The 121,896-nt window shown below is 42.5% G+C and overlaps 9 protein-coding genes across 15 annotated transcripts in view; 2 read left to right on the forward strand and 7 right to left on the reverse strand.

Annotated features, from left to right (window-relative positions):
* sox10 (SRY-box transcription factor 10) overlaps positions 1–1,153 on the forward strand; it is an 8,758-nt gene extending 7,605 nt beyond the window's left edge. Inside the window, exon 4 of the mRNA XM_030058703.1 lies at positions 250–1,153. Within this exon, the coding sequence (XP_029914563.1) occupies positions 250–1,034 (785 nt within the window). The 3' untranslated portion in view covers positions 1,035–1,153. The remainder of the gene's footprint in view (positions 1–249) is intronic.
* A 5,256-nt stretch (positions 1,154–6,409) lies between these two features.
* Positions 6,410–9,222, reverse strand: polr2f (RNA polymerase II, I and III subunit F). The gene is made up of 5 exons (XM_030059018.1): positions 9,062–9,222; positions 8,805–8,874; positions 8,461–8,591; positions 7,438–7,509; positions 6,410–6,931 (listed from the first exon to the last, which is right to left on the reverse strand). The coding sequence occupies exons 1-5, from the start codon at positions 9,079–9,081 to the stop codon at positions 6,841–6,843; spliced, it is 384 nt and encodes a 127-aa protein (XP_029914878.1). The 5' UTR covers positions 9,082–9,222; the 3' UTR covers positions 6,410–6,840.
* Positions 9,223–10,568: 1,346 nt separating this feature from the next.
* Positions 10,569–20,869, reverse strand: micall1b.2 (MICAL like 1b, duplicate 2). 2 transcript variants are annotated; one of them, XM_030057522.1, is made up of 15 exons: positions 20,215–20,869; positions 19,247–19,295; positions 18,941–19,082; positions 17,860–17,951; positions 17,622–17,764; positions 16,801–17,414; positions 16,634–16,679; positions 15,059–16,097; positions 14,642–14,761; positions 14,060–14,186; positions 12,794–12,884; positions 12,471–12,544; positions 11,469–11,583; positions 11,327–11,373; positions 10,569–11,149 (listed from the first exon to the last, which is right to left on the reverse strand). In XM_030057522.1, exons 1-15 carry the CDS (start codon positions 20,355–20,357, stop codon positions 11,025–11,027), a joined length of 2,967 nt encoding a protein of 988 aa, XP_029913382.1. In that variant the 5' UTR covers positions 20,358–20,869; the 3' UTR covers positions 10,569–11,024. The 2 variants fall into 2 exon arrangements, with proteins under 2 accessions (XP_029913382.1, XP_029913383.1); XM_030057523.1 differs by lacking the exon at positions 19,247–19,295 and having other exon boundaries at positions 20,215–20,335.
* Positions 20,870–21,558: 689 nt separating this feature from the next.
* On the forward strand, positions 21,559–34,480 carry LOC115363356 (ADP-ribosylation factor-binding protein GGA1-like). Its single transcript, XM_030057524.1, has 17 exons — positions 21,559–21,692; positions 22,979–23,063; positions 23,474–23,549; positions 25,171–25,269; positions 25,408–25,531; positions 25,882–25,982; positions 26,149–26,229; positions 27,179–27,316; positions 27,443–27,524; positions 28,250–28,363; positions 28,622–28,774; positions 28,999–29,072; positions 29,300–29,487; positions 31,108–31,337; positions 31,462–31,631; positions 32,116–32,226; positions 33,030–34,480. The coding sequence occupies exons 1-17, from the start codon at positions 21,626–21,628 to the stop codon at positions 33,138–33,140; spliced, it is 2,004 nt and encodes a 667-aa protein (XP_029913384.1). The 5' UTR covers positions 21,559–21,625; the 3' UTR covers positions 33,141–34,480.
* A 112-nt stretch (positions 34,481–34,592) lies between these two features.
* On the reverse strand, positions 34,593–45,339 carry LOC115363357 (probable ATP-dependent RNA helicase DDX17). The gene is made up of 13 exons (XM_030057525.1): positions 44,887–45,339; positions 44,536–44,695; positions 43,787–43,883; positions 43,559–43,692; positions 43,395–43,460; positions 43,125–43,266; positions 42,840–43,000; positions 42,446–42,618; positions 41,956–42,066; positions 41,357–41,418; positions 40,668–40,727; positions 37,266–37,502; positions 34,593–36,061 (listed from the first exon to the last, which is right to left on the reverse strand). Exons 1-13 carry the CDS (start codon positions 44,937–44,939, stop codon positions 35,577–35,579), a joined length of 1,941 nt encoding a protein of 646 aa, XP_029913385.1. The 5' UTR covers positions 44,940–45,339; the 3' UTR covers positions 34,593–35,576.
* On the reverse strand, positions 38,085–64,798 carry LOC115363358 (transmembrane protein 184B-like). 3 transcript variants are annotated; one of them, XM_030057528.1, is made up of 10 exons: positions 64,221–64,797; positions 61,274–61,507; positions 57,333–57,498; positions 54,216–54,306; positions 53,934–54,009; positions 53,555–53,646; positions 52,455–52,624; positions 49,748–49,942; positions 47,998–48,268; positions 38,085–38,960 (listed from the first exon to the last, which is right to left on the reverse strand). In XM_030057528.1, the coding sequence occupies exons 2-9, from the start codon at positions 61,505–61,507 to the stop codon at positions 48,039–48,041; spliced, it is 1,254 nt and encodes a 417-aa protein (XP_029913388.1). In that variant the 5' UTR covers positions 64,221–64,797; the 3' UTR covers positions 38,085–38,960; positions 47,998–48,038. The 3 variants fall into 3 exon arrangements, with proteins under 3 accessions (XP_029913388.1, XP_029913387.1, XP_029913389.1); XM_030057527.1 differs by lacking the exon at positions 38,085–38,960 and having other exon boundaries at positions 45,689–48,268; XM_030057529.1 differs by lacking the exons at positions 38,085–38,960; positions 47,998–48,268 and adding an exon at positions 49,248–49,315 and having other exon boundaries at positions 64,221–64,798.
* A 2,395-nt stretch (positions 64,799–67,193) lies between these two features.
* Positions 67,194–78,926, reverse strand: LOC115363359 (casein kinase I). The gene is made up of 11 exons (XM_030057530.1): positions 78,704–78,926; positions 74,324–74,414; positions 73,977–74,087; positions 73,413–73,561; positions 72,377–72,605; positions 69,333–69,503; positions 68,931–69,079; positions 68,581–68,776; positions 68,236–68,375; positions 67,381–67,448; positions 67,194–67,262 (listed from the first exon to the last, which is right to left on the reverse strand). The coding sequence occupies exons 2-10, from the start codon at positions 74,397–74,399 to the stop codon at positions 67,416–67,418; spliced, it is 1,254 nt and encodes a 417-aa protein (XP_029913390.1). The 5' UTR covers positions 74,400–74,414; positions 78,704–78,926; the 3' UTR covers positions 67,194–67,262; positions 67,381–67,415.
* Positions 78,927–80,590: 1,664 nt separating this feature from the next.
* Positions 80,591–101,102, reverse strand: LOC115363275 (trinucleotide repeat-containing gene 6B protein-like). Of its 2 annotated transcripts, XM_030057385.1 has the most exons (22): positions 101,040–101,102; positions 100,798–100,914; positions 99,310–99,397; positions 98,691–98,712; positions 97,820–98,251; positions 94,803–97,622; positions 94,254–94,406; positions 93,833–94,023; positions 93,558–93,620; positions 91,782–91,940; positions 90,723–90,860; positions 89,644–89,835; positions 89,308–89,421; positions 87,638–87,848; positions 86,902–87,063; positions 86,531–86,698; positions 84,873–85,019; positions 84,701–84,793; positions 84,214–84,429; positions 83,881–83,951; positions 82,842–82,981; positions 82,049–82,649 (listed from the first exon to the last, which is right to left on the reverse strand). In XM_030057385.1, the coding sequence occupies exons 3-22, from the start codon at positions 99,364–99,366 to the stop codon at positions 82,049–82,051; spliced, it is 6,150 nt and encodes a 2,049-aa protein (XP_029913245.1). In that variant the 5' UTR covers positions 99,367–99,397; positions 100,798–100,914; positions 101,040–101,102. The 2 variants fall into 2 exon arrangements, with proteins under 2 accessions (XP_029913246.1, XP_029913245.1); XM_030057386.1 differs by having other exon boundaries at positions 80,591–82,649; positions 100,798–101,096.
* A 5,724-nt stretch (positions 101,103–106,826) lies between these two features.
* LOC115364186 (cdc42 effector protein 1-like) lies at positions 106,827–121,193 on the reverse strand. 3 transcript variants are annotated; one of them, XM_030058645.1, is made up of 4 exons: positions 121,034–121,193; positions 115,824–116,414; positions 113,100–113,664; positions 106,827–108,701 (listed from the first exon to the last, which is right to left on the reverse strand). In XM_030058645.1, the coding sequence occupies exons 3-4, from the start codon at positions 113,551–113,553 to the stop codon at positions 108,070–108,072; spliced, it is 1,086 nt and encodes a 361-aa protein (XP_029914505.1). In that variant the 5' UTR covers positions 113,554–113,664; positions 115,824–116,414; positions 121,034–121,193; the 3' UTR covers positions 106,827–108,069. The 3 variants fall into 3 exon arrangements, with proteins under 3 accessions (XP_029914505.1, XP_029914502.1, XP_029914503.1); XM_030058642.1 differs by having other exon boundaries at positions 115,759–116,414; XM_030058643.1 differs by having other exon boundaries at positions 115,682–116,414.
* Between the last annotated feature and the right edge of the window lie 703 nt (positions 121,194–121,896).

Genomic DNA, 121,896 nt, shown 5'->3' on the forward strand with positions numbered 1-121,896 from the left:
CTACAGTGTAAGTAAGCTGCAAAACTGGTATAGTAACTGAACTATCCCTAACTAATTAATTAATCCCTAACTCAATATGGAATGGTATGGAATCGCAATTGCTGTCAAATTAAATCAGGACCTCGTGAACAGGAATCAAATTGGGAAATCAGTACCATACCAGTACACGGCTCGAGTAATAGGTACACTCCTGTGCGAGTCCCTGCATGAAGAAATGTAACTGTAATGTTCTCTTTTGTGTCTCCACAGGCCAGAGCCACAGTCCCCCCACACCACCCACCACCCCCAAGACTGAGCTCCAGTCTGGGAAGGCTGGGGAGGGAAAGAGGGACGGAGCAGGGAACGGGGGTTCCCGTGGCACGATGGGAGTGGAGGGAAGCTCTGGCGCTCCGGGTTCTGGGAAACCTCACATTGACTTTGGCAACGTGGACATCGGTGAGATGAGCCACGAGGTGATGGCCAACATGGAGCCTTTCGACGTCAATGAGTTCGACCAGTACCTTCCTCCCAATGGGCACCCGGGCGTCGGGCAGAGCGGTGGGGCAGTGGCAGCCGGCTCCTCGGCTTCCCCGTACACCTACGGCATCTCCTCAGCTCTGGCAGCAGCTAGCGGACACTCGGCAGCCTGGCTCTCCAAGCAGCAGCAGCAGCAGCAGCAGCAACAGCATCACAGCTCCAGTCTGAGCTCTGACCCATCCAAGGCCCAGATAAAGAGTGAGACTGGAGCGCATTTCGCGGAGGCAGCTTCGGCTGGGTCCCACGTCACCTACACCCCTCTCAGCCTCCCTCACTATAGCTCTGCCTTCCCCTCACTGGCATCTCGGGCTCAGTTCGCAGAATACGCTGACCACCAGGCATCGGGGTCATACTATGCCCACTCCAGCCAGGCCTCGGGGTTGTACTCAGCCTTCTCTTACATGGGACCCTCCCAAAGGCCCCTGTACACTGCCATTACTGACCCAGGCAGCGTGCCCCAGTCGCACAGCCCCACACACTGGGAACAGCCCGTCTACACCACACTGTCACGGCCATGACAGACACTGGGACCAGAGGACACTGGTGCAGGTTCAGACCCCACGTTGGACCTACAGAGGAGCAGCAGCTACAGCAGCAGTGCTGGTGTAGCTGGTCCGGACTGAGGGGAGTGAGGAGGCTCTGGGGGAGTCAGATGGGCAACAGCCTCTTCTGGTCTCCCCCACATCCAGACAGGCCATCACAGCCCAAAGATGTACTTGGAGCTTGGAGTTTTTGAGGCATGATTGATTTCCTGGGGTAACACAGTGTAGTAGTAAGAGAATGTATTACTTCAAGATCAAACCTTGAACGAAACCTTTGAACAAAATCCTCACAAAAGGTGAGTGTGACTGAGGGTGAGCCAAACTCATTCTACATAAAAATGACTTTATGGTATGGAGTGCCAAACTAGTTGGCTATAGCCCATTCACTTCTCAGGCAGGTGTAACCTGGTATCAAACAGGTGGTAGTTTTGTATTGTTTGGTAATCAATATAACAACATTTGATAGCTTTCTGTTGTGGTTTCAGAGGCACATTTGTTCCTTTTTCAACACAGAATATTCTGCTGCGTTCACTTAAATTACACTTTATACACACAGTGAGGGCTTTAGGAACAAAAACGCCATCAAACCTTGATGAGGTGAACAAGTATTCATGTTGCCAGAAAAAAGAAACAGTTTTCATGATAAAATGATCATTGACTAATATCAGGATTGCCTATTGAATGTGCTTGAAATTCAAAATGTGTATTGATGCATGCAGATGAGGTACAATGTATGACTCTAGACATGTTTTATGTGTAAAATGACCAAAGTTTTGAGACCAAAACTTACTTAAGAATAAGAAACTGATTTTATAGACGTTTCTCCCAACATGACACTCTACACTACCTTAGATTATGTAGCAAATTAGTTTTCTCTTAGCTGACAACATTTTTTCCCCCAATGTGACATGTTGTACCTTACTTACAACTGTATTGTACTGGAGTCAACCTCAAGTTACTATGTTGGATTTTTCACAATATGGCACTGATGACTGGTGATTATCAGAAGTATTTGATGTATTCATGAAGGACATTCATGATTATGGACAATTCTATTTATACTGTGTAGATAATCCATTCTCATTGACCAAACCTATGGTCTCTGTGTACCTTAGAATACATAATACAAACATATTGTCATCTTTTTAACAAGTTACTGTATTAATAATACTGTCAAATGCTTCTTGCCATTATTATCTCCACTGAAAGTCTGCACCACTGCCTTTCCATTTCCTTCATGTGACATTCAAACTTTGTATATAGTACAGTATTATATGTAAAATGTCATGTTTGTTGACTGTAGATATGTAATGTTTGTTACCATGTTAGGACATTTTCTCTGTATGAGATGCCAATACTGAAACGGTTGCCAGAGACTGAATGAGTAACATGTAGTAGCCTGATGAGTTTAAAAGAGCCTGGCATGAAAATCTACATTTTCTTAGTCCTTCCTGAAATTCCTGCAACTCACTCACAAAACAGAGAGTCAGCAAGTTTTTTTTTTTTTTTTTTTTTTTTTAAGGTTCAGAATTTTATTTTGTTACCTTGTCTATTACTCAATTTGGGAAATTCATTTGGTGTCTAATTTTTCATCTCTGTTTTATCTGTATGGGCTACTGTGTTTTAGTAGGAACATAATCTCTCTCCCTCTTGTCCCTCACAGCATGCCAGTAATTCAGGTCACATATCCTTCATCCTTCATGCATTTTGCGCTGCTTGTTACACTTTTCCGGTCCAGCGAAACTGACACTTAACATTCTTATTTGACCATTTTACCTCCAGCACAAGAGGCAGAGTGGAGTTCATTTTACATCCTAATTCCTATGTGTGAAATACTCATTGTTGCTATGAATATTACACTTATTATTTATATTTGCTGGTATTATGTTTGTGTGCGCTGTTGACTGTTTTTTTCTCCATCTCAAAGAAAACATTTTTACTGTTATTGCCATTTTACTGTTTTGTATTTTCCACTCCTCTGTAACTGTTGCCAGCACAGCAGAGCAAAACACCTTGTAAATAATAGCAGGGGTGAAAGCTTAAACATGTGATGATGACTAATGATCTTTTTTTTCTCACACTAAATAAAGCTGTTTTCTTTCTGCTTTTATATAAGTGTGTCTCCTGAGGCATTCTGCAGTGGGGCGGGACCTTACAGAGATGAAAATAATAACAACTGTCACTGAAGATCAGTTTCTGAACTCCTTAATTTCTCAGACAACACACACAGTCTGCCAGATTGTAGAAATAGGTTTATTCTTTGCAACGACAAGTCATTATTTTATGTCCAAGGCTTCCAGTGACTTAGTCACTGCTTCACATTCTCAACATAATCTGTTCAGCTAATGGATAATTCAGTTTGGCTGGCTTGGACTTGACTCAAAGCTACAGCGATCCATAGCGGACCATGACCAACAGAAGTGATGATGTCTTGTAAGTGCAGGTATTGAATGATACAGTGGGGGTGACACATTATATTTCAACAGCAATAGCAGCATCACCACATCCCCATTCAGCTCCACTCATACATACTGCAGTGTGTCTGCAGGAGCTGGAAGCTTATATCACACCACAGAGACCATCGCTCTTTTGCTGTTTTCTGGTCCTGTTGCACTCAAACTAATCCAGTCCTGAATAAGAGTGTGATTCATTATGCGTGCCTGTATGCATATTTCAAGTTTGTGTGTGTATGTATATATGGGCATGCGTGTGTGCACTCCTATGTGTGTGTTACGGGTTAAGCCTGACTCCTAATTCCCTCTATTTAATCGGCTGTGTGATACTTTGGAAAGACAAAGAGGGCCATTGAAAGGGAGCCGAGGGAGGAGGGAAACAGGGCAATGAGGGAGCCATACCCATAACTGCCTGGCCTGTAGCTTCGCTGGGATACAAAGGGACTCTCATACTCTCGGCACATAGACCCCCACAACCCCCACTGCCCACCATACTCCTCTCACCTCCTCTCTCCTCCTCCCTCCACTGAAAAAAACACCCTTCCCCTCTCAGGTTGGAAATGTAATGGGATTAAAACATTCCAAAAGTTAAAAAAAAAAAGAGAGAAATGAGAGAGAGTTAACTGGAGGGAAGACTTGTAGGCACAGTTACTTATTTCTAATAATTCAGAGTACCAGATTGTCCTTTTAAACACAGTGTGCATCACTTAGAGCACCGCACATCACCAGAGCTGTCAGCGAGGAGCGGTAGAGCCAGAAACAGGCTGGAGTGCAGTTTCCTGCTCCATGCCACAGGAAACTGGCAGCAGCAGAGGACAAACCTGTGACCTTCCAGGACAGTCACTGCGGCCATGAAGCCATCCTGCCAGTGTACAAGCCAGGAGAATAAAGGTTTGAATGTGGAAGGTATTGTAAGCCTCACAGGTACTCTGACCCATTGGAGTCTGGTTTACTTTGAAAGATTTATTGCAAACCTGCTCCTATAATCTCATTCTGTTCATTTGCTCAGTTTATGATTTTAGTGACTCAAGAAGCCCCTGTGCAAAATGACATCCATGATATGAAGAATAAACATTAAATTGCTAGCCAAATTGTTCTGGTGTGGTCAGACACACGGGGAGATGAAGATGGACACATCAGATGAGACAGAGACAAAGAGGCAGATGAAGAGAAAAAAGCAGGGATTAAGTCAGGAACTCGATAAAGTGTTGGTCCTGGTTACGCTGGGTGCTGCTGGTGGTGACGGTCACATGCATTAGCCTGTCTGTCCCGTCAAAAAAACACAGGAGGCGCTGTCCCCTCTTGTCAAAAGATTCACCGATGAAACAAAATTTCTTACTGCACCACCAACAACACACACAATCCATGGATGGCAAACATAAGATGAGTTTTCCCCCAGAGACTTTTTAGTATTTGTAAGACAGATTGGAATGAATGACTCTAGGTTTTAGCAACATTTAATCTGCTATTACACTGTATTCATCCAGTGTTAACAGACACCACAGTTAAATTTAATGCGTGAGACATTTTTAAGACAATTTTAAGAATGATTTTTTGGAAAAAAACAACCTTGTTCTTATTTAAATAGGCATCTCAGGTAAGCATAAAGCTCAGTGCTACATGTTTGGTCCTGTGCTGCAGCCAGTTTTAGGGAGGAACAGGCAGGTTACTATTAACAAAATTATTCTATGAACTATTATAACCGTTTCTTTTAGGCAAAATAGCCAGGTGGTATTGTAAAATCCATCCACGCCTTACTTTTTCCCACAGAAGCTGGAGGACAAGGATTTTCTAGACTCTCTCTCTCTCTCTATAGGCAGGTATAAGGTGTGCTGGGTTAATCTACACTGGGCATTTTCCCAACAGGTAAGTACAGCAGGTAAATATAAAGGCAGTATCAGGTTCAGCAACAGGCTTAGAGTTTTATGACATCAGAAATGTTGATGCTGATTCAGGAGAACTTGACTCACACTGACCAGATTAAATAGCCGGGTTAATGAAATTACATAAAATGATGAAAATTAATTTAAATTATCGTAGATTAAAATTCAAGACCAGTATTCAATGACTTTTAAGGCACAGTAAAAATTAAGACATTTAGGACCTCTAGATGCCCTGTTGTCAGTGTTAACTTCATAAGTTTCCATCTTGACCGTCTCACTCTCCTACTATACTTCTGTCAAGCAAGACGGCCACAGTGTTTTGCTCCCTGCCCTGAACTAGAGAGCTAAGAGAATTACATTGTCTGTGAATGGAGGGATCATGCACATTTGTATACTTTCACCACACAATAAAATAAACTACATGGTAAACATCTATCTATCCATTAGAAGTGTGCATATGGTACAGTTTCCCTCACAAAAAAGCTGTTAATCACCTCTTACAATCTTCGCCCCCCTCTATCTTCTGCCATACGTTGGGCTCCTGGCTGCCTGGGTGACAACCCATTTCCCCTAAACAATAAAGTGACTGTTTCCCTGTTTTGTGTGTGTGTGTGTGTATACATGTCTGTGTGTGTGCGTGGGCAAAGAGAAGGCTGAGATGTTTAACATGATGACAGTTACAACCTTCATCAATCAATTGCAGTTGGTAAACCTTCATCATTTATTTATAGATGTGTAATACAGGACACACTGCAGGACTCTAACCTTCTGCCTCTCAGCCTGAAATACACAAGCCTTTTTTTTTTTTTTTGAAAATTACATTTTAGTTGTTATTCCTTCAGAATTAGTTCCTTCACACAAATGCCATTTTAACTGGACTTCCCTCTTCTCAGCTGTAACTGTGTACGTTAAACGCCTACAACACATACATTGTCCAGAAGGTAGCCTGCAATTACAAACTCATTACAAACCTCTGTGTCAATATTTAGTTAAAGAGACATGCATAAGACGCGGACATTTATACAAAAGGTTTTATTCACAACAGAAAAACAGTTCTTTCACACTAATCACCTTTCCTCCTTCAAAAAATAAACATCATAATAATTACAACAGGTTATATTGTAAAGCAAACTGAATCTGACTTACGTTACATTTCCCCCTGGTGGAAACTAGCTGTAGTACAACTGTAACAGCACACTCAGTCTAGGAGTTGAATAAAGTAGAGCAGAGTAGTAGCTGACGAGTGATATGCTGCGTGGATTTGATTAAATATCCTGCAGTGAGTTTTATGGGACTTCCAGTGTCAGTTCCTGCAGGGTATGGATCAAATGCAGACATTAACAGATGGGTGATGGTTACACCAGTCTTGTTCTGGATTTGTGGGGCTGACAGGCCTGGTTTATTGAACCAGGAGCTGTTTTTGTCCATGGAGATCACACAGTTTGTTTAATCAGTGATGATGAGCTCGTCGCAGCCCCAGTCCTCATAACTTCCATCAGGAAGGTACCTCCGGATGATGATGGGGATCTTTCTGCTCCTGAGCAGAGCGGTACACAAAAGTCATAGTGAGACACTGGGAAAACATTCACCTGAAAAACAGTATGCCTGAATATGCTCTTTTAGCAACTGCAGAAATAAAACTAGAAGAGATGAACTCAATAGAGTGCACATCTCCACCAGGTGTACCTCCCCTTCTCCAGTGCTTGGACTTAGGTGACAAATCCCCTTTTTTTCACCTACTGGGAGATATATGAAGGAATTGCCTGTGCATCTCCCCTTCTCCAGTGCTCAGAGGAGTTTGCAGGAGTTGTGGTATAAAACCAGTTTTAAAAAGGCTCTGAATCTCAGAAACCATGAAAGATGCTTGATCATACAATCATAACTGTGCACAAAAAATATGAGACTGATAGGGCCAGCAGCATGTGAGATTAGCTGCAAACACAGACACACACAATCAAACACCTGATCCCTGATATATAGTCATCATACAGTGTCTCCTCTACGACTCTGTAGTTTAAACTAGGCTATACAATGTTCACTTACTTGAGTTCTTTCATCGCAATTTGCAGGGGGTCTGTCTCTCCCTCTAGCTCCACCATGACCGGAGCACACATCCTGTAGGAAACAAGTCACTCAGTAGGATGACATGGCTTAATAACAGTCACTCTGTAAATGGTTAAGTCTAAGCTGGGACCACACAAGCAACCAAGTAACCTATAACACACAAAAACTACTCAAGTCATAATGATGCTGCAGTGTACAGTTCTTTTCTTTCCCCATGACATTTGTACAGAATGAAGCAGAGACAGAAAAAACAAGCAAACTAGGGCTGTGCCATATCATAACATACATGATAATACTGGTATATATTTGTACACAAAAAAATTTCATATTGTGATATCAACGATATAGTGGTGAGGTGTTATTACAACGACACACAGAGCAGGGGTCTTAAATACCTCATTACATCATCATTATTGGACAAAAGAAGCGTCATTCAGTACCACGTTACTTTCCACTGTTTTGGTCTGTCATTAACGACAAATGCAGCTCACCTGGCTGAAAAATTCAAAACACGAGTGGTGTTTTTTGGGGTTGGGCGGGGGCAAGCGAGGTAAAACAGTAAAAACACTACATTAAGGCAGCAGATGAACTAGAATTAAGATGGTGAAAGAAGAAACAGGCTACTGTATTTTATAAACGATTAGTTGCCAAGCTGCAGTGTCATATTGTGGGAAACACTGTAGTTACTGTCATATTTTTCATATAGCTTCAAATATTGTTACCACAAATGACTGCAAAATATTGTGTTATTTTAACACTAAATCACCAACCCCTAAAACAAACAAGCAAATAAACAAATAATGAATAAATAAAGACAAGCGAGAGACACAGGAAAACATGTGATAAAGGTCCAAGATCAGATTCCAACTCAGAGTTAAGGACCATACCCAATGGGCGCAAAGATGCCATAGGTATGATAATAAAAACAACAACAACCACAATAACAATAATAAAAGTAATACTGATTCTACTACTGATAATAATAAGAGGAAGATGCCTTACGCTATCTGGAGGGCTCGTGTCCCCAGCACCCTGGCCCTCTCATACTTGGTCATGTAGGGTGTTGTGATCCTCTTCTGGTTGGCCTGCTGGCCCTCTCCTGCCGGCAGGATCTGCACGTTCTCCTGGTCGTCCTGAACACAAGAGGGACACATTTAGACCCGATCACCGGATCATCTGTCTGATCAGATCATCAAACATGGACTGAATCACAGAGTGTGGTGAGGAACAATCATAAGACCAAGAGGACCGGGTCGATAAGCTCATCCCTGGCTGGACGTCTGGTTCATATCTTTAAAATGACATCGTCTGCGCCAACTTGGGAGAAAATTAAGAGGCTAACTCACATCTTCTACGTTTTCCAGGTCGTCCAGCCCCTCGTCCTCCTCGGCGTCGTCAAAATCCCCATCATCGAAGCTACAAAATAGAAATAAAGCAGTTATTACAAGATATAAGGCAGTGAATAGAGTATTTACAGGACAGTCCTGTTGGCTAACTAGCTAACAGCACCACCGGGATGCCCACGTTGTGCTGGTCGTGACAGTGACGTTTAACATCGTCACACAAATCTCTGCTTTAAACCCTTCAAACCCTCCATACTCACTTATCTTCGTTGTCTGACATGTTGTCTGTTTAAGACGCTTAAATGTCCTTTATGAATATTTCCTGATGAAAATGTTTACAGCCACTTTGTTGTCGTCCGCCGCTCGACCTGCTGGTCTTATTTCCGGTAAGGAAGTGGTGCGTTCAAAAATATTCCGGATGCTCACGGAGAGACACTCATGTTTTGTTCCTCCTCTTCTGCAGGTTAAATCCTCTGGATGGAAGCATTTTGATTGTCGCTATTTAAATGGATTGGTCATTGTTTTCCCCCCATTACATTTAATAGATAATTTTCTTGTCCTCATTTAGGGTCATGGACGATACAAAATACGGGCATACTGCTCTCTTGTGCCATGCAGATTTTGTTTATTGGTTTAATACATGTCTGAATTACTAGATAAAACCCACATTAACATTATTACATTATTTATGTATTATTTGCATTATTGCAACATTAATGCATTTTATGGTCATTCAATATAATCTGTAATATTAGGACGTTTTTTGTTGTAAAAAATCAGCTTCCCCTCACATCCACGTCCACAAAATCAGAGTGAATATGGTAAGTATGGTGGATATCACTAAGTAAAGTTATGCATGGACAAAGCAAATTTATGCTGTAGCTATCAAAGCCTGTGCATGCCTCACATTTTGCCGCTCTGTAATGCAATAATATTACTGCAGAAAATAGTTCCACCGTTTTAGAAGCCAGGGGGCAGAAATGAGTGTTGATAGTGAAACCAAAAAACGATCATGCGTTGCTGTGCATCCTTCAAAACAATTTTGGAGCTTTGTGTTGCTGCTCAACATCATGTTGTTCTCTGATCTCTATCTGCTTCATTCATTTTGGAGCAGTGCACTCCCGGAGAAGCTTGAGCTTGAGGGAGTTAATGGACCAAACTTGGTGGATGTATTACAGCAGCTACCACGATAATAATCCAAACAATCACGTGAACATTCAGCGGGCTTGCTCCAAAATATTCAGCTTTTGCCCTCCTGTCCCACATCCAGTCGGCCTGCACTGGATGGAGGTCCTGACAAAAAACATTGAAGATGCCAGGTCTTTGCGTTGCTCTTTAGAGGACAATACAACCAGAAATACAAGTGAAAAGCAGGGAATTCATCTGCAGGACGCACATATTCTCACTTAACTGATCACAATAGTAATAGATGGGAGAACTACCAAAAGAGTTAAACTATGTGTGTGAAAATGGCATAACCTTTTTCTTTTAATTTTTAATTTTATTTTTTCAAATATACACATAAATACACAGGAAACTGAAAATACACAAAACAAATTGATATCTGTTTGTTGTAAAGAAAATATGCTCACCACACTGTTTTTAAATATATTAGGTGAAGTAAAAATGCTCTGTTAATTATTGGTGAATGGTCAATCAGCTGTATTTTTTCCCCAACATGACAGGAGGGTCGGCCAGTATCTGTTTGCATTTGAAGCTCTTTCACCATAAAATATGTCATGAGGAAACATAAACATACACAAAGTGGTTTTCTAGATAAATACTGTATTTATTTCATCCTCTCTCAAGTAATACAAGTTATCCCTTGCATTAGAGCATAATAATAATAATAATAATAATAAAAAGAACAAGAGTATTGGCCACATTAAACACATTATCTTTCCATCAAAAATGCACTTTGAATGAGGTGCATGTTCAAATAAAACTGGAATCCAGCTCAAGTGTGCAAGAAAAACATATAAAATTAATTAACTGAAAAGTTCTACCTCAAAAATGCATGAAGAAAAAAATTTTTCATCCTTTCCCCACCGCTCAGCTGCTGTTCAACATCAGATGAGCGCACGCAGTTTGATTAATTATGATCATCCACCATGTCCACACAGTGCAAGCGCTTGTGTCTGCTCCACAGTTAAGCGAGGTTGTTGTTTCAGTCTTTGTGTCGGTGTGGCTCGGCTTTAAGACTCCATCGGACAAAAAAGACGTTCAGCTCTTTTTGTCCTTGGACTCTCTGGTGCTCTCTGGTTTGTGGCTGAGCATCTTAAACACTTTCAGGGGCTTGAATTTTCCTTTGGACTTTTTTAGCTCCTTGAGCCCCTCTTTCTGGAAGTCTGTGAAGAGGAAAATACAGGGGAACAAGGTTTTGCGGGCATGAGGATTAATGCATTGGTCAGATATATTTTGTCAGCCTGTAAAATCTAAAAGCAAAGAGTAAAGAAAGTTATGAATGAAAAAAGGAAACAAGTTGAACAGAGACCATTTCTCAAAGGTGAATATTCTGTTCTCACCTTTCCTCTTCATCATGGTCTCCAACAACAAATCTTCCTCCTTTTCCCTAACGAGAAAAACAAAATTGAACATGACCACGTTTCATGTCCACAGTGAAGTCCATCAGTGTGAAAGCACAGAGTTTTGTTCCCTGCTGTGTACCTCTGCCTGTCCTGGTCCAAGCTGCTGATGATCTGGTTCCTCTGCTCGATGATGGTGACCAGCTCGTCCATCAGCTGCTGCTCCCGGCCTCGATCCTCCTGACTCCACTCAGCCTCTGAAATCAAAGTAAATATGCTGCTGATCACAAAACCAAGAACATGCACTTGTTAAGCCATCTGGTTTGTTGACAGCATATATTGCTTACATTTTGGAGCTGTTATCTCATTATATGCATGTGTTGTTGATGACTATGTGCTTATCTCACAGTATGATTTGATACAACCACAATACACTATAATGGGTGCAAGTTGGATGACTGCAGAATTATGTTTATTTCTGAGTCACACGTTTTAAATGGGATTGCCTTTCCAGAATGTCAGCTATTTTAATACATTGTCAGTCATTATAAAATGCAAATAATATGGACTCAATGGAGTAAATGTGGAATTTGTGATTTCCACAACAGTTTTTTTTCATCCCACGATATGTATTGCCACATTTCTAGCTTGCAATATTGTGAAATGTTGCTGCTTTCATTGTTTTGTTTTTTTTTAGTATTGTGATGTGACTATCTTTTATCTGCAGAACAGGAAGTTTTGAACTGAGTCAGGACAGTTTGAAGTTGTAACACCTGTAATGTGATTTTTATTGATTTTCCTTTATAATAAAATGTAATGAAATGAAATTTGCTAATCCCATCCTTATTTAGCGTAGTGTTAGATAAGCAGACATCCTTTTAAGAATCATTTTAAGAGCCATCTGAAAACTCACTTTTATCCACTTGCAATCAAGAAATATTCATGTCTTTATTTTGCTGCACCGGAATGTGTCATTTACTGTGTTTTTTTTTTTTTTTTTTTTTTTTTGTAATCCATTACGTGTCAAGTGCTTTGTACCTGCGTAAGAAAAGTGCTATGGAGAAACAGGATATCACTATAATTATTGTCAGCCATGTTAAGTGAAAACAGAGGGAGAAAGCAGTGCACTCTCCGCCGTGCTGACCTGGTTTATTGAGAAGACATCTGAGCTGGTACTCCACGTCTGCCTGTCTCTCCTCTAAGCTCTGCTGCTTTTTCCTGGACACGAGCACAACACAAAATGTCTGTAAGCTTCAAGGTAATTCCTGATGTATCACTTTCATCATAACATCTGTGGCAGGCAGGATGACCAGAAGAGCGTGAATGCACAATAAATATTTTACTGGCACAAAGAAGATTACCAGCACAAAAAACAAATCCTCGTTCACCATATATTTAAAAGGATTTCCTACAATACAACATTTTTTTTTTCAATTATATCTAACAAAATCAACTCAGCACACTTACAGATAAACCAGCTCTACGTCTCTGCGCACCAGCACATGTTTCTCATGGATGAGAGAGAACCAGTCCATGAGCATCACTTCCTCTTCCTTCTCTGAAATAAACAGGAGGAGCCACAACAATAGAGCGACATGTCAACTCTCTCATGGAGGAAAATCCTTAGTAAACTGTTTTCTACATATCTGTGCCTATAGTGTAGACCAGTGGTTCTCGATCCAGCCTGGATCAAGTCTGGATCAAGTCTGACAGTTCCTGAATCCCAGTACCGGGCGTCAGGTTCTGCCACTTGGTCTCATGGGTTCACACTAACACTGAACCTCCGGCGGAGTGTGTTGTCCCCCAGGTTTTAGGTTATTTTCTTCTATTGTTTAAATTGTTCATATAGTATTTTTCTACATTCCTTGTTTATAATGTTTATACTGCTCTTTGGTACTTATAATCTGTATATACTGTTTATAGTGTAAATTATGCTTCATATCTTGCTATCCACTTTGCTGCTGTAATATGTGAAATTTCCCCACCGTGGGACTAATAAAGGAATATCTTATCTTATCTTATCTTATCTTATCTTATCTTATCTTATCTTATCTTATCTTATCTTATCTTATCTTATCTTATCAACCTAGGGTCCTGGGACCCACAGTGGTCTTTGAGGAGGCTCCCTGGGGTCCCCAGAAAAATGGAGAATATTTTAATTTCACTATTACTTAACTGACTAGAAGTTAACCCAATGAGAGAATGTATAGCAATAACTATTCTATCTACTGTATAACGAGTTGCGGAATAACCAAATCCTATCAGGATTCAAGGATTCAAGAAACTTTACTGTCATACCAGCTCACATTTTCATGTTAGTGGTACGAAATTAGGACTCACATGGGACTCAGATGGGAACCCTGAGACTACAACTTATCAAATACAGGTCTGCAGGTTGATGTGAGTCAATTTGGGGGTCCTTGACACCAAAACGTTTGAGAACCACTGGTAATGACAAAAACAATGGTCTTATACATTAGATAAATGTGTGGGAGTGCATGTGATTTTGCATTGACTACACAATCAAATTTATTTAATGCAGACTATAACAACTTCAGTAGTTTAGTTCATCAAAATCAATGGACAAATTCTTCAAATGTTTTTTCATTTGTTTGTTTTGCTTTACAGTTCATGAAACACATCTTACAGAGTGAATAGATTCGATAATTTTACGCCACAGCCAGTGCCTGTTATTATTTTTGCCCTGAACCAATATGAACAATTAATACTAACCGTTTTTGCACTGTCTCAGATTTCTCTCGAGCTCCACCCCTCTTAGCTCGAGTGTCTCCAGATGTTTGTCCAGTTTGCCCATTTCTGCCTGCAGGTCGTCTACAGAAAGACACCGGTCTGTCTGCACCTGACAACAAACAGGTGAAATGAGCAGCATCTCTTTCCAAAAATGTGATGCATCATTCCTGGGAAACAATACAACATCACCTAAAGTATGGAAGTGATTAGAACTTCTAAAATATAGTTTCCTGCTTTAGGACAACAATCATCTTAACTCCTTATATGCCAAAAGATGTGATCACAACCTGGCACTAACACAAACTAATATCCAAAGCTTTCAACCCTTTCAATCTGGGAATAAATCATCAATCAACGTCAGTATCATTAGTGCTAATCAGTTCAATAATACTGTAGATCCCACTGACAAACCTTCTAAAAATGTTGAAAAATCAACAGGCAAACGTAAAAACTGGTTGAATGTATATTTTTTTGAGCAGTGGTGTGTTGATACAAATTTGAAATGTTATGATGAACTAATCTTCACATATTTAACATTTTAAGACCGAATTCCACCCATCCTACCTTCCTCTTGACGAGAGGGAAGCCATATCCGGGGGCAGGGGCCCGTCTGGACGAGAGGGCTTGAAAGGTCTTGGATTTGGGCATGACAGGTTTTTTATCGAAAGGGTTCTGTCTGCAGGCCTGTTAAAAATATAAATCAAGACAACCTATGATGGGAAATTGAAAGCAACTTAATATAATAATAGGTTTGCGGACTTAAACCATGAAACACACTGACATTAAATAAACAATAACCAGTGTAGCACTTGGAACCTGCTTAACCTGCTTTGCAGCTTTGCATAACATCAGTATTCAGTCACATCAGCCCACAAGTTAATTATTATGAGTGGACAACACCCACAGTGAAGTGACTTTATTACACAAAGAAGACGTTCATTACAGACATCACTAACACTTCGCTCCAATCTCTCGTCTTACCTTAGCTTGAGATGGTGAGACCTGTACAGATTCATTTCCTTCTGTCAGATCAGTGAGCATGGAGGAATGCTGAGGGGAGGGAGAGGTAAGGACTGGCACAGAAACACTTGTGGGGAGAGGATGACTTTGGGCTGCATCAAACGTGGTGGGTCCCCCTGCTGCCATTGCTAAACCACCCACAGCACCAGCTTTAGTCATGTCCGCTAAACAAAGTCCAGCAGCAGCATCCTCTTCTGTTAAATAAGCAGCACCAAACTCAAAGTCTGCACCTCTAGCTTCAGTACGGGAAGCCTCTGCCAGATCAGGTGCCTCATGTTCAGGGGCGGCCTCTGCTCTGTGTGGGGCCCCAAGTCCACTAGCCTGACCTGCCTTGCCAGGGACCCCAGGCTCATTTGGTACACTAGTTGCCCCTGCTAAATCAGACACAACAAGAATACTTCCAGCACCAGATAAATTGTCTTTAGCCACACTAGGCGCACCAGATACACCTGGTTCTTCAAGTTTATTAGCACCTCCATCACTGCTTTCACGTCCACTGCAAGTCCTAGAGGAAGCAGCTGATCTGTCTCTCTGATCTGAGTCCACTGTGGGAGGTGAAGGATCTTTAACAGCTGGTTTCTTTGATAGATCCGGTTTGTCCGGTGGCTTTGCTTTGTCCTCGGGTTTAGATTTGGCTGCAGCATTTCCACTGTCACTTGAGGTCACTGGAGCACGTGTGGCACCTGAATCATTTGGCAGATTACCCTCATTCTCTGATCGGCTTGTTGCCTTTGAGGGTTTCATTTGATTTGCAGCTTCAATCTTGGTAACCTTTTCACTTGCACTGGCCTCAGTTTCATCATCCATCTCGTCTCCAAATGGATTTGGAGGAGGCACCCTGCGTCTGAGCCAGCGCCCTTGCATGGCAGGGACAGAGCTGGATCGAGGAGGGGTTGTTGGGGCCGGAGCAGGAGGCAGCTGTGTCCAGGGTCCGGGATGGACGATGCCCATCCATGGATGATTAGTTTTGACTTTATGGCCACCACTGGTAGGGCTAGTGCTAAAAGATGTAAAAGAGTTTGTTGACAGTGACTTGATTGCGAACAGCAAGTAAAGAAGAAATTCCTCATTTCCTTTAAACTCTGTATTCCTGCCTTTGTCAAAAGTCACTCTAATGCCTCCAGCTTGTTCTAAGTGCAGCAGCTAACATTTTATCTAGAGTCAAATGAAGCAGCCTTTGAAACTGTTTGCTGCCCCTTGACTGTGAAATCTAATTTTGCACCGTCTTGGAAAATCACACTTCTTTTCATGTAATGTTTGTGATTTTGCTCACATTCAGATCTGTTAATGTTCCTACTGTCATCACTTTTTCTTTCAACGTGTTAACCAAATTTAATCTCCTGCTTATAAACATTGCTATTCTTTTTAAAACTTTTTATAAGGCACTTTGTAAATCCTGAAATTAAAAAATTGTGCAAAAGTATTATTGTTGCTATTGTTGTAGATAATAAGTATCTTAGGTGCTGTATATGAAAAAGAATAGAGATAACAATTTAATGTATTGAAGGTGATACATAATACTCGCATGATACTTACACGCGAGGAGAGCTGGCTGAAGGTTTTCTTTGGTTGGGTGAAGTCCCTGTACAGAGGAAGAGGGAGAGAAGAGGACACAGCTGTCGTGCCACCATCACCATACAGACACAATGTAACTAAGCCAGAAACTCAGCAGCTGTTTTATAAATAATTCACTGAGTATTTACCTGTTGCAGAGGAGCTGTTCATTCTCTGAAGTTTTTTGGTCCTCGGTGCAGGAACGGGGGCTGCAGGGGAGTCTAACGTGCGTCTGGGTGCTGGAACCGGTCCTTTACTTCCTCCTGAAACTGCTACACATGGCGATGCAGGAGGGAGTCCAGAGGGCCCTTGGGTTTTTGTTTCATCTTCCTGTAACTTGGTGGCTGCTTGAGCGGGCGAGGGTGCAGGTTTTCCAGCTCCTTCAGTCGCCCCTTCTTTAAACCTGGGTGGGGGAGGATGAGGTAGAACCAGCCTCTTTACTTTGCCCTTCGATCCAAGAGTTGAGTCTGTATCTCTGCCTTTTACCTCCTGCCTTGTGTTTCTGTCCCTTCCCTCTGTTTCCACTCGTTTGTCTTGTGACTCTGTTTTCTCAGTGTAATAGGGGGGATGGGTGAATCCACCAAAAGATAAGGCTGTCTGCCGACACTTAAATTTGGGCAGATGCTCAGTAGATTCAATTTGCTGGCTGAGGTCAACCCGGGTGTCTTTACTGTCTGTTGTGTGGTGTGTGCAGATCAAGGAGCCGGCATCACTTCCCTGTTTGTAAGACCCTGGTAAGAGCGTGCTCCTGCACACTTTGCACCTGAAAATCAAGAACAGAGAATGTCGCTGTGATGGCATCTAAATTAAGACATGTTACATGGATGAACAAAGAAGACCCAGGTTTTCCTGCTAATGTAGTAAACGTTCAAATAGTTATAGCTGAAATGTACTAATGGGAAAAAAAACACGGTGAGAGAAAATTCCTTTCCTCTTTTGAAATTTAACTATAATAATAATAAACTGTTACCTGAAGCAGCTGCGATGGTATATTTGACCATCTATCAGATGTCTCTGTACCAGATGGACCGGTTCCCTGCACAAAGCACAGATACTGTGTGTCTTGCTGCTGGATAAATGATCTTCCCTCCTGGACCGCTCATCAGATGAGATCTTAAAACAAGAGAGAAAGCAGCAACCAAGGTGACTGGTGCCATGGATGAAAGAGGCAGGCTCCAAACTGCCTTCAAATAACTATAAACTGTTACCTTGGGGCGATTCAGATCATCAAGAGAAGTTTTGCTCTTTGTGAGACTGGTTGGGCTTGTCACATGTGATGACCTCAAACTGGCAGGACTCGCTGCAAAGTCAAGAGAAAGCATGCAAATGACGCAGGCTGTTTGACAAACAATAAGTTTGGCGTTGAAATGAAACAATGAAACGATTAAAACAACACAAAATGCTTCCAATGTTTTACTGTGCTTTTATGCAAAGTGTTTTGGTATTCTGCGTCATCTGCTGGTTTGGAAATGCAACTGAGACACAAAAAACGTCTGGTAGAAAAATGGTTACAGCGGCCAGTAAGAGAGATAGATTGATGAATAAGGCAAACAATACTGCAGCCGAAAACAGACCCCCTCTTGCCTTGAACTGTTGTCATCTGGACAATGATATTAGACTCCACTAGTAAAAAAAAAACAGATCAAAATTTTCATTTGTCCCACAAGCCATTGCATTTTTAAACAGGCAATGTGCATAATAAATTAAGCAGGATGGCCAGCTGGTCTGGGTAGGAGTTTGCCCCCCATCCTAAATATGGTTCTCTTTTTCTTCTCTGTTTTGCACCTAACCTGTGTGAGGCATTATATGGATGTGTGTATGAGTATTGATTGTCTATTGATGACTCAGTGATGTTGTCATGAAATGCCTTGTGATGATGCTGCAAACCAATTTCCCCACAAGGAACAAATAAAGTATCTATCCATCTGAAATGTGCTCGTGTTAGAGGAGGGCCGTGGACTATCTGACGGTTTTATTCACATAAGAGGATTAGACGGTGGACAGAGGATGTCTGCAGTAAAGAGGTGGGATGAGAGGCAGCAGTTGAAGCTAATTCCTCAAGGGGAATAAGCTTGTCAATCCTCTAAAGAGCCACTGAAATCACAGGTTCGATCCTAGCAAGGGCCATTTTGTCCCCTTCAGTAGCCATGCATCCTGATAAAGCAGTTTTGAGCAAAACACTCAACCCCTGCTTTCTCGCCCATCGTGTGTCACTCTGGATAAATGCGGCAGCTACAGGCCTAAAAGAGCATTTTTACAGTCCCTTCTACCTGTAAATTTGCCACATACCATGAGGCTCCTTGTTGAAGAAGTAGTAGTACTGTGAAACGTAAGTGATGACAGTCAGACGATCAGGCACCCGGCTGGAGACCATGTCCTTTGGGTCCAGCAAGGCAGGAATCCCCAGCTTTGTCTCTGCAACCTCAAATGCCTGGAAGGAGATGTGGGAACATTAAGAGAGAGTGAAGCTGCCCCTGCTGGAGGGAAGTTACAGAGGTACACAGCACACACAAGGTGTTTGCAGGTTAGTGTGTTAGTGATGGAGGGGTGCCTGTGTTGCAGCTTGAGCTCAAACACGGCCGGACAGTAACTCACCAGGCTGTTATTGTGATAAACATTATCTTTGGAGAGGGAGCTGAAATCTCTGGAGCAAAGTGAGGAAAAGGAACGCGTTGATTAGTTGAGGATGAAACGCATGAAATCACATCAGTTTACATGTTAATTGCAATTGCACTGTTAGCTTCATGCAGAATAATATCAAAGAGTATCAGAGAGAGGAGGAGAGTTGATTGGTGAACATTGGTCATGCAGACATCACAGACATGAAACAAACCAGATAAAAGATTGAAAATATTCAATATTACTAAGGCATGCACTGACACTTTTTGAAGCAATTACCAATATCTAATGTCTTCCTACCCATAATTGCCAATACTAATACTGATGAATATATGTTGTTGTTGTTGTTGTTGTTGTTGTTGTTTTTATAGGAATAGCATTGCAAATGCAGGTGTAAAACAGTTTAGGCTTTTCATGCAAGCCTGTAGTAAATGACAGGCTCCAGGAAAAAAATGCCACAACAATGTAAATGCCACAATCAGCCAAATACTGGCAGTAAAAATGTGGCACCAATACCTGTATTTCCTTTTTAAAGCTGATGCCAGCCAACACCAATAATTTGCTGATATATACCGTAGGTGCACCTCTGATATTAGTATATAAAAGGCAAATCCCAAAACCACCTGTAGGCTACCATTTCATGAGACAAAAAGGGAAGGAGAGACAGAGAGAGATTAAGAGCAGATTATGACTAGGCAGAATGTGCAGGACCTCCACTGAGTCTAATCTGAAGCAGCATGAGGACAAATCTCAGGACAGGATAAGGGACTCAGTAGACTTTGTAGAAATGTCCTAGACCATGTCTGTTGATAAAGTGATGTACTTGCACAGTCCCTGCCTGTGTGCCCTGGTCCAGCAGAGGATCTGGCTGGCTCTGGGTTTGCTTGACACAGACAGAGCCATGCCACCACCTCCTCTGGGCAGGAAACCGCTGCTCTACTTACATCAAGTCAGGTCGGTGCTTGTGAATGATGGCACAAAAGGCAAGTCCGTCTCTGAATGAGCTTGACATGTCCTCTATTTCCACATCGGGGTAATCTGCGCACTTTACGCGGCACCACTCCAGTAAAGCCTCCGGTGATCCCATGTCTTGCGGGGGTTTTGACTTGAAGGCCGGGTAAACATGTTACACAAGTCCGAGGAGATCAAAGAAAACTGATCTAGTGCAACTTAATGGAAGAAACAGGAAATCTTTCGTCTGTCACTGGTACCTTACAGCTACTGTGCAGACAGTCCAAACTGCACTGCAGCGTCGCCTCCACGCAGGAGAGCGGTTTCCTGTGGGTTTAACTCATGTAAACAAACTGATGGCATCCGCACATGAAAACGACTCAAAAAACTGTTTCAGTGTTGCCAACCACAACAAAATCTGAAATGTGGCTCCCTGGCTGCAGCACAGTTTGACAACACGCAGCAGCCAAAATCGACGATGGGTTACTCTCCTCCCGGCCAAAACATTTTGTCGAGTCCTGCTTGGATGGCTCTTGGATAACTTGTTTGCAGAAAGCACAGAGAATAAAGTCTAAGTTTAAATCGGACCCGTTACTTGGTGTACTTGCCGTGCTATAAATGCCCTGGTGTGCACAATACCTGCCGCTAGAGGGAGACAGCGGGCCTCATCTCTAAAATTACCTCGGCTTGAGGTTTCAAGTTTATTTCTCGCATGAAGACAGTCGGCGCCAGGGCAGATACATACACCTTATTGTTAAGCGATATTTTGAAGCAGGTAGTAAATGAAATATACAAGCATACTCTCTAGTTATTCAACTGAAGTATTGCAACAATCACTTTACAAATTGCTTATTTTTTTTTAAAGTAATTTTTGCCAACATTAAGTGACACACCTCCTGACAGCACACGGATATGTCCAGCCTGACTCGTCAGTTTTTTTAATCTTTATTTTAACCAACAAACAAGACAACAACACTGATTATAAATATATGAAGCATTAAGAAAATAAAACATAAAGGAGTGCAAAAGACAGACATATAGCAAAACCTAACCAAAAAAGAGATAAGCCTGACTCATCAGATGACCTGTCCAGAATAAAAAATGAAAACTTCCGGTGAATATTTTCAAAATAAACCACTGATTGGCAGGGTGTCGTTGCTGTTGCAACACTTATGAGTCATACCAAGAGAAAGAAGAGGAGAGAGGACACATTTAAAGACATGAGACAGGTGAAATAACCACCCATCCTCACCTCCAATATTTTTACAGCCATACGGGCCAAATAAAGAGCGATGCTTTTATTTTGAATTACAAAACCGACACACATCCGGTGTTGCGTGCTCTGTGTTTTGACTCACCTCCAGCTCCCTGGCTCTACGTGGTCGTGCGCACCTCGCGAGACCGATGCACAACATAAATCTCGTAGTGATGGCTGCGCCGCCCGATGCGGAGAGTTTGGAGTCTCGTATCAGTGAGTATCTCAAAGTTATTTACCGCGGCGCTGTTCGCCAGAGGAGGCGGCACACCAAACATTTCCCCCGACAGGCCGTGACGGCGGTGACAGCTGGCCGCAGTGGCGCCTGCTGAAGCCGAGGGGGGCTCCGAGGCTGCGGGCAGCTCCGGGATGCTAACACGGCAGTTGACGCTAGCTCCGCGGCTGTTGTGCTGCCCAGCTGTCAACACAGCCTGACGTAGCGTTAGCATGGGCTCGCTAGCTCACACAAGGTGCACTTTGTTATGAGCAGCGAGCCAGGTAACGAGCCTTCCTCGTAGGTGTATGGGGTTAGATAACAACATGGCACTTGGCCCGGTGTGAGAAACTTCTAGATGAGAGAGTGGTAGAGTCGGTCTGTCGAGAGCAAGCTAGCTGGACTCCATTAGCGCCTACCGTGTATTTCTCTCTGCACGGTGACATGACTGCCAGGGCAGTGTGGCACAGTCCCACTAAATTTTCAATCATGCACGTATAGGAAGTCTGCCTTGCTTTGTTTTTTTTTTAAACCCACACTCGCTTTGTTATCAGTGTCTAAAACTTTAATTCAGTGTTTAAGGCGTTATAATATAGATAGGTATCTATATTCTAGTCTCATATCTAGTCCCAAGCAGGAAATTTGAACATACAGATGACCATACCGCAACATTTACATATAAATGACCGTCAACCCTCCCAGTGTCCCAACACACACATACATATGTCACACACACATGTGCCTGGGTCTCTACTGGGTCAGCGAGGTACTGTTTAATTTTGCTACGGCAGAAGGGACAAAACTTCTACCAAAGCGAGCTCATTTCCGTTTTATAGACCTGTATCTATGGCCAGAGGGCAGGAGTGCAAAATGTGGGTTGAGGGGGGCGACTGGAGTCATTCGCTGTTGTGAGTGCAAGGCGTATGATGGCTCTGTCCTTCATGTCTGAGATACTGGGGTTGAGGGATTGGATGATTTGGGAGGCAGCGTGTGTGATCCTGCTGAGTTTGTTCTTGTTTGAGATGGTCAGCGCGGTGTAGAAACATTGGGAACGGTGCTGCAGGATGAGTGGGATGATGCTTTTGTAAAGTAACAACAGGAGGTGGGGGGCAACAGAAGGTGCTCAGAGCTTGCAGATGACATGAAGTCTCTGTTGTCATCGTTTATGGGTATCAGTGATGTGCCGATCAAAGCTGAGTTTGTCATCTAAAGTGAGTCCAATGTATTTAAAACTGTTTGCCTTGTCTTTGTCTTCTTCTGTCTGACAAATCATTTCCTGACATTTCAGACAGAGCCACTAATCCACTGAACAGAGACACAGACTGGGGCAGCATCCATGCCTTCTGTGACCAGCTCAACAATGATTTGGAGGGGTAAGAGGACATCCTGGACATCTTGTGTGTTTTACCCATTGATTTTTAGCTTATTATTCTGTCCTTGGGATTTTTTTTTTTTACACACATGAGGTCAAGTAAATGAGGGTGTTGAATTAAGAAGTTAAGAAAACACTTCTCCCTTTGTTAACTTGTTAAGTTGGGTCAAATGTGAGGAGAATGCACCATCTTTATCCTGTCCACCAGTTGCTTGTTAGTATTGACGTCACTTGTAGTGTTTTTCAAGAATTGTAGTCATTTGTTTGTGAGGATAAGGCCTGTGTGAGTCACAGCTTACAGTATCTTATTGCAGCTGGAATCACTCGCTTACCATCTGACTGCTGAATGTAGTGCAGGAGCTGGAAGCTCAGTTTTTTTTTTTTTTTTTTTTTTCATGTTTTGCATTACAGACCCCAACTGGCCACCAGGCTCCTGGCCCATAAGATCCAGTCTCCGCAGGAGTGGGAGGCCATGCAGGCCCTTCTGGTGAGTTCATGACAGAGGAGTTTAACTAGTGTTAGATGATAGCTCATATTTTGGGCTGATTTGGACTCTTTTTTTTTTTTTTTTTTTGGTCAGAACTCAGATGTCAATTAGGCTCCTTGGGATGAATATAATGCAGGTTATTTGAAAACAGTATTGTACAACTGATCAGTGCTACACTGGTTGTCTCTGGGAAGCCTTTACTCTGAATTAATTTTAATGCAACAGTGGTTGGATTACACTCAAATGGTATAAAATAGTGCAGTAGTGGTGGGCAGTATAGCCAAAATTTAACTCAGTGTTTTTTTATATATTTAGACAGCAACTTTACATATCACAGTAATGTCATTCTTCTAGTAATTCAATTTGAAAAATGGTTGAAAATGGTGAAAAAGGGATCCGCTGAAAATATGAACAGCAAGTGAATTGAGCATTTGGCAAATGAAAGGTATTTCATCATGCTTGAAAGTTAATGGTAAAATGGAAACAAATGGTAAGATTATTAAATAGTTGCAACATAAATAAATACCACTAGTAAAAAGGCCGATAGCGTTCTGCACCAAATTTCAGTCTCCAGGTGTCTACAGATCCTCCTGGCCTCAGTTACATGTTGCTCCACCACTCCTTCTTTCTTAGCAAGATCTTTGTCGTTGTTATTACATTGGGTTTATTCTGTCGTGGGTTTACAGGATGCTTCACTTTCCCTTGTTTTCCTCTCAGAGAAGTCAATAGTCACTTGTGATGCGTGTAAAGCAAATTGTGTTTGCAAATTGTAACTGTTTGCTGGCATGTTTGCTGAAGTGGCCCAGTGCCATTATGTTTTAATGTTCAGTTGGTGTACCAACAGTATCACTAAATATCTACTGGCATACAGATGTGTTCACGTTGACAGAATATACTGCTATGCTGCCCACCACTAGTGTGTATGGATGGATAAATGATGATTGGTTTCGAGGCAGAGTTTAGTCTACCAAGGTTTAAATGCTGTGTCAAGCCTTGGGAAACACTGAATACCTGGGCTTCCTTTTTCTTTTCTTTCTTTCTTTCTTTCTTTCTTTCTTTCTTTCTTTCTTTCTTTCTTGTATGAGAATTGTCTATTATAAAGATAATCTCTATAAGCAGATTACAATTTTAAAAAATCAATTGTGTAGAACCTGAGGGCATGGGACAATGTTTTGGTATTGGAAGTGTTCTGGTTTCTGTTTCCGTTGTAGTCCAAGCAGTGACCTCCTGTAGTTGGAGTGGTTTCATGCAGGTAAACAGTCTGTGCGAAAAGGGCTAAAAGAGAAAATGCATTGGCAGAAGTGTTGTCTGGACCTCAAACGTGTACAAAAATGTTGATTTTTGTGAACTGTGGGGTGATATGTTCAACTTCTGTAATAAAAGAAAAAGGAACACAGATGCACAATGGAAACAGAAGCAAGCACCTCGCAGCTACACCGATTTATGTGTATACTTTTTTTTTTGATAAACTATAGCTGCTTATTCAAGTGCTTAATGAAATGGAGTAGTCCTGAAAAAAATAATTCTGTTGAGAGTATTTTCTAAACTTCAGTTGTTTCAGATAGCATACCTAGTAGACTAAAGCATTGTAAAGTCATGTGGCATTGTGTTGTTTAACCAGGTGCTGGAGACATGTATGAAAAACTGCGGGAAAAGGTTTCACAGTGAAGTGGGCAAGTTCCGCTTTCTCAACGAGCTCATTAAAGTAGTTTCTCCCAAGGTAAGACCTCTGATTTGTGTCTCTGCATACATGTATGAATTTAAATGGACCTGTAATTCATACACATGTAGTATCGTGTCTGTCAGTTTGTCTGTTAATGGTTCTGTCTGTCTCCCACCACCTGGACATCCCACTCAGTACCTGGGTTCGCGGTCACCAGAACCTGTTAAAAAGAAAGTTTTGGAGTTGATCTATAGCTGGACGTTGGGCTTGCCTGATGAGGCAAAGATCTCAGACGCCTATCAGATGCTGAAGAAACAAGGTGAGGTGCTTTCTGCATGTAGGTGAACCCACATTACAAGATTTTTAAACTGCAATTAAGTTTGCAAACTAATAAAACAACGCATTTTTTGGTCTAACTAATTTAGACTGACTATGAAGAAAACTAATACTCGACTCAGATGAGAAACTGATGTGGAGCCAGGTTGCTTTTGTTTGATCTAGTTCAACAATCTTAGATGAATCCACCCTTGATCACAAGGACGTTTGCGTAGCAACAAGGGAAAAGCTACAGATAAATATAGAGATAGAAAAAATACTTTGAGAATGATGGATGTTCTAATGTATGCACTGAGTAGATCATTCTTTTCATATTCTGGGTTTGTAAACCAGGTATTGTCAAACAGGACCCAGAATTGCCACCTGACAAACTACTCAACCCGCCTCCACCCAGACCCAAGAATGCTATTTTTGAGGATGAGGAGAAGTCAAAGGTAACAATTCGTCTTTAAAAAAAAAAAAAAAAAAGGAAAACTTCACATTATTTGAAAATCTGTTATCTCTTGCTTTTCGCCTTCTGTTCCCACTGGGATTAATAAAGAATCTGTTCATCCACTGTCTGATTCGTCACTGTCTGACCTGTGGCTGTTGCCTCTCTAGATGCTCTCTCGTCTGTTGAACAGCACTCACCCCGAGGACCTAAAAGCAGCTAACAAACTCATCAAGGAAATGGTTCAAGAGGTAAGACCCTTTCCATTTTCCTTTCTGTGTCTTTTAAAAATTACATTTTTGGATCTCTGCACCACCTCGTCACAGTGCTGCTGAGAAAAATATAGCTTTGTGTGTGTGTGTCTGTGTGTGTTTGTAAGAGAAGGATTATGAATACCAGCATGCTGCGTTGAAGGAAATGGCAGGAGCATTAACTGAATGAGGAAGTGGGTTGCTTGCCCTGGGGGGTTTGTGTGTCGCTGGCACAGTGATTCAGCAAGAGCTCTGAGAATAAATTTGTCCTGATTTTGGGGGTAATAGGAGCTGCTCTTTTGCTCTTATTCTGCACGTCACTAATGGCCTCCCACTGACCTTTTTGGACTGCTGCAGCTTCCCTCTGTAGGACTGCAACTGATGCTTATTTTCATCGACAACTAGTCTGTCAGTTATTTTTTGATCAGGTGTTTAGGCTGTAAAGGTTCAAAAAATAATGACAAACGCTCATGGGAAGTTAGCAGAGCCAAAGTGATGTGATACAAACCATGAAAAGTAAGCAAATCTCAGGCAGCAAATGTTTGAGAAACTTTTTAAATAAAGATAAATTTTCTTTTAATGAACTAATCAGTTGGGTAATTGTTTCAGGTCTAGTTTGTTGTCTGTCAGTGTACATGTTCATGTTCACATCCTCGCACATGTTTCTTTATTAGTAATTTTATTCAACTTTGGTGCTTCGGTGATAATTTTACTTTCATTCCATATCTGTCTCTGTTTAAGTCCAAGATATGTTTCACTTTGGGTTTTTTTTGCTCAATATGCTTTGTCATTTGGACAACACTTATCCATGTTTTAGATATCAGTAAGACTAAATTACATTGTTAATTTTATTTTCACATTCTCTGTTGTAGTGATGGTCTGGAGCACCACTACTAAATGAACACAGAGGAAACACTGGTCTTGATAAATTTGTCTCTGTCTGTCTCAGGACCAGCGGCGAGCCGAGCGAGTGTCAAAGCGGGTGAATGCCATCCAGGAGGTGAAGGAGAGCGTCAGTCTGCTGACTCAGCTGCTGGAAGACTACGACAGGACGGCCAGCGAGCAGACCAACGCTGAACTCATACAGGTCTTGGTCGATAGAGACGCCCATGCAGTGCTAAATTCTCTCAGTCAGACAGAAAAAACTAAAAATAGATTGTTGTCAGAAACATAACCTCAGATGTGTAATGTTGTGTGTGTTTTGTCTTCTTAGGACTTGTACCAGCGCTGCGAGAAGATGAGACCTACGTTGTTCAGGCTAGCAAGTGACACAGAGGACAATGACGAGGCTCTGGGTCAGAGTTACTTTATTCACTTTAACATTACCTATAATAGAAATGTGATTAAAGGGAATGGAAATGGAACAGGTCTCAAATGACCACAGAAATAAGGTATTACTGTATCATCGCAGCAGGGTGACCTAAAGGTTAGTGTTGCCGACCTGTAAAAAACGTTTTATCCCCATGGCATCTGTACGTCCTGACAGAGACCTCACGCAAGTCACTGAAACCCTACTGGCTCGTTCTTTTTCAAGACATTCACAATAAGAGTGTCAGCAAAATGCCACACAGCTCTGATGTTTGAAAGCTCACAGCCTGTCAGGGCACAAACAATATTTACTCCTCACTCAAAGCTTTGTAATCTTTATATTTAAATAGATTTAATATCGTTCAGATGTCTTTTATTTCCAATTTTATCATTCTCTTCTGTCATTGCCAGTTGATTTGTGGACTAATCCATTTATAACACACTGTAAATCATCCAAAAACATGTGAAAAGTAATGCTTATAATCAACGAGTCTTAGTTACTGAAAAGCTAAATTGGCTAACTGCAGACAACATGATGTAATTTGCTTTTTTTTTTTTTCACCACCTGGGTAACTCTGTTTTTGCTCCCCCTCTCCCGGGAGGCCCAAGTGCAGGGTTATCTCTAGACCACCCTGCCCCTCCCCACATAGAAGATATAACAATATCAACAAACTGAAAGCAGTAAGGATTATGTCCTCATGTCTTTCCACAGCGGAGATCCTGCAGGCCAACGACAGCCTGACCCAGGTCATAAACCTGTACAAGCAGCAGGTGAAGGGGGAGGAAGTGAACGGCAACAACACAGTAAACACTCAGAGACACACAGGTGGGTGAAGCATAGAGCACCAAAATCTACAGGCAGAACATAAATGGGCAGCTTTTGAAATCAGTCTAGTGGATGAGAAGCACAGCACACATAGGAATAATCGTTCCAGAATCACCTCACATTTAATTTAATATTAACAGTCACATATTGGGAGTAAAAAAATCTCATGTTCAGAAATATGTCATCATATCATTTGTTGTGCTGTTAGTTTTTATTTTTAGTATTTCAGTTTTAAATTGGTGTGATTGCTGCTCACAGGAGGAAGGACTGCGCTACTAGACCTGTCAGGACTGGACACGTCCCCCCAGTCCCCTCCCTCCTTCCCAGAGTTCCCCACTCCGACAGACAGCCTCAACGCCCCCTCCCAGGAGATGGGAATCAGTCTCCTTGACGATGAGCTCATGTCACTAGGTGACAGCATGACAAACAACACACACCACCACCACTTTTTTTTTTTTTTTGTTTATATTTGTGGTGCACTTAACAACAGTACAGATTGAGGGTGTGAACTGCACAGGGCAGCTTCAAGGAGTGGTTTAAACAAACATGGTGGGAGCATCAACACAGGTTTTACACACACTTTATACCCAAATAAATTGCCAGTCTTTATGACTCTGTGTCTTTGTCTCACCCAGGTTTGAGTGAAGGGACCCACACCTCAAACCCTGCCTCCCAGCCCGAGGACTCCACAGCATGGGACTCCTTCCAGGTGGGAACAGGGAGTGGTCTTGCATCATCATTATTATTATTTTCCATATTATTATTAGTATGGATATTTGCTATGAATCAGATTATTTGTCAAGCACACTAGATCTCATTTGCAGCTTGCGTTAATGACTGCTGTTGCTCTTTCTCTTACACATTTAAACAGTCACTTCAATCTGATGAATGTGGCTCTGTTTTTTACACTTTTGGTCTGTTTCCCTCCGCCACCAGTCCTCTGACAGCATAGACACAGACCTCCCAGCAGCACCCAGTCTTCTTCTGAGCCCAGACCCACCCTCCCACTCTCAGCCCCTCTCCTCTGGCTCCACCCCAGGGAGCTCAGCCCTGGATGAGCTGGATCTGCTGGGGAAGACGCTGCTGCAGCAATCCCTGCCTCCAGAGAGCCTGCAGGTCAAATGGTAACACACGAGTATTGCTAAAACTACTGTCATATTCCTTAAACTGCACCGCTTCAGTGGAACGTAACAGTGCCATGCGTTACAAGATAAGCGTGAATTTAGTATTTAGTACAGAGAGAAACTGCAATTCCCAGACCTGGTTAAAAAATCTGAGCACAAAAAATGAATGAACTACTATTTACTCACAGCATCACACTTTCTTTCATGGGGAAAGTGTTGCCCGCACCTACATTATATGCTGCTAAGTTGAAAAAAAAAAAGTGTCACACAGCATCCTGTTTGTTTCCGTAACAACCAGGTGTAGTAGCTGCCATTGTCCCCATATAGAGCTTCCTGTAAAATTCTGACATTGTTCTTTCTTAGAAATAACACAGCCAGTGTGCTCCATACTGATCAGAGTAACAACTACTACCAGCTTTCCCACTGATATTTTCTCACTTTCCATTGTGGCTGTTGTTATGTGTGAATGTGTGAATGAATGCAGGCAAGAGCCAAGAGCAGGGGTGGGCAATCATGTGCCACGGAGGGCCGAGAGGCTGCAGGTTTTCTTTCCAACCAAAAACTCCACCAGGTGATTTCACTGATTACCTCACCTTCAAGCAGAGAGCAGGAACTAATCAGTGAAATCAGCTGGTGTAGTTTTTGGTTGGAAAGAAAACCTGCACCCTCTCGGCCCTCCATGGCACATGATTGCCCACCCCTGGCCAAGAGCATTGTTAAACAGCAACATGGGTTGTCAGCAGGTCAGTGGATGAATGAAGGTTGAAATCTGTGTCATTATTTGCAGTTCAAGCTGATACGAGAGCAGTTTCGCTGAAATGTCATATTATTTCATATGCAATATATATTTGGATACTAAAAATATCCTTCCAGATGTTATGCAGACATGAAATTCAGTAAAAAAGTGTTCTTTTGGAATGAATTTGAAGACTGAAGTCCTCACAGGGAGATCAGTGACAACACTGGACCCTGACTGGCTGACAACACCACTTCCTCTAATGACAAGTTGAGACTCTGCTGTCGAAATGCTGTACACTTGCCTGATTGGTGGGTTTTTAGCACCTGTTAAGTGAAGGAAGACAGTCAGGACACAAGTTCAATCATAATGTTTTGACTGGACTTCATCCAAAAGCCTTGTTTGAAACAAAGAAGCATGGATTTGTGAAAATGAAATATCTCTTAAAATGGATTATTCAAACAAAATAAAAAATTGACATCTTTATTAAACATATTTGGTCTTGATGTACATACAACACGAGCATCTGGATTCCTGTAATAGGGTCTGTTTAAATTTGTTGCATGATGATGTTATCATCAAGCGTTATGTTAAAAGCACAGCTACAGATACTAGAGTTACTCTATCTCCAAAGCGACAGTGTCAGGGAGATTACGGATTAGTCTTGCCTGCCGCCACAAATCCTGGCTGTGAACGCAGTAACTTTATTTGAATACTGTTTATTTGAACATTTTCACATTAGCTATGCACATTCATGGTGACTCCATGACCTTTCCTTGAGCGCCACCATCAAACCATATCAGGTCTTTAAGGGGATATGCCCTGCTGTTGTTCACCGATGGCAGTTTACTTATTTACTGAGGGTTTTACTATTCTGCTCTCAGGGACAAGCAGCAGTCCAAACCAACTCTGCGAGATCTCCAGAGCAAGTCTGGATCGAGTATTGTCCCAAACCCCATCCCAGCCTTCACCTCTGAACCTCCCGGGGCCCTCCTGAACTCTCAGCCCAGCCTCGGAGCTACACTACTGGATATGTCCCCAACTCACACAGAGGCTCCTCCAGCAGAAGTCAGCCTGGCTGATGTTTTTGTACCACTAGAATCCATTAAGCCCAGTGAGTCAACTCGGACAGCCTGATGGTTTTCTTCATACAATCTATCCAAAGCCCTATTTTGTCATCGCTGCTGTTGTTTCTGTCTTCATCTCTCCTTGTTTCCTCCTGTCCTCTCTGCCTTCAGGTAGTCTGTTACCGGTCACCGTTTTTGATGGACACAGTTTGCGAGTTCTGTTCCACTTTGCTCGTGACTCGCCTCCGTCTCGCCCTGATGTGCTGGTGGTCATCATCTCCATGCTGTCCTCCGCCCCCGTCCCTGTGACCAATATAAACTTCCAGACCTCTGCTCCAAAGGTCAGCGCTCAGAAAGTCAAACACCCTCGTTCCCAGTCAGTTTGATAGAAACTGTTTGATAGTGACAGATATAAAACTGTAGCTGAAAGGGCTGTGAAAAATAGCTCTTTATTCCCTGCATCTATGGCTTAATTTAGACCACACGTCTAAAAACAGGGTTTACAAGTTATAAAGATGCAAAACAAAGGTAAAAATTGGGAAAATAAAAAACAATTATAATAGAATTTCTATAAAGGTGAGAAATTGAAAGGTGTTAGTCCTCTCTCCAGTCCATGCTTGTGGTGACATGAGCAGAGCTGAAGCAGAGGGAGCCAGGCTGTGCGCCAGGTGACACACTGAGGCACACAGAGTAGAAAGGTCACTCTTCAACCAGAGGACTCAGCTTTGGACAGAAAGCCTCCACCGTTACTTATGATACCGTCGAGGGAGGATGATGGTTCTTTTTTGAAATTAGGCTGTAATTTCTTTTCTTTATTGGTTACAGTCCATGGCAGTGAAGCTGCAGCCTCCATCAGAAACAGAGCTTCCAGCCTTCAACCCCATCCTGCCTCCTGCTGCTGTCACACAGATCCTGCTGCTGGCCAACCCAAACAAGGTAGGCCAGCGTCGACAACTGTCCTGTCACATCAGACCTGCAGTTCAAAGTTTGTGCCAGCCGTTGTGGTTGCCCCCTTAACTTCACATTATACTTGCTTCTTTGTCTTGAGACTTGAGAATCACTGGAACTGCAATATATCATGTCTCATAGTAAACATGAAGCATTGGTTTTAGTCAAATATCTGTTTATTTTTGTCAGGAAATAATTCCTCAGTGTTGGCTGAGTGGTGGCTCAGTTGTCTAACAGGTGCATATCATGTTACTGCCATGGCCTGGTTTCAGTCTGGTTCTGTCAACTGTATTGTTCAGTAAAGCTGAAATGAAAATCTGTCTCCTTGCAAACTTTACTGCCACATTCATGGCCTCTCATGTAACCGTGTAACCTGTAACCCTAAATAATATTACCATCCTTTTAATTCTTCTGCTCCAGCCAGTTGTAAAAATCAAGAGACTGTAATGGTTGTGATCGTAGCGCCTTTTCCTTGCAGCCCTAATTTAAGTACCTTTCACCTATCTGTGGCATCTTTCTTAGAAGCAGTGGCACCGGCACATTGTAAACAATTAAAAAATGTTGTCATTACAAAAGATAAATAATGCCATTTCCGTAGAAGTCATATGCTGCTGTGCTTGCTTTTGAAATTACCATGTGTGAGCTATTGTAGTTTGCTACAATTGTCACACTTTAGCATTTTGATATATTGTGCTGTCCCTACTGCCTGTTGTTTGGAAGACAAACCTGAGTGTTCTTGGGCCTCGATGGCACACTGTTGAGCAACTTTTAAATTGATGCTTCTTTTGCAGGAGAAAGTGCAGCTGCAGTACAGACTAACCTTCACCATGGGCGAGGAGCAGCACGACGAGAGCGGCAGTCTAGAACAGTTCCCTCCTCCCGAGACGTGGGGGAGTCTATAGCAGTCCCACAGCATCACAAGCTGACAGACTCTCTGCTTTCAGACTCAGCTTCCTTCCTAATCCAACCCTCCAACTCAACACTTTGCAGAAATGTTTTTTTTTTTCTACCACACTGTATTTTCTTTCACTGGTATCAGTTGTTTTCTTTGAATTATCCGCCTGCTTAATCAGTGTATTGTGTTTATGCTTTGCTTAATGAGTCTAGGGCTAGTTTGCTGTATGTGGCTGCTTTAAAACAAAACAAACAAACAAAAAAAAAGAACTGCAACTGCTTCCTCAGCTTTGTTGTCTTTGTTTTTAACAGGTAATGCTATGAAGGAAGAAAAAAAATAATCTGGTGTGTGCATAATTACTGTTATAACTATTTGGTGTGCTTGATTTTATTCACCCAGTGCACAATTTGGTTCATCAGAAATTACGATTTGGGACCGGTTGCGTTCACTTCTGCATGCTCTGCTCACCTGGGGAACCACGCTCGTGAAATCAGGCACACCAAATAGAAAGGAAACTGGGGGTTGATACGCAGGAAAAGATTGTCTGAGTCTCACCTTCTTGGGAAAAAAAACAACAAAAAAGCTGTACTGAATTAACTTTTTGTGTTAATGTTGTATATGTTTATTTTGTGATGCGTGATTATCATTGAGATTTCTTTGGTAATGACTGGGTTCACGTTTTCATTTGCACAGAGAATGAGTTATTTTTCCTCATTTCCCCCATCTTGTAGAAAGAACAAAAAATTAGTATGACATCAAGGTTTTGTTGTATCTGCCATATGTGCCTATTTTGCAGTTTGATTTTGTTTCATATCCATTCTGGGATTTAATTATTTATCTTGGTCTCATCTGTTACATTTCCAAGCCACATTAGGTCTGCAAACAGCTTGTCTGAGATACAGATCAACTACAGAATAATGTTAGCAATTTATTAATATTACCAAGCATTTTCTGCAGTGTATAAATTAAATGTTGACAAAAAAAAAATCTTTTAGGTAGTGACCCAATTCTTAATTTCAGCTTTTAATCGGGGAATTTCAATATCGGTGACTTGAGTGTATGCAAACTGAGCTGCAAACAGGTGTCCTGGCCGACGTCCGTCTCTCTTCAACATGCTCAACTTGTTTTTGTGGTCTGCAATGCATGTTAGCCGCGCTGAACCACTTCCTATTTCCCACAGGCTCGCAAGCACATTCCATGGCACTACTTATCTCCAGTACGACTGCTTTGTAAATACCGATGATGGCAGTTCTGTTATGTACATTTGCCTTGTGCGACGTGCAAGAGAATAACACTGAAAATAATCTAATAATGGGTAATAAAGGTTTTTTTTCTTGGTGATTTGAAGCATGTTTATTTGTGTGTTCTGTCAATAAGGAGGTATATAGGTATAGGTATATTACTACAACTCAACTTATGGCTTCAGGAAATCACATAATGCAAATGAAAGTGCACAAAATTATACACTGAAAAGCTTTATTGAAACCTGAAAAACAAAGACAGTAAAAGGTGAACACAGCCAAATGTTTTTAAGCTAATAGAAATTCAGCACTGAGAGTTTGCCATATTAGCGATAAACTGTAACCCCCCCAACCCACCACCACCAAAAAAAAAAAAAAAAAAAGATCTTTATGAAGCTGTGAGCATCCTCTACATTTGCCAAACTTAAATTTAATATCCATATATGTTGATTTAAAATGGGTTGCTCCTTAAGTTAATTTTCAGACAGAGCTGAAATAAACCACGTTCTTAAGGAAAATTTATTATCTCATTAGGAAGTATGCATGTGAAAAATGTTAACTAATTTTGCTCAAGGTCTATGGATTTCCACCTTTCTTCAAGTAACTCATGTTCTTATGGTTTACAAGGTTTCAAACAAGTAAATAAAGATACTATGTAGTGAACCTACAACATAACAGCTTAGAAACAAACAAGATAAAGTAACTGAAGCACCTACCTTTGATACACCTAAAGGCAAAATCAGATACTTTACAAATCCACTGTAGCAGCTCATACCACAAAAAAAAACAAAAAAAACAAAAAAAAAAACAAACGAAAACTGGTCAACTGACACAAGAGTCAGTTTTCGGCCAAACATTAACCAATGACAGCTGATTCATCTGACGTTTCATGAACAAACAAACGAGCAACAAGGCTTCACCAAGAGAAAAAAATTTAGGAAGTCAGCCCAAATCTTTCTAAACCTGTCATGGAATCTGATGCTGAGAAAATGACAGGAGCTCACCACTAAAATATCACCGAGGCAGGAAATTCAAAGTACACTGCTCTAACATGATGGAACCCAACGCAGCTCATAACTGGAATGTTGATGTGACAGTGGTAAATTGTCCAGGACCCAAAGCTAAATCCTTACAAAGTCAGAAATTTCTGACTAATTTAGAAAATGAAAAATTTGTGTGAATTTGGAAGTGTGTGCGTCACATTACTTTCTGCCCGATGGAGGAGGTGGGGGTGGAGTTGCGAACTGGAAAGGCGAGTGCCCCATGAGGCCCATCATGGGCTGGGGAGGGTTAAATTGCTGGGCCATGAGAGGCTGGGGGCCCGAGGTAGGTGGTGGTGGGGCCTGCCCCCCTCCGCTGCCCCCCGACCCAGAGCCGCCCCGGGAGCTGCTGTACTGGCTGCTGCTGTTGCTGCTGTTCTGGTACTGGTCGTACGAGTTGGAGCTGGAGCTGTAGCTGCGCCCCCCGTCCCGGCTGCTGCGGTCCCTATAGGAAGAGGAGGAGGAGGAGCGGTCGCTGTCCCGGCTGCGGCCATCCCTACTGTCTCGACTGAAGCTGCTGCCACCTCCGCGGCCATCCTTGTTGCTGCTGCCCCCACCAACAGAGCGCATGCGCCGGTCGCACTCGTCCTGGTACATCAGGTTGGGATTGTTTGAGTTGGAGCTGCCACGGAAACGAGGACGGCCGCCTGGAGACGAGACAGAGAGCGAGAGAAATCATCCAATGGGCCCGTTCACAGCAGCCATTATAACAGAGAGCTAGACATTTACTGTGCATCAGGGATGTCAGAATACCAAATGTTGATACAAATACTCATGAATTTCCACAGTTCTTGATATCTGATTCAATACCAAGCCAAAAACACAAATACAACTCAGCAAAATCTTATCTGAAAACTGTATAAATATTAACAAGAAAAATAAACTGTGTCTGTATTATTTTATAGGCCACAACAGAATAAGACCAGAGTGAGATATCAAGTTGTGTTGACACCACTGATACTAGTAGAATTTACCCTAAATTTTGAATTGATACTCAGGTACCAAGTAATTCGAAGAAAGACTGATCAACTGGGCATCTTGAGAGAAACAGCATTGGCAGATATCTGCACTCACGAGACCAATAAACAAAAACAGTCTGCAGATGCATCTGCAGGCAGCCTGTCAGTGTGGCTGCTGTGGAACAATGCTTTTTATTTAGCTTTCATTCATAAGTTGTTGTTTGTTTTTACAAAGTTTAGTCAGTTGATTAGCTGTGGACACTGATTTAGTTGGTACATTTTTTTTTTTAATTTACCAAAAGTGCACTGCAGACAGAGTGCAGATCTACAGCAGACGGACAAAGCAGACAATAACATTAGTGTAAAATAAAAGATCATTTACCTTCAGCAGCTGTCTCTTTTTGTTATTATTATTCAATTGTTATATGATACCAGATGCACAAACAAAACAGAAGGAAACAAAACATGATATCAGCCATCTGCTACCCTGCTCTCTAAATATCACCATTGCCCACTGAAAAACCCCTGTCAACCACTACAAATAAGTACACTTACTTGGTACCTAAGTTGTCATTTCTTGTGCTAGGTGGTAACCCTCGAAATGAACATTTAAATGCTTAAAAGCTCTGTGGTGTCTACTACAGTTTAGCTTTCTGTTGCGTGTTCTCTCAGCACCAGCTAACCAGGTTCTGGTTAGCTGGTGCTAACCTGGTTATTCTGACCAAAATCTCTTGCAGTCTCTTGCAGTTCTGGGTTTTTATTACATCCACTTCACACAGGGTTCCCGCTGTGTCAAATGTAAAATTCCCATGACCTACATAAACATAATATGATCTTTTTCCCCATGTTGGATTAAGCTACAAACTAATCCAACAAGAGGCTGTTTCCTCACCTCCTCCGCCTCCCCCTCGGCCAGTGTCCACCAGCTGCAGCAGTTTGGGGTTAATGGCCTGACGGGCCTCCTCCAGAACCCGGATCAGCTCGCGGGCCTGGCGGAGGTTTCCCGGAGTGAAGAAGGTGTAGGCCGTGCCTTTGTTGGTACTGCGGGCCGTACGGCCGATACGGTGGATGTAGTCCTCCGATGAATTGGGGTAATCGTAATTGATGACAAACTTGACATCCTCCACATCTTAAGATTTGAAGCAGCAATAAGTTACCGAGAGGGAAAAGAGAAAAACACAAGTTAGAACAAAACTACCACTGATCGAGAACAGAGTCAATATGCTCCATTCAGGAATTTTGTTTTAGATTTTTGTTTTTGGAATTGGGGACACTTTGGACAATACCTGCAAGACACCCATCATCATCAAGCCTCACTTACCTGTCAACTGATGACTGTTTAGCTTGTGTGCATAACAAATTTAAAAACTGATTTTACTTACCATGCCAATTTTTAAACAAAGCTAAATTATCTCTCTAAGCCTGCATGCCGACAAATAATGGGCCATCTAATCTACAGATCAACTTAATAAGGTGACTGTATGAAAAAAAAAAAAAACAGATTTTGAGGCTTATGGAAGAATTTGGCCAACATTGCCATATCTAAATGAAGAAACAAAGTTCAAGGTGTAGGTTACCATAAAAAAAAATTGAATTAGGTCATCCTTGGGTAAAAAAAAAAAAAAAAAAAAAAAAAAGGAGAAATGCAGCAGTCAAAAATGATGTCTGGTTAAAAGTTCAAGTATAGGAATCAACTGAAAAAATTCAGCTCTTTTTTTTTTTTATCTTTTTGATTGAGACAAATCAGAGGTCTGTTTCTCATTACAGTTGACAAAGGGCTCTGAAAACACTGCTGATTAGAGGGCAAACAAGTCTCCTTCTGGAGCATGATGACGAAGGCGGGCGGAGGGGAAAATGGGGAAGGGGGGTGGAGGTACTTACCCTGTATCAGAGATTTAGAGGTGACTTACAATGTTACCCCTCTGTCCCCCCACCCCGCTCCAGTCCTGGGAGGTCTGCAGGGGTAGGAGGAGAGTACACAGGACAAAAAACGGCCCTTCCTCCCACCTCGCCACTCCTCCACATCCCTCCCAATGCTGGAAACGGTCTGGGCCAGAGCCCAAGCTGGACTGGACTGCTGTCATACTATATTCTTATCTCTGCCTCTTCATGTTTCCCAGTCTTTTGTTGCCTGGGGAAATTGGTGCTGGCTTTAGGGTGTTTCTGGTTCAAAGTAAAGGGTAAAGGCCTTGTGTTACAGTATACTTTCATGTAAACTTCAAGTATCTAAACAGATACGGACTCATTCTGCCATTTCTGATTTTTTTTTTTTTTAGTGTGGTATGCAGTTGTGGGAGTGGCAGTTGTTGGATGTGGCTTGCTCCAAATGTCTCCCAGGTCACTTCCAGAGTCTGGCAGTGGTATCTATGAGCCCGGCTATTCAAGTGCAGTAACAAGAAACAGACACTGAGGTGGTGAAGTGTGGAAATTTTTTTTGAAAGGGAGCTGATGGGAGGACTTTGCCAGGGAATTCTTGTCCCAACAGTTTGTGCAGAAGTTCAAGTCCTCAAAGGGATTTTTGCAAATCATTGAGTGATTCTGAGTTATTTACAGACTGGACCGGCAATGTGTGTGTATGTGTGTGTGTGTGTGTGTGTGTGTGTCTCATGTACACAAAGAAAAACGGCCAAGTAGATAGAGGAAGTGGGGTGAAAAGCAGGGCACACAGTGGAGGGAGGGGGGATAAGGTCACAAAAGGGAGATTAAGCAGACATACAGGGGTCAGATATGGAGGAGACAAAGAGCAGAAGTTAAAGAGGAAAACTACTAGAAGGAGGAAGAGGAAAAAGGGGGGAGATGAATAGTAAAGATGAGGACACAGATAGAGGAGTAAAAGGGAGATATGTTACAACTGAGAAAGAGAATGAGACAAACGAAGGAAATAGGGGCTGGGGTCTGAGAAGGACAGAGGTGGAGATAGAAATGAAAGGAAGACAGAGGAAGACGGGGACAGGAGGGGGTCAATATAATCAATATAGAGGTGGCTCCTCCAGGCCAGGACTCCTGCCAGCCAGGACCAGACATGACGTCCGCCGAGGGAGAGGCCGGCCGGCACAGCCAGTGGTGGGGGGTGTCAGGGGCTGGCATCAGGGGGCAGTTCAGAGGGGAGCCTCCAGCATAGCCGTCCATGCCCGGCTTTGGCTGCTTTCCTCTCTCACTTCCTGGCAGATGTCTCTTTCTCTGTCTTCTCGTAACGCACCACTGTACTTCAGCTTCAGGGAACTGTAACAAGGCTACCACTGAGCTGTCATACGGAGTGTAATAGGTCTAATTTGGCAAAGCTTTTGTTGCTAAATAACTAGAGTTTCACCTGTTGAGTGGTAATGGAAGCCTGTGCAAGGAAGGTTTGTTGATAACTATCCCAAATTTATAAATACAGAGCTATTGTAAGCCTTTCCAAAATCTCTCTGGGTTAATCTAAAGAGCAACAGGTAGCAGTGTTTGTGAGCGTTTATTACAGTTGGTGTGGTGCGTTACTGATGTGATGGCATGGCTGAGGGGACTCCACCCTCCTCCATACCCCCCTCTTCGCCCTCTCAACTGACCGCCGCCCCCAACCCCGGGATCGAATTTGGAAGCCCAGCAGCACCCCGCGCTCCCCCACCCTTGTCGCCCAGGCAGCCAGTGTCCTGGAAGGTGGGGAGAGTTTTGTTTGAGGGCTCTGTTCTAGGTTTTCAGTAGAGGTGGCTGTGTCTGGGACTGATTAATCAGGCCGTCTCTCTCCCCAACTCAGGTTTCGATTTGTCATGCCTAGATCCGGCTGCAGGCTCCCGAGGGCCTGTGTGCTTCTAGTTGCCGGAAGAGAAACTTGGAAACAAAATAAAAAAAAAATAAAAAATAACAAAAAATAAATAAAATGAAAAGAAAAACAAATGAACATAGAATTAGGTTAAAAAATTGACTGCCATCTTGTAAGGGGCTGCTTCACCAACCATACCCCTTACATCTTCACACTTCATTCAATATTATTCCAATGTTCAAAGTCATAGTCCTATGTTCATTAAACAGGCCAAAGTGTCTTAAAGCTTCATAGGAAGCCCCACTTTTAATAAGATATACTTCTCAGATACAAACTGTATCTAAGAAGTATGTTCTCTGTTTGAAAGAAAAGCCAATGTGTGTGTGTGGTTCAATCTTGATAACAAATCTATTGTGAACCAACATGCAGTAAAGATAGCAATCACCATATACCAACTATTGTTAACATTATTCTACATATTATACAGTCAAATAACTATGTGTGAGTGTGGTTTATGATGAAGAAATATTGTTTGCGCGTGAGCACACAACATACCCAGACCACGTGAAGCCACATCAGTAGCAATGAGGATCGGAGCTTTGCCGCTGCGAAACTCTGCAACAAAGATGGACAGTTGATTGCAAGCTGAATGACATGACATCCAAGAGTTGACATCATCAAATAAAAGGCACTCTCACACTCATTCATAAACATCTAAACCACAAGTTCAACCTTGTTTGTTCATGTGAACAAACAAGGATCATGCTCAGGTTTGTGCTCACCTCCGGGACAGAGAACTTGTTTTCACACTTAATATTATAAACCTGAGTTGAGAGGACCCACATTTTTTTTTTTTTTTTTTTTAAAAAGAACAATTCTCATAATATTTAGGCTACTGAGAACCATGTAACCATGGTAATGCAAAAACAGTATGTCACAGAAATGAAAAGCCTATTTGAGTGAACATGGATAGTGGAAATGATACAAACATCCTTGCGTATGTGTTTTTAATGTTCTTGCAAATAAAATCTCTGGCATGTAGATGTTGGTATTTTGAAAAACATTATCCTAGAAGAAAAATACTAGTTTATTTCAACCAGGAATTCAATCAAGGATGAATTAACCTCCAGTAAAAAAGTCCCCTCACCTAGGCTGAAAATTAATGTGGAACACCACAAAAAAATACAAGGGGCAAAAATAATCCAGAGTAGACTAACATTTGTTGCCCTAATCTCCAAGTTTACCTGAAAGAACCCAGTCTCTCTCTGGCTGGCTCTTGTCACCATGAATACACATCGCAGGCCACCTAGGAGACAAACCAGCGACCTGTCAGCTGGATGATCATCTTGTTATGCACAGTAGTGAGCACCTCAAGCTGGGACATTATCTGGGCATTAACTATTTTCTGGGATACTCTCTTGATAATGGGTGGGGGATCAGAGCTCTCTAAGAACATGGTAAAACAAGAGATCTTGAGACGTAAAAACTGTGGTGACTTGTCTGGACCAGTGTTTTCGAACACTGTCCTCAGGTAGCCCCTGTCCTGCAAGTTTCTGTGCCATCTTTACACTTGATCCAGGTACGAGTAACATATGTTTCATGTTTTTCCCAGTTCAGGTAGATGGTGTGTTTTGGCTGCTCAGCCAATCACTATAAAGCTCTTAATAGGATCAGGTGTGCAAATGTAGAGCCGGAACAAAATCTTGCAGAACACAGGCTACTTGAGGACTGGACTGAGAAACAGCGATGTAGTACACTATCAAACCACCGTTGCTGCAAACTGTCAATTTTGCATCAAAAGCTGTTGTGAGCATGTGTGACTGTATTTTTGCTGTCTACATACCCATCCCGTCTCATCCTCCGTGTGAGGTCATCACACCGTTTCTTGGTCTCCACGAATATGATGGTCTTATTCTCCTTCTCAGCCATAATCTCCTCCATCAGCTGGAGCAACCTGAGGACAGAGGAAGGATTGGAAAGCTTTATGATCAATTAACATAAATAAATTGGGAAAAAATAAACAAATAAATCTGTCGATTATAAGTTACATAGAGCCTTTTATCACATAAAGCATTAATGAGATAAATTTGAAAGAAAAACAAAAAATAAATTCAACAATCACAGAAAACTATGGACATTAACGAAAAAGACAAGTGTATTTGTATAGCAGGTTTCATACACAATGGTAATTCAAGGTGTTTTACATAAGACATCAAGGACATTTAAAAGTGTAGAGAAAAAGAAAAAGAAAGAGAAAGAGAGAAGAGAGCCAAAAACTGTAATGATCCTATGCAAAAAAAACAGTAAGAGCTGCCAGATGCTCTGCCTCTTACTTGTGGTCTTTCTCACTCTCCATGCAGACATCAACTATCTGCAGGATGTTGTGGTTGGCGCTGAGCTCTAGGGCCCCCACATTGATCTGCACGTAGTCCTTCAGGAAGTCCTCGGCCAGCTGGCGAACCTCTTTAGGCCAGGTGGCGCTCCACATCAAGGTCTGTCTGTCAGGCTGGGCAAACAGCACACCATATGAGCAATAAACTGATATGGAAATGACAGTGATAAAAAAAGCATTTCATAATAAATGCTGGTCATCTGTTACCAACCACCCAAGGCTTTGCTTTATTGCACATGCCATTTCTTTGCAGTTATAAGTAAAGCAGTAATATCCAAAAAAAACAAACACAAATCGGACGTTTTTCGGTCAGCTGAGTTCCTTCGTAAACTTACCCTGATTTGGTCCACAATCTTGCGGATCTGAGGTTCAAAACCCATGTCCAGCATGCGGTCAGCCTCATCCAGCACCAGATACGTGCAGCGCCGCAGGTTGGTCTTTCCAGCCTCCAGGAAGTCAATAAGACGACCTGGGGTGGCGATGCAGATCTCAACACCTAGAGAGACAAACACAAGCTCAGTTATAATGCAAAATTGATCCCCCTCACACAGAAAAGGGATGTTTTTGCATTGCATGTTACCAATATGAAATAGCATACCCAAACACTAACTTCTCCTCACCTCTCTCCAGGTCACGGATTTGTGGTCCCTTTGGAGCGCCCCCATACACACATGTGCTTTTGATGCGGGATGACTTTCCATAGTCATACGCCACCTGTTGTACCTGCTGCGCCAGTTCTCTGGTGGGGGCCAGGACCAAGCACTGCAGAGGATGCAAAGTAATTATTTAAGCGTACTTTAATCGCTGTAGAAACCACTGTATATATATGTGTGACTTTAATTCTCCTTTCCACCTACGATTACTTATATCAAATAGTTCTGTTTACGTACAATGGGCCCATCTCCTCGCTCCAAGTAGGGCTGATGGTTGATGTGCACAATGGCAGGCAGCAGATACTGAGGGCAGAGAAAAGGGGGGATTCACTATTTCTATTAGTAATTTATAAGTAATGCGTCTTAATAAAGATGGGAGCAGGGGAGGTCAAGTGTCTCACCGATAAGGTTTTCCCAGAGCCAGTCTGAGCGATGCCCACCATGTCTCTACCACTGAGGGCTAGAGGGAAACCCTGTGCCTGAATGGCTGTGGGCTCCTTGAAGTTCTGCTGCATCAGCACATCCATTACATATTCTAGGAGGGATGATAAAATATGTCTGGCTATTGCAACAGATGAAAGATTAAATACGGTTGTAGAGGTTTGCATATGCAGCCAGCTTGTACTCACGAGGGAAATGAGCCTGATTGAAGTTGGTGACAGGCTTTGGGCAACCAGAACCTCGGACAGTAATTTCCTTCTTCCTGCGAAACTCTTCAATTTCATACTGAAAAAACAAACAAACAAACAAACAAACAAACAAACAAAAAACACAACAGCAACCCTGTGTGTTAAACCACTGTTAGAGAAAATATCACTGGAAATTAAGCACAGTTAGATCATTCAACGTGTTTATTCGTGTCCACAGAGAAGAACACAGCAAAGGGTCAGTGTGATTCTTTGTGTGTGAAACTATAGATAGGTCTGCAGCGAGGAGAGAAGGGAGGGTAACTTCAGATAAGGTTGCTAAGGAACAGGCAGTGTCTTGTGTAGATGGAGGCAGCACAGAATAATGGGAGATTTATGAAATGGCCTTGAAAGAAGGCACAAGATGTACACAACTGGATCCGTAATATTGAGTGGTCTGAAAGGAAAGAATGGACTTGGGGGGAACATATAAACAGCCGATTGTTAAAATAAGCATAATACTTCATTTTCTCTCAGAAGCACCACAGACTAAACAAGATGAATGTGTAAAGACAGTGTTAGTCAAAGTTGGTTCGACAGCATATTGCAGAGTAGTTTTGTTTTTAAACTGTGTCACACAAGTGTAATAAATTAACGTGTTTTCGGACTGGACCAGCTGGATGGCACTCCAATAAAAGGACATTAAAAACGTTTTGGAAGGTGGGCTACACCTTATGGTGAAATTAAACTACCTGGCTCATCCGCTGCACCTCCGGATGTTCACTGTAGAAGTTCTTCTCAAACTTGGGCAGCTCGTCCAAGTCCCATTTCTTCTTGCGCAAACGGTCCCCGGGGTTCCCAAACTTTTTACCGGGGAGAGGGCCACCTCTGCTGGACCCGAACCGAGGGCTTCTAAAATACGACCGAGCAGACAACACTGTTTAGCTTAACTTCATTTATGTTAGGCTGCAAAATCATTTCCCCCACAATATTTAACCGACACTTGGGTCTCGACAAAACAAAGCACTCCAGAATCAAAACAAAAACAGAGGTAGCGTTAGCTTGCGTGCTAGCTAACTCGGCTGATTTAGCTATCTACTTACCCCCTGTCCCGTCCACGGTCCCGGTCTCTGTCTCTGTCTCCATAACCTCTCATTTTGACCACACGGGCTTCTGATAATAGGGATACGCTGTTAAGTCCAACAAAGCAACCGGCTAATTGTGTTGTTTAGCCGAGTGTACTTCTCGTCTGGGACACTAGTTGGGCTTTTGGGCCTAACAGATAACGTTAGCTGGGAAACGACGCCCAGAGCCTTGCCTGGTACTCACTTTTAATACGAGCTAAACCGTAGGAAAAAAACGTTAGCTTGCTCGTTCGTCAGATGATTAAAAGCAAACCGTCTGGTGTGAGACAACGCGGTTGTTTCCCACTCTGCTGCATGAACACACAGACGGGTCTCAGCAGGTCTTGTTGCTGCTAGCTTTGCGGTCCAGCGAGCGGAAGAAGCGAGTTGCAGGCGCCGGTGTCTGCAGCCGGAGACCGCCCCCCCCGTACCCTGCACCCTGCACCCTGCCGCCCTGTAATATGGCAACTAAGAGCAGCCTGCAAATTCTTTGCTCTGTGCTTTTCATGTGCGAAATGCTGTTTTCCAAGTTCATCCGGAAAACGGGTAATGTTTTTTAAGAGTTTCGCATGGACTTGAATCTAACGCATCGACACCCTCTGGTGGACCTTTTGGCTTTCATTCTATAAACCTCAATAAAATGATTTGAAATGCTTTTACAACGGCTAGGCCTAACAACAAGTAGAATCAGTATCCAGTATAATCAAATATTGCTGAATTACTTGAGTGACAAAGATCAGATAAAATAATTAGTTTACTTTTATACAAATACACTGACACCTTTTTCCAGTTGTCTATTGCCTTTTATTACCTTTTCAACACCAACAGAGACAAATATAGCATCAAACCTAAAGATAATATTACCAATATACAAATGAAGAAAAATTATAAAACAGAAAATAAAAAAGAATGAGTCATGAAAATACAAAACAAAGCACTACTCCAACTTAAGTATTATAGTCGTCACCATGAATGTTCTGCAGTGCTTTTTAAAACTCTATTTACAATATTTATTCCTTTCTGTTATAATATATTCAGCTTTGTCATCAAGATACATTTTTTAAATCACATAGTATCAAAAGTAGCATTTGATAAATGTGTCAAATCGACACTTGAGATATGCTGTTACCTTAGGGGCAAATACAAATAAGGCATACAATTTCACTCATTTGCAACAAAACCAAGAACAAGGTAGTTTTATGACAAATTCAGTCAACCTTAGCTTTTGAGTGGAGTACTGTTGTTACCTGAAACTTTAGGGGTCTCAGTAGAGAGAGGTTAAATAACCAGTGTGTTGATTAATGTGTGTGTTTGTATGGAAATTGGTTGGATGAGATGTGGGGAGGCAGTCGGTGAAAGAAACCAAGTTTTCCACCTACTGGTGGAATCCACAATTCAACAACCACAATCACTGAATAAGATTTTTAGATCAGAAAGGTATTTGAACACTTTGCCTGGGGTGCATGTCAAAATGTGGCTTGTAGAGAGCAAAAAACTGCCAAAACAGTATCTTAAAAATGAGTTTATCATAGTATGAACTACCAGTGTGGTTCATATGATCCCTGGGGTCTGGATTTAATATCATTCTCAACATCAAGGGTGAGGGTTTTGATTTAATTTCAGTTTCTGTCCACTCCCCAATTTCATCACTTGGCTTTCAGTCGTGTGTTCCTACTGTACACCTTTCTGAACCAACCCTGGGACCTCACACTTTGTTCCATTTACATGCCAACTTTTGAAAACCAGTGTGCTCCTGCTTCAGATGTAAGTGCTGCCAGATTTAAAGCCTTGTTTGTACCATAATATACTTGACTGGCCTCATCTGTCTGCCCTCGCAAACCACAGCTTCATCACTACCCTATCATAGCAGAGTGACCCATTATCAAGAGTGCCAGTAGAAGCAGACCTGATCTGTGCAGTGCATAATGCCCCAATTATAGGATTACAATCCACAGCACACCACAGCTGGGCCAGCTCTGCTGACAAGTGTTGCTTTCTCAGTAATCTGTAATCTGTGTGGGCGTTGTCCATCCATCAGCCCTCTGGCCAGCACTAAAATCTCTCTCACAGCTGTTCCCCTCAATGTTCCATAAACAACTCTTTATAACATTGTAGGTAGAGCCCCAGTCAGGCAAACAGCTGGAGTCCTACTATTACACTTTATTACTGTTCCACTTGTTCATATGAACACACAACATAACAATAACACATACATAGTATACTTAAAAACATCTCTGGAATTACGTTTTCCAACAGGCTAACTTTTAAATGAGTCATATCTGTAAGGTTTTACATATAAATAAAATAATTATTTGCAATAAAACCATATATATTAAAATAAAGTCCAGCAATTCAAAGGCTTATAACATTGTCAAATCTGAAACAAGACTGTGTGTCTTGTGAACTGGGGTGATGGGATGTCGCTCCCTGTTTTTGGCAATGTTTCAGTAAGAGGCAGAGTTGCAAGAGGAGTGAGGAGTTAAATTAAATTAAAAAGAAGACTGAAGTATGCTATGTGTTTCAGCTGAGCATGGCACTTGCTTGTTCTAGCAATTATACTGTATCTATGTGCCATACTGTGGTGTGTTAAGTGCAGCATTAAGGTTTACTTGTATTGATCCATATTCAAAGGTGCATGTAGATACTGTATTTTCTATGAGCAATGACCTATATGAAATCAGTGAATTACAAGAGCAATGCAGTGGTTCAACTTAAACGCAAGTCAATGACAACTCTTGAAAGTTCATGAATACAATGTCAAAACTGTCAACTCCTCTATTTTCTAGCCATAGCAGTTGCACCTACTCCCTCCTCTTCATCTTTCCCCTTTGTTCAACAATTATCCCCTCATTTCCTTTTTTTTTTTTAAATAAAAATTGGACCATCCCTTTCTACTCTCTCTTCTCCAGTGGAGCATTACTGAACCATTTCAAAAATGTGACATGAATCTGTTCTTCCTACTACTACCAAGCATGGGGGAAAAAATCATAAAAACTGATTCGTCCTGTTCAGGTAGCGATTGAAAGATTTTTTTGTGTAACCTAGCTAATAAAACCCATGTGAGCTTTAAGAGCCTCTGTGCGTGTGCATGTGTGTGTGTGTGTGTGTGTGTGTGAGAAAGAGAGAGTGTCTTAGAACTCGTCGTCTGAGCTGAGCAGCAGGGTCTTCTCATTGTCACCCCGGGCGCTGAGGTTACTGTGGCTGCGGGAGAGAGGCGGGCCCCCGCACTGCTCCAGGGTGGACTGCTGGGTGTACTGCTGGTAGGCAGGGGAGAAGTTATGGATGGCATCCTGGACCATGTCGCCAGGGTTCATGGTCTCCTTCAAGCTGCTGGAGATGCTCTTCATGGGGGCACAGCGACCTGGAGAGGGAGGTGGAGCATTAATGACAAAACATGGCATGATGGGAGAAGGGAGGGTCAGATGTAGGGAGCGGGACAGACAGAGAGAAAGAGATAAGAGGGAGTGAGGAAGAGTGAGAGAGAAGTAGATGCAGTTTCCATCCAACTATCAGGTGAATTTTATATAAAGTTTTGAAATGTCCCAAATTCTAAAATGCAGATTGGGTGGGTTTCAATTTACTGGGTTGGAAGGAATGAATAATATTCCTGAATATTAAAAAACATCCATAAGAAATACACAGGGAAAAAATAAATGCAAGTTGGCACCATTCTTTAGCTAATGTTGGCCGTATTTTATTTGAAAACAAAAACAAATACTGATTTTTAATCTTACCTAACAGTCCAATTAAAAATGGCTTGTTATCTTTTTGTAAGGAGAATGAGTCTTTGACTTTTACAGGTTTTAAGCTCATCAGCACCCCACCATCCAATAAGCCCCCTTGTTTCCAGTATATTACCACTTTGAGCCTAGCAGTATTCCTATCCTGTGTAATTTGTAACGCCTTGCAATACTGAACAAAGTTCCATTCCAAATCAGCTTGTCTGATTTAGTACAGCAAAAAAAAAAAAAAAATGCTTGGATAGAAACAGCTAAAAAAGGGCATGTAAGATGTAAGAGCGTGAGAGAGGGTGACGGCAGGAGGCCACTGAGCTTCGGTGGGTCTACAAAGTAAACAAAATGCTGCCCACAGAAACTGAAGGGCAAAAAGTTTACAGCCTGCAATGGCTGCAAAATAAACACTAAACAAAACAACATAAAACTGGTCCACCCATGATTAGAAATTTAAAATGTATACACCAAATTTATGTGGAACTACATGTCAAACCAAAATAGTTCGAACTTATATCAGTGATGACATTTAACCACAATCAAACACAAAGAAGCAAAAAAAAAAAAAAAAAAAAAAAGCATAGTAACAAAGAAGGCAACATAAAGCACTGTGGCTGAGACAAACTAAACAAAGCTAACATCAGACCTACCGTACTGTCCATAGATAGGAAATGAGCCTTTTAGTGCAGCGCAGTGAAGAGGAGAGAAAAAGGGAGAAAGGGGAGACAAAAGAGACAGAAAAGAGAAACAAAACATACACAAGGATATCAAGATGGCATAGGAAAAACAGAGGAAGGAAACAAAAGAAGAAAAGACTCAAAATATATACAGAGGGTGCAACAGTGTAGTTTGAAAGATAGGAATAAAAGTAACAAAGGTGGAGAAAAAAAGAGTGAGAACAGGTCAGTTCTGAAAAGCAGCAGAAATCAGACAGTATCCCAAACTCTTCAAGATTTCTACAAATCAATGTTTATAGATCAGACAAAAAAAATAAAATAAAATTACACTTCAGACCACAATGACTTGCAAGTTCTACACACTATCTACACATTTTGCTGGGTTCTAAAACCTGGCTTAATTACCACCACTTGCACAAACACTCTCCTTACCATAAGAGTCCAGTCTCTTGTCCATGTAGACTTTGTACGTGAAGGCATGGCGCAAAGCCACAGCAGCAAAGAACATCTCGATGCAGATGATGAAGTTTTGGTAACCAGCAGCGACTGTGCCCTCACCTACAGAGAATTCAGCAGAGCTGACCTGAGGGATGGCTCCACACTTCTCTAGGATGGCCAGCAGCATTCCTACATAGGACAGAGAGAGACGGTGAGAGAAAATCAAAAACACAGATTAGGAGGAAAGTCACATACCTCAATAAATATGTGTTGGTGCGAATGTGTGTGTTTATACATGCATGTATGTGTGTATATATAAAGTTTTATATGTGTGTGTGTGTATACACACACACACATATATACACACACACACACACACACACACACACACACACACACACACACATCTATATCTATCTATCTATCTATCTATAAAGATATATATATAGATATAGATACACTATATTACCAAAAGTATTCGCTCACCCATTCAAATGATCAGAATCAGGTGTCCTAATCACTTGGCCTGGCCACAGGTGTATAAAATCAAGCACTCAGGCATGCAGACTGTGAAACAAGACATTTGCAGGGCTTAAAGTGAAAAATTTTCCTGAGCCTGAAACCTGAAAACCGGGGGGGTTAGGGTTAGGGTTAGGGAATAACCCATTGACCCACAGGTACCTCAGTTTTGCTGATTACTGTGTACTTTGTACTCATTGACCCATCTATATTATATCAATCTATATTAATAGAATAGGCTCTGGTCGTGAGTAACAGCGGCAGTAGTGCTTTAAACGCCCGTGTGGGCGTCCATTCGACTTGGACCGGGACCGGAGGAGTGAAAACGCACTCATCTTCGCCACTGGTGCTCGACTCAGGCTGTCGCGCCGTGCGTTTAAAAAAAACGCCGATATTTTCGCCTGTTTTCAGGAGGCTGGAGCCGACACAACACTAATTCTTTATTTCACTTACGTGGGTCCAGGTGTGATCCTCATCTGATCTCCTCTCTCTGTCTGCATATGGATGAGTGCGGGTACAGAAACGTGATGTTAAATTATTTCTGTTGTGATTTTATTTATTTTTTACTTTGAAAATTAATTTAGCGTGTCGGGGGGCGGGCGCTGCGTCCCGCCAATAGAATGATAGGGGAAACACTGAATGTATTTTGCTTCCATCTCTCTGCCCTTCTCTACTCTACTTAAACGCTGCTTAGCTCCACCGGATCTATTCTACCGGACGGTAGACTGCCGCATCCACCTGTTGCACAAAACGCACAAGGCATGCTGTTCTTAGACCCTCCCCACTCAGCTGTTATTGGCCAACTGAGTTTGATGACACTATACTATTGGTGGATCTACCCATGTGCTTCGCTGAAAATCAGAAGATCATTCGTTAAATGCTAACTTAAGCCAAATTGTTGCCACAAAAAAAAAAAAAAAAAAAAAACAATGCCCGTCAAGCCGGAAATCCGGCACCATGCCGGAGTACTTTAAGCCCTGCATTTGTGAAAGAATGGGCCGCTCTCAGGAGCTCAGTGAATTCCAGCGTGGAACTGTCATAAGATGCCACCTGTGCAACAAATCCAGTCGTGAAATTTCCTCGCTCCTAAATATTCCACAGTCAACTGTCAGCTCTATTATAACAAAATGGAAGCGTTTGGGAACAACAGCAACTCAGCCACAAAGTGGTAGGCCACGTAAAGTGACGGAGAGGGGTCAGCGGATGCTGAAGCGCATAGTGCAAAGAGGTCGCCGACTTTCTGCACAGTCAATTGCTACAGAGCTACAAACTTCATGTGACCTTCAGATTAGCCCAAGTACAGTACGCAGAGAGCTTCATGGAATGGGTTTCCATGGCCAAGCAGCTGCAGCCAAGCCACACATCACCAAGTGCAATGCAAAGCGTCGGATGCAATGGTGTAAAGCACGCCACCACTGGCCTCTAGAGCAGTGGAGACGCGTTCTCTGGAGTGATGAATCACGCTTTTCCATCTGGCAATCTGATGGACGAGTCTGGGTTTGGAGGTTGCCAGGAGAACGGTACATTTCAGACTGCATTGTGCCGACTGTAAAATTTGGTGGAGGAGGAATTATGGTGTGGGGTTGTTTTTCAGGAGCTGGGCTTGGCCCCTTAGTTCCAGTGAAAGGAACTTTGAATGCTTCAGGATACCAAAACATTTTGGACAATTCCATGCTCCCAACCTTGTGGGAACAGTTTGGAGCGGGCCCCTTCCTCTTCCAACATGACTGTGCACCAGTGCACAAAGCAAGGTCCATAAAGACATGGATGACAGAGTCTGGTGTGGATGAACTTGACCGGCCTGCACAGAGTCCTGACCTGAACCCGATAGAACACCTTTGGGATGAATTAGAGCGGAGACTGAGAGCCAGGCCTTCTCGACCAACATCAGTGTGTGACCTCACCAATGCGCTTTTGGAAGAATGGTCAAAAATTCCTATAAACACTCTCCTCAACCTTGTGGACAGTCTTCCCAGAAGAGTTGAAGCTGTAATAGCTGCAAAAGGTGGACCGACATCATATTGAACTCTATGGGTTAGGAATGGGATGGCACTTCAGTTCATAGTATGAGTAAAGGCAGGTGAGCGAATACTTTTGGTAATATAGTGTATATACACACACACACACACACACACTTACACACTTACACACATAAATATATAAGTGGAGAATGTATTCTTACCCTGCCAGAAGGAGAGGAAGATGACTGACTTTACCATGAAGAACTTGAGAACCGGGCTATAGGGGACGAGCAGGTCACGTGTCGCAAAGTAGAAGAGGAAGAGCGCGTACAGCGACAAGCTGACAGAGATGTTGTAGATGATGGTGACATACAGATAGCCACTAGCCACACTGGAGGAAGGTCGGGGGAGGAGACAGAGATCCACAGTGCACATTAAAAAAGACAAACACAGCTGATCTATAATCAGTTGAAGCTACATGAGGGAATTTCACATTGGTGGCTCCCACTGACATCTAGAGATAACAATTTAAAACTTAAGGACTTAAAGTGATTTAGTGTTATGTCAGCTAACTGCAATTCCTCTGAGCAGATTTCCTGCAAGAAACCAGAACAGAATATTGCTGAGGCAAACAGGGCAAATCTACAATGTTTTAGTTACGGGGGAAAGACAGATTTTGTGGCAGCCCTAATCATGTTGCCTAATGCAGTTTTAGTCCCTCTGGTTTTAATTAAAAAGACTGTCAGTAGGACCTGTACTTGTCTGCATCTTGTTTACTGCGGTTGTATATCGTCTTACCTTGTCCACTGTAACATGTATACTACGGTAGAATGTCTATGTTTACTTAAGACTGTATTAGATTAGGCCCATTACATTAGATCTGTTTACGTTTTCAGGAGATAGTTATTGGGTTATGTCACTGTTATATAAAGATGTATTGTTGAGGAGCAAGCACTAAAGATTTACAATAACATTTACACTTGTGTATACAGTGAAGTGACCGATAAATGTGATTTCAGAGATCTAAATTAAGAACTGCATGGGAGAGATGAGATTTTTTTTTTTCCTGAGGAAAAAAAGTCACTAACTTCTCTGGATCTGGTCAGGATACTGAGAAAGCTCAACCAATAAGACCTTTTTACAAAAATGACATGACTGAGTAAACAGAAAATGCCCTTTTAATAAATTATGGTCTGAAAAGCCCTTTGGCTGTGGTTAGGCAGGGTCTAACGTACTGACAAGTCAAATCAGAGGGAAGAGCTGTTCATGGGGGAATTCATGCTCTAAATGACAGAGTGAGTATGTTGTTGTGCAAGCATACTTGAAGTCTCCATCTCTGTATTTTCCAAAAGCCTGCAGAATGACAGTGATCACGGCCATCAGAGGCTTCACCACACAGAACTGCAGAGTCGCCTGAGGAAGCAAGAGTGAGAAAGTTAGAGATGGGGAAGTTCTTAGAGAGAGAATGTGTCAGGATTACTGGCATAACATAATATGATGGGCAGTCCAAATGTAGTGATGCTATGCTGCCACTTTGTGACATCCACAAGTTATGAGAAAAAAACTAAGATACAGATTTATTTATTTTTATCAAGCACAAAGTTTCCCTGAGAAGAACTCTTTTTATTAACTGGAAACCACAAGAAATTTACTAAGAGCAGTGTAGTATGGCTCGCCCAGACAAGAGGGTGATTGGGTACCTGTTTGCAAAACCTGAGGAAACCAATGGAGTAGGTCCTGCCCCACAGGCAACAGGTCCCATACACACAGCTTGACCTGGAAAAATAAGCATACAAGTCAAAACAGATTAGACTTGTGCATATATGGAACAGTCCTTAAAACAAAATGAATGTATTGATTGATATAGTTCAGTTCACACTTGAAAGAGAGATAGAGAGAGAGAGAGAGAGAGAGAGAGAGAGAGAGAGAGAGAGAGAGAGAGAGAGAGAATTGAGAGGGAGAAGAGAGTTAACAAGACTTACTCAATGGGTTTCCCTCTGATCTCAGCCATGATGGCACTTTCTCCACCCAGATACTCATAACACAGACTGAGGAAGTTGTAGATGACAAAGGCTGCAGGAAGACACAGGCAGAAGGATCATGTTTTTTTTAGTGTAACAATTTGTGACTGGAAAATGAGCCTGCAGACCCAGGCAAAACAGCAGTAAATAAATTACGTGTTTGATGGATTAGAGAGGAGTCCCCCCTTGTTTTAGTGGTGTCGCGTATTTTATGGAAAGGGAATCCTGGAGTTCTCTCAGTGCAGCCTAAGGGATCATTCACACAGAGTCTGGCAGAAACACACAACACCCATTTATTTTGAATGGGCTGTAGTCTAGCAGAGCTCCACAGGGTGCCGGCTGTGCATACTGCAGAATCCGGCAAAAAATGCAGCGGCTTTCTGGTGAGAAGTTGAGCTAGATTCTATTTTTGCTGGAACGCAACCTGATGTCCCGCTCTGATGGCCAATTGCCTAAGTCGGTACTCAAACCAAACAGGCAGACAGTGGACAGATGGGCCAAGTAGAGACACACACACCACCGAACAAAGCTGCACCAAATCGCAGAGGACAGACAGAGGAAGTTGGCCCTGAGGCCCAGAGGAGCTGGACCCATTAGAAGCAGTCACTGAGTGCAATTAACACTTCGGACACAGAAATACTACTGGGGAAACGCAATGGAGCTGTGGCACAAATGGCATGGATCAAAACTAGATACAAAAGAAGAACTGGGTAGTGCAGCAACTACTGTACTGTTATGTCCACTGTGTGGTGTCTTGCAGGTAACCTGGAACAGCTCCTGTCATTATTGGGTGATTGCAAGCACCTGTTAAGCATCCATTAAAAACCCCCAGACATCCTCAGCTGCTATCTCCAGACAGCCGACACTGCACCATGTAGTGACTCAAGCAGCATGCTGTTTGCTCCCATCTTTGGTTAATTTTAATCTAGGATTGAATTCAAAACTAGAGAAACCTATGGCCTGCCTTTATCACCCTGAAGACTCTCCCACTGGCTAGGTGTTGTTCCTCATGCCCTCTGTGTTTACAAACAACAACACTGAGACATTTCCTGTCAGGATTCCAAGTTAGTTTTTTTCCTGTAGATGATACGCTTTGTGGCGTCACCATGTGTTAATGTCCCTGGGCAGAAATAACTGAGGGTAAACAACAGATATGAACTCTCCCACTGTTAGAAGTGACAGCTTTAAAAATCAAACTGGCCTCATATGTGATGGTGAGCAAGGCAGTTAGGGGTGCTATTGATTGACAAATATGAGATACAAAGATGCAGTGATCAAAAACAATCAGTTGTTCTATGGGCGAGTAAAGGACACCAGCTGGGGTCATGAATTTGGAGTTATATTCTATATCTGATGCTATGGTTATGGGAGCAAAAGTGACTAGTTATACCTGTGGTCAACTTTTACTATACCTGTTAAGTATTAATTAAGCTAAAAGCTTCCTCTGTCTCTGGCTGAGCTCAACACTTCAAGCCAGAATGGTGAGCTTTTCCATTAACAAGCTTAGAAATTATCAGATATGTGAACTGATAATTAGCTTGAGCGTAATTACGGGATATAGTGCTCCAGTGTTGAGAGTTGGTGTGGATGAGGTGGTTGTGGGGTGTTTGTACTTACTACTGAGCCTCCTGCTAGCGTTGTGGGCCTCATTTAGTGACATTTGAGATAGGTATTACTGAAACCACTGAAACCACATATTACTGAAACCACAGTAATATACCTGCTCTCATTCCTTTGTCTGTAACATCCAAATTAGGTTTCTATATAGGTACGCTCAAAATGGGACAAGAAATGGTTGCACCATAGCCTATTTATTACTTGATGCTTTACTAGCTGTTGTGCAAACTGTACTGTGACAATGCTGTTGTAAGTAACATGCATTTAAGCAGACCCTGGGCGCACTAATTGGTGTTCCTGACTGGGCTTAAAGGGTTAGTTTGGATTTTTTGAAGCGGGGTTGTATGAGGTACTTATCCTTATGCCTGCTTCACCAAACTGTGGGCCCACCAACCACCATCTACTGTTGGTAAAATATTGTGAATTGCAATATGTGCATACTGTCCTAACTGCAGCTCAAAGAGTGAGCGTGTGTGTGTGTTTGTCTAAATGCATGAATGAACACACATTATGTCTGAATCTCTATATGCTGCACACTGACTGTGCTGTGGGCACATTTTGCCCACAGTGGATGGCACATTCATTAATGCCCATTATGTCTATGTGCTGTGCAACTGGATGAACAGCAGCAGTGAAGTCTTCTGTCTGGTTCTATATTTAGCAATGTGGAGCCCTAGGGCCACAGCTGTTGTCCAGCCATGGCAACCCTTGGCCCCTGCACCATGTGCCAAGCAGGGAGAACCTACAGCAGACTCACATACATGATACAGATATAAAAGTGTGTGGAAACCAGCAATCAGGCAAACATGCATCCTTGTGAACGTATTCTTGCAGTGGCATTGGAATACAGTTTGCACATGTGCACACCCATCAAACACTAACTCATGTGCACAGCTTACTCCTGGGTTGTTTTATGCTAAAATTCTCCCCAAACACTCAAGAGAAATTCCTTTGGCAGTGGATGTACTACAGTGTGTTAGGATACAGAACAAGCTGATGAGTTATTTCTTCACAAACGAGTGGCTTCTGAAACTATTCTCAAGGCTTTACTCGTTTTCATACAGTTGCTAGGAAACAGGTTCCCCCTCCCCAGCAATCCCAAAAGGCCTTGGAAACAAGAGAACAAAGATGGCTGCCTTCATAAATGAAGACACTGCAAAGGCCATCTGCCACTGGGGGAATGAAAACAGATAAATTCTCACATCCTCAATTCTACTGGGAATCAAAAGGCACACAGTGGAAGACATAGCTTGCACTCCAATAACCTTGGTGAATACTAGCCTGTCGCATACTTGCCAAATAGTCTTTTACGGCAGCACATCCACCAGCCTGCGCACATTGCAGCACGCCTACAGTACACAACTATTACCTTTGACATACCTTTCAAATTTATTTACATAGCACTTTAAGACAAACTGACTTCAATGTGCTGTGCTGTGCTGTGCTCCTCTGCCCACTCACCCTCGTAGCAGTCTCGGACTGTGTCGAAGTAGACATAGTACTCCTCATTGGTGAAGAAGAGAAGGCTGAGCCAGGAATCAAAGGCGTAGATGGGGACTATAAAGAGGATCCTCACTATGTGTCTCTGTTCATTTGGAGAGCTGTAGTAACGCAGGTGCATGTAGATCTGAAAATATAAAGAGAAAAAGAAATGAGAAAATGTACATCAGAGCTTTTTAATGACTGTTTTTAATGTGCTTAGATGATAAAAGATGAGGTGCACTCAAGTCATTCAGGGAATGTTTGAGCTTGATTTATAAACACAAGGAGAAGCTTGTGTTTTGTTTTGTTTTCAGTTCAGTTTTAATGGTTAGATGGTACAATACTTGCATGAGTGAGAGCAGGCTCTTTGTAACACTGGGGGCACAGAGATTTTGGCAAGTTTGGCAGGCAGCTGGCAAGATATTGTCTAAGAGTTTACGGAGAGTGTCATTATCGCATTTTGTCAACTAATTAGATCATTCATTAAACCTGGGTGTATGTGACATATTTACTCCAGGAACAAGATTGGAATTTTACATCAGATATTGTTGACAACCAGTGTGAGAGTTTTTCAAAGGGCTTTAGTAAATTTCCAACAATTGCCAACATTTAAAATAATTTAAATGACTTAACATTAATAGGTCATATGAAACTGAGAATCCAATAGACAGTTTTCACAACAGCCATTTTGACATGAAACAGCAGGTTAAACACAGGTGTTACTGATGGCATAAATTAAGGCTCTGTTCGATTTATGAGAGCCATTCCAGTGAACCAGCATGCATGACACCAGGTCTCTAACTCTGTCACAATAAATGGAACTGAGCCTTAATTACTGTTATCAATAACACCTGTGTTTACCCTGCTATTTCAAAATGACTGCTGTGAAAAAGCTCTATTCTCACTGACCTTTGGGTTAATAAATAGCAAACATGTATCAAAAAGTTAATAGATGGGAGAATCCATGTTATTCTTTTCATTTTTGTATGATTTAGTGAGGACTTCAGTGGAAAAACAGGTCACCTCCAGAGGTGACCATAAAAACTGCTCTGTTGCTCCACTCAGCTTTAAGTTTACTTTGGTGTAAGAGCTCAAATGACTGTCGTATGAGTCTTGTAATTTCTGCCATCCATATGCTATTAATGGAGCAATTCCAAAACTGCTTCTTGATAGTGTCACAGATTGTATTACATTGTTAAGACTTTGGCTTTGAGTCAGCTGCTGAGCATATCATAGAATATATGTATGACTTCTGTTTTAGTGTACATTTTGCCTTTAAAATAACAAGACTAACAAACAAAGCAAGGAGGGAGCTACAAAGGAGATGTAGCTACATTTGCATGCACATATGCATTGTAAGTACATGTTTACACTAAGATAAAACACTGATTCGTGTAGCTGATGGGGCTGTGCAAAGTGTGTGCTTTCTAAAACTCTTTAAAGATTTGGTCTTTTGTGTACAGTACTCTTTTCCCAAGACTTCTTTGTCACAAACAAAAACAAAGTGCAACAGAGGAAAGATGATGTATTTGAATATTCATCAGCTTCCTTCCTCTGAGACCACAGATCAGTCAACAGTTGCTAAATGGGTTAGCTGGAACCAACTGCCTCTCCTGAAATCTGTATGCATGCACTCACAAGGCACTACTCCAAATGTACAAATCTGACTGAAACAGACACCTATTTGTCAAAGTACAGCTTCAAACAGTATTTTGTGTGTGCGTGCAAATGTTTGCATGCTTGTGGCTTGGTTATGGGTAATTGATCCTGTGTGTTTATACCCCTCTATTCAGACAAGCAGGCAGCAGGAAAGGGCTGGGAGGTTATCTGTCACCAGCACCTTTGACTGCTCCATCCGGTTCCCTGCCACTTACACAAAATCCCACCTATCACCTTTCCTGGCTTGTAAGCAGACACACACCTTTGGTAAAATAAACACTGGGTGATAGCGCACCAAGCAAGACAGTGTACTCTGCTAACGGGGCTTGTTGCTAGGTAACTCCACCACCACCACCACCACCACCCCCACCCACTGTTCTTTGCTGATGTCACAGCACAACCAGGAGCACCTGTTGCCAGAGCGACAGAGGGCTCATCTTTAACACTTTGAGTTGAGAGCAACAGCGAACAAAGGAAGAACCATTAACCAGTGCCTTGAATCACAATAATGGATCTCACTTATATAACAGCGAGTGAACTGACACAAACAATGCAAAGATCAATTACTGAGTTTATCTAGACAAATGAACAAGGGTCTGTATCCAGAGATTTCAATTATTGAACTCTCATTGATTATATAATCCTCCATAAGAAGCTAAACAATACAACTCACAAACGCATACCTCTATACTTTAGGCCTTTTTCTCACAGCCTTGCCTCACAACACTGAGCACCAGTAAATGTTTTCTCAACCTGTGGTATGTCTTTCTGTAGCTGAGAGACAGAGGGCAGTGAAAGGTAAGGTCCTTTAAAGTCTTGCCATAGTTCCTTTATGGCGCCATGGCCTGCGGCATTCATTGTGCACTGGTTGTGTTCCGGGGAGGTGTAATCAACCTGAACTTGGCAAGCATCTGAATGAAATATAGGAGAAATATTTGCATCCATCATTTCTATTGTCTGCACCTGCAGCATGAATGGAAGATGCCAAAGTGCTTCTAAGGCAGCCATCTTAGGAGGGGGCAAGAAAGAGGTCTGACTTGTGATATACCTGTTTAAAATGGTAGAATATTATCCTGCCGTGTTTGGTTTTTGTATTTAAATAGACGTGAAAAGACTAAATCTGCATTAGAGAAGCAAATGTCCTGGAATATGTTAAAAAAAAAAAAAAACTTTAAGTGAGTGGTATGGTCAAAGTGTTTAGTGAAATGCTTAACATTATGCAGAAACCTTCTTCATTAAAGAAATATAACTGTGTATGTGCTATTTGGTGTGCATGTTTAACAAGGTGGAGATATACACCTGCTGCAGTGTCTTGCTCAAGAACACCTAGCTGCTCATGGACAGGCAGACTAAGGGCCCACTCACATTGGCAAGTTTGAGCCCGTATCGTGCTAAAGCCAAAATGCCCCCCTCCCCAGTCCCCGGCTGGCCTGCACTCACATTGCCTTTTTCCCAAACGCGCCCAAGCACGATTGCCCCCGGTGTGTACGTCATCACGTTGAAATACGACAACAGGCATGGCCCGACGTCATTATAAATCAGTGTAGTTCAAATACATTCATCATGTCTTCCTTTTAACTAAAAAACGCTTTTTGTCCTTTTAATCAGACATGGGATGTTTATTTACCTTGACAGTTTTGGAGGTAACTTCCTCCTTCAGAAAGGTCCAACTGACAGCTGGAGCGGCATCTGTCAGATCCGGCAGACGGGGTGACCGCGTGTCCGCACACCGCGCGGTGCCGCGGCCAGTGCCGGCCGGTGCCGACGCGGTGCCGGCCAGCACCAGGTCTGCCGGATCTCCGCACACAGACTGCTGTACTTTCATTATAAACCGACTTTTGTTTATACGCGGTTGCAGCAGCACAACGGACAATGACACAGACAACATGGTTGATTATTGATTGCGCAACGCGGCCATTTGCCGGTAATCAAGCTGCGCACATTAAACAATTTTGCAGAGGCAGGAGGAAAGTTGCATGGTTTACGTCCGCGCACTGCGTGCGTGACCGTGCATGTGCTCGTGTATGCGCCCGTACCGCGCTGAAGCACACCCCCTCCAACCGTGCCAGAGCGGGGGAAGTGTACTGTATTCAAGCACAATACGGAGCGATCACACTGGTCAAAGAATCCGGATTTTAGGGGCAATCGTGCTTGGGCGCGGATCAAACTTGCCAGTGTGAGTGGCCTCTAATGCTGTTATAAAAAGTGAATCCATGTCCTTTCACTTACAGGCCATCTGCATGCTCCTGATTCTTCCTTACCTGGTGACAGGTGATGAGAAGGGCTGTCCAAACAAAGAAGCCTGATATGGTTTGGGCAGTAGGGGTCATGAGGAAAATGGGCTCTTCAGGTCTGACCAACGGAGCCTCTGGTACCCAGGAGGAGTTGGACCCTTGAGGAGCCGTGGTGGCTGGGGGCCCTGGGGCGACACCCACAGGAGAGTCATTGCCCAACCTCTCTGACATGGGTATGTCTCGCCGCCAAAGTTGACTCATCTGCAGGGAAAAAGGACATGGAGGAGAAATAGAAGATTTTACAGACTTAATTCAATAATCCATTATAAAATACAAGCATATTTAGCCTCAGGAAAACACAGGAGGGGTTTAGGCAGTTTAAATGAGTAGCAGACTACACACAGTGATGATAAGAGGTATTTTATGCAAGGCTCTGGAACAATGTAGATTATGAAGACTGAATGAGACACTCGTATGGAGAGGTATACCAATCGGAATTCGTAGAGCTCAGGTCTCAAGAGAACATCCACTGACAGAAACACAGGAACAAGAAAAACAGGGTAAGGGGAAGAGCAAACTAGGACAGCATAAAGATATTCACAGCAAGAGTGTGTAGACAGATGAATCAAGATCAAAATACAGAGAGAATGAGTGAGGAGAGGAGGCATAAGGTAGGTGGGTGACTGAGGGTGGAGAACACACATACACAAACAGAAACGCACACGTAGGAGGCAAGAACAGAGTGTGAATCACTCAAACACAGCAAATCAGTGTGACAGCCACGAGCTGAGGGCTGCTGACCCAAATTCTCCTCTTCTGTTTCTCTGTCTTTTCTGTGCGGGGGAGCTGCAAATAGGCCCAGACACAAACAATATCCCTACACAGGAATGGGATACCTTGCCGTATCCCATTCTTGATGCTGATGTGCATCAACATCAGAGCTTAGACTGTTCAAAGATCATAGAAAAAAACGGCCCATGGCCTCGGGTAGGTGCTGCACTGGGGCTCCTCTTGGCTCATGATAGAAAACCAAAAAACAGGAAAACTATAAAATAAGCTAGTCCAACTTATCATTAAGTTCCCTTATCATTAAACCTATCATTGCCATCATCTGCAACATCTACTACTATCTACTACTACATATACCATCACCTTTGCACTTCAAGAAATATTTAGTTGTCAAAAATTTTCAACAAGTTAAACCAAAGACTTTTAAAGATCTTAAAATCTACTTAAAAATTAAATATAAGACCAATTACCAGTGAACACAGAAATGAAAAATGTCTTCCATGTACTATCTAGAAGGACTGCCTCCTTTCTATAAAAACACTAAGACACAGCAACATCTTTAAGATCTCCAAATTTAATTAAACATGGTGCTAAGACTGTGAGAGTATTAAAGGTGTTGAATTTAGATCATTCTATTTATTAAAGACACTGTAAGACTTTTTCCCCCACAGGCTGCTCTGCAGACACCATGATAAATACCAATCATATCAATCTCAAATATCAGATGATCCATTTGGCCCCATGACTTAAGATTATTTGAATATGTCACTAACATTATCAGGAGAGGAACAAACTAAGTGAGGTAGGGTTAATAAAAGGCTCATCAGTGCAACATTAGCAGCTTGCTTATATATTAATAGTTAAAATAAGACCTGTATCGTCTTACAAAATGATGAGGAAAAAAATGAATTAAAGGAAACATGGTAAACCAAACTAGCGAAACAAAGCAGAAACGGCGACAGTAAAGCACCCAGACAGATGCTTCACACACCACTATCCTTATGGTCAAACCTTTCAAAGCCCACTGTCATCTCTAACTACGTCAGTGTCTTGGACTGGATTCCAGGAAGATGATAATCTAATCATTAAGAGTGAAAACTGATTTCGCAATTACTTTCAGTCCTCCCTGTCCATCAGCTAAATATAGGTTGCTGCTGGCTGTGGTCATGGATGACTCACACTGCTCTTCAAAGCCTCAGTCAGTTAGTGGCGACACAGTACTTTACAACACATTTGTGTAGCATGTAAGACAAAGCTTGGTTTAACAGTAAAGCCATCACAGAAACTGTTCAGAAATTACTTTATGCCATAAAAACAACTTTACATAAAATCTATTCTGAAATAGTATTGAATGCCATTTGACTTAATGATTTTGACATTACAGAATTTTGATTTGATAATCAAAATGAAAAACAGGGCTGCTGTAGTCTGAAGATGGGCGTAGTACTTACTAATTTACATCGTCATAGGGCATGAATCAGGATGTTGATGAAATTATTCTAAAACAATGCATTCATAAAATAATGAAGACTATATACAATGACACTAAAGAGGGCTCACTATGCACGTACCAGTGATTACAAACACTAAGTTGGACCAACAACAGAGATAGCTGCTCCTCAATGGGCCAGGCAGTTTCATTAACTGGAGACAGCTCATCAATACTGCTGACTGCACCCGAGGATGGATTTCAAAACATCTATTGTACTTTGACCTAAATCCTAACAGCAGGCTTTCTGACAAGCCATCGTAAGTCCTGTGGCTAGGAGAGCTGCAACATAAAACACCATTAGGCTATGCGGCCAGGAGCACTTAAGAGAAACGTAGCTAACCTTTTAATGGCCACCACAAGTAATTTGTATTGTCCTGAGTGTTCAGACAAATCAGACACGGAATGAGCTAGAAGACACTCGAAGACGATTCAGCAGCATCCACCTCTCTGCGCTAGCGTTACAAGCCATGAAAACGATGGCATCCTATTCAAACACACATTCAACAGCAGCATCCAGTTAAACACACATTGAGCAGCGGACATCTCGACAACGTAAACACTGATCACCAAGGGTAACGTTAGCTCCTATTTTGTAGACAGTTAATGTTGTCATGAAGAGGGAAATAAAACACAAAAGTGAGGGATGGTCACTGCTGTGGGAACATTATGAGTCCGTCCTGCTTCCTTGCTTACCTCCTCTGCAGTTGTTGGACTTGCACGGGCTGCAGTTTTCTGAATCCAAGCATCAATTTAGCTTATCCGCTAATGTCGACTGCCAACCCGTTGAGTGTGAAAAGTTAATATTTTGGCTAACAGCTAACATTCAAACGGCCGCCGGGTAACGTTAACTGAATATTTTCACTGCATGTCTGGTAGCAGCCAGAAAAGCTTTCCTGTTTTTTTTTTTTTTTTTTTTTGTCAAGCTGGCAAGAGTCGTCCGTTGAGTGTTAACTGTGAACGCTGCTCGGTGCTAGCTATCGTTAGCCAGCTACTTAGCCTGTCGCTAGCTTACTGTTGCTGCTGCTCCTTCTCGTCAAGTCCAATCAAAGCAAGATGAGAGAACACGTTTAAAAGGGAAGGAACTAATTAATTCCGCTCAAAAACTTTCAACCCCCTCTCTGAAACGTAACAGTTTACATATCTTGGTGTTTTTCCGTCCATATCTGATCAATTAGGCAGTTGCTTCCTTCACATCGGTACCTCAAAGGTACCGACGGCGCAGCAGCCAGCGAAACTCCCCAATATTGAGTTTTGCGCATGCGCAATGCACGCTTTCCTTAGAGAAGCGTCTTTCCCATGGAAAATGATGTAACTTGCCTGCCAGCTGGCCAGCACTGCATGTGCTATTGTTGTGGCCCCCCACTGCCCCTGTATGCACACACACACACACACACACACACACACACACACACACACACACACACACACACGTTTTCTCTCACATATGGCCAAGGTCAACAAAGCTTGATCTGGTTCACAAATGAACATCTACCTCACACAGTGTTTTTTCTTTTGGGTATACAACTAGTTTAACAGATCATCCTACTTTTAAAGTAAATAAATATTCATTGTAATTCCTAAATCATAAAAAGGTAAAATTACAGAGTAAGAGAAAAAATGCCATGCTAAAGTGTGAATAACTTTTTTTAATTCATTTTTATTACTTCATAAAATATACACAAATACTGTTGTAAATAAAGTTAAAGTGTGTTAAAGAACTGTACAAGATATCAGTACACAATACATAAAGTGAACACCCCCCCCATCCCCCAGCACCCCAACCATTTCTAGTTGCCCCCCTCCCCAACCCAAACTGGTTACAATGCCACTGGGTCATGCTGGCCTGTACAAAGGACAACACACACAGGTCATTCACACATCCCTGCAATTGCATCACTTTTTTTTTCTTAATGACATCATCAAGATCGCTGGAAGTTAAAATCCAAAGCCCTCTTGTTAAACACAAAACTGGCAGCCCATTTTTCAGATGGAATGTCTCCCCAAGGTTAAAAGTATGGACAAGTCCTTCAAGCGGTTGACAAAAAGAGAAACAGAATGAGACAGTGCCCAGGACTCACACTTCTAATAAAATAAAGACAGGTGACATTGAGGGGGAAAAAAAAAGATCCACAATGGCAGAACAGAGCTCAAACTCCACAGACAAAACACACAAAAACATAAATAGCCGGCTAGAAAGGATAGAGATAGAGATTAAGACAAACTACATAAATACAAACTTGATTCTATTTTTAGACAGCAAGGGATCCTGTGATTTTCTCTCTCATGCTCACACACAGACATAGACACACACAAACACACACACACACACACACCAAGTTTGGAGACCCAGCTGGCAATGTAACGACAGTGAAAGCCCATCCCACAATTTAGTACTTTTAATAGCGTCTTAAAAGTTTGAACGCAACCCCAATTTCTGTATTTAGTATGTATTTTTCTACTTTACACCTTAAAACAACCAATCACATTTGGCTTTACACAGAAATAAAAATATATTTACAGTGAAGTTTAAAAAAAAAAAAAAAAAAAAAAAAAAACTTGAGTTGATGCCCCATATCCCTCCCAGTCAACTATAACAAAGCCTGCCCTCTCCCCTTTGTCATCCAATAACAAAAGTATTTAATAATAATAAAAAAGGAGGTGACATTAATAACCATCATAAAAATTGCAGCCACTGTCGTCAGCCGAAACAGGTGGCTTGGGTCTTGGGTGAAATATGTTGACAGTTTCCTGAGGAATTCCCTCAAGACTTGGAGTGTGTCTTTACAATATCTATGGTTAATCTTTGCCTCACCCACTCCTCACAACCCAAGAACACGAGTCAAAACAAGCAACATGAGGGGAAGGAATGGGGAGCATCGAGGGTGGCTGAACTTCGGGGGCTAGCAAGTCATTAAGACATTGGATTTAAAAAAAAAACAAAACAAAACAAAAAAAAAAAACAAAGGGGCAGCAGCACCCATTGCTACTTCAACAAAAAACACTGCGGTACAACAGCTAAATCAATCACTTACTCATCCCTCTGTCCAACATTACCTTCCTGTTGTCCACTAACTCTCACCTACCTACCTGTCTGTCTCTACTTCTCCATATTTTAGCTGTTCTTTCTCATTAAAAACAAGGACATATCTTAAAAAAGGTCCATTCAATGAAGATGTATTCACAAAACAAGAGGACACTCATAATGAGCGCCACAGTACAATATAACAAATGACGCTTCCACAGAGGGAAAAAAAAAATTGCAGGATTTGTTTTTGCAGTGTAATAAAAACAGAAGGATCTTTGAGCCCAAATAAAAGAGGAGATTGACTTTTGACCAGGAGTATGTGTGCCATCCACTGAGATTCTTTGATGCCAACAGTTCTTCACATTTGTCAGACGAGGTTTTGAGGAATGTTTTGAATTGGGAGCAGTTATGAGCGCTGACAATGGAGGAGAGACAAGGGTGCGACGCAGGCATTCATACGCTTCTTGTGTTGTTGTGGTGGTGGTGGTGGTGAGCCAGGGTCCAGCAATCAAAGGGTGGATGTGGGATAAAGTCATATACTTGCTTGGATCATTTTAGGATTTGCTGTCCATTCTGAAAAGATCCATGTGTCCACTGGCAATTATGTTTTTATGAGACAAGGTAAAAAAAAAAAAAAAAAAAAAAAAAAAAAAAAAGGGTGTGTGTGTGGGGTGGGGGTGGGATTGAAGCGATGGATATACCTTGCAGCCCTGCAACAAAAAGTTGATTGTTAGACCATGAGTGATACACAGCTGAGTTGTGTGTACAGAATGTGTGTGTCTGTGTGAACGACCAGCATCTGTATGCCTGTGTGAACCTGGGCCTCACCTGTCAGTTTCATGTGCATGCAGAGCCTGAGTTTTTTACTTCCCCATGTGCTCGAATGGCATGCTGACCTGCAAATTGAAATAGAACAAAAACTCAGAGGAAACAAAGACAGTCTCTTCTCTCTCACACATACACAGACAGACAGACAGACAGACAGACAGACAGACAGACAGACAGGCACCCCAGGATAATCAGTGTTCAGATCCACTTCCATGCCATGTGAGAGGCCATTCACTCAAGCCCCGCACATGGGAATGTGACATTTTTTTAACCTAATAAGTAACATGATACACAAGTGATCTGAGAAGTCACCATGGGGTTTGATTTTATCAATATGTTCAAACAGCTATATGCAGCTATTGAGACTTCATTACAATTATAGATTGCTGCTGCACATCAGTTTTTCCTCTGCCCGTTTTATTCAAAGTAATCACACGCCTTTCACATCAAGTCTATGTGCTTAGAAAATAATCCAAATAAAAACAAACAAAAACAAAACTTTACTGGCCAAAGAAGGTGACAGCCTAAGCTCCTAGTCAGTCAGCCCTACCTGACAATCTAACTATTTTCAGCATCTAAGCTGCCCCCACACACAGCTTACCTACTGTGTCGAAAAAAATCCAAGAGTGGTTGAAAAAAATCCAAGAGGCAAGTTGTGTAAAACACAAGGATCTATCTATCTATATCTATTACACACACGCGCGCGCACACACACACAAACGTTGGATCGAGGTATTCAGTCAAAAATATTGGGGCATTTGATTTTGTCTATGCTGCCCAGTCCTAGGTATATGCACTGTGCAAATCCCGGTCAGCTACGCCACTAGAGGAAGGTTCCCTATGAAGTTTTCTTACCTGTGATGTGGAAATTCGGGACTGGTCGTGACGAGCTGTGAGGTCAGAAGATGACACATTGGCAGGGGCCCCACGATGGAGCCGCATGCTCACCTTTCTCTCCCTCTCGGCACGAGATATTGCACGCGGTGACGTGTTCCCTGAGGGAAATATGAAAATGTCAAGTGCCCACAGTTTCAGAGATTAAAGATTAAAGAGATTAGAGATTAAAGATTTTTTTATCCTGGTATGTGTATTGTGATACTGTTATTTCAAGTTAGATAGTGATGGTGTGAAACCAGAGCAGATTATATATTTTTTTCCTCATAAGTATTTCAGGTTATTGATCTTTAACAGCAAACTCACCGGACTGCTGGACCCGTGAGGCAGGGTTAGAGATAGCCTGCTCAGGTCCGTTCCTGACTCTGTTGGCAGCTGGTGGGTTAGGTCCCGGGGGAAGGCCCCGTGCTGCAGACCCCCTGGGGGCTCCTCCGATCCGTTCATCTCTGTCATCGCCCGTCCTCCTTTCCCTGTCACCGTCCTCAGTTGTCCGGCTGGCACCCTGACAGATGAGACCAGACATTCAAGCAATGTTTATTAGAAATAGATGCAAATTTTCTTTGTCAAACTGTCAATTTTGTCTCATGGTTTGCAGCCAGGCACCAGGCTGAACCCTCAATACTTAACTATTAACACTACAAGTAAAGTCAACTCACAAATTTGAGCATGTTCCAGTCGAAGACGTAATCATAGGAGAAGCCCTGTCGGTGGAAAAGATTCCTGAAGAGCTGCCGTAGGTAAGAGTAGTCTGGCTTGTCGTCAAAACGAAGTGAACGGCAGAAATTCAGGTACGTTGAGAATTCGGCTGCATGTATGCAAATATGAATGACAATAAGAACAAAATTAATGAGGAACTCCTCAGGACACTAAAAACAAAGTCATAAAGCACAATACCACAAATCAATGGTCTAGTATCAGTCTCGATATGTGACCAAGTTTGAAGTGTGCAATTCTATAACAGCATATTCCTACATGTAACATTGTTACTAATATCAGAAATTATGTGGTTGCCCAAATAGTCTCCCTCACAAATTTCCAGCCACAGCACCATCACTCACAGGGGTATCCTTTGCAGAGCACCTCGATGGGGGTGGACATTTTCTTCTCACTGATTCGCTCATACTTTTGCCTCTTGGTGGCAGCCTTGAGGCCTTGCCAGGGTAGGGAGCCCAGGTTGAAGTACATGAGGACATAGCCCAGAGACTCCAGGTCATCACGTCTGGACTGCTCTGTGGAAAAAGTAAGTGCACATCAAAAGAGTAAGTAAGAAAGAGCAGGGATGCATGGCATATAAGAAATCCTCTTTTCACTTCCTTTTGTGGTTTAATAGTCTTGAACGTAACAGTAGTGTCAGTTGTCAAATGCCATGTCATTTCAGTTTTATTTGCCTTTGTATTGTTAACCTAAATGTAGCCTTGGAGAATGTTCTTGGCCAATAGCAATGATAGTTGTCTGAGAATTCAAAGATTTCTGCTTTTAAATTATGTTTGTGCAACCAAGCACTTTTTTATTTGATGTTTAATTAAAAGAATTTCACATGCATTTCAGCCAACAAACTGATTTATTGAGGATTTCTTGCCCATGATAAATGTGTGGGTTGCTCTCTTGATTTCCATATGCTGAATTCTTGAGTCAACACTGCAGCAACTCATAATGTGATAACAGTATAACATAATAATTTAAATTTATTATTAATGTGTGTAAAATGAAACTGCAGTATTGAAAACACAGAGAAATAAATATTACAGCACAATGCATACATTTTCAAAAGTGAACGGGACATCACAAGCTTAGTATTTTAACTGACACATCATCTCTAGAAACAGGATAAGCTTGCATTTCAAGTGGCTGCATTGCAGGGGAATTCACTGACACAACCAGTTACAATAATTATGTTCAACAAAACATTCGTTACACACTCAGACACACTGAGTTGTGTCATGATGTGTTACATTAGATGCATACCTAAATCTCATTCCAGTGAACACTATAACACCACAATATGAAATAAAACAACTGCTAAGGCCACAATGCTCTGCACAATGTCCATTACACTGCATTAAAGTAGACTGGCAGGGTAAAGGCCAAAAACGACTGAACGTTTTCCATCCCAGGCTGATTTTCCTTTTTTTCCCCCTCATGAGTCCTCCCTCACTTCCTCTGCAGGATCTGATAGGGTGGGAATAAACAAATAAATTGAAACAAAAAAGGAGTGATGTCCAAAATGACATCTGATTTGCCAGTGGGGAGTGGCTGGTTTGGGCCTATGAGGAAAAACGCTGTCTGGAATGTAAAGCTGGAATGGGTTGCTTCCTGGATGAAAAAAGCCAGCAGCAGTGAGTACTGTAGATTAGAGAGAACACTAAAATATTCAGGGACAGTCACCAGGTTCTGAAGCAGACGTTGAGGGGTTGACCCTGATTCAAAAAGCTATGATTCCAAGGACAGCAGATGTCAGGGGAAATGTGTCACAACCTACGCTACATGTCAGGGCTACGGATGAGTGTCATGTTGAGGGGGAAATTATCTCACGCCAACTCTGATTAGTCACTTTAAACATGAAAAACAGAATGCCGTCAATGATTAGCGAGGGAGCCACTCTGATGGAGAAGACTTTGATTCAAAGAAACTACTATTCCACATAACCACTGCTAAGCATCACTGATATATCTGCAAGTTCAAGGGATATTTTTCTTATCATACCAAACAGTTACAGGAGTATTTTTCAATGTGTCCCTGAAAAGCGGTGGTAACTGGGGTTAAGGGGTATGGACACCTCCTACAGCATAAAAATATTAAGGAGAATTATGTTATAAACATGCCTAGCTCTCTCTCCGGTTGTCAGATCAACACTGTGTGCATGAACTGGGCAATGAGGCAGCTCAGCCATAACACACGACTGGATCTGCTGGGATCTCGTGCACAGCATGGAAACACAGACTATTAGCTCTGCAGAAAAGTGTGATAGACAGACTGATCCAAGGATCTCGTCTGTATGTTGCAGTGTTTTGAGGCTGTGCCCTAATGATCTGCACATCCAGTTGACAGGCTAATCCCCCAATTGAAATGAATCCTTTCAGTTTTTTGCGGAGATCACCCTGTACGCTCTTTTCCCATGGTACAGTTTGGATCACCTATCAACCCCCTTGCTGCTCTTGATGCCTTCTCAGGTTTGGATGGAATCAATGTTTTCTTTGTGTCACATATCACAAATTTCGCAATGACCAGAATAATAAAAATCAGACTCAGTGTGCAAGGTTTCTGTGCATGATTTTTATCACATGACAGAACAAAACACATATGAAAACTAAGGACTTGGTGTGCAAAGGCCGTAACTTGACTACTGCCTAGGATTAAAAATTAAGAATGATTGAGAACTGCTGCATGGCAAGAATGTGCCTTGTTTTTTAATTCATCTCCACCAATTTTCAGAAACTGACTTTCTTATTTTGATAAAGCATGTTACCTTGACTGATTAAGATATTATTTTGAAGAAATACATCTGGCAGAAAGTTTGCTCTAGCAGTCAAAACTGCACTGTTTGGCTCTGCAAGTGTTTCACGAAATTGGTTTCCCACGCACTCAACATCTTTCTTCACATAACATGCACCTTGCTGTATTTATTTTAGTGAGGCTGACCCACACTTTCAAACACTTAAACCTCTCAGCAATTAAATGATGCACAGACAACACTGATCACACTGTGTTCGACTCTGGACTGCTGGAAAGCACCGGGCTATAGCGTAAAGACCTTAGTAGACAGCCTACTGTCACCCGCGGGCTCAGCCGCATGTTTTGCACTCTTAGTACCAAGGAGCTGGAAAATTCGGAACAACTGATGTGGACATTTGTGTTCACACATTCAGTTTCTATGGCTAATGTCAGTATCACCTGTCCAGCGCAGGTGTGAAAGAGGCTCTAGTGTCAGCTGCTAACAGGACAAGACAAATTATCATAGCTAAGAATTAAAGCATTTTGCAAGCCACTGTCCAAGAAGGACAATGACTATTCACATTCATATTATTTAAGCAAAGGAGGGCAAGTTTCCCCAAATATGTGTCTGAGTGTGTCTATGTGGTGGTAATGGTGTATACGGTCTTACCGATTCCCAGATGTGTGTTGATGGAGGCATAGCGTGCAGTGCCAGTGAGGTTCTTGTTCTCCCTGTAGGGGATGTGCTGGTGTGTGCGGGCATCACGGTACTTCTTGGCCAGGCCAAAGTCAATAATATATACCAGGTTGCCCTTCTTGCCCAGCCCCATAAGGAAGTTGTCTGGCTTCACATCCCGATGAATGAAATTCTTTGAGTGGATGTACTCAATGCGACTGATCTGGACAGAAATAGAGGGGAGAGAAACTATGAGTTTCTGTGGTAAGCAGTAAACAATACAGTGGTATTCATAACAACTTAAATTATAGGGTCACATATGGGTGTAAAACAAAGAGGGAAAGATATGTGAAAAAGTCAAAAAGGTGGCATGAGTACACTGGATGTACTTTATACAGCTGGTCCACCAGGACATGTCATTATACATGCTGTTTTGCAAGTGCTTTCACCGTTTTGTCTTATGATAAAGCTCAGACAATGAGCAGTACTAGGTGCAGTCTAAACATCAATACCTAGAGTAAACTAGGGCATAATGAAGGACATGGCAGGACAGCAGGATATACGACGACAGGACACTGGAAGGTGATGACCACACAAGCTATAACTGGAGAGTCAAACACCTATATAGCATATAGAAAACGACTGACACAGCAGTATGGACATACTGAGAACAAAAGGTGAAATGAGCTGTGCTAGAGAGATCTGTGTGAAACAGAATATCTAGGCCAGCACAATCCAAGTAAAAGCCAGAATGACAAATTGCACTGCTTGTAGGACGACAGTGAAGTCCAAAGCATCTCCATCTTTAAAAAAAAAAAAGCTTTGGTCAAGTAGTGTGTGTTGAAAACAGTTATACTTTTCAGGCCTAATTTGTGCTATTTCTAAGTATTGATTCTATACTGTGACAAAAGCTCTTGACACAGTGGGCTCAACTTCACTGAAAGTGACTTCTTGTTAGGCTCAAACCCATGTCTGTGAAACGTGCACACAAAAAAATATTGTAGGTTTTATTTGAGGGTTCACATCATACCATCTGGTCTGCCAATAGCAGGACAGTCTTGAGGCTGAACTTCCGGGAGCAGAAGTTGAATAAGTCCTCCAGACTGGGACCCAGCAGCTCCATTACCATCACGTTGTAGTCTCCCTCTGCACCGCACCACTTTATCGACGGGATACCCACTGGGATACACACACACACACACACACACACACACACACACACACAGAGTGTAGAGGTTGTTCCAATATTGGATGATCACAGCTGTTATCACCGATGATTCATGGTTGTTTCTAACAAATTAGCTGTCATATAACAAACTGTGCATAAAATATCAACTTTCTTTTAACCCAGTGTGTTTCACAAAAAGGTCAAGATAAAAATCAAGGCCTTGGAAATGCTCCAAGTCATCTTTGTCCACTTAAGGTGGATATTGATTGGAATAACTTATACAGACATTTTAACATTCCTCTGGCAAGCTTACTGGCGCATCCCACTCTACATAATTTTTCCACAGAAAAATTGCTAATGAATTTGCTGAAAAATAGTGCAATATATGTCCCCACAAAGAGACAATATTGCATAGTCCCTCCTTACCTCCTCCCTGCATCATCTTGTAGAACTTGCTTTCAATGTGCAACTGTGGGTGTTTAGTCTTCACACATTCCAGCTTAATGGCTACTTCCTCACCAGTTGCAATGTTGGCACCTAAGGAGAAACAAAAATACAAGAGCAAATATAGATACAGACAAATGATCAGTAAATATGACAGAAAATTAGGTTGACTATCCAGAAAAGGAGGAGACAGGAGTTATAAAGCACAATATAAAAGTGACACTGTCCAGAAACTAATATGGAAAGAATCTTAACAATGTTTGAGCATGGGGGGTTAGAGTAAGGTATGCAAAAACAGAAGAGAAGACTGTGAAAGGACAAGCTCTTACCAAGGTAAATGTCTCCAAAGGAACCACTCCCTATCTTTCGTCCGAGCCGATACTTGTTCCCCACTCTCAGCTCCATGGTTGCTAGTTGTCACTGTTAAAAAACAACAACAAAAAAACAAGAGAAAGATGATTAGATCAAAACAAAGGCCACATGACACAAAGCACGCAGGTCTCTGTGTCGGCCATCTCTTTTATCCAGTCACTAATCCTGCAATGTTAGACCAGGGCACTGTACAAAAGGAAACCCAATTGAGTAAGAAAACCAAACACTGCCCATCTGAACTGGTACAACGGTGAACCTTGCTGACTGATGGAGGACATTGACAGGAGTCAGTCAATTGCTCACGTGATTATCACCAATCCCAGATAAACTAATGATTTGACAAAGTGCATGTTTGTGCGACAAGCCTGTGGCTTGAGCTGGGCTACTTGATCAGCAAGCAGCTGTCAGGATTCCAGCAACACATGATTAGATTTGTAGGGTAACTGGGAGGGGGAGGTGGCTGTAGTGAGATCAGCAAAAGGAAGGGAAGAGAAGGGAAAGGCAGCAAAATGAGCTACTGAGACACAAATGCCACTTGGTCAGAAGGGGAGTGGACTAGAATTAACTGCAGCATGAGTAGTAAGACTTGGCAGACACAAGGGAAGAAAGTGGGTCTTCTGAGCCGAACTGCACGTGACGCTGGAGCAGGATCATCATTTATTTAGTACTCTCTCCACCACGCCACACTGTGCAGCCACTGCAAAGGCAAGACTCTTGTTCTCCACTGTTCCGTACTGGCACTGCAAGGCAGGCAAGGCGCTAGCTGGCTGTATCTGTGTCAAGTCCCTCAAATGATTCTGTGCAATGAACTTCAGAGAGAGCGAAGTGCCGCGGAGGATGTATCAGAGCAAGGCATAATTTATGGAAAAGCTTTCCTTCCTCGCCACCAATTTGGGCAGACTATATTAAAGAAATTGTGCCCTTTATAGCAAGAGAGGACCCTTATTCCAAATGCAGTACTGCTGCATCATCAAAACCACTGCTTTATCAGTCAGGGTATGCCTAATCTATCAGCTCAACTCTTTCTGAATTTAAGCCACCAGACTTACTGAGTTCATGTCATGTGCTGTAGTGACAATACTGAAACAACTAGAAGAGTGCACTCAGCAGAGTGCAGATCTCCAGGCACATCTCCCCTTTTCCCTACCCTAGGTGCTGAGCAAAACGTGGAAGAAATTCAACAGTGAATTGTAACACGTTTTTCAAATTACAAACATAAGGACTATATGATTCAAATATAATACAGTAGCCTATAGAAAATATACCATACAACTCAGAAAGCCTCTGGAGCTGACCTTTTTCTTGTTCTCTCTGTATCTCTTTCAGTTTATTACACAGATTATACCAATGGTCTGGAATGTTTGGCTCTCAAGCCATTTCTGTCTCTTTGTCAGGATTCAAAAAGGCTTTTGACAGAAACTATGTTTCAAAAAGAACACATTAAATTCCTACTACAGGTCTCTGACTCACACACACACTACAAACATTTGTGAATATTAGACAAGTTAGCCAGACGATGTTTGAAATGGCGATGGCTGTTTTACTAGTCATTTTTTATAGTTGTAAAACATCAGCCTATGTAACCTTTTTTAACCCCTGCTTGTGTGTTCTGCTGGCTTCTTTGTCACCATGTGTAAACCCCCATTAAGTGTGGGAGCAGTGTATAGTGACTCTGTAGAGACAGAGCAATGGTGGTCAAGCAAGCTAGATATTCAGTGAAGAGAGAAAGCAGAAGTCGAAAAAAATGTTTTGAATCACTGCAACCATGAGAGTTTCTTTTATCATACAGGCACAACTGTGCACAAATAATATTAGGCTGATATATCGAGTGGTTTCCGAGATTAACCACAGACTGACACACAGGATCAAGCACATGATCCCCTCCAGGCTACACCTGGCAGAAATAACAAGGCTTTATTACTAAATAGGCCATGTTATCTTTATTGACCCCAGGTTGCACTATCAATGAGGCTTCCTTCCACAACTCCTATACGCTACCAAGATGTGACATGAGAGTCTCATGACTATGCTGGGAGTTTGCAAAACAAAGCATTCTCAGACGACCTCGGTTTTGTGGGCACGCCAGCTCAAGCAAGAAAAACAGTCATCAATTCTGCAGGACTTGTCCTCTGTATTTCTAAGGGGATAAAATTCTCCTACAGCTCAACATATACTTATTCTGTAAGTTACACTGTGGTTCTCTTTTTATCCTGCTACACCAACCTACACATGCCATCTTTCAGATACACACATGCTGTCCAAAATGACTTGACCAGGCATTTGTTATGTCTGGAACACACAGTCACACACAATGGGCCAAGAATCTCTATCACTGAGGCTTGTTACAGAACTGAAATCCACAACAACTAGTGCTGCAACATTTCAAGTAACTAAGGATGCATGATAATATTGGCACATCATCGCTATCAGCCGATATTAGCTTTGAAATGAAATTCCAGCATTGACCAGAAATGAAAATTTCTGCCAATATAACATGCAAATTTGTGAAATAGGTCAGCTTTGTCCTGGTTGTGTCTGTTGTCAGGACTGTCTCAGGCAGAGCATCATCCATGCATGTTTAGGTAGGAGGTATTAAATTGAAAGAAAATAGTATGTTCCACATAACCACAGTTGAAGTAGTTTTATTATTTCTCACTGTGAATGAGCACATTTTTAAAAGCATTGTATTTTAGCATTGTCTGCACTGGCTGATGGGCCTTCACAATAAGAGCAGGCATAAAAAAATGTTAATTCCTCTACTAAGGTTGGAAAAAAAAAAAAAAAAAAAAAAAAATGCATAGCCTATACCGGCATCGGCAATAGGGCCAAGAGGTGAAAAATATTGGCATACCGTATATCTGCAAAAAATCAAATACTGTGCATCCCTACAAGTAACATTAACAGACCCAACATTAGATGTAGGATGTTTAACTTCCAGTCAGCTCCAGCTGATGAGAGGACAGCCAACTTGTGCAGATGTGATGGAGGCAGATGGATTAGGTATAAAGGGTTAGATTTGATCAAACCATGAGGGTGTCCCATGTGCTGCAGCCACAGACCCGATTTAGGAAGCAACATTAATCAAGTGGCTATACACTAAGCACCACTGATTAATACCTAGGCACACAACAGTGACACATGGTTTTACACTATGCACTGCTTGGGGTAGGCAGAATATTAAAAACACTGTCACAACCTGCAATTAAAAAGAGCAGGTGTTTCCGAGACTTGGCAATGATGTTGATAAAGAGATATTCACTTTAATGTTTCAAAGATGGCAAGTGAAATATGAAGCCAGATCTCAATTCTGGGAAGACAGACAACTGGAATTAGCCTACCACACTGCACTGTAATCAGCATCAAGTGCTATTATGGTAGTATTCTCATGCAAGGGGAGTGGATTGGTTTACATGCAGTGCTACAGTAGCAGTTGTGGAGGTAGGTACTACTGGAGAGGTGGTCACACTGGCCGTACCATCACGCTAAAGGGCATTTACTATGCTATTCTGAGCAAAACTGGCTTTGAATGCCTGCCAATACAGTGAACTAAGTCTACTAGGGTATTGTCAGTAACATGCATTAAAGTGACAAAACACGCCGTGTTCAGGGAAAGAAGCTGTTACAACCCCAAAGCAGGAGGATATCACTATCGCATGAAAACACGGAGTACTGATACAGCGCTCATACTCCAACATCCATCTCTCACTCACATCAACTTCAGTACATTTGCTAGCCAAGACTGCAGACGAAATGCACGTACGGACATAAAAGTTCATCTTAAATTAGCGCAAATAACCTCAACTTGCAAAACAATATTTTTTACGCCACGGTAAGATGTTGGGCTACGTTTCTCAGGGCAGTTCTGCCAACAATTTGATGAGAGTAGCAAGTCAGCTGTGATTACACGGGCAGAGCGGCGCTATGATATCACACTTTAAAAATAAACTAAAAAAGCTAAACGTTTGGGGAACCGTTTGCACCATGCAAAAAGGCTACCACTGGCTTTGCTATAGCAACAATACAAGCCTTAGCTAGGCATTAGCTGCTGAGAGTAAGCTAGTGGAAATAACTGAACCCTCATCCGAAGATGCACGCCGTTTAAAACACGAAAATAACAAAATTCACGGATCAAAACGTTAGGAGATACGCGTTTCACACTTTGCCACATTTTATATTCATACTTGTAACCGCACCCTTGTGCTGGGTTAGCCCGTGTAGATAGCCATCTCTTTTCGCCCCCTCCCCCTCTCCTACAGCCGTGAATACGAGTCTCGGATTCGGCCGAATCAAGCCCTCTTTCCCCCCTGGTTTCCCCGGTTCCCCGGTGCGCTACCCACCCGATATTGGGTTTATCCGAGAGCTGGCACGGTGGAGGTACTGATCCGATGGTTGTCAGTCGGACAGGGGCCTGGGCAGCGGAGGATGGGAGCGGATTCTGGCGGCTCTCATACCCCAATTCTTTGCTCTTGCGTCGACTATACTCCCTGTTGATAGTCCCTGTGAAGCTCCAGCTCGGGCGGCCGCTCTCCACCACAGTCTGTCTCCCCCTCTCGTTACTTAACAACGCACCGCTGACAACACCGATGATGTCATTCACAGGATGTCAGGGAACAGGCGTTAAAGAAAAACATCACATTTTTTTTCCACACTGCAAATTGTGCAATGTCCCCCGACGAATCTTAGCATTTATCAGTTAATTGTCCCACTTAACAGTCCCGGGATTATTTACCACAGTGCTACGGCTGCCAAGTGAACCCGGTCATATTTGTTTTGCTTGCTTTGTTGTGTCATTGGGGCACCTTTGAACTGAAAAAAATATTGCGCATTTAGGCTACCTAGTGCAGCGTGATACCCCCTCTCTGCTCATTCTACCATTGTCATAAATAAATTCTAAATACATAAATAAGACAGTTCCTAAAATAGAGCTCAAGCATTGGGATGTTTTGAGGAATGCTTCATCACAGCATAACCAAATTATGCTGACTATAAAAGTCTTGCACTGGGTATTTCAGTCAGCGCACATGGCACATGTCAAACACCCCATTTTATTTTATTACTGAGGTGGATGGTTGTAGAAACTGTCTTACCAGTTTACCTGCAATATAAAACCAAGGGCACCCAGGGCTATCTGTCCAAAGATTGTATCATTTAGGATAGATGTTTAACATGTCAACAGGATACACTTTTAAGATGTTAAGTACTCATAATTGCATCAGAGAAGGTAAATAATTTCACACAGTAAACAGTGGCTTGGGTCTATAGCATGATGTGGTTGGTAAATTGGATTAGTTTGGATTGTAATGAGAGAGTAACAGATGGGCATGCAGACTGTAGTCAATCTATAAATGACATGTACCCTTGTCCATCACTGTCATTTTTCATCATGCTCATCGATTTAAAATCCATTAAGTCTCAATCATTACTGTAAACATAGCAACACTCAACACACATTCATCACTATAGCACCATATCCCACCAGGACAGCACGTGTGGGTACTACGTGACACTGCTGTTCCTAGGCTATCGCTAAGCTTTCAACACCATAGTCCCCCAAATTCTGTCTGCTAAGCTCCATGATCTGGGATCCTGGCACCTCCATCTGTAGCTGAGCTCCAGGATTTTCTCATTGGGAGACCACAGGTGGTGAGGGTGGGTGGCACCCTCAGGGGTCCACAAGGGTGTGTCCTGAGCCCCCTAATGATTCCCTATATACCTATGACTTGCATGGTCAAGCACAATTCCAACTCCATAGTCAAGCATGCTGGTGGCACAGTGAGTGACTACCTCCAGATCACTAGGGACTCCAGCCACCCCTGCAACATACTCGTTTTTGGTTTACTTGCTTTGTTTGCTGCATAACTTTCAAATTATGTTGTAGTATTTATCTTAATATTTTGTATGTTTTGTGTCTTCATACCTTTATTTTACTAGCACAGTCTGGAAACCTGTCAGCAAAAAAGCATGAACTGCATGTTGTACGAGTATGGCTGTTAATGTGATAAATGAAACTCCTGAATCTTGAACAGTCTCCATGCATTGCCAGACTACTGCAATTGGCACACTGCATCACAATGACTGCATTTTGTGAAAATTAAGACTGACTAACACAATGTTTGTTTGTGCTAAAAGTGCTAAACATGAACAAACCCCAAGTATCCTGTTTGTGTTACAAAGATAGAAACCCAAACACACACAAACATCTCAGAAATGACCACAGGACAAACTTAGAAGCCAATACTTTCATCTTTATTATTAATCTTGTTCTCATTTGTTTAAATAAATTTTTCTTTTGTAAAATCTCAAAACGAAAACACTGAACAGGAGTGTCAAAGCCTGTCTTAATTTAAAACGAATACACAACAACAAAACATAAAAACGTACGGTAACTCTTACTCTGCATCTGTAAACAACCCATCCCACCCCGACCACCCACTCCACACAGTTTGATAAGATTTGGCATGTCCATTTTCTCAACGCATATGCCTTCAGCTCTTTGTGTCATTAAAATGTTCTTTTTTATTATTGCAGGTCGGACGATAAAAAAAGACAAGTCTGCTAAAAAAAAAAAAAATACACAACTTAAAATGAGGAAAAAAACAAAGCATTAGTGCCAATATTTCTTGAAACACACAGTCAGCAGTATACCGAATGCACTCAAAACATTTTGTATAGACCTTCTGTATGGTAAGCAGCCTTGCCCACATTTATGACAGGCAGTAACATGCGCACACACATTATCCTCACATTCTCACACGCATACCAACGGCAGTGGTTTAATCCACTAACTTGGTCTCAGTCTCACTCATACGCACGGTCACGTACTGTGTATGATACTGTGCACAGTATCAGACACATGGAGAAATGCAACATAGCCTCAAACTGCCAGCAATTTAACATTTATCATTTCAACAGTAACAAATGTGATTGAGAGAGAATAACAGAGAAAGAGTGCGTGAGAGATACAACAGTAGGAGGTCAGCATTTTCAAAACAGAACAATGACATTTTTCAATATTTCCACTGTTCAAAAAATTAAAACAACCATACATACAAACGGAAAAACAAACAACATACACAGTAAGATACAGTTCTGTTGTCAATCAGAGCTGTGTGTTTGCATGTGTTTGGATTCAGTCTACATTTTTAAGGGACATGAATACAAACTGCACTTTCACCTCACATCATGTAGTAGTTTTAAGTTCTCTTATACGATGAAGGTAATGCTGTTTACAGTGCCCACCTGTCTGAAGGCTCGTCTGTATTTGGTGTGTGCATGTGTATGTAAATCTGTTGAAAAGTCCCCTATTTACTAAGCACATTGCAATCCAGTCAAGTCTTTCAGACCAACTGACTTTTCATTCTTTTTCAGGTTCAAGTCTAAGCAGTTGAAATCTTCATCTGTGGAAAAAGGCCGTATACACATCTAACAGTCCCTGCATTTGTTTATATAATAGCTTAAGTCTGGCCACGAGAATGTGTGTAAGCATGTCTCACATTTCTGCTATATGTGTGTGTACATTAATATGCATACGTGTATGTGTATGCACGTGTATATGTGTAGTACATTAATATGCATACCATGTAAATGTGTTTGTGTGTGTGCTATAGTAAGTACATATGTTTCCCAGTGTATGCTGTTGTATCAGTGTGTCTAAACCTACACTTATAAATCGAGGGGGCTCATCAGATGGAATCAGCCCCTCCCCCCAGCAGGTCGCCGGGCAGTAAAGAGGCAGGGCTGTCCATTTGGTGCCTTTCCTCCATTTGTGGTGCCCCCCACAGGCTGCTGCTGGGGTACCCCGCAGTTACGCCTCCCCAGAGCCCGGACCTCCCAGGCTCCACTCCCCCGACACCCCCTGCTCCTCCGCCTGCCTCCCCTGCTCCATTGGTGCTCCACTGGGAGAATATGCCCAGCCCAGGTCCTTGGGCCGAAGTGGATTCTGAAGAACTGCCTGTGCCATCCAGACTCTGCCAGCCGGAGCTAGAGGACCCCACGCTACCTAGAACCGCTGCTCCACTTCCTCCGCCTCCTCCTCCTCCTCCTCCACCACCACTTCCGTTTCCACCCGTATTTGTCCCCGTTGCACCCCGCTCACTCCCTGGGGAGCTGCCTCCGCTGTTGGCCACAGCAGTGCCTGTTCCAGAAGACCCCTGTGCCCCACCAGCTGTCGCCCCTCCTGAGCTGGCCCCCTCTGCCCCTCCAGCCTGGGAATGTGCAAAATAGCGAGCGACTTCTTCTTCACTCACAAACTCCGCCAGGATTGTGGTGTTACCCAGAACACACCTGGGAAAAAGAATAGACAAGGCCTCTTATTTAACAGTAGTATGTTTGTGTATTACAAAATGTGCATTATGCAGTTATTTGCCCAGTCCACTGAGATATACACATATTTCTATTTATTGAATGTTTACTTGTGAGTGTGAAAGAGACAAAATTTGAGAAGAAAAATAGGGGGTTTACTGAGGGTTAACCTACATGTGCAGTGCACCCTGGGCCTTGGCTGCTTCCTGTCGACTATTGTAGCGAATCAGAGCGCTGCCCTGGGTCAGGCCAAGGTGAAAGGTCAGCAGGGGACCATGCTGCATGCAGATAGTCCTCAGTGTGGAGCCATCGATCTACAGGGAAAGAGAGGGATGCAGGTTAAGCATTGGTGGTTATGTATGTGTGTTATGTGACAAACTGTATTGACCTTAGTGTCGAGCCATCAATTTATAGGCAAAGGGAAAGGTCAGTGAGTCTGGGAGGTTAGATAACAATGGTTATATGTATGAAGAGGAATGTACCTATAATGACTGTAGTCAGATTGTTCATTGTCACTGTGTGGCTATGTAATTTGGTCACAGTGAACTTAGGCGGGGATATATGTGCTTCTGTGTGCAAGGGTGTACACACATGCATTGAATAAGGCTCAAGTGCATTACTGTAAAAAAATAAAAGATACAAAAGTGTCTCAGCTGCATAAATAAACATTTTCCATCCTATGTTTTTCCCAGAGCAGCTCTTCCTTGCCACAGTCATGTGTGCAATCCCTAATTGATTAAATGGATCATCACACTTCACAATCCAATTACGGCTGGGTCACGCATCATTCTGTTCCATTTGCATAAGATAGACTGAAGGGGAATACTGATGAATGAGAATGGCGGTTTAGTGCTTTCAAATTCAAACCCTGGCCAGTCTGTCGGGGCAACCATTTTATTTTATAGCCATGATAAATTCTGCTGCAATGAAGGCTTGTGAGAACATTAAAATTCTAAATTGCCCTCACAGTGCACTCCCTTGTCACTTCTTGTCCTCACCCTTCTGCATTATCTCACTTTACAGCCAATAGGTTGACTGGTGGTGACACTGTTAATATTCTCCATTCTGCTCTCCCTCTGACTTCCTATACCACTCTCTCTCTGACAGTCACTCGCTCTGCTACAGTCTGTCTGTGCATAATATGTCTTTCAGCTCCTCAGAGTCTTCCCATCCCTTAATCTGTTCCTCCCTCTTTTCCTTCCACCCTCCCTACCTGAGGGGTCAGGTTGCTCAGCAGCAACCAGCAGCTGCCTCTGGAGGCCACACCATCACTCCAAGCTGAGCCTATAAAAAGAAAGAGGGAAAAAGTGCAAGAAAATATATATGAAAAGAAACAATAAGTGAGGATATCATAGCTCAAGATGAGCTATATATCAGCCCAAGACAAATTCACATTAAGACAGCTTTTATACTATCTTTCAGAACTGTGTACTATGAATATATTTCTAAGGCATATCCCCTGTTAAGAGTGAGGTTTTATTTTAAACTGACAAATGGTTATGAAAGGGTTAAATCTTCTCCCAGTTGCTTAAGACATAAACAGTACCTGGCCCAAATCTTGTGTCTTGGTTAACTCCACTCCCTCCCCAGCTCCTGGCCAACCGCGGGCCTCCACTGCCCCATGGGGAGGGTGAGGCCTGCTTCTGGCTGGTTAAGCCAGGAGGAGGGCGTGGCAGGTGCGAGCTGCTGCGATTGGTTTTCCACAACTTGTTGTGTCCGATGGGCTCAGGGGGCCAGCTGGGTTTGTACTCAGAGTACTTTGCTGAAGAGGAAATGGGGAGGTGGGGGAAAGAGGGGGAAAGTGAGTTTTAACAAACAGACCACAGATATGTGAGTAGGGAGGACCCAGAACAGCTAGCTCAATCTATGTTGAAAAGACAACTTGTACACTACTAAAATTATAGTGTAAAGGAATGAAAACAAGCCCAGAAAGAGAGCAACACACACACAAAATAAAAATATACAGAGTAAATGATAGATCCAAAACAAGATGGGAAAAAAAAAACAAGACAAACAAAGAAAGGTCACCACACCTGTGCTGTGTGCATTGCCAAGGGGGCTGTCTGAGGCACTGTAGGGCCAGGCACCAGGTGAAGGCAGCGAGGTGTTGAGGGAGGGGTTTGGCCCTGCAGAACATAAATAGGTTTTATCAATGCACTGTATCCTGCATTAAAAATAAGATTTGTGTGCTCAAATATTCTGTACCTATGTTGTCTCGCAGTAACTGATGGTCAGAGTCGTTGAGGCTTGGAGGTCCTGGGGAGCCCAGAACACTGCCAGGGGTCATGTAGGGGTCCGACTCTGGGTCTCCAGTACTCTGGATCCCCTTCCAGGGCACACCAGGCTGGAACTCTGTCATCAACATTGACCAATCATTGGTGGGGTTGAAATTATACCTATAGTATAGTTGAGTGATACATCAAAAGGACGAGACCCAATTCCTGTGGATGGAGCTGTGCTGGACCACTGATATGTTTATGACACATCAGATTCAACCTAACCCTTTGATGAACCCTAACCTGAGCCTTGCAAGAAGACTGATTGATGATGCTGATTATTATTATTATTATTATTACTGATGATGGTGATTATTATTATAATCATTACTAATGATTAATATTACTTTGTCCTTAAGATGAGTCATTTTAAATGCAACTACATTCGGAACCATCTTTGACAAATACCCATTCATCCATCTGCAAAGCTCAGTGATTTAAGATAATGCACAATGCTAGTATGTTTCTCTGGCAACCACAGAAATGCTGGATAAGACACTGGGCAAACTGCTTACAGATTATACCATTCACAAAATTATGTCCCTGCTGGCGGTGAATGTGAAGCTTCAACAGAATGTCATACATCCGAGTGCTTATCTGATGTGGCTGAAAGGAATGTGTTTGAATACGGGCTTATCACAGAGTAATGTGAACACAGATAAAAACAAACAAACAAACAAACAAACAAAAAAAAACATACTTTTTGCTCACATCAGTTTTAATTTGCTGGCCGTTATCAAAATGACCATTAGGGTAAATTAAGGATTGTGGCTAGTTTGTTCTTTCCCTTTAGGTTAGGTACTAAAATAGTCAGCTTTCCACAGTCGTGCCAAATGCGGGTGTGCTAGTGGGTGCCAAGGCCAGTTGTGTTTCCACTGACACTTCCGGTCTTTGATCGCACGTCGGTGGGCCTATGTCAGGGCCAGTTTCCAAGTGCTAATGGCTCAACAAATGCCTATGGACCAGACAGGGCAAACCAATGTCTGAGGCAGAGTTAAGGGTCATAGACAGGACTTACCTGGCTTTGGGCAGAGAGACGGGTGCAGCTCATAAATACAGATGCCAGTGCAGCAGCTGGCTTTTGTAGCAAAAAATATGACGGAGAAAAGAAAAATGGAGAACAACCGGCAGTAGTGGTCAAATGAGGACATTATGGGTCTGCTCACTATCTGGACAGAGAATGATGGCTGATGCTAAATCAACGGTGTTTGCTGAAATGAGGATGTTATGCCAAATATAGTGAGAGAGGTGGAAGCGGTGGGGATCCAATGCACAGTGGAAACGCAAATACTTTTTGTTCTCACAGACTGAGGCTTCAGGAGAATTAGCACTGTTTGGCTTAAAGATAGCCCTTGCTCACAGTGGCACGACAGTGGAAAGCCAGCTAATGAGGACTACATAATGGCCTCAGTGAAGTACCTAGTCAGTATGCCCACGCTGCCCAAACACACAATAGACACTGATCAGACTGGCAACATATCGTACCCCCAGTATTTGAGTCTAAGTTGAGCTGAAATTCTGCCAAATCACTGCGTATTTCTAATTTACTGTCCTATGGCAACAACAGGCAGAGAATGGAGCCATTACCTGGAGGCCAGCTGGATGTGCCAGGCTTGCTGCCCATCTTGCTCCCAGGGGTCCTGTGCCAGTTGTCAGCAGGGCCTTGAGGGGGCATCCCCAAACCATCACCACCCAGCATTTCATACTGGGAGTACGGGGAACCTCCTCTCACCTTTATAGGGTTGGGTAAAGGGCCTTGGGAATGGCATGCAAAAGACAAATAAGGTCAAACAGATTGACATTAAACATTCACATAATGATTCATTCAGATACACAGTGAATTAAGATGATTATCTATGCAACTGGAACCACGCTGAAGATAGGCTGGAAGGTGTGAATTACCATAGTGTGAATCTAACCTTAACAAGAATCCTGTTACAAAGCATTTGCCAACCTACCGTTCTTGTGAAGGGCTGTGTCAGGAGGCGATGGGGCTGGCGAGTGTCCCTCCATCATCCATTTAAAGCGGGACTGCTGTCCCCCTGCATCCTTCATCCCTCCCATTCCTCCCATCATGGAGCCCAGCTCCAGTCCTGACAGGTTACCACCGGGGGCAAAGCCTGAGAGGAGAGACACACCGTAAACAAAAACATTCATGACCAGATCTCATTACTATGATGGTGAATTCAATGGAGCCTTTGGGCCAAGCTTGTGGGCATTGTTTTTCAGAACAGCCCTAGAGTCAGTGCAACTGCAATGACATTGGTGAGGCCAAGGCTGGCTGAAACGATGAACCGTTGTTGTGGCAACAGCAATCACCAAAGCAACATGTACCAGTGTTTATACAAATTAGATGGATATAACACTATAGATGGTTGTCATTGGCCCACCTACTGTGTGGGCAGAGAGGACAAACAAACAGACCAGCTGTATGGCACTGAGCTTCTGGTGGGACATGGGGTCAGTTCAGGCCAGGGCTGCATGCTGCTGTCACTTCCAAGTAATGAATACGCTGCTAAATATGCTCAATCTGTCTGGTTGGTTGGTTGACTGTTTCCTAAACCAGGATACTACTTTGCTAACGTTTCAATAGTCTAACAAAGGCTACTTAAAACAGGTGAAGTTATGCAATATCAAGTGCACGCCATGTATAATTCAAGTTAGTATAGTTAGTCTACTATAGACTATTCTCACCCGAGTACATCCCCTGTGTTTTGGCATGAAGGTCTGATAACGGGCCGCCCATTCCAGGATGGGTAAGGGGGTCAACCATGGGCTGTTTGGATGTGCCTGCTCCCAGGTGAGAGGGAGAAAGTTTGGAGCTCCCTCCTCCTGCTGCTGCTCCTGCGACTCCTCCCTGCTGATGCTGCCTCTGCTGCTGAAGAATAGCCATGATCCTTGCCAGCTGAGGAGGACATAGGTCAACAAAATAATCAGGATCAGTGCACAAAATGGTCACAAATTTGTCTAGGTAAGATTGGTGATTGGTATTAACAATGCATTGAGTGTTACAGTTTATACATGATGTAAGGACAACATTGCGGTGACAGCATTGTGGGTGCAGCTCAACTGCAACTATCCATGTGGCAAAGTATAAATGTTGCTTTTGTGCCAAGAACACAATAGGCAGGACAATGCCAGGTATTGCATGGCATCTTTTGATGGCAGGCTCAGTGTCATCCATGATATCATCAATTACAGCAAGAATTGTTTGACCTGGCAGCATGTATCTGCAAAAACTTTCGGTCTCAATTAAATCAAAAAGTGATATTCTCCTTCCTCCTCCTGGCATGATAATGCCTAGGGATGCACCGATCCGATATTAGCATCGGATATTGGCACCGATAACAACATTTTACCTGGATCGGGTATCTGTAAAAGCAGCCGATCCGTAAGACCGATCCTTCCCCTTTAAATCTTTGCGACACGGGCTACATCATACGGCACGTGTGCTGCATGCTGCGAGAGTTGATTGAGTTGAGTTGCAAACACAAGCAACATGGAGCGAACGAATGGGTCAGCGATATGGAGGTATTTCACCCTTAGCACGCCAGCTAGCTTGATGGTAGCTTGCAATGTATGTAAAATGAATGTTGCCAGGGGTGGTGGTAACACTGCCAGATATAATACCACACATTTAATCAAGTACCGCCAGAAACACCACACTAAGGAGCACAAGGAATTCCAGCAGCTGAACAGATCTAAGGGAGCCGCCATTGCGGTTGAGGTTTGTAGCTTCTTAAATCAACAATATCGGATCAGTATCTGGTATTGACCGATACGTAAGGCCCCAGCATCGGTATCGACATTGGAACTGAAAAAGTCGGATCGGTGTATCCCTAATAATGCCCTCACCTTGCTACAATCCAATCACTGCTGCCATGATCACTGGAAAGCCTGGGCTTGACCCCCTTTATAAATGTGCTTCAATTACCATGAACTCTTACATGAACACCACAAATCTCTTGCTTGGCAGCGCAATTAGAAGTGCATTTCATCCTTTACGGGTACTTTGTGAATTACACAGTTTCTTTTTGTCTTATTTGTGCAGGTTGCAAAAGCCATGCAATACTTTTGTTGATTCACCCCTTACAGTCTATTTGGTATACCTTGTTGAGACTGATAACTTTTTTGGCCCTATGTAAAGTTTCAGAACAAAACAGACCCCAATACATCAACAAAATTTATAAACAAAGACAACCAAACATTTTACTATATGACCCAAGTCTGACCAGTACTCACTGCACAGACATGGAAGTATGAAAATTCAATCCAAGTGCTGCCACATTTTTTACACTTGGGCTTTACATTACACTCATAAAATGTGCTTTAGGCTACAGTCATGACAATATTATCTCATTAACCTGCTGTGGGTCGGGCTGCTGCCTGAGAGGCTGAGGCTGAGGAAACTTTCTCTGGCTCTGCAGGAGCTGCTGCTGCTGCTGTTGCTGCTGCTGCTGTAGCAAAAGCTGACAAGCCTGGAGGTTAGCAGGCAGAGAGGGGAGGGAGACATACAAGAAAGTATAGGTTAGTGCTCACAAACATTCACATTGTAAGGGCTGAGTAATTTACCACTACGGAACTGCACAAAAGTAGACCTTTCCAAAAAACAGTAAAAACAAAATGTCATTTATTTATTTAAATTTAAAATAGGATCAGTCCATCAAATCAACCAATCAGTGTGTCATTTAAGCACTTACCAAATGGAACTGCTGCACGTGGGGGTAAATGCTGCTGAGCATTGCTAGCTGCTGTGGTGACAGCTGAGGAGGGAACACCCCTCCTCCAACACCACCAACACCTCCCACACCACCAACACCTCCCACTCCGCCAACTACACCGCCCACACTGCCACCAGGGGAGGGCATCTGCTTCAGCATTGGGCCCGGCACCTACATGTCACAGGAACCAATATCAGTAGGGCTGATAAACATGGACACCCAATAGTAACACAACTAGTCATCGATAATGACACTGAAGAACACAAACTAATCATTAATTATGGTGGTATGAGACCAAATGATGTTCTGAGTTGAAAAAAAAAAAAAAAAAAATCCATATTTAAAAAGTCCATATTTAGCTTTATTCTAGCAAGTTGGGAAGGGTAGGTATGTAAATCACATTTCTTTCTTTCTTTTTTTTTTTTTTTTAAATAAATCAATAAATTTAATCAATAAAAATAAATAAATAAAATGTCTTTGTTGTTCTACATAAAGTGCTAATGTTTCTAATGTTTAAGTCTACTTTTTCAGTTAACTTAAACAACCCTTGATGACCTTTCAATTTTGAGAATAAATAATGCACATCTTTGCTTTATCACCTTGGATACACAATACAACAAAATGATAATTTTTGCAATGGCATTTTTGCAAGTAGCTTGTGTTTTGTCTGTTGATCCATATTTTTAACGAAATCCAAAATATTTCCAAACTGCTGATTTAAGTAAGTAAGTAAATTTCCTTTGTTTTTCTTGGCAGTTGATTGGCTGGTGCATGATCCACCTGCCACTCGCAGTTTGGAAGAAGGATGTGCACTTGGATGAAAATGATCATAAAGACACGGCATGGGAATTAAAAAAAAAAAATAATAAATAAAAAAAAAAAAGCTGTAATGTTATCTTTAAAATGATAGAAATCGATGCTTTTTCTTGCATTGATAACCTTAGATCATTTAATTGATACAATGATCCAGACTGATGGATGGTTACACCCCAAGACCATACCCTTGTTTTACATGCGCTCATTGTGCCCAAAAATGGCAGAAGGAAAGGTAAATAGACCTGAGCAGACAGGAACTGATGAGGCACTTGAGCACGTAACCCCTGGGAGGGGTTCATTGGATGCATGCCAGGCTGGTGCATCCCTCGAGGCTGAGGCATCCCTCCACCACTGCCACCAAACACTCCATGAGCACCCATCTGCCGCAGAACACAACAGGATAGTATGTTAGCACATTATATTATAAAAGTAATTTATTTGATTCATACAGTCATTTACTATACATATTATAGTACATTATTATAGTACAGTACCCTCATTCATATGTTCATCAATCACTTACATGCCTTGTAGAAACATGAGTGAGAATATAACATTGATGTAGCCAATGTAGAGCTGTGCGATATGATGGTATATATTGTTTAATGAGAGAAAAATGTCTATCGATAGAGATTTTTCTCTATCACTGTTGTCATAAAAGCCACTTTACGGATGTATGTAATGCCACTGAGTCAGAACTCCTTATTGTCTTGAATGCGGTTTGGATATCATAAATCTGACACCGACCAGAAAACAGTACTTTGCAGAGTACGCCACAGACCGGTTCTTACATCAGACTCCAACACAACAAACTTCCTTTACCACTTACAAAAGAACCATGACAGGCAGTACAAGGAGAGGCGAAAGATGCAAGCTGAAGGGAAGACAAATGCTGAAAGCAAAGGCAAACCTCATTTCTGTTCAACGTCACTTCCAAATGAAAGGGAGAAAAGAGAAAACACCTTTCATTTGTATTTAGTTCACAGAATTAACAAAGTGGTTGTGATTATTTTGTATAGACAATTTGTTCCATTAAATTTACAGAAGACATACTATATTGTGATATATATTGTTATCAACATATGAAATTATCCATATTGTAAGAGAAGATTTTGTCAATATCGCACAGCCCTAAGTCAGTGTGATGAAAGAATGCAATAATGTGAAATGATATCTAGCTTACAAAATCGAAGAGTCTGGAGCTACTTTACACCGGTAGGCACTGTAGTAAATGTCAACCAGCATTACGGAGTGGCATATGCATATTCAAGAGCTCTTGCTATAATAAAGCAGCATCATACCTTTTCACCATAAGGTCCCATGTCCACAGCACCCATTTCTTTGGAACCAGGCATGCGGTAGCCACCTCCACCTCTTCCTCCCCTCCGCATCTCTCCATTATAGTCATTCATTCCTCTCTTGTCTCCTTCCATCTTCTTGTCAACACTCGGGTCATCACCCTAGAAAACAGACCAAGTTAGCACTGGAAATTTTACACAAAACTATCATACAGACTCTCTCAAAGGAAAAATAGCACTGTAACAGTTAAAAAGGGCACAGGACAGATGTTACTGCGCTGCGGATGGAGCTTTAGAGGGTAACTGGCATTTACTCTGCAAAACACAACATCGCTCCACAAACTCCAGACACTGTAAAGAGTTTTGTTGGAAAAATTTGACACGTTTTTTCATAACACCCCAAATAAAAAGTAAACAACTTGGAACACTGCAACAATGTTGGAGAGAATGTGGCCATATCACTGCCAATCACACTCATATTTTCTGGTCATGTGACAAAATGAAAATTTTTTGGGATAACATAATAGGATGGCTGAAGGTAATCCTTAAGTACAATATCTCCAGAGATCCCCGGCATTTGTATTTGGGATTGATTCCAGACGGACTGGCGGAAGAGGACAGGTATCTCTTTAGAATTATGACTCTGGCCATTAAAAAGACCATCACCAGGAACTGGCTGAAAATTGACACTCCATCTCTGGGGCAATGGATGGACATTATGGAGGAGATCCGTGCAATGTGTGTGTTACAGTTTTGTGTTATATAAAAATGAAAATTAAATAATATATAATAATATATATGTATAATATAGTATACAAAATGGTTTCAACATTGGTCGGCATGCTACTTTAAAACCACAGAAAGTCGCTCACCCACATCAGTCACTTCTGTGTTCACATTTTGAATGCTGATGCTTTCAGTTTCAGTCATCTCCCCATTCATTCCAATGTGTCACAAACGAAGGCTCAAAAACAAATTTCCAAGTAAAACACGAAGACACACTTTAAAAGGTTATCAAAAAAGAAGCTGCAGGTTTGTGTTTGAACATTCATCCAATTTCAGCCCCAACTTGGAAATAAAAAAAGACGATAAGTGGGTTCCACATAGGAACCGTAGTCTTCTGCCAGACATACACACTGTGGTAAGAAATTGTACCAAGAATCTAAACAAAGCAAGGTAGATAGCTTGCTAGGAGCTATTAAGCATAGTTTACAGCAGCAAACATGGCAGTGATTCTGAAGAACATATGGCATTCTCTGAAAATACCTGGGGATCTTTTTGAACCAAAGTATGCTGAGAAAACACCTCAATATTAGGAAGTAATATCAAAACAGAGGATTGGTGTAAATTTAGGAAACAAACACAAACCTGTGACTTCTTTCTGATAACCTTTTAAAGTGTGTTTAAACCTTCTTCATGTTTCACTTAGAAGTTTGTTTTTGAGCCACGGTTTGTGAAACAACATAATGAATGGGGAGATGACTGAAACTGAAATTGTCAACATTCAAAATGAGACCACAGAAGCAACTCATGTGGGTGAGGGACTTTGTATGACTTTGTATCACAAAAAGTAACACGTACAAACAAACAGCTGCATAAATTTGTCGGTGTTACTTCTTTTTTTAAAAAGACTGTGCTCCTCAGTTTTTGATTTTCAGAGGGGAGCCTCTAATCCACAACAAACGTATGGTATAAAACCTTTACTGAACAGTTGTTTGATCAGGACATGCAGCAAGAGTACTTGGATGCTTAGATCATTCTTAATAAATAATGTCTTACCAGCAGACCCATGTTTGAGAACTGACGTGACATTGGATTGATCCAGTTGTCCCCTCCTCCACCCTTTAGGGAACATATACAAAATATTCAATTCAGTCAAAAAAAATACAATTTCAATACCAAGCACAGTCAACGGGGAGGAAAAACAACAAAGCCTCTGTATTGTTACTACCATACAAAAAAAAAAACAACAATTCATTCTGACAATCACTGAACCCATAACAATAAAAACAGCTTAAGGACAGCATAAGGACTGGTGCCTCCTTTTTCCCTACCTTGATGTTGCCTCTCTTTCCTCCATGACTTTGGCCCCAGCCTCCAGAGTTGAAGGACGAGCTGCTTCCCTGGGAGCCTGTGCTGTTCCAGACCCCGCCGCCACTGTCATCCTCCTCGTCCCAGCTGGAGTGCCGGGATGCTGCCACAGAGCCCTCACCCTTACCTCCCCAGTTTTCCATCGACTTGGAGCCTGTGCCAAAAATAAAACAGAGGGTTATCTATCTATTTTTTTTGGGGTGTTTGGAATTGTTGGTTTAACAATGCTAAAGCCTATTATGACGAGAGATATGGAAGACCAACTTTAATTTGGATAGTTGATAAAAGGCTCAATACCATGGATTAAAATTTGTTTCGCACCAAAAAAGCAGAGCTAAAATATTCTAATATTTTGCATGAAAACATTATTTTTCCTACTCTCACCAGATTTGCCAGGATTGGGTGAGGGATTTGCCCAGCTGGAGGCTTTTCCAGGTTCATCTGGGTCACCCCAACTTGTTGGTGTGTCTGATGTCTGCCCCCAAGCTGCCGTACCATTGTCAACAGGTTGTGCTCCTCCTCCCCACATACCTGGGCCTGGCCAAGGACAAGATTGAGCTCAAAGGTTTAGCATGTACCAGAGCAAAATAATAGATAAAATGAGCGGGTGGTTTTTGATGACAATGAGGATCAAGAGTCTTGTCAGTAATGTCGAAATTAGCGCTATAGAGCATTAGTGTGGATTTCTCTGCTGTACTGCTGTGGTTTCACACAAAACAATTAGTTTTACACCACAATGAGATATCTGCAACTCAAAAATATCAAATAATTTCAGCAATACTTAAAAAGTGAACAGTGAGACACATAAGTGTTACCAATAACACTTATGAGAATACAACACCTCAAATGCAACCCCTGGTTGCTGCTTACAAATGCAAAAAACAAAATAAAAACGTAATAACTAAACTAGGAATAATTTTGACTTTGGCTTACCCATTGCAGCATTGCCAGGGTTTGTGTCCCTGCTAGGCTGCATCCCCTGCTGCCTTCTGGGTGGTTGTTGCTGCATGGACGGCGGGGGGCCCTGCTGACCATGGCTTTGACCAGGTTTGGCATTGTTCTTGTCCCACAAGTTCACATTCTTGCTGTTGTAGCGTGTGGGGTCTCCCCAGGCTGAAGTCCCATCGTCGATCTCCATTTTGCGGCTGATAGACTGAGGGGAGGGCTCCTCCCAGCCGCTGGGCTCCAGGGAGTCACCCGCACCCCCGGGGATTTGGGGGATCGGGCCGGAGGTCCAGCCCGAACTTTGGTTCTGATTTTTGGATGGTGGACCTCCACCTCCAACATTGGACCGGCTGCCCCACCCTCCTTGCACGGATCCTCCTGGTGGTTGCTGGCCCTGTGATTGGTGCTGCTGTTGATTTGGGGCTTTCAGTGTTGCCACTTGGCTGTTTGGTATCTGTGCTGCTGTTGTGTGTGGTTTGACGCTCCCCCATTCTTGGTGGGGTTTGCTACCACCCACATCTCCTCCCCAGCCTCCTCTCTGGGATCCTCCTTCTTCCATATTACCCCAGGAGGATCCCTCATCAGAGTTGGTTCCACCTCTGCTTCGCCCATCTCCCCACCCTCCTCCCAGTTTGGAGTCTCTCTGCCCCCAGTCTCCTCCCCCTCCACGCTGTCCTCCCCAACCTCCTCCCTCTCCTCTTACCATCTCCTTCCATCCTCCTGTCCCTTTGTCCTCGGGACCACCTGACCATCCACTACCCTGTTCTCCGGAGTCTCTCCAGTTCCTTACTCCTCCTCCATGATCTCCCCATTCTTGCTCTTCACTCCCCCATCCTCCAGCTGCCTTCCCCTGGCTGCCCTCCATCTCTTTCACTGGCGATCCAGGTTTCCTGATGCTGCTACCAGGCATGTGAGGACCACGTGTGGTCTGTGTGGCACCGTCATCCCAGCTGTCCCTCACTGAAACTGGTGCAGAGTTCAGGCTGGCCATGTGGACGCCAGCAGACTGATCAGTAGTCACTAAACTGGTGTTAGACGGGTACCCAGGACCACGATTAGTGGTAGTGTTCATGGTTGATAAGAATGCAGAGGAAGATGAAGTGCCTCTTTCATTTCCGTTTCCTCCTCCTGTTGTGGTGTCCAGGTCCCAGGCCACGTTCTGTCGGATCTGGGTCTGCCCCCAACCGGTGTTGGACAGAACCCTTGGGTCCAAGTCAGACCGACTGAGCATGCTCTGTAAGGCCACATCAGCACTGGGGGTTGGGTGGGAGCGGCTGTGTGCAGAGAGCTCCTGCTTCTGATTGTTAGGTCCGCTGCCACTCCCTCCTCCACCGCTCCCAGCAAGGGACCCTCCACCACTAGAGGACGAGGGTCCTCCACCTGTCCTGCCTCCACCCTGCCCTCCTTCCCCGCCATCCCCGCTTTCCACCCCTTTCTGATTGTCCCAAGCTCTTGTCATAGTTGCAAAGGTTGGAGAGGTGGAGTCCTGTGAAACCCCGCCTCCAACACCGACACTGCCTCCACTACTGCTGCTGTTGCTGCTCCCACTTCCTCCTCTTCCACTTCCTATTGCTAGGTTACCAGAACCTCCCACTCCTGCTGTATTACCCCATTCTGGTTCTGCACTCCCTCCTTCCCAAGCTCCCTGAGATACCACGGGGGTATTTGAGCTACCATCATTTCCCCTCCCCCACCCCACCTTCTCACCCTGGCTACCAAAGCCCCACACGTTTCCCTCATGCCCCTGAGCTCCAGCCCCTCCTCCACCCCACCCATCTGTCTGCGACACACCTGTACTGGTATCAGACGAGGTTGGAGGCATGGCTCTCCATGAAGAAGAGGCTGCAGAGGAGGAAGATGAGGAGCCAGAGAGATTACCACCCCCTTCTCCTTCAACGCCAGCATCCCCATAGTCCCTCCCATCGCTACCTTCTTGATTTGGTCCTGGCCCTGCTCCTACTGCTCCTCCTCCTGAACCTAGTGCTGGCCCAAGGCCTCCCCATTGCTGCTGCGGCTGCTCTCCGCTTCTGGCTCCCACAGCAGTGTCAGGGTGCTGTTGATGGAGGCCAGCCTGATTCACAGATGACACAGAGTGAGTGGTGATGAGGGTGGTGCTGGCAGAGAATGGAGAAGCTGAAGTAATGGACGAGTGCAGAGGAAGGCCCTCACTGGCCGACGCTGACGTCCCACTCTGCACCAAGGCAGGCCAGGCAGAGGGGTTGGTGTTGGGGTTGAAATTGGCACCAGGGACCCCGCTGCTGTTGCTGCCCACAGGGCTCTCCTGAGGCCCAGGAAGAAGATGGGAGACTTTGGAATTGTAAAATGCTGCTGCTCCTGGCCCAGCCTCCACCTGAGGGGAGGTGGAGGAGCCCCACACAACGCCACCTGACTGAACACATTCATTGAGCGAGGATGAGGAGGAAAGAGGAGAGGAGCGAGGTGGCGAAGAATTGTCCATGTTCCCTGCTCCTCCTCCTGCTGCTCCTCCCTTCTGCTGGATGTTTCTCTCACTCCATGAGGCACTGCTGTTGTTGTTATTGGGGCAGTCTTGCTCCCGTCCCAATGCTCCAACCCCCTCAGAAACCAATTTGGCCCCACCTAGGATGCTAGGCCACTCCTCCAGGTCAGTCCCATCAACAATCACCTTCTCCCAGCCCTGAGAGGAGGGCTGGCTGCCAGAGCCTGCCCCCCATGTGGAATTTGCATAAGTTGAAGTAGTAGTAGTAGAAGAAGAAGACAGAGCAGCGACACATAATGAGGATGAGGAGGAGTGGGGGGGTGAAGGGGAGGATGAACCCAGGTTGGGATCTGTATGGAAAAAAGAAACAAGATTTTCTCACTGATGACTTAAAATTTTATTCGACACACTAAAGATGATGATGACTGATACCTTGTCAGTGGGAACAAATTATGTAGCCAATTTAAAAGAAACATGTCACCTGACAGGAACCTTTATTCAAGATAACTAATTGATTATCTTTTTGTGTTCTACAGTTTCAGCCCACCTGTGGCTCCAGCTGCGGTTGCATTGGGGTTATCGGCTCCCTGTGAGAGAGGTGGGCTGGCTCCACGGCCATTACCTCCCCCTCCCCCGCCTCCTTCTCCTCCGCCCAGCAGCATGGAGGACAGCGGCGGCTGGCCCCTCTTCAGTAGCACTTTGTGGTCCTGCTGGCAGCGAAATCTTGGAGGAACCTCCCTCGGCATGTAGCGCTGCTGCTGGGAGGTCTGGCTTCCAGAGGAGGAGGAGGAGGAGGAGGGCTGTCCGTTGGCCACAGCAGCCCGCTGCTTTGCATTGTTCCCGCCACCGGGAGGGACCTGTGCAGAAATCCCGGCTGCACCAGGACAGGGGGATGAGGGGGGAGCAGGGCCAGGGCTGGGGGACACTGAGCCCGGGGTGGCGAGTGGCTGGGTGGAGGAGGGCTTGGCTGATTCTGGCACTGGAGACAAGAAAGGAGCAAAGACGGGAGTACATCAGTGTTAGATGCAAGTATGGCGAGGGTAAATAAGACTGTGAGCATGTTATGTGAATAGGAGACACGTTTCCCCTCCCTTGAGTGCCCTTCCACAGAGCACAGAAGTTATAGCTGCTCAGTGTCCAACAGCAAGAATGTCATTATACTGGGTAAAGTCACAGGTGTGAGTGCGTGTATGCAGCTCTCCCTTCCACTGCAGTGACTTTGTGACTTCTGCAGGTCATTACTGTGCATGAAAATGTGTTCTTGTTTTGTTAAATACAGAGAGTCAATCGATTTCAAATTCCTTTGCTGTTGTTTACAGTGTATTTGACAACAAGATACAGACTTCACTTAAGATTTTCATATCGAGTGTTGACTGATCAGGAGCAACTAAGTAAATGAAGAAAGAAACAAAGCATACCTTTGATTTTCTGTTCTGGCACCTGAAATCACAGAAATCAGTCAGTTAAATGTCAGAAAGAGGGCAAATTTACAGTGAATTTAAGACTATAACCTGCAAAGTATGAGCAAGGCACTGCTTAATCTACCCTCAAAGAGTTAGATGTTATTCTCATGACCTTGGGAATTTATTAGAATTTTTAAACATGAAAAACTCTTCCAAAAAGTTAGATTCCAGAAAAGGTGATGCTACATGACACGTCATGAATTTTGTCCTATGAAAATGTATGACTTCATGCGGAAAACAATAATTAACACTTTCATGCAAATGAGCTTCAATACAAAGCGAACACCTATGAAGGAGAAAGTATACACATACCAATAACACTGATACACTTGTCTACTAGCTACTTTTGCAGGTGATTTTGAGATCCTACTGTAAAAAGTGAGTTGCAATATAAAATACTGAAAATAACTAGTGAATTCTGAGATGTACCAGCCTCTGGCACCAATGGAGAAATGTATACACAGAACATTTCTGATTCCTGGCCTGCTAAGTAATAAGAACAAGGTAAAGAGAACAGACGTGGATTTTTGCTTTAATGTAAAGGCAAAGTTTTGGGTTTTAGTGACACAATTACCTTCTGAGAGGTTTCCCTTTTCTTTTTATCCTCTTTCTTCTTTTTCTTGTCTTCCATGAACTACTGTTCCCTTTCCTGATTCTCCTGTCTTGGAAAACAAATAGGAAATAAATGTGTTAAATTGTTTGCTACATAGCAAACAACACAGAAAGTGTGGCTTATAGTTCACATACGTATGCACATTTTGTTCCCCTCCGAAACACGGACAAAGACTTTGACTAAAAATGAATAACATGTGTTTCTGTCAACAAATACTCCTCCACAGTTAGTTAATGTTGTAAGAACTGTAATGTTAACCAGAGGCAGACAGGTTGCCAACAGCCCTTGGTAGCCTAGCTGCTCATTGCATAATTCATTACCCAGCAAACGATTGCAGGTCCAACCAACAGACAGCAGAAAAAAACACAAGAGAGCCAAAGCACTTAAACACGATGTCAAAAATATCACTTCCTTTTGAATAATAGAGATGATGGAAACTGTAACGATGCTACCCTAATATTTGAGACATTAGATTCCATCATACTATTAATGTGATACTCGTTTCAGGAGATTTCCAGCTTTACACGTTGAAAAGGACACCCGTGTTTTCACTGACCTTTCACCTGCCGCATCCTCACCTACCATAAATATAAGACAATTTATTATCGCACAAATCAAGTCACGTGGGCGCAGTTTTGTTGTGGAAAGGCAAATACATAACATTTTAGCTCAGACACGAGAGGAAGCAGTTATTTTGGAAATGTGGTGAGGGAATCCACGGTAGTAAGCTTCAAGTGCGAACAGGCATAGTCCTTTTAACTAAACTGCACATAATTAGCAGGCTGACACAGAAGGCTAATGTAAGCGAGTTCGGCTAGCTTTCAACCTAGGGTATTAACCCATATTTGCACTCTAAATGAATACACCAGTTACAAGTTACTAAGCAAACTGGACACAGTTTGTGCGACCACTTGCAACTCAAATGTTTGCGGCCGCATTCAAAGTAAATGTCAAGGCTTTTAAGGAAACAGCAGGCCAGTAGTGGAGCGCCGACTGTGCCTGTGCTCGGGGCCACCAAAGCGGCTTGACCCGGGACTCCAGCTAGCTAATGTTAGCTAACATGCCACAGCAGCTGGTGAGCGCTATGACTTACGCACATACGTCCCTTATTTTAAAACGCAGTGGCTAGCGTTTGTCGTTCATATTTACTGATAACTTCAGTCACCGTGTGCTACGACGCAGCTGAAAAGCCGACAGTGGTCAAGGAGCAGCCTGACGCCTACTGGCTAGCTCGCTAATCAGTACAGACGTTAGCTGGAGTGACTGACAGGGCCAAATTAAACGACGAACTTCAGTGACGTTTCCTCGGCACTGCATCGCATTACAAGAAAAGCGATTCAAAAACTACAGCAAAAATACACGGAATGCGTTTGGTTGTAGTAGCGCACCAATAAATATCCAGCATCATACAACGATATGTAAAGTAATAAAAAAAACAACAACACTCACCTCGGGAATCACATACAACATAAAGTGCTTCTGTGCAAATTCTTGCAGATCTAACGTAACGCTAGCAGGCTAGCAAGCTAGCTAGCCTAGCGAGCTAGTTCTTCGAGGCTTTCAAGGCTAAATTGAATAAGAAATGACATCACCGAAAGGCGAAATGTTAGATATAGAAAAAAGACGTGGAAAGGCGAGTATCCTTTTTTGCGCGAGTGTAATTCTCAAACTGTAAACAAAACATGCATAACCTCTTGATGACTGTCAAACGCTGTGTGATCGGTTAGTTTACTATCGGCCATTTTGCTTCTGTGTGCAGCTTTAGCTAGCATATCATCAAGCTGGTTGTTGATCAGAGGGGGGAGGAGGACCAGGGAGAAGGGGGAGGGACGGCGCGCGTACCGGCACATTCCAGCAGGGGGCGTACTGACACTGAAAACATGACGTCATTTTCACCATGTTGGCCAGATGAAAAATAAATAGGTCATTCTGGTGTCTGTGGCATGATTAACCCTCCTAGTACTTTCACATTTCCTTTTGTTTGTTTGTTTGTTTCGATCAATTTTGGTCAGAAATTTAAGCATCCAGAAAATGTTTATAATAAAAACTAGAATTGGATAAAGTTTCTGAGGAAACTTTAAATGTGCTTGCCTGATGTGCAAAATTGTGGCTGTATGATAAACAGCCTTTCCCTGTGATATGCTGATGGTAGATGGTGAGTTATTTTATAAGTAATATTTTGTTCACTTGTTATAATGGTGTTCTGGGTGGTTGCTAGGGTGTTCCTGATGGTTACTATGATTTCCTGATTTTTTATTTTTTATTTTAAATTGAAGGTCACAGCAGAGAGAGACAGGAGAGGCAGAGGGGATGACATGCAGCAAAGGGCCTGAGGTTGAATGTAATCCAGGATGCTGCAATCAGGACTCAGCCTTGGTACATGGTGCACACTCTTACCTGGTGAGCCACCGGAGCACACGTTCCTGATAGTTGCTAGGAACTTGCAAGGTGGTTGAGTGTTGAGGGTGATTGCTAGGGTGTTCAAGGTGGTTACTAGGGTGTTGGTAGGTGGTTGCTTTGGTACTCATGATGGTTGCTAAGGCATTGCTAGGCAGTTGCTGTTTCTGATGGTTGCTAATGCATTGATAGGCAGTTGCTATGGGGTCTGGGGATGATGCTGGGTGGTTGCTTTAGTGTTTTGGATTGTTGCTAAGGTGTTGCTATGGTGTTCCTAATTGTTGCAAGGGTAGGCGGTGGCTAAGGCATTGCTGGGCTGTTGTTAAGATGTTTTCATTCCAACCAAAAACTCCACTTATCTCACTTTTAAGCAGAGAGGAGGAAGTAATCAGTGAAATCACCTGGTGGAGTTGTTGGTTGGAATGAAAACCTGCAGACTCTCAGCCCTCCATGGCAGATGGTTGCCTGCCCCTGTGTTAGGTACTTTATGTTTCTGTTGACTACCTTATTAGCCCTTAAAATAACACTTAACTTCCTCCACTCACCCTCCGCCCCTTATACATCAAAGTTCTGGTCAAAACATGTCTCCTGTGTTTTATACAGCTAATAATGTCTTGTGTGTATGAATACCTAAGTGAAAGAAATAAAATCAATATTCTTTCAAGACACATATTTATTATTTCTGAACACTGATTAAAAAACAATGAGGACATCCAGTATCGATGTTTGTGTGTGACAGTATACTGCTATGACATCATGAAAACACATTAGGTTGCAGTACTCTACAGGCTCTGTTAATTGGCATGCGTGGGAAAACGCATGCAAACCCTAATTAGGAGCTGCTTGATCAGCAGCCTCCTCCTCCTCTTCCTCCTCCTCCTCCTCCTTCTTCTTCTTCTTCTTCTTCTTCTTCTTCTTCTTCTTCTTCTTCTTCTTCTTCTTCTTCTTCTTCTTCTTCTTCTTTTTCTTCAAGAGCTTTCAGAGGCTCTCTGGCATCAGGTAGGGCCTTTCTGGGCCGCCATCATTCCTCTCAAGATCTTTCACTATAAATGGGATGAAATGAAAAGGGAATTAAACTAAAGCAAACTTTAAACACATCAAAACAAAGTCTATACATTGCTTAGCATAAGAGAGGCACTCTGCAAGGCAAAAGGAAGGTCCAAAGGAGGCCATGTTAACATTACAGTCAAGCTTCACATTTAATGTTCATAAGTAAATTGTAAGTAGGACAGCATTACAAAGTTATCTTTGCTTGTTTCCAGTTCCACACATGTAGAACAGAGAAAAAGTCATAGAGGAAGGTAACAGACACTTGTAGCTTTAATCAGTATCTTAAACTACGACTACAAACATGCACAAAAAAATCTAAGAGCTGTGGTAATAACAGTGCATTGATAAGACAATATAGTGAACACCTGGTTTTGAGTGCATCCACTGTAAACAATTCAATAACTTTAAGAATTTTAAGTTCAAGGTGCGAACATTAGACCAAGACTAACACTGTAAATTAGGCACATACTTGGCTTCAAGTTTCTATTGGCCAGTGGCAGTGATAGAAACTCTATGCTGAAAGGCAAAGTCTAAAAATGTCAGTGTACCCTAGTAAAGGCCAATAACCACTTCATGACATTTCCAGAATATTAACTGTAAAGTGGCAATTCAACAGTTTGGGAACGTGTCCAGCACTACCATCAACCAACTACAGACATCAGAAGCACAAAATCACCACAGGCGAGGACACGAAGTTGTCAACACGGTCAACTTTGTAAACTATACCCCTTGTAATAGGCCACCTTTGAGATTTGATGGCATTAATACTACATAATATCCACATATTTCTGTACACATTTGAAAGCCCTCATTACTGGAGACATGCTTTACATTCTCTCAAGCTACTTTAACAGCTTTTTACTACGTTTCCTTGTAATGAAAGACAAGGGTGACAATGTTGTGATTGCACTGGACATTAATAGGCCTTACTAGCATAGGATAATACTGGCACCATATAAAGGTAAGTACCATGTTACCAAGTCTGAGTCTTCTGTTTAAGTGCCTTTGGGCAAAAACACTGAACCCCATTAAGGGCTACTGTTCCATAGCTAGTCCCTATGTGGAGAGGGAAAAGCAAAAAGAGACTTTCTTAGAGTGTTTCCTAGCGTGTCCACACACGGCATAAACACTGAAGAAACCATGGGCAATGAGATAGGAGCCAACCACCACAGTCTAGTGAGGGCAACAACAACAATATATGTATTTCATTGAGAATAAAAGATATAAATCTATCATAGATGGCATAAAAAAGATCTTTCTTCTCTAACTGACTATGAACAGAACTGGTGATGGATATAAACAAAAAGCTGAAATAACAGTAGAAGTAAAAAAAAAAAAAAAAAAAAATGCAAACACATCCCGGAACATTCAGGACAATAAATTAAACCATAAAAAGTTGCCCTGGATTATAATCTTTACATAGGGTCCAGGACAAAGCTTCATCACCCTTTCTAAGGTAACAGTCGCTCATCCGTCCTTGATGTGTTCAATTGTCACACTTGCAGTCTGATATTTCAACAGACTTACCAGGATGGGGACCCAGAAGTAGTGGAGACTGAGAGCTGTATTCTTAAAGACTTTCACTCTCCCAGAGAAGAAAAAGAAAGCAAAGACTCCTGGTGTGGTAAAACAAAGACAAATCATAAATCTCTTTTTCTAAACTAAAAGGTTTCCCAACTCAAATAAAACATTCAAGCATGAAGGATAAAATGAATGGAACAGACAAAGTGACTCACCCACAAGCCCCACAATGAGCAGTTTGCCCAGGAACAAGAGGAAATCTGTCACCTTGTCCAGAACAGCTACCCTGTGAGAGCGAACAGAATCATCATTTTCTCATTTGCAAAAAAGATTACAGTTGCATAAATCATGAGTGAAAAGTAAATAAATAAAATAAAATCATTCATTAATGTCACATTCATGCATTTACACTTCAGCCTTGTTCCTCCTAATGAGGAACAAGGCATCTCTGGCTGAAGTGCAGCAGTTTTACCATATATTGCCACCTAGGGGTGAAAGGCACTTATTACATTAAGGACAAATACTTCAAAATGTAATGTAAAGTCATCAGCAACACACACACCGTGATGTAGGCATTTGTGTTGAGGAACTTGATGAATTTCTCCAGACACCAGAAGCAGCACGTTAGAAAAAAAATGAAGCAGCACTTTAAAAGTGAAGATGACATCAGAGATCAGATCAGATATGTATTCGTTAATATTCCTTAATATTTAAGGAGCAGAGCAGATAGCCTGTATTTATGGAGCAACCATGGTGCACTGACAGTCCCCGATGCAAGCCAGCACCACGACAACTCGTCCCATAATCATCCGATCCCAGCCCATCAGTACCAAGACCAGCCTTCAGCCTGCCACACTGTCCACCCTGGTTTGACTGTCCCTTTGCCAGTCACTACCACCTATCCCGCTCCCTAGAAGAGGAAACGAGAATAATTCAACTTTTCTTTGCAGAGTGGAAACATTTCCTTCTTGCCAGTTCTTAAGTCCTTCCATCACAGGTCTTTAAATAATCACTGCGTGTTTATAAATCATTAACTGGGGCAGGAACAAAAAATGCTTTTCAATATGTTTCAGTCATGCACACCAGTTAGACCTCTCAGATCTCAGGAGAGTAATGTGCTGGTAATACCTAAAGTCAGAACAAAACATGGTGAAGCAGCTTTTAGCTACTTGACGTGTCGTCAGCTGTCCAGCTCCAGCTGTCGTCATTTTTAAATCTCGACTTAAAGCCCAAGTGTTCTCAGATGCTTTGGGTTAAATGATGAACTGAGTTTTAAATGATTATTTTTAAAATATCCTTTAACTGTTTTTAATGCACTTATTTTTGACTTATTTTTTATTTTGCTATGTTATTTTATCTCTTATCTATTACTAATAAATTTGAAATGTGAATTTTTATTTGAAGGGTTTAGGATATGTTTCAGATCCCTGCTGCTTTGTCAGACCTGAATAATTTCAATTTTTATTTTCCATCTTCATCGGGGAGCCTTGAATGTGTTAGTGGTCTGAGGCTGCCTCCTCTGGTGGCTTCATGTTACAAGTGTTCAGGGACTGAGGGGTTTTTGTACAGCTCTACCAATGGTTTGTGTCACTGTGGATATCTGGCACAATAATACACAGCAGTGTCTTCAGGCTGCAGATTCTGTCCAGTTAGAGTCACTGTGTTGCTGGAAGAGGCTACAGAAATTCTGAACTTATTTCTCAGTGAATCTTTGTAAGCTGTGCTGCTACCAGCAACCCATCCAATCCACTCCAGTGATTTCCCTGCAGGCTGTCTGATCCAACCTGTCCAGGAGCTGCTAACAGAATAAGAGACCTGACAGGTGATGGTCAGAGTTTGACCTGGCCGGACAGTTAGCGACGCTGGCTGTGTCAACACTTCACATTTCACACCTGTGGAGGAGAAAATATTGAACATATCTATGTATTGTCCAGCTTAATAATAATAAAGAACTGGTGCAGTGTGATGATACAGTTTTGGACACATGCCTGTCTCTTACAGATAAGACCTCCCCTAAAATATTTGGAATGAATTTTGAATTTTCTCCATGATGTAGAATATTGTGGGTGGAACAATTTAATTAAAAAAAAAAAAAAAAAGAAAAGAAAAGAAAAGGAAAGAAGGTTATAAGCCTTTTTTTTTTTTTTTTGAAGAATGAGCAATGTATAGGTCCAGTAAATGATATCAACATATTTTATTGAAATTCTGTTTTTTTGTAGAATTATAGTTATCTGGACCTAGGACCTGTATGTCAGTGATCCAATGATGACTGAAGATGCTCTGATTATTACTTCTCTAGATATTCATATTATATTGTCAGGTGTTTCCAGTATTTTGTCCACACCTGTAGGTGTTAAGGGTGCTCCTTTAGCACTTTAGTAACAGCACAGAGTCAGAAAGTCAGAAAAGTACCATTGCTGTTGCTGTATAGCATTGCTTACATGTGTAGTGACTGTAGAACATGATTTACCAAAAGTGTCAACAGAGGTCTCATGAATGAAACAGATGTCTGTGATTACCAAATTCATTCTTTTATTGTACAGCACTATGTTTAGAGATATGGAGGCTACTGGTAAATGCTTAGTAGACAGTTATATGCAATGCAGTGTTTCCTCTGTTTGTGCAGATTGTGCAGCTGCAATGCTGAGGATTATAATTCTAGTTTTGTCCTCTTTCTGTCTATATTTGGGTCTTATGTTTCAAGACGGGATTGCAGTAATAAAAATGTTTTGCAATCATAATAAAATAATTAATTAAATGAAAACATTATGACTGTAGTTATTTTAGTTTTAAAACCTTGTGAGGCAAAACTACAAATTTGAATTTCACATTTTTGTGGGTGTGTGTGTATTGGTGGAAATGTCTTTGTTGTGGTTACACACCAGCAAATAAATGCAGAGGAAACACTGCACTGTTTAGAAAATATGTCACAGATATAGACATCATATCAGGCAGAGGAAGTCTGTGATTTTGAAAAGTAACACACATCAACCTCACTTCTTTCATAGTTTTTACAACCTTCATGTATTCCAGTAAAAATTCATTTGCTTACAAAGGGTGTAAACTTCATAACAGGGATTAATATGAAAACACATGGAAAATATAGTGCGATTTCGCTGTCGTTTTAATGTTATGAACCTTTGATGAAAATTGTAATGTGTGTAAAAAGTGGAGATTGGTTGCTAAACATAATGATGACTGCAGCATGTTAGGTCTGCAAACACTTAAACAGAACCAGAAAATCGTAAATATATCTAGTTTAATTGTTCTTTAGTGTTCTTGTTCTGCAACAAATATATAAACATCATTCATACAGGTGTATTTTCATTCCCTTTGAAATCATTCTTACTGACAGTGTAAAACACGAGAATCAATATTAGTGGCTAGTCTTGGACATCTTGTTTTGTTTCACTTGCAGTTCTGGGTAAGATGCTTCCTCTCAGCTAAAATGAAATAATTCAGCAATGTCCATATAACAGAAGAGTTTTAGTAATGTGGATGTAACACTGGCAGCAGGGTGATGTGATGAGTGGGAAGGCCCAGGTTCCGTGACAGCAACCGTCCGCCTGCTGGAGAGTCATCCAATAAAAGATGAATCCCTACCAGCTGCAGGGGGCGCTGTTCTGCGGCTGACCCTGACCTCTGACCCCATGTGGAGGGAGCGAGTCTCTGCCTCTTTCAGGTCACTGATTGTTTGTATGTGTTTACAGGGCCCAAAAGGGTTTTGCTCGGTTTTGCACAAACTGGTAATGTCTAGACTTTGATCTCTTCCTCCTCCTCAGAGAAGGCGTACGGTGTTTTGTGGCTGTGAGAGAAATCTGGTGAGGTGATGATGTTGCGCTGACTCCTGCCCTGTGTGAAGGACCCACCGCCGTAATGACGGGACAGGACGTCAGCTGCCCTCTGGAACCTTTCAGCCTCCATTACTGGTTCCACTCTCTGAGGAGACCCAATGGATGTATCTGGTGTCCTCACAGACCTTCTGTCCTCCTCTTGCTCTGACCAGTCTGGGCTACAAGAGCGCCCCCTGTTGTTCATGTTCCCTCTTAATGACATGCTGCTCATGGAAGGGTTGGGTGAGCTCAGCCCAGGGCTGTCCATGGGCATCTCAATGACAGAGCTCATCTCTTCCTCCTCCCCATCCTCTCCTTCCCTCTCAGCCTGGCTGTGATTGGACACCTGAAGGCAGCTGGGGTTGTCGATCAAGCTCAACACCTCAGTCATGAGGGAAGGACCGAGGTCTACAGTGAATGAGGTGAGGGAGTCCGAGCGTGTCAGCGTAATACCACTGCTGTCTGGTAAAGACCCCCGCCGGATGTCTCCGTCTTGAAGCTGTCTGTCAAGACGGGAGTGGCGGGGCAGGGTGACAAAACCAGACTGCAGGCCTGCACACAGCGAGAAAGAGAAAAACAAGTCAGTTAAATGACATGGACTACTGACACAACAGAAAGGAAACACACCAGAGACAGACAGAGGTGAATAATTAACCTACTTACAACTTTTGGCTTCAGATTATCTTGATATTTATCAACCTCTCTCATTTACCAGTAGAACATATTGTTCAAGATAGACAATACAGACAATGTCTGCCAATCATAAACAAGTAATTTGTCTGTTTACCATGTTTTAAAAATGCCACACTATCTCAGCTACTTATTTGGAAAATCCAGTGCACCAGAAAGACAGTAGATCCAAATATAAATTAATAGAAATGTAATTGTATGGGGTTCTTGCAATCCATTACAGTAAATGCAGTTCTTTCAAGTCCTGCAGTGCAACACTTTCACCAGCAGGTGGCAGCATATAACAGCCCAATGGTATTTGAGGCGTTTTCCCCAGCACCATCCTCACCCACACACATTCCTCAGTGCCATGACTTCACCGGCCCTAGACTCCCCCTGACGAGCCAGGAGGATAAAGGAGGACATGAACAAGAGAAATAAACTGGACAGCAGTGACAGAATGAGACAAGGGGAGGAAAAAAACTATGACTTCAAGGAGATACAAATGGAAAGTGAAAGGAAGTGAATGGAATTTTTGAGAAGGATTAAAATGTGGGGTACTATCTCCAACGGCCAGACTAAACTAACTAACTAACTAAATAAATAAATAAATAAATAAATATCAAAAATCCATATTTAACATGTCTTCCTCAGGTGTACTGTCAATGGCAGAAGTCACACCTCATAGCATAACCAAAAATTAATTTCCAAAACATCATAATAATTTTTGAAAAACAAAAATATATCCACCATAGGTTAACCTTTGAATATTTCTATAACCTAGATCAGTGTTTCCCAACCGGGGGTACGCGTACCCCTAGGGGTACGCGAGCACATTGCAGGGGGTACGTGAAAACATAGGCGGAAATCCCGGGGGTGTCGGGGGGGACAAGACCCCTCCATCCATAAATTTTGAATAATATAGTAATATTCAATGAAAGTGCAATGCAAGCGGTGCTAATTATAAATGTAAAATAGTGTGTTTTTAAGTGTTTAAAAGTTATGACCCCCCCATGCCTCACAGTGGTTTGGTCCGCATCCTGCTGCCGGCAGAGCGGCAGCTCGGTAATTTTCAGTCAGTCCGTCAGCCTGAGAGGCAGCAGCCTGAGGATAACTAGTAAGAAAACCTCCTCAAGTGAAAGCCAGTGAGTCATTTATCACACCACTTGTTCACCAAGCACAAGGCTGTAATATGAAAAGTGATATTTTCCCCTGCTTGGTCCAAAACCTGCCTCTTTCAGCTCACTGTTTAAGCTAACAGCTAATGATTGTTTACAAACTGAAGCGAGTGCAGGACAGTGAGGGAGAGAGAGGACAGACCACAGGAGGAGCAAATACTGAGCTTTTTATTCTTTCAAAAAGTCTGTCAGGATATTAATGTCAGAAATAGTTCATATTTTACTGATATTTTGAGTTTGTCTCTAGATAGATATCTATTTTTTGCATTTTAAACTGCATTATTTTGTGGCATAGTTTCATCTCATTTACTGTATGTCACTATTTGATGCCATATCTTGCTTTGTTTTTTGTTGACACTACAATAAATTTTTTTGAAGAATAGTTTGATGTAGTTGGATTATTCAAGGTATTTCCTGTAGTTTTAGAGCTTATTTTGAGTTTCTAGTTCTTGTAAAGCTACTTTGATGGACTGTAGTGGAAATAGAACAGTGAGTAAAGAAATTAGGATTATTGCTTTTAATAGCATTATTTACAACCTATGAACATGCTGAGGGCTCAGCACTTAATGGCAAATTTCAAAGGAGCATAAGAGAGTTCAGAGAGAGGTGTACAATCGTACCAGACAGCAATTACTCTCTCAAATTTTGCTGTTTACCCCCCCCGCCCCCCGTAGCCACGTATGAGTGAGGGGGTACTCGTGGTCTGACAAAAAGGCTCAGGGGGTACACAAGACAAAAAAGGTTGGGAAACACTGACCTAGATGATTCATTGTGTAAAAGTAATTTGGTAAACCAGCCCTTGGTTAATTACTCACTTTTTTTTTGGACTCATCACAATTTGTAGTGAGTCATTCCATAATCGCTATTGTAACTTTTTTTTTCTTTTCAAATGTTGCATATCCAATTTTATTCTATGTATCGATGTTGCTTTGATTTTTATTTTTCAGACCTAAGTCGCTAAAAATCAGATCACTGCAAAAGTTGTGTCAGAGTCATGAAAGTAACAGCAGAGCAGTGGAAGTCTGGATGGATAGTTGCTATTGGGGGAGTGACACACACATCGTGTAGGAGATGAAAAAGACCACATAATTGCTTACGGGATGGCTAACCAAAGAGCTCAATGATAACAAAAAGCTCCCATCATGCCTCAGTTCACTGGAAGTGTATGCCAGGTCCAGCGTGCTCAGTTTGGGTAAATTCCTTATGAGTTGGGTAACAAATCTGGAGACTGAGAGGGGAATTCCAGACAACCCACATATACTGTACTGAGACTACAAGCTCTCACTCACTCTCTCTCTCTCTCTTTCTCTCTCTCTCTCTCTCTCTCCCTGTCAGACACACACACACACACACACACACAAACAAGCGCATACGCACACAAAGATGACAGGAAATGCCCTCCAAGTGTTTTCCCCCTGTTTCGACCAGCTGTGTGTGTTTCAGTTTACAGCTCTAATTGTGTACAGGTGTTGCCTAGGTAACTCCAGATGACTCAGAAAAAGCCAGTCTGTTTGTTGCCTTGGAGGAATGTGGGAGAGATGTCGAAAGGAGGACGACCTCGTGCTGTCTGTGTTTCTGTGTGTGTGTGTGTGTTTGCTGGCATTTACGACCCCGTGTGCACCAAGTAAACTCAGCAGCTTTTTAAGAAACAGGATTTTTCAGCGTCTGTAACGAAGTGATGCCGGTCACAGGTTAAAAATGCAGGGTGATGAATGGTCCCACCAAAAAATGTCTCCCTTATCAGGTTCATCTGATTAATTATTCCAGCAGGCCCCGAGTTTTCAGACTGCTACGTGTTTCATGAGAGGGCAGCAAGATAAAGTAGGGAGAAAATCTGAAAAAATAAATGCGCTAATAATTTTTTATAGTAAAAAAGTTTTTTCCTATGGTGGTGTTGACTGAAACAATGCTGCTCAACAAGTGGGCTGTGACCCACTTGTTGGATTACCCTGGATTACCACTACAGGTGCCAAGCTATTTTTTCTGCAGTATCTGGACAACAGTTAACATCTAATATGCATGTTTTTGTCATCTTTAACTCGACACTTTTTTTTTTTTTATAGCTGTTGCTCCATCTTTACACTTTGATAAATTGATCAGACAGGTGTTTTGGAAATGGTTATGTTCCACTGTTAGATCTTTGTGCCTGTTGTTGTACATGTGATGCTTTGGAGCTTTCAAACTATGAATATGATTTTACCAATTTTCATTTTAATTTGTCTTAATGTTGTAAGTTGACATCCAAAAAGAATAACAGAACAGAGATTAATCTTACAGCTCTCATAGTTTTCAAAATCTTCCTTTTGCCTGTAAGAATGAATTTGCTTGTTTACAGAGTGTGTAGGCTTTACAACCAATATCTCATATGAAAATGCAGGGAAATTTACCTGTTTTTCTCTCTCACTGATACTCTGATTTAACACATTGGTCATAGCCACTTTGTTCTGACGTGTTTCTCCATCTTACTCATCTTGTCACTGTTTTGTCAGCAAGTCATTTACTCTGACAGCCAGTGTTAAAAATCTGACAGTGGGATGAGATAATCCCACATCTTTCCAGTGCCATTTTCTTGTCATTACTGACCTGAAGGTTTAACTGTGCACCGTAATTTAGTTTCAAAAGAAGAAGGAAAGGCAACACTGGTGTCCTAACCCATGGTGGGTGAGCTCACCTAAAATTTCAGCTTGGTTTCATCATGGTACAAATCTATTCTGACATCAAAATTTACCTTTGTTTCTCTTTTTGAAGGATGTGGTTTTGTCCATACAGGGCCAGAGAGACTGGCAGGTAAAGGGCTAAAGTGTGTTAAGTTCAGCATCCTCATTTCAAATCTGGATCAGGATTTTTGCCATATTTAATCTCTCTCTCTCTTCCTTTTTATATTAATCTTGTCTCTCCCAAGTTTGAACTATAAAATAAAGGCAAAAAATCAATGGATCACCCAAATTACCAATGTATTATTGTCTGTTTACAAACAGTTTTACTGTCCTGATGGGAAACTGAATTTGTTCTACTCACTTTTAATGACAGCTGATCTTGTTGCTAAGGTGCTTTACGTGAGCCCTGCCCCATGCTGAAAGTGATTACCTCTACATTATCTCACCGTATGCGTAGAAGGAGTTCTCTGGTGAACTGACGGAGCTGGGGAACAGCACCCTCTGTAGGCAGCCGTTGGAAGAGTCCACATTCAGCTGGGGCAGGGAGATGGCATTCTTGATGATGGGCGAGATCTCCGGCGGCGGGGGCGAGAACTCACGAGAGTCAACTCGCGGACATGGCCCCGAGTTCTTCCGCACGTGCCGCAAGGTGCGTGTGAAAAAGCCGGTTGTCTTGGAGCTGTTTGCTGAGTCCGGACTTCCTGGCTCCCCGTTGCCCCCATGGTTGCTCAGGAAGGAAGTGTCACCGAACACGTCTCCGCCGCGGCCTACATGCATAGTGTGCCGGAAGTCGCCCAGCGGCGGGCTGATCATGTCCACAGAGAGGTCGCTCTTGAAACGACGTTTCCCCTGAGAGCCGGACACTAGGCCCTTAATCCCTGGCAGTTTTCCCAGACTCATGGTGGCAACAACAACAACAACAGCAACAGAAATGGTGGCAATGTCCCTTTAATTCAAATCAGGACCTCCAGTTGCATGCCAGTCCAAGTTTGGAATCCAATGCAGGGTCCACTGTAAAATGAGAGAGAGAAAATTAAAAGGGCTGTAAAGTGAAGACAGAAAATACAAATATCGGGTTGTTCAGTGCATAGAGAATGTGTGTATAATCCATTCTCCACACGGCAAGAGCCAACTATTCATGAACTGCCGGCCCGCGGTTTCCCTTTTGGATCTATCACAGAGGCTTTTATGCTGAAAGATGCCAACATGTACGTGGAGTCAGTCAAGTGTCCCTTATTCTCTCTATCCCTTTCAGTTTCTCCTGCTTCTCCCTGCATTTTCTCTGTCTCCCTCTCTAGTCCTTCCCTTCTGTCCAGAACGACAAGAACTTCAACAGGAAACTCAGTTCTCCTGCACAGCAGCAGCTTTCAATCATGAGAAATAAAAAGAATATAAATTACAAGGTCACATCTCGTTTCCTCCGCTTACCACAGCTTATGTGGTTGAGGAGTTTTGGGATCGACAGGGCGTTTTTTTTTTTTCTTCAGATTTGGGTTAGTGAATGGCAGTTTAGAAATACACATCCAGTTGCAGCTGCAAATATATTGAGACATGATTTCAGACGTCAAGAATTCAGCTGGTTTGTGCGGCAAAGGTAATGAAAAACACTAAGAGGCATTCACACTTGTTCACTTGATTATACATCTGGAACTGGGTGACTGCCCAGTTGTCAGTCTTGCATTTTCCTTGTGACACTAATGCTCAAGCCCATAACTGTAGTGCGAACATTTCTAAAATTACAGTACTCAACAGAAAACATTATGTAGAAAGAATTTCATTGCTTCAATGCATGTTTCTCTTTGTCAGCCTGTAAATAACTCTGCCTCACTCAACTTCCCTTAGAGACTTGTAAACTTCCTATACAAGTAATTTGAGTTCTCACGTCTCCACAAACATTTAAAACTCTACTGCAGCTCTCCTTTTGAACGGATGACAAACAAGTCTTTCATTCAGGCTGCAGTAGTTCACTGTATCACCTGGTTACCTCAATCTCTAGTATGCCAGGTATCCAAACCCTTGTTTAAAGGCAGTTAACTAACAGCCCTCCCATGTAGACACTAATCACTTCACGGGGCTTTAGGAGAGCCTTGTAAAACCAAAATAAATACTTTTTCTTCCCCAAACCTGGTAAAAAATTCCTCTAAGCTTTGGCATAGCAAGAAGTTTAAAGTTTCAAATAAAGTGTGAGGTTAGGCCCAACGCACTTGCTGAAGTTTATAAATAACTCTATTAAGAAAGTGTAATTGGATTGAGTCACCTTACAGGCATGTTTGCACTAGACTGTCTCCCAGTGGGTTTCCCTACAGAGGCACTATTCATGTTTTAGCTTAAACCACGGTACTAACATTAGTATTCTGTCTGAAGTGTTAGTCACTTTGCTATGATTTGTGACCTGACCAACACTACATGCTCTGTTCTCAAACACTGACAAACATGAAAATTAATTAGCTGGGAAATTTTCATCCCTTCATTTAGCTTTCTTACTATCTATGGAAATGTAAAAGTACATGCTGCATGCCAGTTTATTTATTTATTTTTTTTGCTTTCCGAGGGCAGTGAAGTCATTCTAGTGGCCATTTTGGCATATTGGTTGAGGCTAGGAGTAAGATTAGGGTTAGGCATAAGTTGGTAATTGCTAAGATTAAGGAATGGCTGTAAAGAATGAATGCAAATCAGTTAGGTCATGACTTCACCATGCTAGGGACAGGAAAAACATTGCATGCTGCATAGGGTATGTCTATAAATGGCATATAATGTCTACTTTAAATGCACAATTGTGAAATGTGTTCAAATTTGGTATATGTTCATACACTGGCATGTGTCTAACATTTATAAATACATGCATCCCCATTGTTTTCATATATGCACATATACAAGTTACACTTATATATCACTGTATAATGAGAGTATATGCTTGGCTCAACTATATATGTAACTATAAATATAATATACATGACAACATTTCTTTGGTATGGGGACATATATGTTAATATATTAGATTTCCATATGAGATCTATGGTTCTCCTACCTTCTTCTTCTTTAAGCTTCAAAAAGTTTCAGAAATATCTTGAATAATCTTCCACTTTAAAAGAAATGCTCTCTTACTTGACACTGTAGTTCACAATACATCTGAAAATCATCACAGGAGGTATCTCCAGGTTGTTGCTTACTGGCAGTAGATGGCGAGTCCTTTCTGCACGTGCTTAACAGTTCTCCAGGTCTCAGAGGATCTTGTGTGTTTCACCCAGTAAGCTGGTCTGCGCTGGTCTTCCTCGAGGGCCAAGCACAGAGAGCGAGGGGGGGCACTGTCTCACACTAAAGAGGTTTACCCATGTGAGGCATCACACTGTCCACTGGGCATCCTGTTGCTGCTCTCTCCTCTCTGACGTCCCAGGCCTGCAGCTCCCCTTTCCCCTGTGTTTTAGGGTTCAGCAGCCGTTCAGCAGTCCCACCACCCCCAGGATGCCAGACCTCTGGGAGGCAATGAAAACAAACAGAGCAAAGAAAAAAGGGGCTAATGCTTTCTTCAAACAGGCAATAAAGCAAAGTGCTGTAATCCGAGCAACTATTCTGTCTGCATCGTCCACGAAGAAAAGATAAGGCTCCTCCAGGATTGGGCATGTGCAGGATTAGCTCCTAATCCCTTCTGTCTTCCCTCCCTCTCTTCATCCCTTGCTTGCTCTCTGCCTTCTTCAATCCACTTAGTTCTCTGGTGGTATCCAGGTAGGGGGGCTTCTTTGTTTTCATTGAGTTAAGGCCAGCTAAATGAACGGTAAAGAGACAGAGAGACACAGAAAGAGACGTGAGTTACACACACACACACAGACTAAAGCAGGATCAGGCATTCAGGCTCACATAAATGTGTCACACTACTAAAACTTTGGCTTGACTTATGTTGGGAACGTTTTCTCTCTCTCTCTGTTGCCTGCGAGTCTGCTGGTCTTTAAAAGTTTGTTTAGGGACTGGATTTGTCCAATGAACCCCGACTACAGCGGGGTTTTAGAGAGTCTTTTACGTTCTTTCAGTCTGCTTAACATGAGAAATATCATTGATTCCATTTCTAAATCACATAATTAATCAAAGTATCTGTCCTGCAGAGCCAACAACACTCACTTCCAGTGACCTGTCTTTGCTTTTATGTTATTCCATGACAGTGATAGTGCCAAATGCTTTATGTTCTTTTATGTAGTAAGGAGAATTTCCTCTCAGGAACTGAACTGATTTGAGTTTAATTGAACTGAAAAAAAAAAAAAAAAAAAAAAAAAAAGATGTAACAATGTGACATAAAGGCATGGGGTGGGACAGGACGGGACAAGACAAGCAATTTGGTAGACATGTTACTCACAAAAAATAACACAATACCATTTGACACGAATCTTTTACATTTATTTTGAACCTGCCTGCTCATGCTCCACCCACTCACTTGTCTTGGTAATGTACTTCCTAAGGCCCTGTATATGTCTGTTTTCCTGGATATATACTTCCAGTATGCTCTTCCTGTCTGCTGAGGAAATGACTCCAGGGTAAAGGGGCACCTCTAAGCCCCCAACATGTTACGTCAGGTGAGTCTGCTCCCATCCAGGTTCCAGCCAGGGCAGGATTAACGTCACAGGCTCTTGGACCAAGTAACCGTGCTGTGCCAGGCACTCAATCCACACCTCTGAGATAACAACTGATACAAGGTGATTGTAGCACTGTTGCCTACCTGCTAGGCACTGACCTCACTTCAGATTACCTTCCTTAAATCTTCAGATAATCCCAGTTCCTAAACAGCTCCAAGACAAACGTCTGAGACTGCCAACACTGTTGCTAATCTGAGGGTAGGAAGGGAAACAGGAAGGGACGGACAATACGAAGGAGGAGGATTTGAGGGAACGGTGAGGGGTGAGGAGAGTGAGAATTCACAACGGGAGAAGGGATACGAGGGGGATGTGATTGTAGCGGTTGCCTGACCACTACTGATCCCTCAGCACATTAACATTTAGCTTAAGGGAGTGATCAGGCCCTGCGGGGCACGAGAGGGCGAGAGGCCAGCAGGTAACAGGGACAAACACACTGGCTGCTGGCCCTGGTGTCAACACTGACCTGGGGTAAGAGATGACTGGACCGTGTCGGAAGCTGCTCTCTAATGTCTGAGTTTAATTTTAGTGCTTCCTGTATTGGAAATTAAGCAAATGAATAGAAAAACGGTTAACTTGTCCAAATCCACTCTTACTCTATCTTTTGCCATAAATAAAGTGCCTCTTTTCTCTTTCACCTATCCTGGGTTTTGGTGCAGCATTTCACTATTTAGAAGTCTAATTAACTTTAATGACTGCTTTTGATAGACAACCTGAGTCTTACTAACACATGTTTTCTCCTACTTTTATATCTCACACTTTTTTATGGAACTTAAAAGCCCCCCCCCCGCCAAGGCTTTGTGGGAGCTAAACTCGGCTCAACTCAGATGTCTTCATGTACAATAAAGTGTAATACCAGTGCAGGAATTCACTATGGGCTCTTTATTCGGTAAATGGCCTCGTTAGAAACACACAGAGGCACGCGGCTCTGCTAAAACATGATAGTTATCCGTAAATTGTACCTGCACACATCCGTAAACAAGACGATTTGGCCATGAGGCTGGCGTGAGCTGCCTGTCTGATTGCAGAGACAGAGGCAGACGTGGGGGGGCGGGGGGTTGGAGAGCGTAATGGGAACAGTGTGCGATGGGGGGAGCAAGCCGGACGCCATCCATTATAGCCATCAAATAAAGGATCTGAGAACACTGATGAGAAACACATTTTCGCCTCCGTTCTTTTGGTGATTTTTTCACCAAAATCTGTTCTATTTTAACATCATCTTTCAATCAATCTTGTTTTCTTCTCTTTTCTTCAGTGCCTTCTTTCTGTTTATCCCTCTCTGCTTCTCTTTGTGTCACACACACACACACACACACACACACACTTTCTCTCCCTTTCCTGTCACTCCCCCTGGTGCAAGTAGATTTAGTGTGTTAGTCAAACATCTGGTACCACAGAACCACAAATTGCAGAAATGGGCTCTGGGACGGTTATGGTACCATTCAATCTTGGACAGACAACATAACACACACACACACACACTGGCCTGTCACAGTGGGTCAGTTCAGAGGCTGCTGCTTCCACTGGACTGGAGATCCATGGTCCCTTTACAGAACCAGCAAACTGTGGTTTAGGTCAAAACACCCTGACCATTACACACGACTCCAAAATACAACATGCGCTCAGTTTACAAGGATCTGTTGCAACGTGGCAATACAGTTGATGGCCTGCCAGCTCCTTAAGGCGTGTGTATGTATGTATGTGTGTGTGTGTGTGTGTGTGGGCATACATGCACATTGTATGTAATGCATTACTAAGTCTCATTCCATGATATATGATATCAAACTGTGATGTTTGCTCCTTGATTATTGTGACATTTTGCAATGCATTCTGATTGAACTTCCTTTTAACTCTCTCAAATGTGCTTTCAAGTCAACAAATGAACCCACAAGAGCAAACATTCCAGATAAGAGTTCATTTCACACTGAATTTGTTGCACTGGTTCAATGACTTCTCTTTCAGGACCGAAATATCTCAAAGAAAACATTGCAAAAGAACAGCGGGCTAAAAGACCAAATCCATCTTTATGGCAACTTTCGCCCCCTTCATTATTAGCTTTTTTTTTTTGTTTTTTTTTTGTATGGGACATATGTAAACACAACAAAGGAGAAATGAGTCTGAGAAACAGCAAAGTGTAAACACAACTCGCTCCATTTCAATAGACCCATTGAACAAAGAGCAAAAGGAAATGTTGGTTCTCTAAACTTCCCCTCAGTGAACACAAATAGAAAAGCTTGGTTACTGAATCATGGAAGTGACAATGTAAAAGAGTGCTGTTCTCAATCTAAACACTCGTGCTGGAAAGCCTTTGTGATACATGTGCAGCTGGACGGGAGACCTGTTCACAATGAAGTCACAAATAAATGAAATGATTTTCACCTTGTTTGCTGTCGCTTTAACAATAAATGCTGCAAAATACATTTTTTTTTGTCAGATGCTCATATTAAAAACATAATCCTGAAAATAATGCAGCTTTAATTTTCCCAAGACACCATGGTGGCTGGACTTTATTGATTTTGTAGAATATGACAGTTATGACAGCTCAACACTGACTCTCCACGGTTGTTAGGTGCCAGGCTGCCGGCTTTTGAACAGGCCCTCTCTAAGTTAATTATGTCCCACCGCAACATCCTGTTTCAAACGGAGAGATGTTGAATTACGGAAGCAAGACATCACTGAAATGCCGTTTCCTTGCGACTTCAACAATTAGTCAGAGAAAAAAGCATCGCTCATGCGTACTTCATTGCTTCACAAATAATTGAAAATCAAGATTTATTAATAGTTTAACACATGCATTATCACAGAGAAATCCTCATTTGCACTGATTAACCGATAACTAAGGTCGATTTTAGTTTTTTTATTTTTAGTATGATTATATATATTTATATGATGTGTTTATTTATTCGTTTATTTGCTTTACCTTATTTCTGTTTTTTAAATAGCAGTAGGGATTTGGTTATTTCGCGTGCCAGAGCTCGCTCAGGCTGAACTACAGCCCTGCAGCCCTGGAGGAAGTAACTGTGTGACTTGCTCAAGGACACTTCGGCAGGGTGTGTGCGTGGATGGCTGGAAGACAGTGTCTCTGAGCAGCAGCTGACCTGGCACGGCTCCACAGCAGTTGTTCTGAGGTTTCGCCAGAGGAACAGGGTGACCAATTGATTTAAGCTGTTCCCATCAAACACAGTGTTTCACCGCCTCCCACCAGAGTCACGCAGGAGTTCATGGGACTCAAAGGATGTAGCTCGCCGATATGCATCAGTAAATGATTTGCGATTTGATATGGGGATGAGAGCCAATTTTATTACACCGGAATATGCATTGAAAATCACAAATAACCATCAGGGCAGAGACTGAACTAATGAACTGCGTAAGCCAGTGCGCAGTAGACAATTAGGCGCTAATGTCAATAACCTTTCGCCATATTCCGGTGATACGGGTGGAAGTGTTTGCACGGTGCAGAATACATGCAGCAACATATGCAGACTTTCAAAGGATGCAAAGGCACACACGCGCGTCAGCATACAGGCCTAACGGTGCGTGCAAGCAGATGGTTTTACAGGTAAGCCGACACTTTACACTCTCGCCTCTGTCCCTGCACTCCTCTGCTTAATGCAAAGTCACGCCAGAAGACAGCCAAAGACGCACAAGTGTTAAAATACAGTTGCTGCCGTACTCGAGTAGCACCAGGTACACGCAATATGGGCAAGAGAAATTGCTTCAAATAGTGTCGCAACAGGTTAGGCCTATATAAAGAAACTTACCGTGAAATAAAGCTAAAACGTCGTTCCTTTATGTAAATGCAGACAGATCGAGTCCACTACCTCCTTTTTGTCTTTCTTGGCAGTATGTCCTGTAGAAGTCTCCGCTTGGACATGAAAACATCACTGCAGTGGCTCGGTGCTGCTGCTTAGAAATAGTTTGAGTGAGGAGAGATGGAGCGGAGGAAGAGGAGGGGAAGGGGGAGGGAGAGGCTGGTCTTTAGAAACGTGAACGACTAAAAATACTTTTGGTGCGTGCAAAGTTGAGTGACGTCTGCACCTTGCAGGGTTTTGCAAATGAGGCGATGGAATGGATTTTTAGATTAAAACAACCCAGGGTGCGTCTGTGTGTGTGCGCGCACATGCGCGCGCGAGTATATGTGAGGGGGGTTAACAGCGCACACACTCGGCAGAAGGGAAAGTGTTACGATGAACGACTGTATAATTGGACACGTTCATAAAGATTGTAGCCACCAGGGGGCGTCAGTTAGAATGCACCACAGCCAAGACCCTCCTGTGGTTGTTTATTGAAAACCGAAATGAGCGTGTGGTTCTGAAACAGAGAAAGAAACAAAGTATTTTTTACAGTCTATATATGCATATGGAAATTAATAATTAAATACCTTCTAGGTATGCAGTGCAACCAAATATACTTTCACAGGGTTAATCACATTTCTGAGTCGAAAATAGTGTTGCTTATTGTCAAGCAAATACAAACAAAAAAACAAACAAAAAACGAAACAGATGTAAAATAATAACTGAAGCAATATTCCTGGAATCTCTGTCCAAACACTGATCGACAAAATAAGTAAAAGGCAATAATGAAGCATTACACCAAATCAGCTGAACATCTGTACAGTATTTCT

This window comes from Myripristis murdjan, chromosome 8 (assembly GCF_902150065.1).
Source record: "Myripristis murdjan chromosome 8, fMyrMur1.1, whole genome shotgun sequence".
NCBI classification, from domain to species: Eukaryota; Metazoa; Chordata; class Actinopteri; order Holocentriformes; family Holocentridae; genus Myripristis; species Myripristis murdjan.

Coding starts and splice junctions, on each gene's coding strand:
- polr2f (XM_030059018.1), bottom strand. CDS start 9,081: ATGTCAGACAACGAAGATAA. Junction 8,875..9,061: donor ATGTCAGACAACGAAGATAA/GTGAGTATGGAG, acceptor TCTATTTTGTAG/CTTCGATGATGGGGATTTTG. Junction 6,932..7,437: donor ATTGCGATGAAAGAACTCAA/GTAAGTGAACAT, acceptor CGCTCTGCTCAG/GAGCAGAAAGATCCCCATCA.
- micall1b.2 (XM_030057522.1), bottom strand. CDS start 20,357: ATGGGATCACCGGAGGCTTTACTGGAGTGGTGCCGCGTAAAGTGCGCA. Junction 14,187..14,641: donor TCCCTCTCGTCAAGAGGAAG/GTAGGATGGGTG, acceptor GTTTGTTGTCAG/GTGCAGACAGACCGGTGTCT. Junction 11,150..11,326: donor GACCATGATGAAGAGGAAAG/GTGAGAACAGAA, acceptor TCCTCTTCACAG/ACTTCCAGAAAGAGGGGCTC.
- LOC115363356 (XM_030057524.1), top strand. CDS start 21,626: ATGCACAACATAAATCTCGTAGTGATGGCTGCGCCGCCCGATGCGGAG. Junction 27,317..27,442: donor CCAACGCTGAACTCATACAG/GTCTTGGTCGAT, acceptor TTGTCTTCTTAG/GACTTGTACCAGCGCTGCGA. Junction 29,488..31,107: donor GAGAGCCTGCAGGTCAAATG/GTAACACACGAG, acceptor TTCTGCTCTCAG/GGACAAGCAGCAGTCCAAAC.
- LOC115363357 (XM_030057525.1), bottom strand. CDS start 44,939: ATGAGAGGTTATGGAGACAGAGACAGAGACCGGGACCGTGGACGGGAC. Junction 42,619..42,839: donor AGATTGTGGACCAAATCAGG/GTAAGTTTACGA, acceptor CTGTTTGCCCAG/CCTGACAGACAGACCTTGAT. Junction 40,728..41,356: donor GAGAGACTGGGTTCTTTCAG/GTAAACTTGGAG, acceptor TCTTTGTTGCAG/AGTTTCGCAGCGGCAAAGCT.
- LOC115363358 (XM_030057528.1), bottom strand. CDS start 61,507: ATGAGTCAACTTTGGCGGCGAGACATACCCATGTCAGAGAGGTTGGGC. Junction 54,307..57,332: donor AGTCCGAGACTGCTACGAGG/GTGAGTGGGCAG, acceptor GTCTTCCTGCAG/CCTTTGTCATCTACAACTTC. Junction 53,647..53,933: donor TCCTCAGGTTTTGCAAACAG/GTACCCAATCAC, acceptor TTGCTTCCTCAG/GCGACTCTGCAGTTCTGTGT.
- LOC115363359 (XM_030057530.1), bottom strand. CDS start 74,399: ATGGAGCTGAGAGTGGGGAACAAGTATCGGCTCGGACGAAAGATAGGG. Junction 68,777..68,930: donor ACTGGAACATGCTCAAATTT/GTGAGTTGACTT, acceptor CTCATCTGTCAG/GGTGCCAGCCGGACAACTGA. Junction 68,376..68,580: donor CTCACGGGTCCAGCAGTCCG/GTGAGTTTGCTG, acceptor TATTTCCCTCAG/GGAACACGTCACCGCGTGCA.
- LOC115363275 (XM_030057386.1), bottom strand. CDS start 99,366: ATGGAAGACAAGAAAAAGAAGAAAGAGGATAAAAAGAAAAGGGAAACC. Junction 91,941..93,557: donor TCTCAAACATGGGTCTGCTG/GTAAGACATTAT, acceptor TCTGTTTTCTAG/GGTGATGACCCGAGTGTTGA. Junction 84,430..84,700: donor TGGCAATGCACACAGCACAG/GTGTGGTGACCT, acceptor TTTCCTCTTCAG/CAAAGTACTCTGAGTACAAA.
- LOC115364186 (XM_030058645.1), bottom strand. CDS start 113,553: ATGAGTCTGGGAAAACTGCCAGGGATTAAGGGCCTAGTGTCCGGCTCT. Junction 108,702..113,099: donor GAACTCCTTCTACGCATACG/GTGAGATAATGT, acceptor CGCTGTGTGCAG/GCCTGCAGTCTGGTTTTGTC.